We start from the raw sequence: 106,648 nt of genomic DNA on the forward strand, positions 1-106,648 counted from the left end.
ACAGAGATGGAGAAATGAATCCAATGTTGTTTTTTTCCCGATGAGAAAGCCGGCTGGGTCTCAGCCTTGTTCAAACTGGAGGCCGGGTGGTCAGCATTCCCTCGGCCACAAGTGTTTTCCATAACGAGGCAGCTATGAGCCCAAGGATCCGCAGGGACTGAAAGGCACCTGGGACGCTCATGAAAAAGACCCTCTTAGGATGGCTCAGCACATTCACCTCGCTCAACCTGACAGGCAAGAGCTGGCTCAGCCCAGAAATCACGTCCACTCTCCAGTTCACGACATGAAGGAGTTGGTTTGGGCTAAGGCTGCAATTCACACACACACACACACACACACAGATCTACTTAAAAGTTTTCAACAAGAACTTAAATTTAAGTGCTGAAGAGAAGGAGCAAGGTTGAAAGGGGTTGGATCTGAACTTTGATGTGAGCATCCCAGCTCTTTTGGACAGCAGCCATATCTTTGATCCTACACAAACTGTTAAGAACCAAGTGTCTTGAACCTTGATCGGTTGAAGTATCACAAATTTTACAGTTATTTCCAGGTTAAGTTAGCTTGCAGGTGATTAATCGTGGAATAAAATGACAAGGAGGACAGTCTTAAGAATTCCTCCAGCTAACGAAGACATTTAAATAAATTAAATGAGTCCTAGTGTGTTGAAAAACTTGAAGTTATTTCCCTGACATTCATTTGACATCTGGTAATAACCTTTAATATTTTCAAAGTATTTTCTCTTCCTTTTCAGATGTGCCAGGGAGCTTTCTGAGCCCCTGGCTGTGTTGCTCTGTGATGTCAGCCTCCTTTTTGACATGTGCAAAATCAGCTGTTATAAAACGAACACAGGGCTGGAAATCAGGTGGCTTGCACTCCACACCAACTCTGAGACTTTAGGTAAGTTACTTTACCCGTAAAATGAAAGGGTGAAAACTAGACGGGGTCTGAGACTCCTTGGAGCCCTGTAATTTTAAAATTCTTTATCACCTAGCACATCAAGCCTTGTTTCCATTGAGGATTTTAATCTTGGCTGCACTTTTTCAAGGTGGGGAGCTTTAAAAATAGATGCTTATGCCTGGGCTGCTGGCAGATCTTCTAGGTGAGTCTTGGGCGTTGTTTGAAAAGCCACTCGGGTGACTCCAATGCTCAGCCAAGATGGAGACGCACTGGTGGACCAGGTAAGAGGGGTGTCACCATGAACGGGGTGGAATCTGGGAGCCACGGTTATTGCTCAGGCATACTGGGCACCCAGCACTGGCCCTCAGAGCGGTGCGGTGGAAAGATAAGCAGAGTTCATGGTCTGAGCAGAAGTTTTGCTGCCCGCAATCTCTCCCGCCTGGCAACAGCCTCTCTCCAAGTTCTCATCATCTGGTAGGGCCCAGAGGTGGGCACCGCAGCCAGGAGAGCTCACGGGCCCGGCGCAGAGGGCTGGCTGAGAGGCGACACTTGGAGTCATTTCCGGGGATGAATATGCATGACTCGGTGAGAGGCGCTCTCTCTCTTTCCCCTTTGAGACCACTCTCGGTTCGGACCATCTAAGCCTGGCCATTATTTCCTACCATCAAGACGGAATGCCTACCTGAGAACAAGGACAAACAGAGGAAGGCCAAGTAGACACATGGAACTCCGGAAACATTGGTTGAACATCTGGAACCAGATGCACCTGGAGCCATCTCCCCATGAACTTCTCAAGGCCTCGAGGCCTTCCTTCCTGCCCTTAAGGAAGCGGAGTAAGGCTTCTGCCACCTGCGTCTGAAGGACTCCTGACAAAGGCAGCAGCCGGTCTGGAAAGATCCGTCTCATGCCCTCACTTTTTGACACACTGTCATTTTTGGAGGACAAGAGAGATCATGCTGAACAATCGAGGAGAAAGGCATCTGTGATCCTTCGTGTCTGCCACAGTCTGACCTTCTCTGCCGAGTATCTTCCCGGACCTGGGAGCTCGTCAGAAATGCAGAATCTCAGGCCCCATCCCACACCTACTGAATCCGAATTTCCATTTAAACAAAATTCCCAGGTGAGGCCCGTGCACATTAAAGCCTGAGAAACGCTGCTCTATAAAATCCATATGGCCAAATGACTTGCCCAGAGAATTATGAATATGTACAGAAAACCCTATTATTATCAATTCCAAGGGGCAAAGAACTCATCCATCTTTACGTGGGGAAAATAGCACAGGATGTCAGCCCTGAAACTGGGTCGCCTTTGTGGGGATTTGGGGATTTGAATTCTGCAAGGAGGGATCAGGGAAGGCAGACGTGGTGGAACGTACTCTGTTCCATTCTCAAATAAGTCTGTTCCGTGCACCTAGAGGTGCCTCCTGAGCAGAAGAGAGAACCACAGAGACGTCTCAAGCCCCCAGGGCAGAGGACCATTTAGCTGAGCCCCCGGCACACAGGTGGCCAGCCCCATCCAGAGCACCACTGTTTTGACGGTCCTCCCCCTGAATGGCCATCCAGAGCCCACAGAAAACACAGCCACTTACCGGCCACTGCAGGAGCAGGGGGAGTTGGGGTCATGGCTTAGACCAAGAAAGCGCTGCACCCCAAGTATGCGAGAAGACAGGCCTTTTTGTCTGGATGCAAGTTCACAAATAGTCCTAGTACAAGGTGCCACACCGGCAGATGGGCTCTGGCCACACAGAGTGGGGAAGGGAGAGGCTGGCCCAGGAGGGATGGCCGTGTAGAGCAGATGTGCCCTAGGATGTGCCCAGGAGGGAGGCACCAGCAAGGCAGCTCGGAAAGGGGAGGCTGGGAAGCCCAGGTGTGGAGAGTCGAGTGTCCTGGAGCTGAGGAGGTCCTGTCCAGCCAGACCACAGGCCTGGCAGCCACGTCAGCGTCAGGGGAGCCGGGAGGCAATGAGGACACAGCCACACAGACTCAACTCTGGAAGATCAAGCTGGAAAGGCAGGGCCAGGGTCATCAGATCTAGGAAAGGGGCCTGTGTGGGGTGGGACGGAGGGCATGGGGGGATTCCAATGAGACCTGGTGGGGCAGGAGGGCAGGTGTCCTGGCACAGAGAGCTAAGCATGTGTCAGCCACATGCTTCTGGCCCAGGAAAGTGAACCCCGGAGATCATGTTATTCCTGCAGTAAAAGACCGTGCAAGGTCCAGCTCCAGAGGCCGCCGGTACACTGCCCACCACACCTCTCTGCACTCTGCACCCGCAGCGGTCTCTGAACAAGCACTGTGGGCCGGGAGGACCATGCCATCAGGATATTTTCACATGGGGTGGGGATGGGAAGTGGGAACAGGTCTCATGTCCACAGTCAGGGAGCCATAGGAGACCCCTACTCATCCCAGAGCAAGCAAGAGTGTCCCGGAGCCACAGATTAAAAGCAGCTGCCACAGCCACTCCCTGTGCCCAGCCTATAACCCTCAAACACACATGCACAGCAGACACACACACTCACACAGATGCATGCCCAGCACACATGCACACATAAGCATGTATACACATGTGTGCACACAGAGAGACATACATACACACATGCACACACATAGAGACACACACGTGCACACAGAGACACACATACACACGTGCACACAGAGACACATAGACACACATACACGTGTGCACACAGAGACACATATACACACGTGTGCACAGACACACAGTGACATGCATACACACACGTGCACAGATACACAGATACACAGACACATACACACGTGTGTGCACACAGACACAGAGACACATACACACATGTACACACACATACACACACATATACACGTGTGTGCACACAGACACGGAGACACACACACACATATGTGCACACACAGAGAGACACACATACACACATGTGCTCAGAGACACACATACACATGTGTGCACACAGAGACACATACACATGTGTGTGCACCGAGACATATGCATGTACACACATATATGCATACACACATGCATCACACAGAGACACATGCACACAACTGTGCACATGCATCCGTGCACTCTGCATGTCATGATGGCTGCTCCTAGCACTGGCTCTTCCTAGAACCTAATTTGAGGGCATCTGACATGAAGATCAGAGAAGCAGAATCTCAGGTGATGATCCAAAGTAAGCCCGGGACAAGGTGAGCAGTGTCAGTGGGTGACAGGTGTAGGGAGGACCGGGGAATAGCGTGAGTCCCCAGGACCGCACCTTTTGGTGGTTTTGTCTGAAAGCTTTAAACCACAGACCTTAGCTGTCCTGGAGCCCTGTCTGCCCGCTGCTGCCTGGAGGGAGGAAACACTGTAGCAATTTGACAGAGCAAGTCAGTGCACAAATACAGACGCTCTTCCACTTACCATGGGGCTATGTCCCAATAAACCCAATATATACTGAAAATATCATCAGTCGAAATGCACGTAACACACCTAACCTACGAAACACCGCAGCTCAGCCTCGCCTATCTTGAATGCATGCTCAGAACACTCATGCTAGTCTACAGTCAGGCAGAATGGCCTAACCCAGACCGTATTTTATGATAAAGTGATGAATGTCTCAAGTAACTTCTTGAACACCATACTGAAAGTAAAAAACAGAGGAGCTGGATGGGTGCTCCAAGTATGGCTTTCGCTGAATGAGTGCCACTTTCATGCCATCGGAAAGTCGAGAGATTGCGAGTTGGACCACGGTAAGTCAGGGACCACCTGCATTCTCTGCTGAGGACAAGGGCTGGATAGGAAACAGGCACCTCCACACCTCCAGAGAACACTTGGTTTCATGGAAGATGAACCAGCTCACAGACACCAGAGCAGATGTGCGGCTTGATGGGGACAAGCGGGCTTCACCCGCGGTTCAGTGTCAGCCTAAAGTCCAGACCAGGGTCCTCTCTGTGGCTCTCCCACCTACCAATGATGCCACACGGCTCGGCTGGCTGAACCTCTGTGTGCCTCAGTTTCCTCATCTATCAAGTGAGCATAATCACAGCTGCCTCTCCGAGTTGAGGGAAGGATGAAGTGAGCTGAGAGCAGTGGAACAGCCGGTGGTGTGGACGGCAGCAGCTGCCACTGTGCTGGGAGTATCCCTAATGGAAGGAATGGCCATGGGAGTCACAGTTCCGGGACAGCCCACGAGGAAGACCATGGCGATGGGGACCTGAGCTGGGCACTGAAGGATGGATAGGGTTGGGAGATTCCAAGCAGGGGAATTCCAGAGCCTTTCTCACCCTGCGTGGCTGTGTTGTGCAAGGGTGTGGGAGCCTGCGGAGAACCTCTGTGGGCAGGGTGGCCTCACGCATCTGGTTCCAGCTCTGACAGCTTGTGGCCTCTGACAGCCCTGGGACCTCCCCATCCCTGGGTTTCTGACATCTCTGGTATCAAAAGCCTGAACCAAATTCCCCAAGTTCTGTAAGGCCCCTTCCTATTCCAAGATGTTGTAAGATTACAGCATTTTAATTATCTCTGAGAGTGCCAGGTGAGTGATCCATGCCACAGATGCCTTAATAGGCCCTTCAGAGCCTGTCTGGGAAGAACAAAGATAATTTTAACTGATTTAATAAGGAAAGAAAAACATAACTAGCTTGAATTATTGACGCTTCCTTTCACCTTTTGCCAAGATAGACTTGAACTCGTTTGAAAGAAAAATGTTGCTGGATTGCACAAAATACATAGAACCTGCTTTCTACTTAGCAATCTCTTTATTTTATCAATTAGGAGTGGGAAATGTAGAAAAATGTGGAAATGAGGAGTCTCTGCAAGAGTCACTCGGTTCCCTTAGAGGCTGATTGATGGCAGGGACTGAGACGGAGGCGTCCGCCTGCTTGAGCAGGAGATAACTGAACATAGCCGTCATGTGTCTGTGCTGGGCCTTCAACCAAATTGGGCGACGCTGGCACGGATTTTGAATGGCACGAATCACTGCTGGCCTGTTGGTTTGCCTCTTCCACAGCCCTTCCTGCTCTGTGCTCCCAAGAACCAATGTCCCCCACCCCACAGGTGCCAGCAAGGGGTTTGGCTTTCTCCACCTGACTCTGGGCACTGGCAAGGAATCAAACAGGAGGGTCCCAAGAGTCCCACCACCCCTGTGGCCAGCACAGCGCCAGGCACAGAGTGGCTCCAGAAACACTGAAAGCCAAGAAGGAATGAGAACACAAGACGGCATCTGAACCATGAGGCATTTCTCAGGCAGCCCTTGTGCTAACTCGTCATAGAGCAATGGCAGAAATAAAATGAAGTGACTGTCCAAGTCAGCAGGAGCTTAGGCTGCCGCCCTGAGGAACTGGTAAGATTTCACTTCCTTAAGAGGAGGAAAGGGCCGGGTGCAGTGGCTCACACCTGTAATCCCAGCACTTGGGAGGCCAAGGCGGGCGGATCACAAGGTCAAGAGATCGAGACCATCCTGGCCAACACGGTGAAACCCCGTCTCTACTAAAAATGCAAAAATTAGCTGGGCGTGGTGGTGGATGCCTATAGCCCAACTACTTGGAAAACTGAGGCAGGAGAATCGCTTGAACCCAGCAGGTGGAGGTTGCACTGAGCTGAGATCGTGCCTCTGCACTGCCGCCTGGGCGACAAAGTGAGACTCCATCTCAAAAAAAAGTGAGACAGAGAGAGGAGGAAAAAGGGTGTATGTGGGGAGGAAGGGAAAGCTCCTCAGTATTCAACGCCATAAGGGCACTCTCCTCCTTGAAGAAAGGTCCAAGAAGTTCCCATTTTTAATACCAGGAATACATTGGGGTGATAGCCACACACATATAAAACAGAAATTGATGCTTGTGGAAGAAATTAGGCAAAAGCAAAGAATCAGACATAGAGAACTGGACACAACGCAACATAAAACCTGGTTCATCATCCTCTCAAGAGTCCATTAAAATTGTTTGTATTTTCCAGTGGAAAAGTAGGCCACACCTCGGTTTTGCAGACATGTAGGTTATTTAGTTGGGTTTGCTCTGGTTGGGTTTTGACTTTCCTAATTTTTTTTATATGCTTCACAATGATTTCACAGAGAGCTGGAAACCTTTGATTTTTCCAGCATTTAGCTGCTTTCATCTGGCTCATGAATGGGTGGCCAAGCCCAAGTGTCAACTTGACAGAAACAGAGTTCACAAGTCAAAGTGTTTGGACAAGAGGCCCATAAAACACAGAGTTGGGGCTTGAAAGGGATTTCCACGGAATCACAGACTTTAGAGCTGGCACTTTAGCAATTACCAAGTCCAGCTAGAGCTGGAATCCAGGTGAACCTGTTGCAACTTCTGGTGCCGCAAGGAACAGATCCCCAAGTCTAAAGCGATTTGCCATTTTGCACCATTGAAAAGTCTCTGGTCACCGCTGGCTTCTGCTAGGCTGGACTCGCTTCTCAAACTCTGATACTCAGCTCCAGAGCCTTCTGGGATGTGGCGTCTTCCTCAGGCTCCACACTGAGGCTCCTCACGGCTCTCAGCTCTCCCCAGAGAGCAGCACCACCCCCGCTTCTCGGTCCTCACTGTGCACAGAGAGAGGAAAGGGGGTCTCTCCTACAGAAGCTGAGGAGCTTTCTTCTCAGAAGGCCCCTTGCCGTAGCTCTCTCTTCCTGAGACAATCACAGTGGCCTGGGGCAGGTGAATGGAACCTCCACCATCAGGATCTGCAGTTCTCCCTTGGGGGTGGGAATGTGGTCGGTGCCCCTAGGCCTTCTCAAGGCAAAACTGGGGAGGCACTGCAGGGAAAAGAAGGCATCGATGCTGAAGAATCAACCCGCAAAGTATTCATCTGGCAGCTTCAAGGGTTTTTCTATGTATGCTTTGCATCATATTTTGAAATACTAACTTATTTTCGGTTTTTGGTTACCTCACTTTCCCTGTCTCCTCACCATTTCCCAAATCTGGGGAAGTGGAACGTTGTATTGGAGAGGTCCCCCGGCTCTGCAGTGACCGATCCACTTGGCTGCCCTGGAGCCTGGGGGAGGAGGGCAGGTAGCAAGTCCTGGTGGACCAGGAGGTCGGGTGAGTAGGGTTCTCAGCACAGGGGAAGCCCAGGGAGCCCCCAGCCCCAGCACCACCCAGGACAGCAGAGCTGCTGAGCCTGACAAGACGGAACAACCACCTGCACCCTGGCGTCCTCACCCCACACCCACGCCTCTTGATTCCATCTAAGACTTTGGTGCCAGTAAGGCCAGAGTTAAATTCTCTGCCAGCCCAGAGCCTCTAAAAGCAGCATGGTGAAAAGCGTGCCATCCTGTGTGTGGACTCTGCTCCTGGCTCTGATGCCTACAAGCTGGGTGACCCTGTCCCACTCACTTCAGCATGCATGCCTCAGTTTCCCCACCTGTAAGATGGTGGTAGCATTAGTCTCCTCTTTATCTGTGATGCCTTAGCCTGGCAGGAAGTGAGCTCTAAGGAAGTGTTGGCTTTTATGGGGACTTCAATCCAAAATCAAGGTGAGCCATAGGCAGTAACGCTCTGCCACGTTTCCTGTAAAGTCAGGTTGGTAGACTGAGCCCCGCGCACCCCCACTGTACCAAGTGATCTGGCGACCCTAAGGCCCTCAGACTCGGGAAGCCATTGGTAAGTCATGTTTGCAGCACACTATGGAAGGGATGTCCATTTGCCCAACTTTAAGGGATGTCTTCTGTGTAAGTAATTAGAGACACCCGCAAGTGGAGATGCCTGACTTAATTAATATTTTCTTATAACTGACAAGCAAGTCTTCATGCAGGAGGAAAAGAATAATCTTGACGTCAGAGACTGGGCTGGTGTGGTGAATGCATGCTGGTTACCCTGACTCTTAATTAAGGAAGGTTTTACTATAGCGGTGGGGCAAGCACCACTGTAGATTTATTTAAAGTAAAACTTTGACATGCAGAAAGAACTGAAGAGGTCTTGCCGTGCGTTCCCACAAAGCTAAAGGGGCCAGTGTGGCATTCCCACAGGAGAAGGGGATATTCAGAGACCAGACTGCGAGCAGCATGGACATTAGAATCGACATCTCAGGTGTTTCCAGAAAACAGCAGCTTTTAGAGGAACTAGAAACTGCTGCCGCTGAGAGTCACCACCTACCCTTAGCCAGCACGTGGGAATCCTTGCTTTTGGTCTTAGGGCAAACTTCTCTCTCTGTTATGTCCAGGATGTGATGACCAATGGCTGTGTCAGGAAAGGAGAAGCAGAAAGCAGGAAGCCCTGTCCTGCCTGGCTCCACACAGGTAACTGCAGCTGCGGGGCAGCTCCAAAGCTGCCTCTGGCCATCCCTGTGGCCCAAGCAGACCACTCACTGGGGAAGCAGCAGCAATGTCTGAAGGAGGCGTGGGTGCAAAGGGTGTCTCTGGCTCTGTGAAGTGAGGGTAGGAGGGAAGGGGGCCTGGGGCATGACCTGGATGCTGTGACCTTTGGGCTGCTGAAAGAAGGTTGAGCGCATGGACTTCTAGGCTGGGAAGAGGGGGGCCCACCAATCCTGGAGGCAGGAGCTGGGGCATGGCTACCACAACTGGCCAGAAAGGCCACATTGACACAGGTGGGGACGGGCCCTCATCTCTGCCACAGGTCACCATCCTAGAGTTATTTCCCATAAGTCGACGTAGAGACGGCGTTTCCAATGGTGCCCTTTACCCAACACTCCAGCTCAAGGGAACATTTTTACTGTATAATGTGTTAAGAGCCAGATTTTAAGTAAATTTCTTTCATCTTTCCTAAGTTGGGTACTCACATTAGCCTAGCAAATATGTAACTGGGAAACACGCAGCGTGTGTTAAAACACACACCGCTCAAACTTCATCATGCAAATGTAGATACTGAATACTCAAAATCAAAAAAACCTTATATCGTCAGACATTAAACTTGTTTTGGATAAAAATCAGGGCATTGATAAATAAATAATTCCAAGACTTTCTTCATCTTAAATAAAAAATATTTAGAAAATAATCTCTGCTGGCCGGGCGCGGTGGCTCAAGCCTGTAATCCCAGCACTTTGGGAGGCCGAGACGGGCGGATCACGAGGTCAGGAGATCGAGACCATCCTGGCGAACACGGTGAAACCCCGTCTCTACTAAAAAATACAAAAAACTAGCCGGGCGAGGTGGCGGGCGCCTGTAGTCCCAGCTACTTGGGAGGCTGAGGCAGGAGAATGGCGTAAACCCAGGAGGCGGGGCTTGCAGTGAGCTGAGATCCGGCCACTGCACTCCAGCCTGGGCGGCAGAGCGAGACTCCGTCTCAAAAAAAAAAAAAAAGAAAGAAAGAAAATAATCTCTGCTATTTCCTCTGAACTGAAGGATTAAGAAGAGAAAAGAAAAAAAATAGACCATGAATTGGAGTAATCCAGAAGGAAGCCTTGAAGATAGAATAACTTAAGCCACATCTCCAAAACTGAGCTAGGTAGGGAACAACAGAACATCAGGATTTGTTCTTAAAAGTAAGAGAACGTGGGCCGGGCATGGTGGCTCACACCTGTAATCCCAGCACTTCAGGAGGCTGAGGCGGGCAGATTACAAGGTCAGGAGTTTGAGACCAGCCTGGCTAACATGGTGAAACCCCGTTTATACTAAAAATACAAAACTTAGCTGGGCATGGTGGCGCGCATCTGTAGTCCCAGCAACTCGGGAGGCTGAGGCAGGAGAATCGCTTCAACCCAGGAGGCGGAGGTTGCAGTGAGCCGAGATCGCACCATTGCACTCCAGCCTGGGTGACAGAGGGAGACTCCGTCTCAGGAAAAAAAAAAAAAAAGTAAGAGAACGTAATTTATGTCTACTACCAAAAATACTGCTGTGTGAGTTGGAGATGGTGCTCTAGGGGTCTTGGTCACAGAACTTGCAAGAAAGGATTTTTTTTCCTTTTCTTCCTTTGAAACAGTGAAGGTAAACAACCCATTGCCTTCCCACCAGCATGTTCACAAAAGGTGTTGAATAGATGGATCAGTGGGTGGATGGATGGGTAGAAGGATGAATGGGTGGACGGACGGACGGACGGATGGATGGATGGATGGATGGATGGATGAAAACACACCATCTATGCAGGAAGCTCAGCTCCAAATCCCGATGAGCTGTCTAATTATTCAGACATGTGTTAAGGATAGTTCATCTTTAACTATCTTTAAATATCAGTGTTCATAAACATTTTCTGAACAAATGACAAGTGACAGCCTTCGCTGTTAGTGGGGAGTGTTTGTCCAAGTCTTATGACTGTATCAAGCTGTAAGAACTCATTTTACAGCCCTCAGCACATGTGCACACAAGTGTTCTATCAACTCCTATCCCTACTCCATGAGTGTCTATCCCTATCCATGATGTCTACACTTGTCCATAAATGTCTACCCCTATCCATGCCTGTCCACCCCATCCATAAGTGTCCACCCATATCTATGAGTGTCCACCCCATCCATGAGTGTCTGCCCCATCCATGATCTTTACCCCTACCCATGAGTGTCCACCCCATCCATCAGTGTCCACGCCATCCATGATGTCTACACCTGTCCATAAATGTCTACCCCTATCCACAGGTGTCCACCCCATCCATAAGTGTCCACCCTATCCATGAGTGTCCACCCCATCCATGATGTCTACCCCATCCATGATGTCTATCCCATCCATGATGTCTACCCCATCCATGAGTGTCCACCCCATCCATGATGTCTACCCCATCCATGATGTCTACCTCTATCCATGAATGTCCACCTCATCCATGAGTGTCCACCCCATCCACGATGTCTACTCCATCCATGATGTCTATCCCATCCATGATGTCTACCCCATCCATGCGTGTCCACCCCATCCATAAGTGTCCACCCATATCCATGAGTGTCCACCCCATCCACGAGTGTCCGCCCCATCCATGATCTTTACCCCTACCCATGAGTGTCCACCCCATCCATCAGTGTCCACCCTATCCATTATGTCTACCCCGTCCATAAATGTCTACCCCTATCCACGGGTGTCCACCCCATCCATAAGTGTCCACCCTATCCATGAGTGTCCACCCCATCCATGATGTCTATCCCATCCATGATGTTTACCCCATCCATGATGTCTATCCCATCCATGATGTCTACCCCATCCATGAGTGTCCACCCCATCCATGATGTCTACCCCATCCATGATGTCTACCTCTATCCATGAATGTCCACCTCATCCATGAGTGTCCACCCCATCCACGATGTCTACTCCATCCATGATGTCTATCCCATCCATGATGTCTACCCCATCCATGCGTGTCCACCCCATCCATAAGTGTCCACCCATATCCATGAGTGTCCACCCCATCCACGAGTGTCCGCCCCATCCATGATCTTTACCCCTACCCATGAGTGTCCACCCCATCCATCAGTGTCCACCCTATCCATTATGTCTACCCCGTCCATAAATGTCTACCCCTATCCACGGGTGTCCACCCCATCCATAAGTGTCCACCCTATCCATGAGTGTCCACCCCATCCATGATGTCTATCCCATCCATGATGTTTACCCCATCCATGATGTCTATCCCATCCATGATGTCTACCCCATCCATGAGTGTCCACCCCATCTATGATGTCTACCCTTATCCATGAGTGTCCACCCCATCCGTGATGTCTACCCCATCCATGATGTGTACCCCATCCATAAGTGTCCACCCCTATGCACGATTTCTACCTTATCCATGAGTGTCCACTTATATCCATGAGTGTCCACCCCATCTGTGAGTGTCTACCCCATCTGTGAGTGTCTACTTCTATCCGTGAGGGTCCACTCCTATCCGTGAGTGTCCACTCCTATTCACTAATGTCCACCCAATCCATAAGTATCCACCCCATCCATGAGTGCCCACCCCTTCCATGATGTCTACCCCATCCATGAGTGTCCACCCCATCAGTGAGTGTCCACCCCATCCGTGAGTGTCTACCCCATCCGTGAGTGTCTACCCCATCTGTGAGTATGCACCCCATCTGTGTCTACTTCTATCCGTGATGGTCCACTCCTATCTGTGAGTGTCCACTCCTATTCATGAATGTCCACCCCATTAATGAGTGTCCACCCCTATCCACAAGTATTTACCCCTATCCATGAGATGTCTTCTGGTATTTTCTATTTTATATTATTCTATTTCATTTTTCATGTAAGTGCTGGTCAAGACCTAATAAACTGATTTAAAAACCCACCAATGGTTTGCAACCCACAGTTTTAAAAGCAGTGCTGTAGAGGACACAAAAGGAAGATGCTGGATCTCTTTGTGTCAGAGGGAGGCCAGTAAGATGCCCACTAGTGAATGGGTCCAAGCCTGTGTGCTCATCACAGATCTCCCCACCGATGTGAGAAATAGTTCTGACACCAAGAGAAGAGAAAAGGATGAGCAGAAAGGTGGGTCTCAAGGTTGGATAGCCACGTGGCTGATGTCTGGATGTGGGCTCTGTGAGAATGGGGCGGAGGCTCAGCCTCCCTGCCTGCCCCAGGCAACCTTAAGGGCAGGCATCATTCATACTTCCCAGGGAGAAAACTGAAGCTGAGATCAAGCACTTGACCTGCTGGAGACAAACACCCCCTAAATATGGTCCCCTGTCTGGCACTAGTCCTGAGTAGTGCTCTGACCCAGGACAGGGAGATGGGCTGGGCAGCTTTACCAGGCAGGTAACAGTGTGACCAAGGTGGTACACTGGTCTTGTGAGGCTGGAGGGGGCAGTGGGACGTCCAGTTTGGCCAGGGTCCTTCTATTCAGTGCCTGCCTCACCAGAGGTGTTCGACAAATCCCCGTGGATGGACAGGTGGGTGGACGGGTGGGTGGATGGATGAGTAGGTAGGTGGATGGGTTGATGGAGGGATAGATGGGCAGATGGAGGGATGGAGGGATGGATGGGGAGACAAAAAGGTGGATGGAGTAATATATGGGTAGATGGAGGCATAGATGGGTGGATGGATGGGTGGATGAAGGGGTGGATGGAGAGATGAATGGATAGATGGAGGAATGGATAGGTGGATGAGGGATAGATGGGTAAATGGATGGGTGGATGGAGGGATAGATGGGTGGATGGTTGGGTGGATGGAAGGATGGATGTGTGAATGGAGGGATAGATGGGTGGAAGAATGATGGGATAGAGGGATGGAGGGATGGATGGGTGGGTGGGTAGATGGATGGATGGATGGATGGATGCAGGGATAGATGTGTGGTGGATGAGTGGGTGGAATGATAGGTGGATGAGTGAATGGATGGGTGGGCAGAGGTTCTCCAGGGCTTGGTGAGAAGTGAGGACACAGTCCTCGGTGGGCCCCTTGCTTCAGGACTTGGGGAAGGCATTAGGAGCCCTCTCCTCCCCAGCCCCTTTCTCCACCCCCTACCAGCCTGCATCCCCACTGTCCCAAGTGGCTGCATCTTTCTCTCTGCAGCCTTTGAAGCTGAGGTAGGGAGCCCTGCAGGCCTGGTGGGGCTCCCACTTCAAAGAGCCTGGCATGCTGGGATTTCCCATCCATGTGAGCCCAGAGGCACTGGAGTGCTGATGGGGAAACTCCAGACCAGGATGGGGGCAGCAGCCCTGAAAAGAGGGGGTTCCCAGGCAACACAGGGCTCCCTGGATTGCCATGGGTCCCCTCAAAGGTGAGAGATTTTCCTGGGGGTTCAGGGGCAGAGTGGCCCCAAAAAGACTCCCAAAGAGATGTAATCCTAGGGAAGGGGTGAAAGGACTTGGTGAGACCCTCTCCTTCCTTGCTTGCTTTATTCATTCACTCACTCATTCATTCATTCATCTATCCGTTCATACATTCAGACCTTTCCCAAGGCCTCTACCCTGGTCTCTGGACCTCTCTAGCTCTCAGCCTCAAGGACATTGGGCAAATGCCATAGTACCTCCTGAACATCCTCGGTAAGTTGGGTTTCTGTGTTTGTTTCTCAAGGACTGACACCGTGCCAGGTGTGGGCTGTGGTGCAATTCCTTGTCCAGTATCACTTGGGCCCATGGTTCTCGGTTACGTGCTAGGGCGCCCTCCAACGTGACCCCTGCAAACCTTCAGAAGCCAGGGGCCTGCGGCTGTCACACACGAGGTGTTCATCCACCTGCTCTCCCGTGTGATGCTGCAGAGAGTCCCCTCTCCCTCTCCAGTGGCATTTGGGGAGCCCAGGTTCACGGCAGACAGGTTTGACGGTGAGCCCTGGGTGGGTGAGGGGAGGGCTCCAGGGAGCACCCGTGCAGATCTTGTCAGCAGCACAATTCTGACGCCAAGCAGAGTGAAGGATGTTGTTGCCTTTAAGGAGTTTTTTCCTCCCCTCTGCAAGCCGTGGATTCGGCATGGGGCCAGGCTGGCGGCACTGGAGTTGGAGGCTTGGTTTCTCACCCTGGCTTTCTCCCATCCTCCGGTGGGATTCAGGCACTGCTTTTCCCTGAGCCACTTTCTTTTGTCGCACCTCACAGGCTGCTTCCAGGTACCCCCTCCACACTCCCACTGTCTGTTGGGGAGAGGGGCCTCCAGTCCCCTCAGTGCCCCTGCCTGAGTCAGTTCACGCTGTGTCCAGGCCATGTGATTTCTTTTTCTTATTAAAACAAAATTTTGGAGGCTCCTGTTCAAAGCACTTTCTCTACAACGCAACGTTCTCTTCTTCGACAGGTGAAGGAGCTGGAAATGCCTCTGCCTCTGTGGGAGGCACAGCTGGCACACACTTTTTTATGGAAAGGGGGGTGCCAAGTGGCCTTCAGCCAGGCCTGGCCTGCAAGTATGGAAGGGTGTAAAGGGAAGGGTGTGAGGGATCGGTCATCAGGAGAACCCCGGGGAGAAACCCGTTGTTTATTTATTTATTTATTTATTTATTTATTTATTTATTTTTGAGACAGAGTTCTGCTGTTGTTGCCTAGGCTGGAGTGCAATGGCATGATCTCAGCTCACTGCAACCTCTGCCTCCCAGGTTCAAGCGATTCTCCTGCCTCAGCCTCCCAAGTAGTTGGGATTACAGGCGTGCACCACCATGCCCAATAATTTTATATTTTCAGTAGAAAATATCACCATGTTGGTCAGGCTGGTCTCGAACTCCTGACCTCAAGTGCTCCACCAGCCTTGGCCTCCCAAAGTGCTGGGATTACAGGCGTGAGCCTCCATGCCCGGCCAAGAAACCCATTTTAAATGCATATCAAGGGAGGAGGAGACAGAGGGAAACAGGAACGTCTGGAGGTGAAAGACCCAAAACTGAGTGGGGTATTCGGCTGCCCAGTTCCAGGTCTACACGACAGCAGCCTCCTGCTGAATGCTCCCTCACCCACTGCAGTCTCTCAACCCCTCTGCACCCCATAGGACTTAGTATCTGAAGTCCCAATCATAGCAAAAAGCCTGCAGGGGCATCCTGGGCCCATCAGCCCCTAGAACATTTTGTGAGGCAGACCCCAAGCGCACACTGTCGCTTGACGGCTATAGCTACAAGCCCGGTGCTCTCATCCCTGTTTTACTGACAAGGAGACTGAGGCCAGCCAGAGAGCAGCAGAACTGGGAGCCCCACTCAGCCTCGCCCCTGAGCCAGCACACCGACAGGGTGTCCTCACCCACACCAAGGACGGAGAATGGGGTGCCCCGAAAAACCAAGGGGACTCAGCCCCAGCCACTGTGGAGCCAGCTTGTAGGAAATGTTCACTATTTTTGTACATTTTGCCCTAAATGTTTGAGTATGTCAGAAGAGTTAAGTGATTGTAATTTCCTGATACAATGAAATGTTATGTAGCCACAGGGAGCTATGTGCACTTAACAAGTTGGCAGAGAATTTTTTTTTTTTTTTTTTTTTTTTTTGAGACAGAGTCTCGCTCTGTTGCCAGGCTGGAGTGCAGTGGTGTGATCTCGGCTCACAGCAACCTCCGCCTCCCAGGTTCAAGTGATTCTCCTCCCTCAACCTCTCGAGTAGCTGGGATTACAGGCATGCGCCACCATGCCCAGCTAATTTTTTTGTATTTTTAGTAGAGACGGGGTTTCACCATGTTGACCAAGCTGGTCTTGAACTCCTGACCTTGTGATCCACCCGCCTTGGCCTCCCAAAGTGCTGGGATTATAGGCGTGAGCCACTGCACCCAGGGAGAGAATTTTTAAAATATAAAATCCCAGTGTTGGGAAGGAGAGGAGAAACAAGGACCCCCAGAAAGTGCAACCGGAAGTATAAATTGTTATACAATGAACATGTGTTGCTTTAAAATCAGGAAGCAATTATTTCTTTTTTGTATGTGGTGGAACATGCAGTACGTAACATCAAACTGACCGTGTCCTCCGTTTTTGAATGTCCATCACAGTGGCACTAAGTACATCACACTGTCGTGCTGTCCTCACCACTATCCCTCTCCAGAAATTTTCTGTCACCCCAAAATGAAACTCTGCACCCACTAAGTGAGAACTCCCCTTTCCCCTCCTGCCATCCCTGGTACCTACCATTCTTCCACCTGTCTCTCTGCATTTGACTACTCTAGGGGCCTCTTACACATGAACTCCCACAGCATTTGCCCTTTGTGACTGGTTTATTGCATTTAGAGTAATGTCCTCAAGGTTCATCCATGTTGTAGCCTGGGTCATAATCCTCTTCCTTTTTAAGGGTGAATAATATTCTGTGTGTGTGTGTGTGTGTGTGTGTGTGTGTGTCCACTCCTCAATGGGTGGACACATAGATTGTTTCCGCTTTTGGCTATTGTGAACAATGCTGCTATGCACACGGGTGTGTTAGAGACCCTGCTTTCACTTCTTCTGGGTTTATATCCCCAACTGGAGTTACTGTATCAGATGGTGATTCTGTGTTTACTGTTTGAGGAACCGCCATACTGTTTCCCACTGAGCTGTATCCTTTTATATCCTCACCAGCAATGCATGAAGTTTCCAGTCTCTCCTCAAACCTTATCAACACTTGTTATTCTCCGGTGTTTCGATCACAGCCGTCTTCATAGATGTGAGTGGCAGCCCACTGTGGTTTTGAGTTGCGTTTCTCCAATGACTGGTGATATTGACATCTTGAGTTTATTGGCCATTTATATTTTTTGTTGGTGTTGAGAAATGCCTATTCAAGCTCTTTGTCCATTTTTAATCCAGTTCTTTGTTTGTTTTTGTTGCTGTTGTTGAGTCCCAGAGTTCTTTATATATCTTGGATATTTGCCCCTCATCAGATATATATTTGCAAATACTTTCTGCCATCCTGTGGGTTCAAACTTATCTATTTTTTCTTGTGTTGCCTGCATTTTTGGTGTGATATCCAAGAAATTATTGCCAAGCCCAGTGTCATAAAGCTTTTTCCCTGTTTTCCTGTAACAGTTTTATACTTTCAGCTCTTACGTTTCAGTCTTCACTCCACAAGAGTTTTCTTGTTAAACCCCCTTCCTTCATTTCTGTCTGTACTTGGCTTTTCTCTGTCACCAATACTTAGAAGAATGAGTGGGCTAACTCCCCAGTATCTCTGAGCTTCCAAATGAAGAAGCAAGGTGTGGCTGCATTTGGTCTTGCCAGAGCTATGGACCATCAGACACAGCTGGGGTCCTGTCCCTCTGCCCTCACCCACAGCCCCAGGGCCACATGCTGTCTCCACGCCTGGGAGTCCACCCACATTTCCCAACAGCTGGACAGGGTCCTATTTTCTGCCTCCTCCGCCCCACACTTCAGCCTTGGTGCTTCTCCTCAGAGGTCAGTTCTAGGCATTTCACACTGAAGAGGGAGTAAAACAATGCTGGTCAGAAAGGCAAATTCTTCCTAACTCTTCACTTCTGGTTAACATGATAACACAGAGCCCATCAGAAGCCTGGTGACCTGGAGCGCTAATGGACGTGAGTGTGGGCAGTGTGGCAGGCAAGGAGGGGGTGTCCTTGAGGACAGAGCAGCCCAGGTGCAGGCAGAGGAGAGAAGCAAGAAGAACTTGAGCACGAAGGCTCTCGCTGGGTGCCTGGCAGAGGGCACTGGACATGTTGGTGGCCACCCAAAGCCACACGCCTCCCACTGGACCTGTAGCTGCAGAAGTGGCTGCTACCCCGGGTTTTCCGGACTCCCCGCCCTGTGGGGCGTGTGCCAGCAGCTGTGACACGGTTTGGATCTATGTGCCCGCCCCAATCTCATGTGGAGTTGTGACCCCAGTGTTGGAGGCGGGGCCTGGTGGGAGTGACTGGATCCCAGGTCGGTTTCTCTAGAGTGGTTTAGTGCCATCCCTTGGGTGCTGATCTCCCAGCCGTGAGTGAGCTCTCCTGAGATCTGGCTGTTTAAAGTGTATGGCACCTCCCGTGTCTCTCCTGCTCCTGCTCCTGCCATGTAAGGCGCCTGCTCCCACTTTGCCTTCTGCCAAGATCAGAAGTTCCTTGAGGCCTCTCCAGAGGCAGAAGCCATGTTGCTTCCTTTACAGCCTGGGGACCGTGTGCCAATCAAACTTCTTTTCCTTATAAGTTACCCAATCTGAGGTATTTATTTATGGCCATGCTAGAAGGGACTAACAAAGGGAATGAGCACAGTGGTGTGCAGTGCTCCCAGCTGCATGGCTCAGAAGGGGCTGTCCCCTGCTCTACACCACCATACAGCCATAGGAAGGAAGGGGATGGGATCTCTGAATGCCACAGGCGGCTCAGCTTCCCACTGCAGGGACACCTGCATCGTGCACTGACACAAGCGATAGGTAAGTTCCCATGGTGTCAAGCCACTGGGATTTGGAGGTTTGTGTTCTTTCCAACAGCTGCTAGCATTATTCTAATCCATAGCACAGGCCAGCAGTCGCCATGGTGCTGGTCAGCAGATTGTCTGCAAGGGCTGGGGAGACAGACTCCTCCTCTAAACTCCAATCATGAAGACTTCAACTTTCAGGCATCACCATGAACACAAAAGCAAAATGACACATCCAACCTCAGCTGGCTGGAAAGATGGCTGAAACTAATAACTAGTGAAATGTATTAGGCTGGAAATGAGAGTGAGGAGAAATAAATCAGGCGCTAATTACAGGCTGTTCTAGGGAGTGGAGGAGCAGAGGTTTCCTGGGCAGCAGAGCCCTGCCCGGCCAGGCACCTTTGCATGGACTCTTCAATCATACCTCCGGGTCTCACAGTGCTATTATCTTAATTATGGACCGAGGACTTGGAGTTTCCTTGAAATATAAATGAGCGTGTCCCATCTAATTATTAAATGCAAGAATAGTTCAACCATTTTCTCAAAACTGTTAATACTCAGAGGAAGAAAGTGCTGCCATTTCTTATTAATTCTGACTTCATTGCTTAAATTGAAGCCAAGTACCTGGGCAAGGAGAGAGGGTTGTTAATTCCAAATTGTCTTTGAAAGTCACCGAGACCACTTCCAAACGTCCCAGATAGAGGCTGAACGAGAATAAAATGACCCTGACTTTCAAATGTAGACTTTTATATTTAATTATCAATCCTATTGATATGAATAATAAAGAATATGAAGAATAACAGACAGCATTTGTTAAGTATTTACTATGTGGAAAGCTCCATGCCAAGGGTCTTACACCTATTATTTAATCCTCAGCAACACCAAAAGATGGATTTTATCATCTGCATTTTGTGCATGAAAAACCTGAGACCCAGAGGGGTTGAAGACCTTGTTCAAATTGCACAGCAGAAGCAAGATTTACACAGAAGTCTGTCTGATTCCAACGTCTATGTTGTCAGCCCAGACCCCCGGATATCCTTAACACTTGTGGTTCTATGGCCCACAAATAGCTCTTCCTTGAAACGCAGAGAAATGCTGCATTGAACATAATCTAAGCAGGACTCTTTCTGCAAGATTTTTCAGAGCTTTACCATGCAAATATGCATTGTGAGTCTGTGAACAGGGCTGTGCTGCCTGTCACAGATGCACTGGACTAGAAACCTGCAGTGTGTTTTTTTTTCTTTCTTTTTTTGAGACAGAGTCTTACTCTGTGGCCAGGCTGGAGTGCAGTGGCATGATCTCGGCTCACTACAACCTCCGTGCCACCACATTCAGCAAATTTTTTTTTTTTTTGTATTTTTAGTAGAGACGGTATTTCACCATGTTGGCCAGGATGGTCTCGAACTCCTGACCTCATGATCCGCCTGCCTTGGCCTGCCAAAGTGCTGGGATTACAGGCATGAACCAGCGTGCCTGGCCTAAACCTACAGCGTTTTCATTGCACAGTCTGCATGCTGCCCACCACCAAGGATGCAGGGGAGCGCAGGGTAGGAGAGGGCATGCAGTCTTCACAGGGACCTGCCTGCCGTGGTTCTTGGAACCCCAAAACTCAGGAGAAGCCAGAGCGCAGTATGTGTCCCTCTGGCTGGACCCGACTTGGCACCTCTTGGCTGAGTTCCCTGCCCAGGGAGTGGGATAGGGGTGCCGATTCTGAGCCTCCATGCTGCCTCTCACAAGGGATGTGACCCAAGCATTAATGAGCCCTCTTTACCCCGGCTTCTGCGTATGTAAAACATGAGTGATGCCCTGGGTCGCATGCAGGTGGGTGTAAGGATGGATGGAGTTGATCGATGCCGGCGCCTGGGTCACCCCTCCTGCCATTCCGGGATCTACCATGACTCTCGGGGCACCTGTTTCTGCTGCCCCCACTTTCCTGTGGGACACCTTCCTTGTGTGTTTATTTCCTCCACTTTCAGCCCAGAGACACGGACTTTGGCAGTGCCTTGAGCCAGGGAGCAGGAGGCTGGGTTCCAATTGCTGCTGGACACCTGATGGCCTTGTGACTGCAACAAGACCTTCTGAGTGCCCCTCATAGGACCCCCAAAGTGCAGGAGGTGAGAGCCCACGCTGTCCGATGTTCCCTGGCCACCGGCATTCTATTTCCTGAGAAGGGTTTTGAGGCTCTTCGAAGCCGACTTCCGTAATGAGAAGAACTGGAGGCGTCGCATGGCTGAGGCCCTCATCCATACACACAAGTGATCTGCCTCAACAGCAAGAGCACGGCTGCCCTCAGGATGCACACGGGCCCCGGCGGGTGTGAAGTTCGCTGCTTCATAGCCACCCAGACCCCCTCCCTCCTCCTTACTGGGGACCTCCTCTGGCTGGAGCAGTCGTTTGAGAAGGCAAGTTCCTGTCTGTGGCTGGGAAGTTTGGAATGTGACTCATCTTCACTCACTTCCAGGTGGGTTGAATGAAGGGCTGAGAAACACTGGAGTTCACAGGACAAAATCTCACTCTGGGTAACGGGTGCAGCGGTCGTTACTTGCCCTCGATGTTTACCTGCAGCAAGCAGGTTTCACTCAAGGATCTGGGCTCTCTGAATGATCTGATAAACCGACTCTAGAATTGTGGTAGGGACAGTGCCAAACATCAGGGTGTAAATCATGAGTTCAATGTCGTTCCTACAGGTTAGGTTGTTTTAACTGTTTCCACACTCCCACCTTCCAGCAGAAAAGTAAAAACATCCACATGTCTGCAATTCACAGAAAGAAGGCTTTGGGCAAAATGTCATTGTTCAGCTAATACCTACAGAACCCCGTCTGTGTAAAGCCCTTGGATAAGGCTTTCCCTGGGGAGATTAATTCTGCTCAAATAATTACAGTGAAACCTGTGGCCATCCCTGAGGCCACCTGACACCTCCGCCTCTGCTTGTGCCCTCCTTGTGTTCAAAGTTCCCAACGTATGAGCCAAGAAGAGGCCACACCTGCCTCTCAGACTGTCTTAGGAATCCTCCTCTGGCTCATCCTACCCAGCGCTCATTGTCCTCAGGCAAAAAGCGCAATAAAGGCCAAGCGCTCACTGTCCTCAGGCAAAAAGCGCAATAAAGGCCAAGCGCGGTGGTTCACGCCTGTAATCGCAGCACTTGGGGAGGCCGAAGCAGGTGGATCTCAAGGTCAGGAGATCAAGACCATCCTGGCCAACATGGTGAAACCCCGTCTCTATTAAAAATACAAAAAATTAGCTGGACGTGGTGGCGGGTACCTGTAATCCCAGCTACTCAGGAAACTGAGACAGGGGACTCGCTTGAACCCAGGAGTCAGAGGTAGCAGTGAGCCGAGATCGTGCCACAGCACTCCAGCCTGGGGACAGACCAAGAATCTATCAGAAAAAAAAAAAAAAAAATAGGCACAATAAAAACGTGCCTTCACTGGGCTGAGTTTTAGAAGGTAAAGAACGTCCCGTCCAGAAGTGATGCTACAAACTAGTGACTACCCAAAATCTGGCCGGTCCCAAGGCTCCCCTGCCCTGGCCCCTGCCTTCCCTGGTCCCAGCACTGCTGAGACCCTCAGTCTGCAGACACCTATCAGTGCCTATTACCCCAGGTCAAGTCCCTGTGAGCTCAAGAAGCGGCTGGTTATTTCAGCCAATGATCCAGTGGGAAAAAATGAAAAAATATATACATATAAATATGAAAACACCTCTACCGAATCCGTCTTTAGGCGATGACTTTGATTTTTGAAAATGCAAATGCCTTGCATTGTGAAAGTTCGTCTTTCCTCCTAAAGGAAAGCAGCCTGGTGGATCCGGCTTGGTCTCCGCAGGAGCTGGGTCCGCACCCTGCCTGTGCGCCTGGAGCCGGGCGCGTGCTCAGTTGCCCTGAGCCCGCTGTTTCCCCAGCTTCCCCCGTGGGCTTGTCCAGATTCTCACCAGGAGCAAGCAGCCCTGTCCCCGGGTTCCTTCCCCCAGGCTTATGTGGAAAGCGGATGCCCGGAGGAGTCAGTGGAGGACGCAGCGACGTTGAGACCCACCAGACGGACCTCCTGCAGGAGGAGCATGCCCTGTGTCTGGGGGAGCCAGGGGCTGCCGTGGCCGGGGTTCCTGTCTGGAGGCGACAACGCGACGGGGAGAAGAGACAGGGAGGCCGACCCTGAGCCGTGCCTCCTGAGGAGCGCTCCTGCTCGCTGTGCTGAGAAAATCTTTGAGGCCTAACTTCCTACCCCGGCGAGGTGGAGGGATCCCATCGCGAGGCACACCGCTGAAGCCAGGCCACAGATAATTGCACCTGAAAGATGTGCGGGGCTTCGACTCCCGGCATCAATGTTCCATTTGGCCGCCTGGGCGCATCCATTATTCATGGTAATGACAACCATAACTTCGACGGAGCTTTTCATCTTCAAACCACTTTACAAATACGGTCTGTTTAATTCGAACTGCAGCTTCCCTCTCTCTGTCCGTGCAAGCGCATGCGTCCCGGCGCCAGGAGCACAGGCAGGGTGCAGACCCAGCTCCTGCGGAGACCGAGCCGGATCCACCAGGCTGCTTTCCTTTAGGAGCAAAGAGGAAACTTTCACAATGCAAAGCATTTGTATATTCAAAATTCAAAGTCATCGCCTAAAGATGGATTCAGGAGAAGTGTTTTCTGGTATTTTTTTTTTCTCATTTTTTCCCAGCAAGGAGCATGGTTTATTTATGTATTTAAAAAGAAAAATCCACAGTTTCCAAAACAACAACATCACCATTGTGAAAAGTACCTGCTGAACATGGAAACTATGTACATGACCCTGCATTGAAAAATGCATCTTTTTAAAGCAGCATCCTATCTGGGAATCCATTTAATTCACCTTGCTCATTCCAGTCCCACTACCCTGCCTTGACTAAACAGGTCTGTGAACAGTCATGCCCACCCATGGACTTCCGTTCTGCCAAATCCCGGAGACAGTGGGTGCTGGGTCAGCCCCTGGGTGCTGGGGAGAATGAGCGCCTCAGGAAGGTGCTGGGCTGGGGAGGGCGGGGAGCAGGTGGTGCCAGGCGAGAGTGAGGGAGGGCAGCGGGGAGAAGGGACGGATGGAGGGTCCCTTTGCCTCCCAGGAAGGGAGGAGCTGGGCTGGGCTGGGCTGGGGGCGCCACCCCTCCTTCCCTGCACCCATCCAGGGATCCGGAGTCTGCTCAGCCCAGCATCTCACGCCGCCCACACCGTGCAGAGCGCAGGGCAGCTGCAGATGCCTTCCGCAGAGCGCCTGGCTTCCTGTACTTAGCGTGAGGAATGTTCTTTTTGGTGATAGCATCTCGACATAAGGTGTTTTTGGAAAACGACAACACACTCGTTTCCCTTTCATTAGGTCTCAGTCAGGATAGCCCAGGGACTTCATGCACACGGCGGGGGACCTTGGATCATCCGCTGTAGGATCCATACCGGTGAGCACCCCAAGAAGTCAGCGTGCCGCCTGAGGCGAGGCTCCCTAGGGACGCCCCCAGGCACCGCCAGGTACCACCCCCACCCGGTGATTGGACGGCAGGGGCTCTGTCGGCTGTCACTCAGCCAGGTCCTAGGGAGCCCCGATGCTCAGGCTCCAGGTATGGCGGCTGCCCTGGGCCCTCTGCTATCACTCTGGTTACCTCTCACCCGCTGCGACATTAATCCTTACCCCGCAAGAAAGAGAAACGCTTCCCCAAAATAAAACAGTTCCCCTCAGATTCAGGTGGTCATCACCAAACTGCCGGTGCCCTCTGCCCCCGAGGCCCAGGACACCCGGCTGCAGGCCACCCCCTCACCCCGCCCCAGTCTGGTCTGGTACAGGTGTGTCCCCAGGCCAGTGACCTCTTACCTGCCCAGCCCACATCAGTGGCCTGGCCTTGCTTCTTCCTGCTTCTTTCCATGTTCCTGGACCAAAGCACTGAGGACTGGTCTAGATGTGGGCTCTACTCCCAGAGGAGGTGGGGCAGCCTTGGGGAGGTACCCACTTCCCAGGGCCTGGGCATGTCTCTTTGGGAGGAAAAGAGTAGCAGGCAGCACCTCTGATCACTCTGTCCCCACTGCTATGTGGTCCTACCCCTAACACAAGCTGATCCCTGGGTGTGAACACCCGGACCCTCTGCCCCACAGGTGCACAAGGTCCAGGTGTGCACAAGGCTGGGCTCCTGTTGGGGGTCCAGGGAGGGTCCCTCCTCCTCTCCCAGCACTGGTGTTGCCGGTGGCCTCGGCACCTGGACTGGTAGGTGCCTCCCTCCAGCTTCCACCTCCACCCTCCATGACCTTATCTCTGTGTCCCCACCGTCTCCCCCTGTGCACGCTTGTCTCCAAGGGAGTCCTTTCTTATGAGGGTGGTCAGCATGTTAGATTAGGGCTCATCTTACTGCATTAAGATGTCACCCTAATGACACCTGTCACGACCTTATTTCCAAATAAGGTCACATTCACAGATACAGGGACACAGTAAACCCACAACAGGCATGGAACAGAGCTCCAATCTCTGCAAAGCAACAGAGCCTGGGGCCCCAGCACCAAGGGCAGAGGCAGAAAACCCAGCCAGGGGGCAGCCTCTGGGGACATGATGAGAGTTCAGTCCTCGGGGAACAAGCCAGGCATTGGGGCTGGGGGAAAGGCAGGCTGCGGAGGACCAGACAGGCACAGAAGCCCGCCCAGCACCTGGGCCAGCGGCGAGGCTGGCCGGCTGTGCAGGAAGCTAAACACTCCAGCTGCTTCCATCTCTCTGCCCAGGCTGGAAGGAAAGGCCAAGGCCCGGAGGAATCTGCCTGTGGGGCTAGCTGGGGTCTGCTGGAGAGAGCTGGGAGATGAAGGCTGCCAGGCTGCTACATAAAGGCTGGCCCTCAGCATTCACAGCCATCTCATGTACAGCAAGAACAAAAGCAACTCCCCTCTTAAGGAAAGGTAGACTCTGCCCCATGTGATGTCCAACTGTCCCATCGTTAGAAAAAGCAAGCTGTAATGAGAGTCAAGAAGGCAGGTGCTCACGGAGGCTGCACCTGCAGTTCTTAAACCCATATGGAATAGAGGAGGGGGAAAGTAAGTACCCATCATTTAAAGGGCTTGCTTTTGAGACTAAGAGTATTTTCCCCTACATTTCTCTTCTCTTCCAAGTGGATATTGATGAATATTGTTTTATGGTAAAACATGTTTTATTTCATTTTACTTTATTTTGCATTTTTTTCAGGTTCTCATTGTAGCCCAGGCTGGGGTGCAGGGGCATGATGTAAGTTCACTGCAGCCTTGACCTCCTGGGCTCAAGCAATCCTCTCACCTCAGCCTCTCAAGTAACTGGGATTATGAGAATGTACCAGCATGGATGGTTAATTTTTTATTTTTTTTGTAGAGAAGGGGTTTTGCTATGTTGGCCAGGCTGGTCTTGAACTCCTGAGCTCAAGCAATCTGCCCGCCTCAACCTCCCAAAGTGCTAGGATTACAGGCATGAGCCACCACAACTGGCCAACATGCTTTGTTTTAAAATCCACTAAATGAAATAATTAGAGAATAAACATTCCACTTCAAATAAGCAGAAACTCCTTTTGTTATGCTCTATTTGTTACAAATCTCTCTAAAATGGTGCCTGCATTTTCCTGCAGAAGGAACCTGAAGGCGTCCATGGTGGATGTGCCCCTCGCTGGGGTGAGTCCTGCTAATGCTGACCCTCAGTTACTGCTGGGCAGCACTATACCTAGGCCGCGGCAGAGGACGAGACTGGCTTGAGGGGCTCTGACCAAAGGGAACCCACTGGGAAGTGTTAAAATATGACATTTCTGAAGGGCTCCCTTGATGTTCTCTTAAAACAGGGCTATGAAGAAAACAATGACTGATTGTCCCAAGGGGTTTATTTATCTGAGTCAAAACTGTGCTTCCTCTGCCCCAGGAAGAGCCTGGCTGGAGGAGGAGGCCCTGGCCTCACTCCCTTCTTGTCACTGGGATGGGCAAACATGGGGCAAAGAAGCTTCATTTTCCTAGTGTTTAAACTCTACCACTACCCACGTATTGTTCATTTATGGCCATGAATCCTAGACTTAAGAAACTATTTAATTTGATCATGAATTTCTTCCAAGAAATGGCACCTTCCCACAGACAAATGTGTATCTCTGCCAATGGAGGGGCAGGGTGGTGTTTGCGGGGGAGGTGGGCTCCTTCTTGCAGAAATGCCTCGCCCCACTCCTTCTGCCAAATGTTTCCCAGGTATTCCTCTCTAAGGGTGTAAATGGAAGACATTTCTTGCTTTTTAAAGCCTGTACTATATTCATTGCTCAAACATTATAGGGAAAATCCATTTTCTTATAAAGCTAAGGCAAATTCTTAGAGTCAGATCTGCTTAACAGAAAATTAAGATGTTCCCTGTGTTACAAGTGAGGAAAATCAAACTTGGAGAAGTGAAAGGAAGTGTCTAGGTTACACTGAGTTGCAAACCCTCATGTAAAACAAATTCTCTGTGGTGCCCATCGGAAGTTAAGGATCATTATTTCACTGGGCAAGGAGATGACAGTGGTGATGACGACAGTCAGAACTGAGTCTTTGTACATAAGGCTGAGAGGAGTTTGTTCAAATGAAAAATGAACTGATTTATTTAAAAGCAATTTAATTGCCAACTGAAAAATTTAGTTTTCTCTCAGGAGGCACACTGGGGGTTGGGTAGGGTGACTGAGAAGTTAAAGCCTGGATGAATCTGCTTTTACTCCTGGATATAAAATGAGTCACTCCTTTGATTTAATAAGGGAGTGGGGATTTTATAGGTAATGTGTACACAGAAGACAGCCCGAGTGAAGAATGTCATTTCCATTTTGGCAAGGAGAAAAAGACAGAGAACAAGGAGAAGAGGGAATTTAGAATGTGACAGTGGTTGGATGAAAGTCCTATGTTTAATTTCTGCAACTTAAAATGTTATTTACTTATGGTTTTATCTAGATAGCAGATTTATGGATTTTTTTTCTATCTACTTTTCTAATAATGAGCATGTATTAAGTGTATAATTTTTTAAATTAACCTTTAAAATATGCCATTTATTCAGTTAATAACATTGGAACTTGGAAGAGAAAATGTTCTCAGTAAATTAAACCATAAAATCTACAGATGAATCAAGATAGATATATGTAAGTTTCCCTAAAGAGACAGAAGGTGTCCTGTGGCTAGCAAGATCGGTGTGTGATGCAGGCGGGTGTACCGTGGAGGCACACATCAGTGTGTGATGCAGGCGAGTGCACCGTGGAGGCACGCATCAGTGTGTGATGCAGGGTGGTGTACTAGAGAGGCACACATCAGTGTGTGATGCAGGCGGGTGCACCGTGGAGGCACACATTAGTGTGTGATGTAGGGTGGTGTACTATAGAGGTATACATCAGTGTGTGATGCTGGTGGGTGCACCGTGGAGGCACACATCAGTGTGTGATGCTGGCCAGTGCATTGTGCAGGCATGCATCAGTGTGTAATGCAGCTGACTGCAACCTCTGCCTCCTGGGCTTAAGTGATCTTGTGCCTCAGCCTCCCGAGTAGCTGGGACTACAGGCGCAAGCCAGCATGCCCGGCTAATTTTTTATATTTTTGGTAGGAATGGAATTTCACTATGTTGGCCAGGCTGGTCTCAAACTCCTGGCCTCAGGTGTTCTTCCCACCTCAGCCTCCCAAAGTGTTAGGATTACCAGTGTGAGCCACTGCACCCAGCTGTACTATTTATATCTAAGTAGTTTTGCCTACTTCAAAGTCATGTTCTCGCCTGCGTTTTTTTTGTTTGTTTTTTTGTTTTTTCCTATAAGCTTAATATGGTTTGACCGTGTGTTCCCACCCAAATCTCATGTTGAATTGTAATCCCCAGTGTTGGGGGAGGGAACTAGTCGGAGGTGATTGGATCATGGGGGTGGATTTCCCCTTTCTGGTCTCATGATTGTGAGTGAGTTCTCCCAAGATCTGGTTGTTTGAAAGCGTGTAGCACTTCCCCTTTTGCTCTCTCTCTCCTGCTGACCATGAGAAGATGGGCTTGCTTCCCCTTCACCCTTTGCCATGATTGTAAGTTTCCTGAGGCCTCTGTACAGCCTGCAGAACTGTGAGTCAATTAAACCTCTTTCTTCATAAATTACCTGGTCTCTGGTAGTTCTTTATAGCCGGGTGAGAATGGACTAATACAAAGCTTGATGGCTTTACTTCTACTTGTAGATCCTTGCTCCATCTAGAATTACTTTTGGGTGTAGTGTAAGGTAAGAGTAGAGGTTTTTTTGTTGTTGTCATTTTCATATGGTTGTCCAGTTGCTCCCATACCATTTATTGAAAAGACCATCTTTTCTCATTTATTGTTTTGGCACCTTTGCCAAAAATCAGTTGATTATATATGTGTGGGTCTGCTTTGTGCCTCGATTCTGTCCTATTGGCCTATATATCTACTGTACACTAATCCCACACTGTTTTTATGACTTCAGTTTTATATTGTCTCAAAATCTGGTAATGTGAGTTTTTCAATTATTTTCGTGTTTTGCAAAATTGCTTTAACTATTTTAAGTCCTTTGCCTCTCCATGTAAATTGCGGAATTTGGAAACTTCTGCCAAAAAATAAGCATGGCTGAGTTTTCATTGAGATCTCACTGAATGTAAGATCAGTTTAGGAGGACTAGACCTCTTCATTATGTCAAGTCTTCAAGTCTGTGAATATAACTAATCTTTTAACCACTATTGGTTATGTTTAATTACTTTTAGCAATATTATATACTTTTGTATACAAATCTTGCAGGTATTTTGTTAAATTTATCCCTAAACACCTCACATTTTTTATTGTATTAGAAATTATGTTCTTAATTCAATTTCCCATTATCCATTGTGTATGTATCGTAATAGAAAGGGTTTTTGTATCTCAGCTGGTGTCCTGTGGCTTTGGTACACTCACCTATTGGTTTTTTGTAGGTTACAAGTATTTTCTATGTATACTAACCTGTCTTCTAGGAATAGAGGCAGATTTTCATCTTCCTTCCCAATCTGTGCTTTGCATTTCTTTTTCTTGTCTTATTACACTGGTTGTGAATTCTAGTACAACATTAAGGGGGAAATAGAATTGACAGCCTTACCTTAGAGAAAATAAATTCAGTTTTTCACCATTAATTACGTTATCTGTAGATTCTCCATAGATTCTCTTTATCAGATTAAGGAAGTGCTCTTAGATTTCTAGTTTTGCTGAAAGTTTTTATCAAGAATGGGCCTTGAAGTTTTTCACATTTTTTTCTGCATCTATTAAGATAATTACATGATCTCCTTTTGATTTCGATAACACAAGAGTTACATTTATTGGTTTTCACATATTAAACCAACATTGCATTCTTGGTATAAAGCCTGTAGAGTCATGTTTATTTTCCTTTTTATATTGCTGGTATCGTTTGCTCGTGTTTTGCTAAGGGATTTTGTTTCTACATTCATGAGAAATATTAGCCTTCAGATTTCTTTCTTGGTAATGCCTTTGCCTGTTCTTTTGGGGAAGGGGGGTTCTAATCAGTGTAATGTTGATCTCATAAAATAAGCTGGGGAGTGTGCCTTCTACCTCTGTTTTTAAAATAGTTTGTGCAAGGTTAGTATTCTTTATCTCTCAAGTGTTTGCTGTTGGGGCCTCATTCCTGCTTTTCAATAAAGACCTGAGAAAGTGAGGGAGTCATCCATGCTGTTGTTGGAGGAAGAGTGCTCCAGGCAGAGAAGGCAGTCAGTGTGGGAGCCCTGGGGAAGAGAGCTCCTGACATGTTCCAGGGAAGACAAGGGGCTCAGTGTGGCTGGAATAGAGAGGATGAGAGGGTGAATGTTGAGGGACAGGGAAAGAGATATTGCAGGGAGGGAAACCCTGGAGGGCCTTGTAGATCCTATTAGGGACTTGGGCTTTTGTTATGAGTGGGGTGGGAAGCCTTTGGAGGGTGGGAGGCATGATGTGACTTTGCGGATGATCCCTGTGCTGGTGACAGACTTCCAGAGGGCACAAAGCAGCAGGGAGCCCCGATGGGAGCTGCCCTCTGAATGTGGGTGAGAGACCCCGGGATCTGATCAGGCCAGTGGCAGTGGGAGGGGAGCGGATATTGAATGTGGCTCCATCGTCAAGGCAGATACAGCAAGATTTGCTGACAGACCAGATGTGGAGTGTAAGAGAAAAGGGAGAATCAAGGAATAGACCATGGCTTCAGCTTGGAACCCTGGAGTTTTCACCGGCAGAGACAGGGAAGACTGGAAGGAGCTCAGGTTTTGATTCGTTGGGTTTGAGGTGCCGGAATTCTCGGTGCAAAATCAGGAAGTGTGTGTGGTGGGAGCTGAGGGGTCTGGGCTGACAATGCGCCTCAGATGTGAGTCCAGGTGACTCAAAAGAGAGAAGGTGACCATGGCCAAGGCTGTGTGGAGGACAGGGCCGTGGCGGCGGGACTGAAGTGACGGCGAGGACTCAGCTAAACTGGAGGGACGGTGTTGACCATGGCTATGAGACCAATAACCACACTGTGGGGTATGTCCTCCCGAGGACAGGTCAGCCTTGTTTCTGCCCGTTGAGTGTCCGTGGGCCCAATGTTATGAAATCTTGTTCTCTCATCTTATCCAGAGGGAGCTGTGATGGTTAAATTTTGTGTCCCCTTTGCTGGCTGAGGGGTTCCCAGACACTGATTTAAACATTATTTCTGGGCGTGTTTCCAGCTGAGATTGGCGACTGAATCAGTGGACTCAGGAAAGCAGGTGGCCCTTCTTCATGTGGGTGAGCTTCATGCAGCCCCTCGAGGTTCGGTGCAAAATAGAACAAAATGGAGAATTAACCTCTCAGTGTGGCTGCGCGAGCTGGGACACCAACCTTCTCCCCTACTTGGGCTGAGACTGAGACCATCAGCTCTCCCAGTTCAAGGGCCTTCAGACTTGGACTGAACCACACCGCCAGGCTTCCTGAGTCTCCAGTGGGCAGAAGGCAGACTCCGTAACCGCATGAGCCAATCCCTCAGAATGAATCTCTTTATACAGGCATCCTATTGGTTCTGTCTCCCTGGGCTAATGCAGAGGTCTCATGCAAAGGTGGCAGAGTTTTCAGATGTGGCATGCCAGAGAGCAGGTCAGAAGATGAAAGAGCCCTGGCCGAGTGGAAGCTGGAAGGCTGGGAGAATTGCCGTCTACCCAGCTGGGGAGTCTCTGTGTTTTCATCATGTTGAATCGTGACTATTTCTAGGTAGGCTCTCTGAGGGCTGAATCCAGGAGTCATTAGATTGCCCCTAGGCAAATGTCTGCCTTTTACAGAAGAGCACGCAGAGCTCAGGACAAGAGCAGCTGGTCCAGCCACACTGCGTGCACAGGGACAGGCCTGTCTGTACCTGTGCTCACCGGGGCCCCTTCCAGAGGTCTCTGCAGCAGAAAACGTGTGCTCCCCGTACCGGCGCCCAGCGTCCCACCGGACCAGCACTGATCCCCATGGGAACTGGAGAGGAATTGTGCTGAATGAGGATATTTAAAGTGAATTGTGTGTGGACTCCCTACGCTCCCTGACTCCTTGTTTATTTCCACCTTTTCTGGCGGATGCTGGTAATAAAATTTCAGGAAAATCTTTAAACATGACGTGAGCCAAAGGTACAGGGATCTCGGTTCAGGAGCTCAGTGCCCAAGAAGCGTACAAGAAGCACGTTTTATTGGTTTTTTACAATGCCACATAGCTTTGATTTCAAGCTCCCCTTCTCCCAGGGCAGATGAAACTCTGCTTCCAATCATGAAGATCCCCTCCCTTACCCCCTGGCATATTGACGAGATTCGAGGGCAGGTCTCTGGGTCCTCAGAATCATCTCTCCATGCAGCATCTGCTGCAACATCCGTCTCTCATCCGACCTTGGCTCTGAGTCTGTGAAGGTCACTGCTAAATTGTCGATGACATCTCTGTCATTTCCAGCCCCTCGTGGCCACCAGGGACTCTCACTGGCCCTAGGTTCTCAGCAGCCTGGACTGGCATGTCTTTGCTAGCGTCCTGCCACCCACCCACCCAACCCCTGCCCTGGAATTCTATCCAGGAAAGGGACCCAGGACAGGGAGGCAGAGGGGCTGGTTCCTTCCTCTGGAGCCACAAGACACCAGCCCCTCCCTGTGTCCTCTTCCCTCCCTCAGCTCAAGAAAATGCTGAGGCAGAAAATGCCAAAAACCCTGAGGCAGAAAATGCCAAACAACCTGATGGGGCTTGAGCCAACAGCGAGAAGACAGACAGCAGTGCAGAGCAAGGGCGCAGTGCAGCATGCCACACCAGCTGAGAAAGACAGACAGACAGCAGCACAGAGCAAACACTCAGTTTGTGCCATACCAGCCAAGACAGACAGACAGACAGACAGTAGCACAGGGCAGGAGCTCAGTGTGTGCCACAGCAGCGAGACAGACAGACAGGAGCACAGAGCAGGAGCTCAGCGCATGACACACCAGCCGAGAGAGACGGACAGACAGCAGCACAGAGCCAGAACTCAGAGCGTGTCACACCAGCCAAGAAAGACACGTAGAGACCTAGCAGGCTGATCTCGGACTGTGAAAACCTCAGAAAGGACTTTGGGGACCACCTAACCACGGCCAGCAGAGCAGCGCCAGAAGCGCCCGCACCCCCTCCTGCAGCCTGGCAGACACTGCTAAGATATCACTGAGTTCTTTCCCATGGGGCTTGAACCTGGCCTCAGATGCCTTCTCAGTTGTCCTCTGCGTGGCATAGTCATCCCTGCCAACTAGTCCCCGAGACGGAAGGACTGGCTGCCCCTGAGCTGGCCCCACCAGGCTACACAGTGGCTGGCCCCAAGGGGCAGGTCTGTGGGTCTCTGCCCTACTCTTCTCACCAACACTGGGGGCTGTCCTCCGTCCCACGTGGGCAGAGGCCAAGAGCAGAGGAAGCTAGTGAGGAGGCGATGCAAGTAGGTCCTGGAAGAACTCCCCAGAGCTCCCATGGCAAAAGACATCAGGTCTGTGTCCAGTGGAAGAGCCACTGCAATGGCCCATCCAGACATGCCTTTGCCTGGTCCATGAGTCCCAGAGCTACACTGACCCACGGCAGGCCAGGAAAGCCCGAGAGCATCACGAGGGTCTGAGTGGCTCCTCTTGCTCTGAGACCACCTCCCTCCCACACCCCGACACACCCCACACATCCCTCCATACTGGCCCATCCAGGGCTTGTGCCCTGGTGACTGCAGGAACCCTGTGTGGCCAGCTCCTCTGCTGCCCCAGTCATGGGGTCTGGCCCCTGCCCCTTACCTCCACAAGCAGGAAGCGGCTGAGACTCCATCAGGCACTGGCCGTTAGCATCCCGTGGCAGGCATCTTCGACTGCAGATATGCACACATATACAGAGATGCCATATATACACACAAAATACGGCAGGCTGTCCGTTCCGGCAGAAACCCACACATATATAAATGGACATACACACACATTTGCGCGCACACCAACCCCATAGGGTGTCTTTGTCTAAAGTGTTAAGCATTCAGCACTACAAAAGGATATTGGCCATTTTCCTGAGGCCTCCACGCCCGTGACACATGGCCTCTACCACTGAGGGACAGAGAGGCATTTAGCAGGAACACACAAGCCTGTGTATTTGTGCAGGGTAAGACCACGGAGCCTGTGTATTTGTGCAGGGAAAGACCACGGAGCCTGTGTATTTGTGCAGGGAAAGACCACGGACACAGACTCGTCCACAGCGAGGATTTCTTTCTGACATAGAAAGGAAACAAGAATCTTAGACTCCACATTTTCACACTCACATGATTTGAGGAGGAAAAAGTATTCCCCAGGGATTGCAAATTCAGAAAACCACTTCCTCAAGGGAAAGTGAATAATGACTTTGATAGAAGGTGGACATCAATTTTAATTAGTTGGTTATTTGATCTCGTGTCGTCAGTGATAAAGGATCTCAAAGGGGAATTAACTGTGCTTAAGTCTGAGACTGCTTTAGAACCAAAACACTCTGAAAGGTAAGATTCCACCCAATTAACATAAAACTTTCAGCCAATTAAATATGCAATAAAATAAATGCCACGATGAAGTGCAGCCAATCAAGCTGAAAGCCACAGTATGAAGTGACGTAAGGAACTAGTAAGCTACAGGCGGCCTGTCCGCCCACTTGTAGAACATCATTGAGGGGAAAACCAATTTCTCCCAAAATCAACTCAGACAGGGGCATGATGCTCCCTGCAAGGTGGGGAGGAGAAAGTTTTCGAGAAGCAGGTGGCCATGTGGGCACTTCTAGTCATCCTGCTCGCCACTCAGTGTCATATATCCCCAGTTATCAATAAACAAATATGTACATGTTTGGTGAATTTGCGAGTTCATTAGTCAGTTATTACCAGGACGCAGGATCGCCTAGTTTCTCATTTTGGTTTGGCTGGTTATTCTCTGTGCTAAAAGTTATTCAAATATCTCACATGTGCCTGTAATTTACTACTGGAAATAAATGATCGAAATGTATGGATCGCTGAGGGGTTCCTTTTCCTTCTCCGAGAACATCCACCACACCACAGCTCCCTGTTCAAAAGATGAATGTGTCATTCAGAAAATCCCTCCATCCAGCAGGCGGGCGGGCTTTAAGTTAAGCACCGTTTTAAAGAAGAATGTAAAGCAGACTGTCAATTCCTAAGTAATGAAAGCAATTGGCAAATTTTAGTTCACAAATTACACCCTAATTGTCACTATCAGTGAAGAGCTTGTTAATGTGCTCTTTATCCTTTGAAGAATGTAAGGGGAAGAGAAGACTTGGCAAAAAGTAGAAAATCAAACAAGGAGGTCCAAATATTTTACATTCCCCAGTGTTACTATCTCCTGAACAGACAAAGCCCTGCAAATTGTTTCTGAACAATCGTGGAAAAGCACGGCTACAAGCAAGGACTCTAAAATGCTAACCACGCTGCCGTCACCAAACGGGAAACACATTTCTGCCACTTAGGTAAAATGTAAGGTCTTCACTAAAAATCCAGAAAGACCCTGTTATACATATTTAAGAGAAAAGAAAATACTGAGATTTATTTTTAAGTATTAGCTATCATGATTTTGACCTAATTATTTCAGTTTTCAGTGTGTCTGCATCATCCAGTGAGGCTGATAAAACACACTGCCTCTTACAGAAGGTCGGAAGCAGGCGCAGCAGCAGGCACACGGTTGATGCTTCCTAAGTCCAGCCTGTCTCTGCTGCTTCTCACTGAGGTCTGCTTTCTAATTCTCAGCTGAGTGTGCAACCCCTGGCTCCTGTGTGTTACACGGAATACCAGCCACAGGTCAGCCAGGGCCCCTCGGACAAGAGAAACCTCTTCACTCGGCCTCTATGAACAGAACCTCAGTGGCACACCACATGCCTGAGGAGACAACCTGCTGTGTGCCCTGGGGCACCAGAAGGCGACCAGGAGGGGGAAAACATGTGTTAAATGCTGTGCTCCAGGTGGCATGCTAGGGAATTCCCAGACACTATCTGTGAGAAACACATCATCTATCCAATGCCGTAAAAGATAAAGTGGAAATTTTAAGAACATTTAGACAGCTGGGAAGTGCTGGAGCCAGGATTAGAACCCACGATTGTACATCAGACTCCCACGTGTATCTCACTCCCTGGGCCCTTGTGCTGTGTCACAGTCCGTTCAGAAGCCAGCGGAAACGCTAACTGCAGCCCCGGTCAGCATCCTGCACCGGGATGGTGCCTGAGCAGGCGAGGCCGATTCCAGTTTGATATATATGTTTAAATTACATGTATGTTTGTTTATCTACATACTAGACTGTACCATTCTATCCTGTTCCGCTCTGTGTGCCTATCAGAGGTACACAGCACTAGCCCAATTCCCACCCTCTGTACTTCTCTAGGAACTGTGCCCCTGACTGACAGAAGGATGAACATTTGGCCCATTACCAATAAATGACCTACGTTTTCTCCTTGAGAATATCAAAGGACTAACAAGCTGGCATACAGAGCTGACAGAAAGATCTGCTTCCAGAAGTTTTCTTTCATGAAGGTGGACTTGCAATGGGATGTTGGACAAATCCCATCACTTCTCTGGAATCCAGTTCTCCCATCTGAAAAGTAGGAGCCGGGGCTCGAAAACCTCTCTGATCTTCTCCAAGTTTGAGAAGATATGATTCAAGGCCAAGCATTTTAATGGACTCAGTCGAAATATCCATTGATTCAAACCAAGCATTGGCAAACTCTAAAGCTGCCAGATCAAATAAAAGACATCCAGGGCAAGTGTGCCCAGTACCAAGCTTGGGGCACTCTAACAACGTACTCTCTGTTTATCTGAAATTCAGACTCGACCGGGAGCAACCTGACCTGGGCCAAATCCAGCTGGCAACCTGGTTTTTGTTTTGTTTTGTTTTTGAGATGGAGTCTTGCTCTGTCACCCAGGCTGGAGTGCAATGGTGTGATCTCGGCTCCCTGCAAGCTCCGTCTTCTGGTTGCAAGCGATTCTCCTGCCTCAGCCTCCTGAGTAGCTGGGATTACAGGCGCCCACCACCACGCCCAGGTAATTTTTGTATTTTTAGTAGAGATGGGGTTTCACCATGTTGGCCAGGCTGGTCTCTAACTCCTGACCTCGTGATCCACCCACTTGCCTCAGCCTCCCAAAGTGCTGGGATCACAGGCATGAGCCTCTTCGCCCAGGCTTCTGTCTTTGTAAATAAAGTTTTATTGGCAAACAGCCACACACATTTATTTACACATCATGTGTGGCCGCTTTCCCACTACAACAGCGGGGTTGAGGAACACAGACTGTCTGGCCCACAGAGCTTTAAATATTTACTATCTGGCCCTTCACACACACACCCACACCCACCCAGACACACACCCACACCCACCCACCCACCCCCCTGCCCACACACATACACAATGCGTTTTCTCATCCCTGGTTTAGGTGATGCATGTCACGCACAGGACTTGTCCAAACCCTGACTTGGTAGTCGGTAACACACAACTTGACTTGGTGGCAGGTTCCCTGTGGAACTTACTGATTAATATGTGTTTGCCTTCCCCACCACACGTAGGGGAGAAACTCCTTGACGTTGCTACCTAATGCAATATCAGCAGTCCTCAAAGTCTCTGACACTGCATATACAATAGACATTCAATATCCACTTGTGGATTTATTCATTGATAAGCACAGTTCCAGAGGCCTGGGATGTGCCTGAGAGTTGATGACTAGATGCTGCACAAGGGCCCCTGTGCTGGATCTTCAGTCACCACAGGAAGCATAAAAGATGACCAGCCAGGGAACGTGCTTTCATCCCCATTTCACCCCATCTCGAAGGAAGCTAAGATGGTGCCCTGTCGATCAGGAATACAGGGCAGGACACCGCATTCAAGACAATTTTCTTTCTTGTTAACAGAGTAAAATCCTCAGGGAAGATTTAGCACATCAGTTCCCAGCAAGCACTGTCCGATTGGCAACTTTGTTCAATTAAGCAAATATTTTTCATAGGCAAAAGCTAAAGCTTTTAATTTCCCAGACACAATGGAAATATAGGCTGGATTTCTTGAGGTCTAATGCCGAAGACAACATCTTAAGCCTGGAATCACATGAACTACTCTGTCCTGCCTTAAATCCCCTATTGAAATTTTTCCCAAGGGCTTTGAAAGGGGCCGCTTACTCATCTTGCAAAGAAACCCCGAAGATAGGCCTTATTCCTCCATTTCAAAGGAAGAATAGGAAGCTTTTTAAATCTCACAAAGGAGGCAAGAAGCAGCAATCTCCCCAGCTGACAAGGGCGGGCAGCTGGGGTGTGAGGAAAGAATTTGAGAAGACCCTTAAAAGGGTCTTGAGAAGACCCTTAAAAAGGGGGTGGGTGGAGACCAGGGAAGCTGCCGGCAGCCCCTGGCCAGACCAACATGGCAGCCTCCGGTGCTTCTGCAGGGCTCAAACATCTGAGCAAGCAGAGAGCGGCTTGTGGATGAGCACCAACCGCTTTCCAAAGGCTAGCACTTGTCTGACCGCTTCAAAAGCAGAATTTTGAATCCTTCTAGAAGTTCCCAGTCAAGATACGTCTAACAGCAGAGCCCTGGGCTCAGCCCAGAATACCACAGTTTTGCTCATTTTTTGCTGCCTGCACCCAAGCCCCTTGGGCACCTTCATTCCATTATCTTCCAGAATGGGGCCAGACAAGGTGTGGAATTCACACAGGGTTTTGAAAAGTCAAGGGTGCTCCAGGCGTATTTATTTTCTCCCCCAACCCCCCCCTTTCTTCTCCCTTTTGCAGTCCTGCCGTATTCCTGTTTCAGTGGCACTGCAGTTGAAGGAAACCCAGAGCTACAAAGTCATCCTCACACAGAGAATCATGAGCAATCAATCCTCTTCACAACTGCTTCGCGGCTTTACGGAAGAACAATCGACTCTTGTAATACTTTCAAAGCAACATTACTTTTCCTGCACTTTTCAAGAAAAAGACTGTTGTAGAGACGAATGTGCCTCCTATGACTTGGCTATTTCACACTCAGGTGAGGAGGTTTACTTGACCAACAGTGGCTTAAGCAGGAACTTTAAGCTAACGTGTTATATTTATTTTCTGAGAGTGGCCCACCAAACACACCATGAGGGCTCTGTTCTTTGTTCAGCATATGACCCAAGGCCTTTTGATGGCTCCAACAGGATACCTTGCATTCTTGTTATTTCCTGTTTTCTAAATAGAGTGGCAAAAAAATTGGAATGGGATTCAGAAAACCTGGGTTCAGGCCTTAGGTCTCCACCGTACAGCTCTTCGGCTTTGGGCATTCCACCTTCCTCCGGACCACCATATGCTTGTCTTGAACCACATCTAGGATGGGAGGTCTGAGGGACGAGGGCCATGGCTGATGAGGGAGGCTTCCCACAGTGGTGCTGTGCAGATCCCTGTCTGCGAAGTTCTCACGTATGCACCATGCAGACATGGCGTTCTGTGAGTCCACAGCCAAGACGACAGAGTGGAAGCTTCCCCTACCTATCCTCCCTCCAAAAAGCATCTGTTACCGGGGCCAGTGCTCCCCACCCGCACTGTGTGGACGCGGATCCTGTTGACATGCATGGTCTGATTCAGCAGGGCTGAAGTGGGACCTGAGATGCTGCACTTCTAGGAAGCTCCCAGGCGAGGCCGACGCTGCCAGTCCGTGGGCCGCACTTTGAGTAGTGAGGACTGAAGCCATGGAACAGTCAAGACTGCACTGCTGCAAGGGAACTTGGTCGTAGTCACTCGGGACAGATGGTCACCTTCCATATTTCCTGAGGCAGCTTGCTCCAATGGACAGGACATGAGGCCTGATCTCCACCAGCCATCCCTCAGAAGGGGGCCTTCCACTGTCATGGAATAGCAGGAAGAGAGGGGTGAACCTGCTGTTTTCACAATGGCCAAAGTCCCATGCCGTGCTCAGGGATGGAAGGTAACCTCGGGCAGCATCCAGGGTCCAGCTTACATCACCTGCAGGGCATATTTAGTGACCATGAGGTCGGAGGATGGGCTACACCAGCTTCACAGGCCTCAAAGCAAAGTTCAAGGAGTGAGTTTCACCGCAGTTCTCCATGTGGCCCCAGGTTCTCATCTCCTTGGGGCACCTTGAGCCCAAGGTGGGAAAACCCTGGGACTGGACTTGGGTGTTCCCGCCAGAGAACCCCTGCCCTGCCAGAGGCACTGGGAAATGAACCATGGTAATTTCATTATAAGGGTTTTATCCTGTGATTCAATTACATATTCCAAAAGATTTGCTATTTGTGAGATAAGAAATTCTATTTACCTTCTTATCTCCACCTCTCATTCCTGACAAAATACTGTGGGCTTTGGATTATCTTCAAGTCCTCTAGCAGGTGGCTGACTTGGGACTTGAATTTAAGTACTTCAGTCTAAGCCTTACTCTTTTCCTTTCTTTCCCTCCTTTGTTAGGCTACATACTATGTTATGTGATGAAAATCCCTTAGGGAATGAACGTACTTGGCGCATTACTGCAAAACTAGGAGTGGCCAACAAAGCCGAGTACATTCGCCTTCAGGGCAAAGAACCAGTCTCATCAGTGTATGCAGGTTGTGCCTGAGCGAGCAAAAACAATAATTCACAGGCACTGAAGCTGCCCCGGGGAAGGAGGGCGGCCGGGCAGGACATGTGGCAGCCGGGTGTTTGGCTGGTCGTGAAGGGTATGGCCGAGTTCAGGTAACGGGAGAAGCTGAGCCTGCCTGGACAGGATGAATCACTTTTCTCACAGCTTCCCATAGTTATCCAAGAACTCGCTCTGTACCTAGCACTAGGCAGGCCACATATTTTAATCTTAATTTTTATTTTAAGTTCTGGGGTACATGTGCAGGATGCACAAGTTTGTTACATAGGGAAACATGTACCATAGTGGCCTGCTGCACCTATCAACCTACCACTTAGGTTTTATTTATTTTTATTATTTATTTAATGTATTTATTGAGATGGAGTCTCACTCTGTCACCCAGGCTGGAGGGCAATGGCGCAGTCTCGGCTCACTGCAACCTCTGCCTCCAGGGTTCAGGCGATTCTCCCGCTTCAGTCTTCTGAGTAGCTGGGATTACAGACGTCCACCACCACGCTTGGCTAATTTTTTGTATTTTTAGTAGAGATGGCGTTTCACCATGTTGGTCAGGCTGGTCTCAAACTCCTGACCTCAGGTGATCCACCCGCCTCAGCCTCCCAAAGTGCTGGGATTACAGGTGAGAGCCACTGCGCCTGGCCACTTGGGTTTGTTAGAAGGTCCTGAGTGATCATGTATTCCAGGACTGTCCAGAAGTCATTGAAATAAATCCCCTATGTCTAAGGTTGTCAGATAAAACACAGGATGCCCAATTAAATCCAAATTTTAGATCAAGAAGACATACGTTTTTAGTATTTCCCAAATATTGCATGGAGAATACTTATTCAAAAAAGTATTCATTGTTCATCTGAAATTCAAATTTAACTTGGCATGCTGTATTTTTATTTTCTAAGTCTGGCCACCTTCCCCACATCCTGTGAAACTTGTTTGCGTTCAGTCTCACCCCCAGACCTGCCCCTCCCGGTTGAGGGGGTTTGGGAGGCTCTAAACCATGCCGACTTCCCCCAACAGAGAACATTAGAAAGTCAAGAAGGTTTGATTCAGAACTTCTGTTTAGCATTTATACATATGTCTCTGTTTGGAAGTACTAAGAAAAACTTAAAGTGTAAGTATCTTTATTTAAATTGCTCACTTCTTAGACATGGAGTAAAAGCAATTACCTAAAAGTGGAAACAAAATGATTTCTTGGAAATAGAAAATACTATTCATGTTACAGACAAGGAAGTGTGTGTGAATGATGAATCACGCCCTTGCCATCAGCCATCGTGGTCTATGTCCCCCTCTTGAGAAAGGGCCTCCCCGAGTCAGCCCCACAGCCCCAGCCCTGGCATCACCACACGCCTGCCCCCCACCCCTGCTCCAAGCATGTCAATCATTCTTGACTATGGGGGTTCTTCTCCATTTTCATCTCCCAGGTTCCCCTCCCTCCTCAGTGCTGAGCCAGGCTCTCAGCTTTGCTTGAAGCCCCATCAGCCCACCCTGAGTTCTCCCTACAGACCCCACCCATCTCCTATCATCTTTCTTTAATCCATCCTTCTGCCATCAGCAAGGGACCTTTCCAAGATCCAGACCCAGTTAAAGGCTGCAGCCCACCATTCCTCACCTCTCCTGCTGCCCTCGTGTGCTTCTCGGCTCTGCCATGAGGCATCCTTGAAGTGCCATAAGCAGTCACCTTCCTACGTGCCTCTATGCCTGTTATCCAGACAACCCCCCAGCAGAAGCAAGCTTCCCTTTCAGCTCTGCCCAAATAACCACATCAGTGCCTCAAGGTCCGAGTGAGCCCTGGGTCCCTCAGTGGGGTCTGCGCCAGGTCCTTGTGCACACCCCAGCCACAGCCCCAACGCACTGGTGTCAGGCAGCACTGGCTCATCTCTCTTTCTCCTAAGCAAACAGCTCCTTGAGGACAGGATCATGACATATATACATTTATGCTCCCACTACAGAAACTTAGTACTTAACATATAGCAGAGGCTCAGTAAGTAAATACATGGAGGAAGGTAGCCTGCCTCCAAGGTGGCCCCAGGATTTAAGCAGTGCGTAACCCTCTCCCACTTTGAATTAGGACTGGGCCCATGTGACTGGTAGAATGTCACACAGTGAGACTTCCAAAGCTGGGCCATAGAAGACTTGAAACTTCTGCCCAGATCTTGTGGGTGGCTTGCTCTGGAGGGAGCAGCCACCATGCCAGGAGGATGCTCAAGCAGCCCCGAGGAGAAGGCCATGCAGAGAGGACTGAAGCAGTCAGTGACAACTTGCCAGCCACAGGTTGTGCCCCTTTGGAAATGGATCCTCCAGCCCCTATTGGGCCTTCAGATGATGCAGCCTCAGCTGATTTCTGACTGGAACTATATGAAAGGCTTCACATGAGAATGGCCCAGTCAGGTCCTTCTCAAATGCCTGACCCACAGAGACACTGTGAGATGAAAGGTGATGATGGCTGTTGTAAGCCATTAAATTTTGTGATTATTTATTACACAGCATTAGGTAACAAAAATGGACACACACACACTCACACTCATGCTCACACAAACACATATTGGTGTAAGATAATTATACTCATTTTTATAATGTACCCCAAATCATTCCTTCCTTCATTTACTTAAACATCGTTTTTTGAACACTGACCAAGACCTGGTTCCAAATGGCTTATCTATTTCTGAAACACAGAGCATCCATGTGGATGGGCGAATTTCTGTGTCTGTTTTTTTAAAATGTCACCTCCGGGGTATTACTTGGGTCTATTCTACCAAACAGGCAGGAATATAGGCTTCAGATACAACCTTTCGAAGGCGAAACAAAACGTCTTTTTATCTTTCTGGTGGGCTTCTGCACACAAGCACATCGAGTTCCTCAGAGAGGGGGTCATGCCCCTGCCTTCGGTATAGATGGTTTTTGAGGGGTCTGGCTCCATCTGACTCGTCGGGGAAACGCACATGCCATTTGGCTGAACATAATTTCATGAGCACCTCCTGTGGCCAGTGGCCAGCCCAGGGAGCTCAGAGCAAGAAGAGGACCCTGACCCACCAGGGCCTTGACTTCCCTTGGGAAATGAGGCATGAACTCCAGAACAACACATGACCAAGACAAAATGCGAAGTACAGAAAAGGCAGGACTGAGAGGTGGCCTTGGTGTCTCATTTCTTCAGATGACAAGAGGCAGAAATGAGCAACCAGTGCTGGCAAAGCTGGTCCTACCCTCCAGGGAGAGGGGCTGGCTGCCCTCAGGCTACGGGGCCCTTCGGGACTGCTCTGCTTGCCCCAAAATATCTCCCAGGGAACACGGCTGAAAATCATCCACTGGTCCTCGATGACACACGCAGTCCTGGGAAAGTGCCAGGCGGGGTCAGGAGCTGGGAATTCTACCGTAAGTTTTGCTGCCGGCATGAAGCCAAGTTGCACCCCGGGATGTACTGAGACTCCACAAGATAAAAGACGTGACACATTTTAGAAAGTTAGTGAGGATCACAGATCAAATGAGCACCAGGTCCAGAACTCCTCCACGGCTCTTCCCACCTTCAATTCCTGGGAGCACATGCAGCTAAGCGATGTCCCCACCATTCAGCGTGGGATTCTCTGTCCTGGCATTTCCAAGGCCTGCACCGCCGTGACCCCCTTCTGGAGCAAGCGAGCCTGGTGGCAGCACAGAGATGCAGTGTCACTGAGGTCTCCACCCTTAGAAGCTGAGCGGAGGCTCATGCCTGGCACCAGCCATCACCCTCTCCAGGCCCCTCTTGGAGGAGTGGCATGTCCTCAACTTCTGTCCCTCTCCTCCGGCTCAACCAAAATGTCTCCCAGCCAACTGACATGCGGAAAGGATCTAATCAATTCATGACAGGACGTATGTGACAAAAGATAACTTAATAACTTCTGTTTGCTAAGGATAATTTAATAGGGACTAATCCCTTCATCGACAGAAGGGCAAGAGCAGGAGGGGCCGTCCCAGGCCTTTGGCAGGCAACTGCAGAAGCTGTTTGGAAGAGAGGGCCTCTCTGCACACCTCACAGTCCTGATGGCGCGTCTCCCACCTGGTTCTGCGCGTCCTGCCCGTGAGACTCCTCTGCAGCTGCCGGTGCTGGGGGAACACCACACTCCTGCATTGTGCTCCATCTTACTCTGATGTCTAGGCCAATGGCAGCAGTGGCTCCAGCCCAGACAACACCCACATTACAGACATTGCTTGTGGATCTAAGATACAGCAGCAAAGCATTTGAATTGCTTCAGAGGACAGGAGCACGGGCCTTGAGATACAACCTTCTGAGGGCGGAGCCAAAACGCTTTCTCATCTTTCTTGTCAGTTTCTGCATTTTGCATACAAGGACATTAGGGTCCTCAGAGAGGGAATCTTTTCCCTACCTTTGGAAAAGAGCAAAAACCCAGGCTTTCATCTCATAACCCTCAATCTAGCCAACTAAATCCCCAATTAGCAATTCAAAAAGATTAATTTGCACTCCTCTCTGCTCTTGAGTACAGCTCCAGATAGTGCTGGTGGGGTTTTGAGCATCTTATTTTTGTCACCAATTAAAGGGAACTAGCTGGATTTCCACAGAAGAGGCTAATATTTTAGAGGTTTTTGCCCCCCACTCCCCCCAGATATAGTTATGCCTTGCACATTCAAACACAGGGCATCCAAGCCAGAAGATCCTTGGAGACGGCCCGATGAGTCCAAACCTCCCACTCTCCAGATGAGACCACTGAGGCCAGAGGGGCTCTCTGGGGACCCCAACTGCCCCTTTTCCCTGGGTTGATGTGATAGTTCTGTGGCAGTTGCAGATTTCACTGACAGAAGATGAGATTATGGGAGTTTCCATTCACTTTCTAAAAGAATTTCAAGGTCATTATATTTTTAAATAAAGCTTTTATTTGTGGATCGTCTTATATTTACTGAAAAAGTTGCAAAGATAGTACAGAGAGATCCCGTATCCTCCCCATCCAGCATCCCCAAGTCTTACCCATGATATGTGCTTCAAAACAAACATTAACATGGTCTAGATTTCCATGAAGCGTCTCTAGGAACAGCCCCCGATTCCATGCATTTTCCCACTGACGTCCTCTTTCGGTTTCAGGATCCCACAGGCCATTATATTTTAGCATTCTAAAATCTATAAAGAGACCAAAGACTTTCCCTGCCCAAACCTGCATCACACCCTCACCTTATTCGTGTAGGCGGCTGGTGACTAAGTCGCTGGTTCATTCGTTAGAATCCAAGACACACTTATCCATCACAGTGATCATGCCTTTAAAAAAAAACTGTTCTAACTGTACTCCTGCCTGGAACTAAAAGATGATGTGTTTGACTTCAATAGATCCTGCTTGTCGCATCATGGACAATAGTCAATACTTTTGTATTTGGACACTGGGAGTCAAGGCAGAAGATCTAACAGAAGATATGAAATAATTATAACACATTAATTACAACAGCACCATGAACAGAGTGCTGAGCTTTCTCTGTTCTCTCTGGCTGCAGCCAGGAAAGGACTCAGAGCAAGCAGAACTGTTGGTGTGAGGATGTGGCCACGCTGGCCTCATGCAGTCCTTCCTGCATTCATTAGATGAGCAATGCAGAATGCAGAATCTATACTGATGTGAAGTTCAAGACAAAATAAAAAAAGATACATTTGTAAATTCAAATCTAATTCTTCGTTCACTTTACCAAACCCAAGACAGAAAGCCTGTTTTGTGCACAAAGAATTCATCTTAGCAATAACAAGCTATGTGAACAACAACAACGAAAATTCTTTCTGGCAGCATTGGTAGAAAAAAATTAATAAAGTATAGAATCTTGGTAATCGTCAAGACCCTCTCCCAGTCCCACCAGAGAGAAACCACTCACTCTGCCCCAGGGCAGTGTCCAGCCTCAACAGGAGACAAAGAGCTAGAGGAGGGAGGGTGGAAGGGAGGGTGAAGACGGCCTCACCCGGGGTGTGTGTCCAGCCTCAACAGGAGACAAAGAGCTAGAGAAGGGAGGGTGGAAGGGAGGGTGAAGACGGCCTCACCCGGGGTGTGTTTCCAGGCTCAACAGGAGACAAAGAGCTAGAGGAGGGAGGGTGGAAGGGAGGGTGAAGACGGCCTCACCCGGGGTGTGTTGGCCCAGATGAGAGGGACACTCATGTGGTAGGCAGCATGAAGTGGGGGGTGCTGTTCAGGCTGCTGGGGGGCTCCGTCTCAGGTGAGGCCACGCACCCAGGCACAGTGGCTGTGGCTTCAAATGGGAAGATGTTACGTCCCTACACAGGGCTGCCTCCTGAAACACCAGCTCGGCCCCCTGTTAGGGACACAGCACGCAGAGGGGCAGGCAGCCAAAGTGGAGTCGCCTCCGTGTTCCCCGCCAAGGCTGCAGAGGACCAAGCTGTGCTAGCGTAAAGCCATTCACTCAAATGTCCAGCCCGGATGGATTTAGAATCACAACGCTTACATCCGAAAGGACCTGAAAGACCCCCCAGTCCAGCCCCTCAGCTGGGACCTCATCCCAATTAGATTAGCAGTGACCTCCACATGAAATGCTCAGCTCCGAGGTCTCCCTTGGCACCTTCTCATTCTGATCAGTTACGTTTTCCTCCTCGGTAGTAGAAGGAGAGAATCTATTCAAGACAATCTATCAAATCTCAGTAAGAAGAGTGAGAGTTTGTGGTTCCTGAACTATGACCCGTTCCCCATTGCCTCCATTTATGCCTGATATAAGCCCTGTGTCTGGTGTGTGCAGCCAAGAATATAGGGCTCCCTCTTCCTTCAGCAGCCAGACTAGGTCTGTGGTTTTTCCCTGGGAGGCGCAGGCCACCAGCACCTCAACGCTGAGTTGCAGAAGTTTTACTGCACTCAGGAGCAGCTGAAAGATCTGGGGCTCCCTCCTCGACCCAGGCCCCATTCACAGGATGGAAATGCTAGCTCAGGTGCAGCACACCAGCAACACTGGGCTGTCACCCAGCACACTCAGGGCAGAGGTCCCATGTCAGAAGAGGCGAATTAAGAAGACCGGAGGCCAACACCGCCACCCAATGCCCTACTTGTAAAACAGGGGTGCTACTCAAGAGAAACAGGCTGCTCTTCCCCCCAGCTCCAGAGAGAGGATGCCGAGGTCTTACCCAGGAGATTGAGATAGGCTTTCAGAACAGAGAGCTCTGTAGCTTTTCTCAAGGGAACTGACTTTCTTTGAAACATAGTGTGAGGAAGTTCAAGCCTAAGGGTGCTGTCAAAAACAGTGGATATTTTGGTATTAAGAAATCAAGAGGCCGGTAGCTCCATGAGTATAAGCTAAACTATAGACCAGCTAGCGGTTTATCAAATAGAACCAGGGAAAAACAGTTAAGAAGCCATTCTGAGACTGGAACAAGACTCAAAGACCGGCCCCAAAGAACCAGCCCTGCAAAGGAGCATAAATGAAATGGAAACTGACTGTGGAGAAACTCATGCCCGGGGCACTGTCAGAAACAATAGAGCAATAAGCCAGCAGTAGTGGTAGCTAGCAGCTGAGTGTGATACTGACAGAGGAAGACACCTTAAAGAGATAAGGGAAAAAGAGACAGTCAAGGAGAGCCCTACGAAAACCCCTGACAGCCCAAGGTGGCTGTGCACATGCCCAAGGTGGCGACACCAGAGGCTTCACACTGTGAAGGTAACAGCCTTGACTGAAAGGGTCCAGCTAGATGACTAAACAAACACAAGCAAACTACAAGCCCTGAGAAGGGAGAAATCAGACTCCAGATTTGCTGCAATCTATTCTCTAAAGTGTCCAGTTTTCCACACAAAAAATTATAAGACATGTAAAGAAATAGGAAACTGTGACCCATATACAGAAAAAAAAATCAGACAACAGAAATCATTCTTGAAAAGACTCATATGTCTGACTTAACAAAGACTTCAAAGCAGCTACTCTAAATATGTTCAGAGAACTAAATGAAACCATGCTTAGAGAAGGAAAGGAAGGTATTATAACCAGGTCTCATCAAATGAAGAAGATCAATAAAGAAATGGATATTATATAAAAAAAGAATCAAATAAAAATGCTGGACTTGACAAGTGCAATTGACAAGATAAAAAAATCAATGGAGGCATTCAATAGTTGATTTTAGTTGGCAGGAGGATCAGAACACTTGGAGACAGATTGATGCAGATTATTTAGTCTAAATAAAAATGAAGAAAGGGAATGAACGTTGTAGCCTCAGAGAAATATGGGACACAAAAAGTCCACCAACATATGCAAACTAAGAACACCAGGAAGAGAGGAGTAGGAGAAAGGAGTAGAAAAATGTTTGGAGAAATAATGACTAAAAACTTTCCAAATTTGGTGAAATATATTAATCTACATAGCTAAGAAATGCAGCCATCTTTAAGCGGGATACATGTGAAGAGATCAGACACATCATAGTAAAAACGCTGAAAGACAAAGAGAAAATATTGAAATTCATGAGAGAAAAATGATTCATCACATGAAAGGGAACTCCAAGAAAGTAACAGATAATTTATCATGAGACATAATGGAGGCCAGAAGGCAGTAGACAACATATTCAAAGAGTTGAAAAGAAAAAAAAAAATCCACTATCAGTTGAGAATTTTATATCTAGCAAAACTATCTTTGACAAATGGCGGTGAGATAGACATTTCTGGATAAATAAAACCTGAAGGATTTGTTGCTAGAACACCCACCTTACAAGAAATCCTGAAGAAACTCCTCAAACTAAAAAATAAGTGACACTAGGTCGTAATTCAAATTCACCAAAAAAAAAAAAAAAAAAAAGCACTGGTAGAAGTAACAATGTAAGTAACTGTAAAGGACAGTACAATTACATATTTCTTCTTCTTTCATCTCCTAACTAATTTTAAAAGCAATTGTATAAAACAATATGTAGATTATTCTATCGTTGGGCCTATAATATATAGCTATGTAACCTATTTGGCAATAGTAGTATAAAGGAGGTAGGTAATGATAAACAGTATTAGAATAAGCAAATAACAGTGATAAACAGTATTAGAATAAGCAAATAACAGCAGATGGTAACTTGAATCCATCTAGTAGATAAATTATTATAACATAATACTTAAATTATTATATTATTAATTATAATTTATTATAGCTATTATATTTGAACAAGAAGTGGTGTATAACAACACTAATATAACAAACAAAAATATGCATGCTTACTCTCCCTTCTTTTTGCTTCTTTAAAAGACGTTCAATTAAAGTTATGCATGCATAATGACATTTTGGTCAATAACAGGTCACGTATATGTCGGTGATCCCATAACTTTATAATGGAACTAAAAAATTTCTATTGCCTAGTGACATCATAGCTGTTGTGATGTCACAGTGCAATGCATCACTCACATGCTTATGGCCATGCTGATGTAAACAAACCTACTGTACTGACAGTCATATAAAAGTATAGAACATACAGTTATATACAGTGCAGAATATTTAATGATAATAAACAGCTATGTTACTAACTTATATATTTATCATGCCGTACTTTCATTGTTACTTTAGAACATACTCCTTCTGCTTACAAAAAAGGTAAACTGTAAAACAGCCTCAGGTAGGTCCTTCAGGAGGTCTTCCAGAAGAAAGCATGGTCCTCACAGGAGCTGGCAGCTCCATGCATGTGATTACCCAGAAGATCTTCTGGTGGGACAAGATGGGAAGGTGGGAGGCAGTGATACTGAGTGTCCTGGCCCTGTGTAGGTCGAGGCTGATGTGAATGTTTGTGTCTTTGTTTTTAACAAAAAATGTTTTAAGTTTTAAAAACTTTTTAATGATAAAAGCTTATAGAATAAGGATATAAAGAAAATATTTTTGTTCAGCGGCATAATTTGTGTTTTAAGCTAAGAGTTATTACAAAGGAGGTGAAAATGTTTCTTGTTTATCAAGTAAAAATGTTACGGTAGGCTAAGGTTAATTTATTACGAAAGAAGGAAATTTTAAAAATAATTTAGCATAGCCTAAGTGTCTTGAGTTCATAAAGTGTAAAGTGGTGCACAGTAATGTCCCAGGACTTCATGTTCACTCACCAGTCACTCACTGATGCACACAGAGCAACTTCCAGTCTGGCAAGCTCTGTTTCTGCTAAGTGTTCCATACAAGTGCACCATTTTTCATCTTTAATACCATATTTTTACTGTACCTTTCCTATATTTAGATATGTTCAGATACACACATACTCACCATTGAGTTACAATTGCCTGCAATGTTCAATACAGTAACTTGCTGCACAGGTTTGTATCCTGGGAGCAAAAGGCCATGCCATGTAGCCTAGGTGTGTGGTAGGCTAGACCATCGCAGTTTGTATAAGTACATGCCATGATGTTCACACAACCAAATTGTCCAGTGACACATTACTCAGAATATATCCCCATCATTAGGTGATGCCTGACTGTAGGTAGAATAATTATAACAATGCATTAGTGTATTTGTGACATCTATACATGTGATCTGTGTAATATGTGTACTAATAGCACAAAAAGGGGAGGCGGGATAGAACTAATATCTCAATATTATACTGAATTGTTAGAAACCTGAAGTAGATTCTAAGGTAAGATGTAAGTTGTACGTCCTAGGACAATTACTAAGAAAACCAATTTTTTAAATGCAGGGTGAAAAAGTCATTACAAAATTAAAATATTGTAGAATATATTCACTTAGTGCAGTGGAAATCTATGGAGGAGAAACAGAAGAACAAACCAGTACACCAGACACAGAGGAAACTAAAAACAAAATGACAGGGCTGGGTGCAGTGGCTCACGCCTGTAATCCCAGTACTTTGGGAGACCGAGGCGGGCGGATCACCTGACATCAGGAGTTTGAGACCAGCCTGACCAAAATGGAGAAACCCCGTCTCTACTAAAAAATAAATAAATAAATAAAATAAAATAAAATACCCGGGCATGGTGGTGCATGCTTGTATCTCCCAGCCACTCGGGAGGCCGAGGCAGGAGAATCACTTGAACCCGGGAGGTGGAGGTTGCAGTGAGCCAAGATCGTGCCACTGCACTCCAGCCCAGGCAATAAGAGCAAAACTCCATCCCAAAAAAAATGAAACAAACAAAACTAAATGATAGACATAAATCAAACTGTATTAATATGGACACTAAACGTGAATGGATTAACAATCCAATCAAAAGATAGAGATTGTCAAAATGGATTTGTTTTAAGTAAGATCTGTCTATAAGAGATGCATATTTGATTCAAAGATACAAATAGGCTGAAAGTCAAAGGAAGGGGAAAAGTAGGCCATGCAAATAGTACCCATAAAAGACCTGGAGTGGCTTTACTATAACATCAGAACAGATAGACTTTAAAACAGGAAAAAATGCTGCCAGACCTAAAGAGGGGCACTTTCTAATGATGAAAGGGTGGCTCCATCAGTAATACAGAATGGCTATCAACTTGTATGCACTATCAATGGAGCCCAGAGAAACACAAAGTCAAAACTGACAGAATTCAAGCTAGAAATGGACAATTCAGCAACCATAGTTGGAGACTTTATTACTCTACCTTCAATAATGGATGCAACTGGTCAGACCAACAGGCAAATGGAAGACTTTAATAACACTGTAAACCAACTAGACCTAACAGGCATCTATAGAACCCTCCACTCAGTGACACCAGAATGCACATTATTTTTAAGCATATATGGCCTATTCTTCAAGATCGACAATCCGTGAAGGCCATAGAAAAACCCAACCAGTGTTAAAGATGTATATTATGCAAAGTAAGTTCTCCAACACAGACAGAATGAAATCAGAAATGAATAACAGAAATAAATGTAAATTTTAACATATGTGGAAATTAAACAGCATAGTCCTAAATAATAAATGTGTAAATAAAGACATCCCAAGGAAAATTAGAAACTACTTCAAGAGAAATGCAAGTAAAAAAACACAACATACCATAATGTATGTGATGCAGCTAAAGCAGCACTTGTAGGGTCATTTGTAGCTATAACAATCCACAGGAAAAAAGAAGAGAGATCTCACATTGATATTCTAACTTTCCACCTTAAAACACTAGGAGAGCAAACTAAAACTAAAGCAAGCAGGAAAAACAGTAAGGATTAGATAAGAAATAAATTAAATAGAAAATAGAAAAAAATAAGGCAACCAAAAGTTCTTTGGAAAAAGAAATCGACACACTGTCCATATTACTAAAATCAGGAATGAACATGTAACATCACTACCAACTTTACAGAAATAAAAAGTATTATTAAGAGAGTACTGGGAAGAACTATATGGCAGGAAATAAGACAATTCAGGTGAAATGGACAAATGCCTAGAAAGGCACAAACTACCAAAACTGCCTCAAGAAGAAATAGAAAATCTGGATAAACCTGTAATGAGTAACAGAATGAATTAATAATTTTTTTAACTCCAGCAAAGAAAATCCCAGTCCCAGATGTTTTTACTGGTTTCATTGAGTTCTACAAAATATTTCTGAAAGAATTAATAATGATTATTCATCACCTATTTTTAAAATATTATTTCAAAACTTAATCCTAAAACTTACCCTCTGAGGCCAGTATCACCCGGATTTCAAAGCCAGAAAAACAAATCACAAGGTAAGTACAGACCAATGTCTCTTATGAATATAAATGCAAAAATCTGCAACAAAATACTAGCAGAGAGAATTCAGCAACATATAAAAATGGTTATACTCCATGACCAAGTGGGACTTACCCCAGAAATTCAAAGTTGACCCAACATGTGAAAGCCAATCAATGCTATACAACATATTAGTAAGAAAAATAATAACATGAACTTATCACTAGATATAGAGGACATACATGATGAAATCTGACATGCTTTCAGGATAAATGGTCAACGAACTAGGGATAAAAGGGAAATTCCTCAACCCAACAAAGAGCATCTATGAAACACCCACCCCTAACATCATACTTAATGGTGATGGACTGAATGCTTTTTCTAAAATCAGAAACAAGACAAAGACATCCATTCTCACCACTTCTATTCAACATTGTACTGGAGGCTCCGGCCAGGGCAACTAGGCAAGAAAAAGAAATAAAAGGCATCCAGATTTGAAAACAAGTAAAACTATTTCTTTTCACAGATGACATAATAATCTTGTATGTAGAAAATCCTAATGAATCCACTCAAAAAGTATTCAAGCTGATAAACAAGTTCAGTAAAGTTGCAAGATACAAAATTAATATACAAAAAGCCATTGTATTTCTATAAGCTAGCAAAGAACATCTGAAAATGGAATTAAGAAAGCAAATGCATTTACAATAGTGTGAAAAAGAAGAAAATACTTAGGAACAAGCTCAACAAAGGAATTAGAAAACTTGTACCTTGAAAACCACAAAACATTGTTGAAAGAAATTAAAGAAGATACAATAAATGGCAAGTCATCTCATGTCCATGGGTTGAAAAGCTTAGTGTTGTTAAATGCAACACTCCCCAAGTTAACCTATAGATTCAGCACAATTTCTATAAATATTGCAGCTGCCTTTTTTGCATAAATTGACAAGCTGATTCTAAAATTCATATGGAAATGCAAGTGCCCATAATAGTGTAATCAATCTTGAAAAAAAAGTTGGAGAACTCACACTTCCTGTCTTAAAATTTCCCACAAAGCTACAGTAATCAAGAGAGTGTGGTGCTGGTATAAGGACAGATGTATAGGTAGTCGAGATTGAGTTGAGAGTTTAGAAATAAACCCTCACATTCTATAGTTAACTGATTTCCAACAAGGGTCCCAAGAAAATTCAATGGGGAGAAAATAGTCTTTTTAACCAATGGTACTGAGACAATTGGATATCCATGTGCAAAAGAATGAAATTGGACTTCTACCTCACACCATACACAAAAATTAACTCAGAGTGGATTATAGACATAAGTGTAAAAGCTAAAACTATAAAACTCTTAGAAGAAAACATAGGAGCAAATTCTTATAACCTTACACTAGGCAATGTTTTCTTAGCTATGACACCAAAAACAAAAGTGACAACAACTATTAGATAGTTGGGACTTCATCAAAATTTTCAACTTTTGTGTTTCAAAGAGCACAATCAAGAAGATGAAAAAGACAATCCACAGAATGGGAAGAAATATTTGCAAATCATGTATCTGGTAAGGAACTGGCATACAGGATAGATGCCATACCGGATGTATATGGCATACGGGATATGGCATATAGGATACATATACAGGAAAGACTCTCACAATGACATGATAAAAAAGACAATCCAATTTAAAAACGAGTGAAGAACCTGAATAGACAATTCTCCAAAGAAGATACATGAATTGCCAAAAAGCACATGCAAAGATGTCCCACCTCCCTGGCCATTAGAGAAACGCAAGCCTAAGCTGCAATGAGGGCCCACTTCAAACCCATCAAGTTGGCTATAATCCAAAAGGCCAACTATCAGACGTGTCAGCAGAGATGTGTAGATGTGTAGAAAGTACAATGGCTGAAAGTGAGATTAGTACTGAACCCTATATAGACTATGCTTTTTTGATGTGATGGCCAAAATGGCTACAATGTAGCTAATGGGGAGGTGGCAGATCCGGTGCAGATCTGCTGGACAAAGCAATGATGCAGGCTGGGTGTGGTGGCTCATGCCTGGAATCCCAGCACTTTGGGAGGCCAAGGAGGGTGGATCACCTGAGGTCAGGAGTTCGAGACCAGACTGACCAACATAGTGAAACCCTGTCTCTACTAAAAATACAAAAAATTAGCCAGGTGTGGTGGCAGGTGCCTGTAATCCCAGCCACTCGGGAGGCTGAGGCAGGAGAATCACTTGAACCCAGGAGGCAGAAGTTGCTTGCAGTAAGCCGAGATTGTGCCATTGCACTCCAGCCTGGGCAGCAAGAGCAAAATTCCGTCTCAAAAAAAAAAAAAAAAAAAGATGATGTATATCCCAGGCAGGATAGGGCAGGATGGCACAAGATTTAATCACATGACTCAGAATGGCAGACAACTTAGAACTTATTGTTCTCTTCTGGAATTTTCCATTTAATATTTTTGGACCAGGGTTGACTATAAGTAACTGAAACCATGGAAAGCAAAACTGCAGGCAAGGGGGGACCACTGTGTTCCCAATAGCTATAGAGAGAAAAATCCAAAATCTATCAACCAATAAATAAGTAAAATGTGGTATATCCATACAATGTAATATTATTCATTAATAAACAGCAATGAACAACAATATGAATGAGCCTTGAAAACATTATGCTAAGTGAAAGAAAAGACTACATATTGTAAGATTCTATTTATATTTTTAAAAACTACCAAACAGGGAACATCATAAAGACAGAAAATCTCTAGGTGGTTGTCTATGGCTGGCTAGGTTGGAAGGAACGGAAAGGACTGGGAGGAGGTCTGGAGCTTCTTTGGGATTGATGCTCTGAAGTTGGCTCTGCTGACAGCCAGGCAAGTCTGTGAGTAGAATACACTAAAAACCATTTGACTGTGCAATTTAGATTTGTGAATTGCATTAAATGTGAGTAATATCCTCATAAAGCTGCATGGGAAAAAAATGTGACATACGAACACATATGTGAGAATCCAGACATCCTGTCTGAAGCCAGACATGAAAGACATTTGTAAAAATATAAATCAATGCCACAATCCTATTTGTATAAAAATATTGTATGTCATGGGTTTATTATTGTTATTTTTATATGAATTAATACATGTCATAAATTTTTCAGTTTTAATTCTCAATACAATAAACTCGGTGATTTTTAAGAATGTGACAGAGTCAGTGGATGCCACTGTCTGAGCTGGCACACGAGACGGGGCCCATGTCTTCTGCCCTGCAAGTGGGTGCTGGTGAGTTAGCAGTGCACCTCTGCCCTGTGCAACCTCACTGTTCCACTAGACTTTCTTGGACCAGATGCTGCCACCAGAGCTGAACCCATGCCCTTTCCAGCCATGCGAGGCCAAGCCTGCGCCCAGGCAGCACCAACTCCTCACATGCCTGCTGGGCCGGCTGGAGAAGCACTGTGGGCTCCTGGACCTAGAGCCTTCCTGCTCCATCCCTCGGCTACCTCAGTTGTAAAACAGAGCCGATGGTGGATGGCACGTGCTTCCCAGAGTCTGTGTGCAGACCTAATGGGGTCCTCGGGGACAGCGTGGAGAACACGTGTTCATCCCCAAGTGACACGTGACTTCCCCATCATCATGACATCGCTATCAACATGTGACACCCCTGTCATCCTGCTCCGGGCTCATCCCCAAGCTGGCCCAGCTCTGCACTCCTCGTTCACACCATGAGTGGAGGGGTTCTCTCTAGAAACTCAGAGTGCGAGGTGATGCGTAGTCAGAGCAGACTCTCCTTTAGGAGTGAGGAAGAAATCCTCATCCTACTCAGACACGCTCCAGTGGGGACCTTGCCGGGACGTGTGCCAAGCGACAGGAGCCCCAAGGAGGTCTCTGAATACTCCAAGCTGTGCTGCAAAGTCGGGTGCACAGGACACCGTCCAGGCGGTCACCAAGGGATTCACCTAAGTGCTTCCCAGCCGGCCTTGCTGTGCAACCCCTTCCTCCCTGGGAGGCGTGACACCAGGATATCAATGGCAAAGTCAGTGGTGAAGTCAGTGGTGATTGTGGCCCCACGCTTGGCCCCGCAGCAGCCCTTACCTCTATGCAGCTAAAAATAAGTTCCATGCTCATTTCCAAAACAGGAACAGCTATGAAAATGGACAGCAGCCAGGTGAGGTGAGTGGATGGGAGTGGGGGTGTCTAGAGAGGCCCATTCTGCCCCGACACTGTGCAACGTGGGGTGAGCTGTGTACCCTCAGCCTCTCCATCTGCAAAGCGAAGGGGCTGCAGGGAAGGACCACTTGGGTCCCTCTGTGTCAGACGAGGGGCAGCCTCTGTTTAAAGCATGAGAGGAGCCCTGTCATGGTCTCCCTAACCGACCGTTGATAAAGAGAAATGATCAGGTCCGGGGGCCATTAGGCAGCGTCCGGGCCCCTGCTGCGAGCACAGGGCTGGAGCGTGCATTCAAAAAGCCCATTTTCCATCCCAGCACTTCTGTCTGTTTGAATTACAGGACTCAGCTGTACCCTCCTGCCGGCCGCCGCCTCCCCTCAGCCCACCCTTCGGCCCTGCTTTTGGAGCGGGGGATCTGTGCTGGAGACAGACTCAACCTGCTTCCTTTTCACCTTCTCCTTATGCACTGAAAACTGGCTGCTGTTGCATTTTGCCAAAATTGCTGTTAAAAGACCCTAAGATTGAAAGTGTGAGTGGGCAGCCTAAAGACACCCTGACTCCCTCCAGCACCCTAGCAAATTCACCCACTGGACCAACAGGAACCATTTGTCTGATTGACATTTTTGTTTTAGGGATCTTGTTAAATTCGCGCTGCAAGACCAGACTGGCCTCAAGGCAGTAACTGCCTGAGCCTCAGACCGTGATTAGAAACACTGCTCAGTCCTCAGTGCTCCAGGTCTCTGCAAAGTGGTCCTGGGATGCGTCTCCAGACTCCTCCCAGCCTCCCTTCCCAGGGAGCAGTGCCGGGAGAGAACAAGAGCACGCAGCCGGGAGCCAGCTCTGCAGAGCTGCTGCATCCTGGTTACCTCAGGAACCACTGCCCACCTAAGGCACCCTCCTCACAGCCCCGCATCCGAGGCACTTCTCAGCTCAGAGTCACTGCTCAACCTGCCCCTTCCTTCTAGCGGCTTCTCCAAGCAGCCCCCTTCCCTCCCCATGTGAAGGGTCAAGCGGGAAAGAGAGCGGAAGTCTGGGAAGGATTCTGCTTGTCAATCATGCCCCCTGGTTTGGTACATGTGCCCTAAGCGCTTGGCACTGGGTGTGTTTCTTATAAATCTAGATGATACATTTGGGTTTGAATGAACCATAAAATGCCCCAATCTTGGCAGGGAGGCATCTTTGCTTTAGGAAGAAAAAGGAAATAATCCAGCTTATGAAGGTAAAGTTGAGCGGGTGGTGCTTTTTAATAAGGACACCCATAAAATGAGTAAGAACACGTTTTATAGGTGCTGGAATCTTTAGCAGGAGGTCACCTGGGAGGCTGCAGAGGGGAGGGAGAGCTGACCTGTACAGGGGGCATCCAGTGAGCAGGAAATGCCCCAGCACCGACGGGAAGGAGGGCCACCTTCCTTACACAGGGCGGCGCTGGAGACGTCCCAGGTGACAGTGACGATGACGGGGTAGCTACCACTTCCTGAAGTACTGCCGCATGCCAGGCGCTGAACTGTGGCTCGCCCACGTGCTCTCATTTAACCTAAGCCAGCAGCCTGTGTCACCACTGCCCCGTTTCACCGACGAGGAAACCAAGGCCAAGTGCAGTCCATTCAGGCAGCCAAGATTACACAAGCAGGAAGTAGCCAGGCTGAGCCTCGAACCCAGGTCTGCTGGATTCCAAAGGTCATGACCTTCACCGCCGGGCTTGGCTGGTTCAGCACGTCATGACGTCATCATGACATCAATTATACCTTATTTATGAATTCATTTAGTTTTTAGTTTTAATGTTCCTTGAAAACATGTGCATGTGGTTCACATAGAAACCTCCGTGGCAATGTTCCTAAGCTCCAGGGTGGATTTGTGTCATGTCAACCCCTACCCTAACACCAGCCCTGCCATCAGCAGGACAAGGCCAGAGGGCCACGAGGGAAGGCAGCTCTGACTCCCACCTACTTCCCTCTGGGCCTGGAATGAAGCCCTGGCCTCTGCACAGTCACCATGGCCCTTTTGTGCCATTGCTCTGATCTTCAGAGCCGCTCTCTGCACCCAGCACGCCGGCAGAAGCGTCAGGTTCCAACACGATCCTACTTCCTTGTTTGACTTCCAGCCCGGGGCTGCTGTGGCCCGCTCCCACCGGAGCCTCATCGTGACCTTGCAGTGATTTCGTAAGTTTTAATGAGTAAATTCCAAATTAGCCCCACGCACGCATAGGACACCCGGCCACACACCCTTGGAAACACCGTGACTTGGGTGGGTGTGGGTTTGCTCCATCTGAGAGGAGACCCAGGTAGGCCCAAGAGATGTGGCGGTGCCCTGGGATGGCCAGGACGAGGAGCTGTCCCACGCAATGCAGGCCGTGTTGCTGAGCGGCAAACGCCAGGATACCAGGGGAGAGCAGCGCTTGGCAAAACGCGTGGCATAACTTGGGCAAGACAACATTGCAATGAATGACTGTGTGGAAGAAAAGACAGCACCCTTAACCCCATCATCACAGAGTTAACTGGGAGGTTTGGAAAGTACCTTTAGGAGCCACTCAGCCGAGCTGTCCCTGGTCTGCAATCCTCAGAGAGGAAATGAGGGGCTGCGGCTGCAAACACGCTGATGAACGAGGGGAGAGGTGAGGACGCCACTGCGGGACGCGACACCCAGGCCTGGGAAACACCCGTGCCATTGGATTCCCTGGGAAGCCAGAGGGTGACAGCTTGTCTCCAGCTGAACAAAGAGAAAAACAGACAAAGATCAAGGAAGAGGAGGGGGCTCCCATACAGGGGCTGGGAGGCCACCCTACTGCCTCCCCACCCTACCGATGAAACTGAGACCCACAAAGGGGAAAGGGCTGGCCCAAGTCCCCAGCCACAGCCTGCCGAGTTGGGGCAAGCAGGACACTGTACTTGAAACCCTCTGCAGCCACCCTGTCACAGATGACACGTCTGATCCCTTCACATGTGAAACTCGGCCAGGTTTTTCCTCCACAATTCATCCTCACAGAGAGATTCTTTCCCAGCGCCGTGAGAGACGGTGAGGACCCCAAGGATAAATGAGCACATCCCAGAATGCCCGGCGTGCAGGGGACCTGGGAACATCAGGTGAGGGCTGTGCCCAGGGAGGGGGCTCTGCCCTGGGACTGCCACCCTCCAGGACTTTGCCATCAGCTGCATCTTGTCACACAAAGGTGTTCACTTTCCCGTGTGCCAGCACATGTAAAAGGCTTGGCAGCACTGCCCTAAAGGATGTCCTCACATCTGGCAGTCCTGACTCCTCCTGTGCGAGGATTCCTCCTGAAGGGCAGAGATCCTCACCAGCTCCTGACGTAGCCTTCGGGGGCTCTGAGGCTTTCCCAAAGAGCTTGGTCTTGTTGCTGTTCGGTCTCAGCCACTCAGCATCACGTCTGTGAGTGATGATGTGCCAGGCACAGGCTCAGCCCTGGTGGGACAAGAGAAGAGGAGGCGAGAGGTGATGGCTCTACAACATGGTCCCTACCCTCCATCCCCTGAAAGAGAAGAGGAACCGGAGCCTGGGCTGCTGCAATGAGCCCAGCCGGTCAGTGAGTGCCTGGGGAAAGACAGCAGAGGCAGCGCCCTGCAGTGGCCGGGGCACGGCAAGCAGCCAAGGCAGGGCAGTTCGATTTTTGAAGCCAACCAGATAGAAAGAAGGAAGGAAGGGTGTGGTGTCACGGTTCGCTCTCAGCTTAATGCGTTCAGCTTGGCCGATGACAGTGACCCAAACCGAGAGGGAGTCTCTAGGAGGCTGTGGGGATGGAGGAGGCTGAGCCTCGCTCTCGGTTGATGTCCAGACCCACGCAGGACATCCAGGCATGGGAGGGTCTGGTGATGTTTGTGCATAGGGCCTGGCGCCCAGGAGAGAGGCCAGCCAAGCCTGTGGAGTTGGCAGTTACAGACAGAGGGGCGTAGAGTTGTGGCTGGGAGCCCACTTACTGAGGGCAAGTTGGGGTGAGCAGTGAGGCGACCCAGGAACCCTGACGCCTACTGAGGAGGAGGCAAGAAGAGACAAGACGTCGAAGCTCACATGGGGTGTTGATGCCACAACGCAGGCCAGGCCAGCAAACTCCAGGCCTCAAGGGCCTGAGAACAGCTCAGCTTTGAGAAGCCCTGCACTGTGAATGGGAAGCTGGCGGGCAGCTCCACACCAATGCAATTCAGGAGCAGAAACAGTGCAGACACTGCAGGGCCACTCGCGTGCGCTTGTTGACAATGTGGGTGATTTAGAATGTGCTGGTTTTAGCCTATTCTTCTTAGGTTGATGGAAAAACAGTTGCCAAAGGCCTCACAGATGGCAGCTGACTGCAGGCCCCAGCCCAGGCAGCCTCACCTGTTGGCCGAGAGCCCTTCCCACCTGTGCATGTGTGACTCCCCACAAGGTGAAGGAGGAACAGAAGCAGGCTCTGTCCTCTCACCTGTCCCTCTCATTCTTCCCATGAGAAATTCCCGAGGAACCCAAGCCCCACTGAGAATGGCCAAAGAGAGGAAGGACAAAGTCTCATGCAATCCATTTTTCAACACTACCCACCATGCCCAGGGCTCGGTGTCCAGGGGTCCTGGATGCTCCTTCACTGGACTGTGGCCCCCAGGGTTCCAGGGCCCCAGCACCAATGTGGCCTCTATCCACCCACAGCTGGAACCATCCAGTGTCCTCCTCCCTCCAGTTCCGGGGCAGGCCACAGCCACTCTCCCTTCCCAGGGTCTTGGATAACGCTGCCACCCTGGCGTCCAGGGTGTGGGATCACCCTGGGTCCTCCTGGTCTCGAGTGGGCTCTGCACAGAGGCCAGAACACATTCTCCCCAGACCTGTGTTTCAAGAGGTTGCTCAGCCCCAGGCAGCACAGCTGGGCTCAGGATCCTATAGCTGACCTGGGGCCCCGCTTTGAGGGAGCAGCGGGCAGCCTGGTACACACCACATCAAGTCAGCCAAGGCCCGGCCTTCTTCTCACTAGCCGAGGCTGGAGCAACATAGGGCAGCCAGCCCCCACCCTGCCCTGGGAACCCACAAAGACCCAGGGACCCACAAAGGCTTGTGGATGGCGCTGGACCAGGGTCCTCTCCTCCTTCCTGCAGGGACACAAAAGTAGGGGGGAGGTGGCAGGAAGGAGGCTGAAAGGTTAGGCACACCCCAAGAAAGCTAGCGCACCCCAGGGCAACATGGGAAAGGCAGACAGACAGACCTGAGCCTGGTGAACCTGTCCGGGCCTCCCACTCAGCCTGGCAAAGGTGCTCCTGGGTCCACTATAGGCCAGACCAAGAAACCCAGCAGCTGCAGATGTTCACACAGCCCGACTCAAAATGGGCCAAATCCCGCCTGCACCGGGGACACAGTCCCGCCCTGCAGCCTCCAAGGAGGGACGGCCTGTCCAGCTGAGGGCTGGGACCTGTGACCTGGCGCTGCCTGGCAGGCTCCCAGGTGGGCCTCTGTCTCCTACACCTTGACCACGTGTGCGCACCTCGTCGGGGGCTGCACCTTAATTAAATGTGGGCTTTCCCCAAGCTTGTTGTCCTCGTCCCCTTTTTTAAAGAACATTGAGTGGTAAAATTCAGGCGACAGGCAGAGCAGTCCCAGTGCCAAGACGGAGGGATGCGCGCCTCCAGACCTCAGCCAGAGCCGTTCTCGCAGCTGCCCTCTGAGGCCCCACAGATCCGACCGTCTGTGCCAATGGAGAAGATGGTTTTCCAATCCTCCACACAGCATGTGGCCAGGTGGGGGCGCGGGGGCTTCCAGGCATCTCCCCAGGGCAGGGCTGCCTCCTGGGAGCCCCCCACCCCCGCGGTTCCACGCGCCTGGGCCCCTCCTGGACGACCGGGGATCCGGCCCCGCCCACTGCCTAGTCAAGTCCAAACCTCGCTCCTCTTCCGAAGCGTCTTTCATGTGGTTTCCGTCTAATCTGAAAACACCTCCCTTCCCCATTGTCTTTGTATTTGTGAGCTGTTTCTTAAGTCACCTTTTGAAAAATCTAGTGCCGAGGAACACAGGTATTTCACGTGTGCACACTGCCCGTGTCTACAAAGAATTTGGATTTCACCCCACGAGAGAAGGGAGCGGCGAGCTGCGTGTGTGCAGAGCTGGACTCTGCTAAGAGGCAGGGCAAGGTTGGGGAGCGGTCTCTCTCTGGGCCTCAGTTATCCAAGCTGGGGGAGAAGGGCACACGTCCGTCCACGGGGCTCCTGCACAGCGGGCCCTGCGCCCAGCACCCCATGGCTGGGAGTCCTTGCGTGCTGTTCATTAGGGCTCCATTACCCTGCAGGAGGGATCTGCTCGCCCTGGCATTAAGAAGAGGAACCGGGCTCAGGGAAGCTTGGGGACTCCTGGGTGGCAGAATCAGTGCTGGCCCCAGGCCTGGCTGACTGCCACATGCCATCTGGGCCCTTCCAGCACCCCCAGAACAGGGGCCGCCTGTCTGAACATCCCTGTTTCTCAGAGCCAAGAGCCAGTGGGCTTCAGCGGCTCAAAGCTCTTTGCTCACTCACATTTCAGTGGCCTCAGAGCCCAAGGACAGCTCTGGGTGCTGCTGCAGGGAGCAGGGCAGTGCGGACGTGAAGTGCCACAAACTCCTCCTGAGCACAGAGGAGGCCGCCTGCCTCCCGTGTCCCCCCGTGTGCGGAGGACAGCGTGGAGGGACGGCTATGCACGCTGCACACGCGTCCCTCAAATCTGCTTTCTTGTTCCTGCCAGGAGCCGCAGAGCCTGCCTTAGAACATCCCCCGCGATGGATCGAAATGATATTTAAGGTTTGACAAGTTACACTTGTGGTTTTCAAAAGAAATCATTTTTTTGTGAAGAATTACCTTTCTTGGCATAAAATAATTGGAAAGTACCCGGATATCTCAATAAAACACATCAAAAGTAACTTTCTCCAGCTTGTTTTGACACGTCCACTTGTGGTTTCTGTCAACTTTAGCTAAACATCAGGTTTTCTCAGACAGAACAAACCATTAAAATATTCAACAGAAAAAGCAAATAGATGTAATTCCTTTCTGTTTGCCTCTTTTCAAATAAAAGGCAATATTGAAAGGAGAGGCCAGCCTAATTCAAAGCACATTTTTCTGATTCACACACTTGCCATAATTATTTGCATAGGATGTAAATGTGTAAACCCTGGACCCTGTCATTTTTTTTAAATGCTGCATATTGTAAAGCTGAAGCACACGAAGCCAGTTTGGTATTTATGGAGGTCTGTCCAGTTCTGTGGAGTATGATAAACGTTAGAGGAAACGTGTATGAGTTTGAGATTAGAATGTTAGAGTGAGGGCCTAAAGCAAACACCTTCCCGTGAGAGATGAAGGGAGTCTGTTGTGTCGCCCCCAGACCCTCTGCTCCTCATGCCTCACGAGAGGACAACAGACACAAGAGCCTCCAGAAAGCGGACCCTGGCCCGACTCGGACTGGCTTTGCAGCTGGACATGGGGTTTCCTGACAGCTGAAGCAAAACAGGAAACTTGTCCAGGAGCATAATTTTCATTTTCTAACAGAAAGAAAACTTCTAAATTTGTCCAAAGAACAAAAAAGCGAAAAGCAAAACCAGCTTTTTCCCAGAGCTAAATTGGAGCGGGAATCTGTGTGAGGCCACCCTGGCGGTGCTCTAAAGGAGCCCACCTGCAGCTGGGGAATTTATAAAGACAAGAGGCTTGATTGGCTTGAGGTTCTGCAGGCTGCAAGCATGGCGCCAGCATCTGCTTCTGGCGAGGCCTCAGGAAGTTTCCAATCATGGTGGAGGGTGAAGGGGTAGCAGGTGCATCTCATGGTGAGAGAGGCAGCGAGTCAGGGGGTGCCATGCACTTTTAAACGACCAGCACTCATATGAACTCAGAGCGGGAACCCACTCATCACCAAGGAGATGGCACTAAACTATTCATGAGGGATCCACCCCCAGGACCCAGACACCTCCCACCAGGCTCTGTCTCCACCAGTGGGAATCACATTTCAACATGACACCTGGAGGGGCAAACATCCAAGCCATATCTAAATCTGTTCTTATGCCAAGGCTGCCTGGTGATACCCAACAGTGCCCTCAAGAAGGGTTCCGAAACAAAAAGACACAGAACCTCTGTCCAACCAGGCGTGGTGGCTCACACCTGTAATCCCAGCACTTTGAGAGGCCGAGGCGGGCAGATCACTTAAGGTCAGGAGTTCGAGACCAGCCTGGCCAACATGGTGAAACCCTGTGTCTACCAAAAATATAAAAATTAGCTGGGTGTGGTGGCGCACACCTGTAATCCCAGCTACTCAGGAGGCTGAGGCAGGAGAATTGCTTGAACCTGGGAGGAGAAGGTTGCAGTCAGCCAAAATTGTGCCACTGCACTCCAGCCTGGGTGATAAGGGGAGACTCCATCTCAAAAAAAAAAAAAAAAAAAAGACACAAAGTTTCTGGCCAAAGAGCCCTTTTTTTCCTGAGTACCTCCCAGGAAGCTGAGTGGCTATGATGGGACAGTCAGCCAATGTGAGTGAGAGGGGAAAGTTGGGAAACTCTAAGCCCCCTGCCCCTGCCCCCACCCCCACCCTCACCCTCTCTCGCAGTCTGAGGAGGGGTCTTTGCTGTTCATGTACTTACCAATATTTTGTGGGAAAATGGGGTAATGCGAAGAGGAGAAAGATGGAAGCCGAGAGGAGACAGAAGTGCTCGGAGTGGGCACACGGAAGATGGGAGCCGTGTCAAGGACACCAGGAAAGCACTGTGGGGCATGGCCTCAGGGAGATGATGGTGAAGGTCCCGTGCAGCCACTCTGTGTCAGAGCCCCCACGTCCCAGCACTGGTCTGTGAGCCTGGAGCGCTCTCACATCAGTCCTTGTCACAGCACAGTGAGGCAGCTTCTTGCATTTTGCCCATTTTCCACATATGTGGAAACTGAGGCAGAGGCCCAACACTCCCAAAGGCCAGACAGAAAGTACCGGAGCCTGGATCCATGCCCAGGGAGCCTGTCCCCCTCCCTATGAGCTCAGGCTTCCCGCCAGGGCTCCAGTGTTACAAGATAGCATTCTGCCTGCACCACATCCTCTTCCAGAACTTTGAGATAGCAAAAATAGATCAAAACTACTCTTTTCTGATGTCTGGAGCTGCATGTGAGCTTCTCTGGATGCAATTTTGTGCTGAGTTTGTATTATGTAAGAAGCGAATGGCTGGGCACGGTGGCTAATGCCTGTCATCCCAGCACTTTGGGAGGCCAAGGTGAGCGAATCACCTGAGGTCAGGAGCTTGAGACCAGCCTGGTCAACAGGGAGAAAGCCTGTCTCTACTAAAAATACAAAAATTAGCCGGGCATGATGGCGTATGCCTGTAATCCCAGCTACTCAGGAGGCTGAGGCAGGAGAACAGCTTGAACCCAGGAGGCAGAGATTGCAGTGAGCTGAGATCATGCCATTGCCCTCCAGTCTGAGCAACAGAAGCGAGAAACTCCATAAGAGGAAGAGAAGGAGGAGGAGGAGGAGGAGGAGGAGGAGGAGGAGGAGGCAGAGGAGGAAAAAGAAGAAGAAGGAGAAGGAGAATGAAGGCATCTACGGGGAAAATGAGGATTATTTTAGACAAACACTTGGTTCAAGGAGCTACCAGGCCCCCAGGAACCTTCATCAGCAATGCCAGGAGAGAGGGCCAAGGCTGGGATCTGAGGAGGGAGTGCAGCTCAGGCCAAAGGCAGGGGAGAAAACGCAGGCACTGGAGAGCTCAGGTACACAGGGATTCCAAGGGGGTCAGGCCCGGGGTGGCAGGATGCCAGGTCTGTGAGGACAGAAGGACCCCAAAGGCAGATGGAGGTTCAGGAGGGAGCTGAGCAGGAAAGATCAATGGGACACATGCATCTTAGCAGGCTCAGCCTGGTCAGAGTGGGCAGCAGATCAGAAGGGCAGGACCAGAGATGGGGACGTTGACAGCCTCAGTGAAGGCCTGAGATAGCAGCAGAGGACAGAGAGGAAGGAAGGGGGACAGGACCAATTCTAACAAGGAAGACTCCGTAGGATTTGGGATTGGCTGGATATGAGGGGAGAGAGGGACAGAGGGAGGGAGACAGAGGGAAGTCCAGGGCAAGGCTCAGGTTTCTGGTTTGGGAGCAAGGCCATGAATGTGCCCAGCAAAGGAGGAGGGGCCGTTTGCTGAGGGAGAGCCCGGGGCCAGGGAAGGATGAGGTGGGGCAGGGGCAGAAAGAGGGGGCTGGAATCAGGTCAGTCGAAGGTGCCCCACAGCCACCAGGCGAGATGCAGGCCAGCCACCATGTGCAGACCTGGAGCTCAGCAGAGACGCGGTTGGGAACCGAAGGGCAGCATGGCGCATCATGTCACGGGCGCTGCGCTCAGCTGGGGCCTGCTCTGGTCTGAGTTGCATCTCCAAGTTCCTGCTGAAGTCCTGATCCCAGGACCTCAGAATGTGGCTATATCCGGAGACAAGATCTAAAAAGAAGTAACTAGGTAAGAAGGAGGTCTTTAGGGCAAGCCCTAAACCAATCTGACTGTCCTTACGGCAAGAGGAGTGTGGACACAGACAGGCACAGACAGGCAGCCTCGTGAAGACACAAGGAGAGGGCAGCTGTCTGCCAAAGGCCAGCCTCAGGAGAAGCCAGCCCTGCCCACACCTGATATCAGACTCCTGGCCTCCATGGTTGGGAGAAGATGAATTTCTGGCTTAGTGCCTTGTTACAGCCTCAGGGGACCCTCACAAGGCGCAGCACCAAGGGCCCTCACTACGCTGTGTCACCAACCAGGGGAAGAGGCGTACATCAACGGGCAGCACCTTAGACTACAGCAGGGGCTGATGGAGGCAGGAATGAGGAATGCAGAGGACCCAGTGGCAGCCACGGCCACCATGGACATGGGCCTTAAGGGGCGAGCCTGGGGCTCAAGGCCAGAGGTCATATGGGCTTCCAGGCAGAGACCCTGTGTCTGACACCGGGCAGGACTTTAATTCAAAACCTTTCCACACATTCCCTGTCCTCAGGAAAGGCCAAAGCTGAGGCGATGAAAACACAGTCACCCAGCTGAGCTGGTTGCAAAATGGGCCCCCTATAGCTGAGTGACAGCATTTATGCAAAGCCCATTTAAGAACAGCCATTTAAGTGGTGGCAAATGCTTGTCAGCTACAAGCATCCTTTCTGAGATGTAATTGAAACTGCTCCTCCAGCCCAAGTGAGCCGGTGGGTCCCACTCCCTGTGAAGAGACTCGTAACGAAGGGGAAAAGGCTCCTTATCCACTGTGAGCCACGGGCATCACAGGAAACCCTATCTCCCCAGCTACCTCTCCAGGGTCAGCTCCTCCCCAGCTACTTCTCCAGGGTCAGCTCCTCCCCAGCTACTTCTCCCGGGTCAGCTCCTCCCCAGCTACTTCTCCAGGGTCAGCTCCTCCCCAGCTACTTCTCCAGGGTCAGCTCCTCCCCAGCTACTTCTCCAGGGTCAGGTCCTCCCCAGCTGCTTCTCCAGGGTCAGGTCCTCCCCAGCTACTTCTCCAGGGTCAGGTCCTCCCCAGCTACTTCTCCAGGGTCAGCTCCTCCCCAGCCTAGCCATGTTCTGAAACTCACCTCTGAGGACACTCCAGATCAAAGGATGCGTAGGGTTGTTAGGTTGGGCTCAAACGTTCTGCAGAGTGAACCAAATGGTGATAGAGCCACAAGTCCTGCAAACAGCCTTAAATTGCTCTCAGTGGTTTTCAGGACACGGTGGAGCCAGGGCAGGTGCCCTCCCCATTGCAAAGACCCCACCCAGAAGTCTCACCCCCAGATTGCTCAGAATGCCCCTTCTTCTCCCCCACCCTTGCCCCACACCCCCACAGCCTCAGACCTCAGTTTCCTTTCTGATTCCTATCATACCGCCAGTCCGCACTACTCAACACCCCTCTGTGTGCTTACACTGACCTGGGAGAGACATTAGAGGCAAGAGGCCATGTTCCTCCCTCCTTCTCCCACAATCCTGGAAACAGAGCCCAGCACATGTCAGGAACCTGGTACCTGTCGAATGAGCAAATGAATGGACAGATTCCAGTTTCTCAAACATGCCAGTTACTAGGGCCAGCAATGAGCAGAAAGAGAAATGCAACTGAGCTTGGGGCTTCGCGTGACTCCAGCGGGAGTCAGACAGGAAGAGCTCTGTACTCCGTGGCGGAATCCCTTATCTTGGTTCCTGTGTGTTTAGAGTGTTCTGAGTCAACTTCTCTGTAAATATGTTCTTTTAGTTCGGGCCTTTCCATGTGGGTTGTGTGTGGAATAGATGTGTTAGCTTAGTTTGTCACCATAACATAAAAAGTGCTAGAAAACAGATGAAGGCTAGCTAAATGAAGGCTAAGAATAGAATCTCATTTATGCGAGTTGATTATACTTGTAGCAAGAGTGATAATTAGAGATACTTTGAAAAAAAAAAAAAAGAACCTGAAGGTGGAGATAATTGGAAGATTTCTTTCTTCGAGGCTACTAGATAGGAAAGAATGAGATCTTTAATTACATTAATAAGAAAATAATTATTGATAGTCACAAATAATGTCTCTGCTTGATTCAGGGAAGCACATGACCTTCCAGAACTATCTAATCAATGTAAAACCTAAAGAGGTTTTTTTAAAATAATGCAGGCAAACTCTAACGTGAATGAGTCAGTCATTGGAGGAGCAGGGGGCTACTGTCCTCCTGAAACCTGAAATGGTGAACATTCCAGCCTGAAGGGGAGGAAGGCCGGGAGCGGGAGTGATGGGGAGGAACACAGTGCCAGTCCTGGGTAGGCCTGGCAGCGATGCCCAGCCCACTTGCCCTCCAGCGGGGGTCCTTGGCCTTGTGGGAAAATGAATGGAACCCCACAGTGGAGCACGTGACACATAGCGGGTGCCTCCCCTGCTCTGTTCCTGTCCATGGGTCATTTTCAAATCTTCTTTCAGCTCTAAGAACATGGATGTGTAGCTATTCTCCTCACTTTGTAACTGAAAAAGTGCTTTCTTCTCAATCAACTCACTGTGAGGGGGCTTCTCAGAGAAAGGTTGTACCTAGCAGGCCTTCCAGGAGCCCACCCTCTTCCCCAGCTCCAGAACTTCCACCTGAGCTCAGGCCCAACACCACTCCCATCTCGTCTCCCTGACTCTCCTCTTCCCTTACCTCAGCCCATACCCTCCTCCAAGGTCAGCTCCTCCAGGGCCAGCTCCTTCCCCAGCTTCTCCTCCAGGGCCAGCTCCTCCCCCAGCTTCTCCTCCAGGATCAGCTGCTCCTCCAGGGCCAGCTCCTCCCCCAGCTGCTCCTCCAGGGTCAGCTCCTCCCCCAGCTGCTCCTCCAAGGCCAGCTCCTCCCCAGCTTCTCCTCCAGGGTCAGCTCCTTCCCAGCTTCTCCTCCAGGGTCAGCTCCTCCCCCTGCTACTCCTCCAGGGCCAGCTGCTCTCCAGTTGTTCCTCCAGGTTTGATTCCTCCCCAGCTCCATATAGCTCCTCCCTTCTGAAAGAATTGATTAGCGCCTGCTTCCCTGTGACTGGAGGTTCAGAGCTGATGGAAGCACAAAAGTCTCTTTCTGGGTAAAGTCTTCCAAAAAGTCATTTTCTAAGTAAATCACTCTCCTGGGCAGATGTTCTCAGTAAGCACCAGACAAGGCTCTGGCTCTCAATGAGCAATGGACAAGGGCCAAACTCCCCAGCACAAAAGGCAGAGCCCCTCACTACCTGGACCAGTCCACCTGGCCATTCCTCACCCTCACCCCCTCCCTCACACCCCCTCCCTTGAAGCAGGACCTGCCATCATCCCTTCATTCCTAGAAGACTTGTCCTCATCCTTCGAGACCCTGCAGATGTCACCACATTGGGACACCTCCCACAGTCACATGTGTCTACACAGGACACAGGAACCCAGAACACAGGACAGTGCAGAGGCAGCACCCGTGTACTCATCTGTCTTCCACCAGACTCTGGGCTACTTGAGGGCTGGGGCCTTAACTGATGTCTACAGCCTTCCCAGGGAAGGGCAAAGGCCCAGGACTCTGTAAATGCTTGGAATGGCTAAATGTGCGTTGCCACAAAACAAAATTTAAGGAACCTTAAAGAGACAAACCATGGAAACCATTGTCAAGCAGTTGACAGGTCATAGGGTGAAAAATTGTAAAACAGAGTTGGCAGAGAGTGTGGGATTTGTAATAAACATTTGCTTTGCACCTTCTTATCTGCCAGACACTGGACAAAGTGCTATCCAAGCCTCGGCCAGGGTGGGTGGTTGGGGGGCATTCATAGATTCTTGCTCTCTGGTCTTGTTTCCGCAGACACATAGGCCACATCTCTTGAGAATCCAGAAGCTTTGCAGAAGTCTGAGATCTTCATCCATGGACGCCTCCTGCTGGGCCTTCACAGGCTGCACTGGCCAATCTCCATTTTCCAGAACACACAAAGCAAACAACAGAAACTCCTGCAGCTAAGACTCATGTCCCAGACTTCCTAATGCTTCTCCTCCAACTTGCTGTTCTTGCCCACCCCAGCTGTTCTGAAGTTCACATCCACAGCTCAGAAGTGCTCACCAACAGGCTGCAGACAGCCAGAAATGACAAAGGAAGAGTGTGTCCTCCATCTGGGTACTTGGGATTTGAAGACTTAAAAGCATTTACAGTGACCAGGATTGACATTTCAAACCCAGATCTAGACGGAGAAGGTGACTCTCCCCCAGCAGGGCCTGAGGTTGCCGCCCCATCAGTCAGTCTTTCTGCAAACAGCCACAAAACGTCAGGCAGAATTCAACAGGAAACACGGATCCAGTGCGTGAGTCTGTGGGCTGAGCTGAGCTCTTGCCAGGGCTCTGGTGCATCTGCCAAAGGTTGCTTAGGGGACTGTCGACTGGGCTGGACCAGCTTGCAAGTCTAGTGGCCAGCTGATGGCTATGATGGTGCCTCCAGCTAGGACCAACTAGAGACCCAGCATGGCCCCAGCTGCCTCCCTGGAGCAAACCAGCCCCAGCACTTCCCCAGGCCATGGTCGAGGGGCCAAGGAGAGCTCAGTGGTGGACAAGGCAAGTCACCTGGCCAAGTCCAGGGCAGGGAAAGGGCAGGCCAAGGACAGGCCAAGGACACCCCAAAGCATGTGACCAGGGAGGGACAAAGCACTGGGACCACTGGATTGGCTTTATCATCCTGACAGCCTTACACACTTGAAGCTCCTCTCTCCACAACCATCCTTCTGCTAAGTGTGGCCAAACTTTTTTTCTCTTTTGAGTTCCACCTGCCCCAGAAAGGTTGCACACAGACTGTGGGAGAATGACCTCCTGAGCTGCTTCCTTGCAACCCTCTGCTCTGTGGGGCCATCACACTAGGCCCAGCAGCTCTGCCTCCCACACACCCTCCTCAGATCCACCCAGCCCACCCAGACAAAGTACTGCCCCAAGGAGGACACTTTGCTTCGTGTCTGCTTCACACCTCTGCCTTTTGGAAGGAATCATCTTACACGCTGTGTGATCCCCACAGATCTGACAGTGATGGTGTCTGGGGAACCCCCTCATCCCAGGAGGTGTGGGTCAGGCTGGTGGGTCAGAGCAGCTGCCCTCACAGCCACGGTGATTGGTCTGGGACAGGGGTCTGGTGTGTGCTTCCAGGGAGGGCCAGTCACAGCCCTGCTCCAGGATTGATGTGCATCCCTGGGGGCATGGGGCTTCCTTGTTCTCAGCTTGCTGGTTATGAATCTTAAAGACTGGAGCTGCCAGCTTTTGCCCCCAAGAAAAATTCCCCAGAGAAAGCAGGCAGGACAGAGGAAAGCAAAGGCCAGTGTTCGGGGAAGGCGCTTCTAGCTGAAGCTGTACCTTCCAGGCTCTTCCAGCACAGGAACCTTTGAATTGTTTTGCCTTGGGTGGGTTTCTGTCACTTGCAACCTAAGCAGTCTTGGTTAATATGCATGCCCTGAATACTTTTGGAGCAGGACTCTCCTACTGTATTAGTCTGTTCTCATGCTGCTAATCAAGACATACCTGAGACTGGGTAATGTATAAAAAGCGGTTTAATGGACTTACAGTTCCACGTGGCTGGGAAGGCCTAACAATCAGGGTGGAAGGTCAAAGAGGAGCAAAGGCACATCATACATGGTGGCAGGCAAGAGAGCGTGTGCAGGGGATCTGCCCTTTATAAAACCATCAGATCTCCTGAGACTTATTCTCTGTCATGAGAACAGCATGGGAAAGACCCTCCCCCATGATTCAGTTACCTCCCACCACGTCTCTCCCAGGACACATGGGGATTATGGGAGCTACAATTCAAAATAAGATTTGGGTGGGGACACAGCCAAACCGTATCTCCTGCCCTCCCTGTTTGTTGCTGCCTCTGTAGTTGTTACTGCTGTTTTCATGTTCTCTTCCCTAACTCCTTCTTCCAAATTCAGCCCATCTTTCCAAGCATGGCCCAGGTCCCATCCCCCTGCCTCAGGCAGTCAGATCTTATCACCCCCCAACCCTCACTCCTAGGACACAGGTGGGCTCTGTTGTCCTCTGACCAAATCGCCCCTCCCCAGGGAGGCAGACAGTGTGAGGCCTCTTGCTGTGAACCTCAGTGCTTTCAACACAGAGCATAGTCTGTGAGCAACAGATATAAACTTGTGATGAGGCATAAATACCATTTTCCATCCTTTTAGAGATGATCAACTAAGACCACATCTTCCTGCAGGGTGGGAGCCACCGTCCCATCCCATCCAGAACCTTCATGAACACGAGGGCTGTGGTCAGATTGAGTGAGGACTTCCCTTGTGTCCCAAGTCCCCTCCCCCTTCATAAAGAGCCGGCCATGTCACACCTCCCTCATCTCATGGTTCTCAAGCCTCTTCCACTGCACTGTGGCCACAGTGTGTGCTGCACACAGTATTGGACTCTGAACGAGCTCTTTTCAGTCTTTAATATACAGCTCTATCTTTGAAGCCATGTAGGTGAATAATTAAATTTCTGTGCTTTGTGACCCAATTCATTGGAGTGGAGAATAGGTTTATCTCTATCACACTCAAAATTTTCAGGCCTTTCCACTCAAAGAATGACATCCTTCAAGAATGTCCTGGGTCCTGGCTCCCACGGTGCTCCTCCCTGTCCTCTTTCAGAGCATCGCGTGGAGTTAAGGGACTTAGCATGCTATTGTGTAGGTGTTGTTCACCTTCTGCAACCCCGGATGAAAGTTATGCTCACAAAGGTCTTGTTTTGTGTGAATAAAACATGTCAGAAGCCACTCAAGGGTTAGTCGCTTGAAGGAAACTCCAACCTGGAATTGTGTGGGCTGGGAATCTGACCTGGCCTGGCTGGGCAGCTGGACTCCTCTCAGAGGCTGGATGGTCTGGAATGGTTCCTGTCACAGGTCTGGTGTTGAGCATGTGGAGGGCCAGCTGTGTATTAGCCAGAATGCCCCAACTGTCTTCCATGTGCCTCTCAGGTTCCCGCAGGCCAGCTCAGGTTGGCTGTCATGGTCTAGGGCTTCCAACAGTGGCAAGAGAGCCCAGCTGCAATGTCCAGCACTCTCCAGGTATACACCACCACTGCCCCATGGCTGAGCGAGTCATGAGGCAGAGCCCAGCCTCACTGTGTGAGGACACTGCTTTGGATGTCTGCAAGAAAAGAGGGTGCTTACAGGCATTTTCACAAATAATCAACCACAGAACCTGTTTGCTAGGGCTGTCGTGAGGACTGGATAAGAGCTCTGAATGCATGCACATGCACACACACATGCATAGGCTCACACATGTGTGTACACAAGCACACACATGCACGTGCACACATATGCACAGGCACACACGTGTGTACACACGTGCACACACATGCACATATGCACAGACACACATGCACAGACACACACGTGCACACACATGCACACACGCACAGGCACACACATGTAACACACATACACACGCACACACATAGACATGCACACACACATGCACAGGTACACGTATGTGTGTACACACATGCATGCACACACACAGAGGTAAACCAGAACTCCAATGCCCAATAGTACGGTACTACCGTTATTTTTTTCGTACTCATCTTGTGGATTCCTCGAATCTGCCACGATACCTGCATGTAGAAATTGTTCACTGTGTGTTTAATTAATGAATCTCTTTGGCTTCACCTGGGCTTCTTGACCATCCAGGCCACCCAGGATCTTCCAGGGGAGCTGCTTGGATGACTTGATTCCAAAGAGCTTCTTGTCCATTGTTCACTGCTTGGCGTTGTGTTTTGCAGTTTAGCAAAATGTTTGATATTTGTAAGACAATGCCCTGGAATGTGGAAATGGCTTCATGTCCCAGCACTCCTGGGACCAGAATTCTCATGTGCTCTTCTCCTCCCGCACCTGACGGTCCACCTGTGCAGGAGATTCAGGCCAGCTCTGAACCCCCATTGAGAGAACACCATGAGGGCCTTGCTAACTCTCAGGTGGGGGCCAACTGCTGAGATGCATTGGCACAGAACAGAGCCATGCAGCGCTTAAGTCCTTTGGTAAAGCAATGCTCCTGAAAGTCGGTTCAGGTTCCTTTTCACCTGGGAGAAAATTGAGACTCAGAGACATCGAGGGATGTCTAATAATTGCAGAGCAACTGAGAGGCAAACGCAGACCCTGGGACTCCCGGGCGAACCTAGGCTCTTTTCCCTACTCACCATCCACCTCCAACTAGCAGTGAGAAAAGGGCTGCATGCTTGGGGCCCTTTGGGGAAAGGCAGGGCTGTGTTGCATGAGCAAGCCACATACCAGGAGCTGTCTGAAAGAGTCCACCCAGGGACAGAAGCCCGTGAGAGCCTGCTGGGCCACCAGGTACATGCTGGTGATGACACCTACCCAAGCCCCGTGCCTCTTTCCTTAGCATCCACCTTGCTTCATGGATGAGCAAGGGTGTCCTACTCTCAGCAAGCCACACTCTACAGGAGAACAGTCAGCACCCCCAAGAGGTAGGGGAGCTGCAGAGAAAATAAAGCCCAGAAGGGGACAGGAAGAACAAGTCAGGGCACAAGGTAGGGTGGCCAGGAAGCCCTTAAGACTGGAAGAAGGCCGAGGAAGAGCTACCCAGGCCCAGGTATCTCCGCAGAGGCACAGAGGATTGGAGGCAGGCACCTCCAGGGAGGGTCCACTTGTCTTTGCCATGGCAGCTGGAGTGGGAGAGCCAGGGCGGGAGGGCAGGAAGGTGTGGCCAGAGAGCAGCGTCCCGGAGGCCACCGTGGGGTTGGGAATCTGCAGGGTGAGCTCAGTCACACTGTTCGGCTGCTGCTTTGGAAAAACCTCCAGAAGCAAAATTCAAAGCTGTGGTTATGGTGAAGAGGCTCCTGCAAGGACCAGATGGGAAATGATGGAAGCCACGGGGTAGAGGTAGAGGCTGGATCCCGACAGAGTGCACCGGGTTCAGAGCTCTCAGGTCTGCCAGCACACGGCGCCCTCCATCATAGGAGAGGCTGATTCTCTCCTATGGGAGGTGAGTCCCTCCTTGGGAACTGACTGTCTCCTCTGGGGCTTGGGATCCTTGGGATCCCCAGAGTGCTGGCTTCGTCATGCTAATGTTGACCAACAGCTTCAGGATGGAGCTGTTCACCTGAAAGATGGGCATGACCAGTTGCTTGGACTGGTTTTTTGCTACTTAATTCCAATTCTTAGAACACAGCTCCTAGAACCCAAGCACAAGCCTCTCCCCTGTTTGGCATTCCCTGAGAGGGAGTGACATAACATGAATTCCTTCAGAGCCAACTTTATGGCCCAGCGTGAGTCTGGCATCCCAATGTACAGGGTCACACACTTGTCTTCTGAATGTTGTGACCACCATCCTCTGCCCGGCCCAATTCAACCTCCCACCCTGCCCTATCCTGAAATCTGCACCTACCCTATCCTGAAATCTGTTTTCAATCCAGGGGCTAGGCAGCTGTCCCCCTACTTGTCACCCACCACAGACCGAGCCCTGGCAGTGGGGACAGTGCTACTGGGATCTTCCTGAGTATCACCAGGAATCTGACGGAGTGACACCCCCATGCACTGGGTGGGCAGCACCCCAGCTCCATGGGGACTTCTTAGGTAACATTACGTAGCCGACCTCTTAGCCAGCATGGGCAAAAGTAGCCATGGAAACGAGATACAGGTCTTTCGGGAATCCTTTTGGAGGCTCTGCCCATACCCGGCATTTCCCCTCTAGGCCTCGCCTATGCCGCAGCCTTGCAGGGAGCGAGGAGCCTGGAGCTGCACCACCCCCCCCCCCCCCGCCAGCTCTGCCCACCCTGGGCAGAGTTAGGCCACGATTCTCAGCTGCTTGACTCCTGGGTTGCCTTTGTGTGAAAGGTAATACAACCACACAACCTCCAGGACTGACCCCAGGGAGCCCTCCGCACATGCCAGCCCCTGTTCTTTCAGGGGGATCTGCAAGCTTGGAGCAAATCGGGCTGCATACGCTGTCAGGAAGGATCCAAGTGGTTGCTAAATAAGGGCTGAGCTGGAGCAGATTATTAAGCAGCAAGACAGATTCTCCTATGTATCTGGCTCTGGTTTTTATTTTTAGCACAAAACACACACACACATACACACACATGTGTTTGGGGGGAAGGGCTCCGTTTCTCCAAAGCCACCCTTAGGATGGCGTGTGTTCATGTCTCCACCTGAGCCTGGCATAACAGTCTGGGTCTGCGGGTACAAGTGCATGTCAGTCACCTGTGAGCTCACAAACCCCAGGGCTGCTCCGGCTTCATTCACACCAGACATCCCAAGGCCAGGGCTCTGGGAGCAGGACGTGAGCATCCAGCCACATAGGTCTCTGCAGAGGGTCCTCATGCTTTGCCAGGGACCCATCTTGTGCTAAAGCAAAGATTCCACATGCCTCCTGGATTGCACAGTGCCAAGCCCCAGGCCTCTTTTCTTCTTCAAGGAAATCACTGTAAAAGCATTGTGCAGTGTAGATATTCAGGAGTCAATGAGACTTTGAAAAGATGTTAGGGCCAAGAGGTGGAAAGAGGGACAAATTAGAGAGTGACTTTAGAGTCCCAGCGATGACCCTACCTGCCCTTCTCCCTGGAGGAGTGGCATGTGAGCAGCCTGCACTCAGCTGAAGCTCAGCTGTGAGACCCAAGCCCTGGGGGCCAGTGTGGGTACAGACACCCAGAAGACGCCAGCACCTCTCAGGTACACCATGCACTGCAACACCTAGCCTAGGGTAAAGTCAGCATCTTGGCTTTTTAGCTAGGTAAACTGGCATAAAATCAGCAAACTTCTCCAAGAAGCTTTCAGGAAATACGAAAACATTCACCTTCTGAAACTTGGATTGCAGTAAGAACTAGGTTCCTTCAAATAAATATAAATATTCTTTGGAGGGGCAAGGAGAGAGATGTAAGACCTGGGGATAAGTGGAGATAGATAGATAGATAGATAGATACATACATACATACATACATATATACATACATAGACAGATAGATAAAGATTAGATAGATAATACATACATAAGTAGATGATATATGATAGGTAATAGAGATATATAATAGATAATAGATATAAAAATAGATGATAGGTAGCTACATAGATTGTACATAGACAGATGATAGGAGATAGATATAGATAGATGATAGATAGGATGGGTGGATGTATGGATGGGTAAATGGGTAGGTGGATAAGTGGGTGGATAGGTAGATGGATGGGTAGGTGGACGAGTGGGTGGGTGGGTGGATAGATGGATGGATGGATGGGTAGATGGATGAATGGATGGGTAAGTAGATGGATGGGTGCATGGATGAGTGGCTGGCTGGCTGGATGAATGGATGGATAGGTAGATGGATGGTGGATGGGTAGATGGGTGAGTGGATGAGTGTGTGGGTAGGTAGATGGATGGTGGGTGGGTGGGTGAGTGGGTGTATGAGTGTTTGGGTAGATGGATGGACAGATGGGTAAATGGTTGAATGGGTAGATGGGTGGGTGGGTGGGTGGGTGGATGGATGGATGGATAGATGGAAGGGTGGATGGATAGATGAATGGGTGAATGGGTAGATGGATGGGTGGATGAGTGGATGGTTGGATGGATGGATAGATGGATGGATGGATGGATGAATAGATGGGTGAATGGGTAGATGAGTGGGTGGGTGGGTGGATGGATGGATGGATGGATGGATGGATGGATGAATAAATGGGTGAATGGGTAGATGAGTGGGTGGGTGGATGGATGGATGGATGGATGGATGGATGGATAGATGGATGGGTGGATGGATAGATAAATGGGTGGATGGGTAGATGGATGAGTGGATGGATGGATGGATGGATGGATGAATGGATGGATGGATGGATGGATGGATGGATGGATGGATAGATAAATGGGTGAATGGGTAGATGGGTGGATGAATGGATAGGTAGATGGATGGGTGCATGGGTAGATGGATGGGTGGATGAGTGGATGGGTAGGTATATGGATGGGTGAATGGGTGGGTGGATGGGAGGGTGGGTGGGTAGGTGGATAGGTGGACGACTGGATGGGTGGGTGGATGAGTGGGTGGGTGGATGGATGGATAGATGGATGGATGGGCGAGTGGATGATGGAGATAAAAGAGGAGACTTGCACAGGTCACTGGTGTCACTGTGCTCTGAATTGAAGCTTACAACTAATTCAAGCTTTATACCTGCATTCCAAAATCAACAATATCAAAATTATGAATTCCTGCCAGAAATGAGAATCTTGCTATAATGTGGGTTTCCACAAAGCTGCCTAAGCAGAAAGTTGGGGAAGAGCCGGGGAGTCTGAAGCGCTGGAATCCTGATCTGGCTTTGCCTTCACGAACTGTGTGCCCCCATCACTGTACCCAGCCATAGGAACCTGGCTCTCCTACCTGTAGAGCAGCATCACTAGCCCTACTAGCAGCCAACGTAACTCTCCCCTCACTGCAAGAGGGGTCACAAGCACCGGCAGGCCATAGGAATTCCAGCCTAACGCCTGAGTTCCCTTCAAGTGCCTTGGAGTTCCTCCATCTCGGGGTCGCCTGTGTCTCGGAGCTCCTCCATCTCAGGGGTTCCTCGTCTGACTCAGGGTCACAGTGCCCCCACTGCAGGCCTCCCCACTCTCCACTCTCGGGGGCCACAGTGCCCGTGCTGTGGGGGATGATTCTTCTCGGGGGTTCCTCTGTCTCAGGGGCTTCTCATCAGTCTCAGGGCTGCAGTGCCCACACTGCAGCCTCCCCACTCTCCACTCTCACTGCCCTTCAGCAGCAGGTCTTCCCCTTGTGGCCCACCAGGTGGTTTCTATCCTTTGAGAATTTGGTGTCCTGTCCAAGGGGGACAGTTCAGACCCTGGTGTCAGAAAAGAACGCCTGGCTAACCGGTAGGCGATTTTGTCTCAGAAATATAGCTGTCATTTTTGTCAGAAACACAGGGAGTGTCTGAAAATTCTAATCTGATTTGGCTCTGATGGGAAAGAGAAACTAGGAGAGGATTCTCCTCACTTGGGTTCCGGAGAGGGGCCAGGATGGACTTGCGGGAGCAGGGACCCTGCTGGAGAACTGGAGAGACCCGGAGGGCTAACCCCACAGAACAGGTGATTGAGAGAGAAGTCCTAGCTGGAACCTCTCCGTGGGGTCCTGGAGGACCACCTCAACTGCTTTGTGTTTCAAACAAGCTCCTCTGTTTCACAACTCCAAGAGGCAGCGCCACAAACCTGGGTCTGCTCTAGGGTGTAGTTCCCTGACGAGCTTAGTGGTGTTGATATTCTGCATAGGGTGTAGTTCCCTGACGAGCTTAGTAGTGTTGATATTCCGCAGTATCTCTCACCCCTGTCTGGTAATGACGAGTGGGCCCCGAAGGCCATTCAGAGGCATCCCAGCTTCCACAGCAAGGCATTGCGGGGTCTCCCTTCTGACTTCCTAACCCAGTGGAGAGGGGTGAGGGGCTCCACACTCATTCTCCCCTCTCCTTACTGAGCGACACCAGCACTTTGCAGGCAGCTGTGTGCACGGATGCTTTTAACCCGAGTCTCCCGCTTCCCCTGCAGCTGGTGTGGCCTCTTTGATGCAGCTATATCCAGGGGTGGAAGGGAGGGGTAACAGGGACTTCTGGAAACTTCTGACTTTCCCAATTTGGATGCCGTATTTCTTTTTTTCTCTTTCTCCTCCTCTTCTTTCTTTTCTTTCCTTTTCCTACTTCTCATTCTTCTTCTTCTTCCTCTTCTGGAGAAAGTGGACATGAGGCAAGAGGTGCAGCAACCATTTTGTGGCTGTGAGGCATTTGCGAGGATGAGAGGAATAGAAAAATAGGAACAGAAAGGGAACTGTTTCCATCCTGGCAGAACAAACCCCCATGTGAAAATAACTTGGCCCCCGGTTTCAGAAAACTCAGTAAGCATTGTACTTAGTACTTGCACTGCTCAGAACAGAACGACTTTTGAGAAGTGCTTCCACTTTGCTGGGAGATGAATCTCACTCGAGATCTTTAGGGGCAAGGCACCAGCAGCACGGGCACCGGCACAAAGATGACTGAGGGGCTAAGGGATGAGGTGTTGGGAGAAAGCCACTGGGAATTATCCAGAAAGCCTCCTTGGAGAAGGTACGATCTGTGATGAAACTTATTTTAACTGGAAAAGGCCAGCAAAATTAGGATGTGACAAGTCCTATTAAGAGAGGGCACGCCTGTTTGCTTACTCTGTGGGTGCAGCCAACTCAATTTATCCAAAATTCCAGCAAACAGAAAGAACTCATAAAGATTATTTTCATCTACAGCTGTAGACCTATGCAATGCTAATTGATGTTTATTAAGACATCTTTGGGGAAACAGAAAAACCCCCAAAGGACCTTATTATCCAAAGAGTCAATTACTTCCAAATTGTTTGGATGTTAAGAGTAAGTTAGTACATTGTCAATTCACATTCAGGCTGGTGTTTGTAGAATAAATGAAGATGCTGCATCTTTTCCTCAGTCTGTTAATTATGTTCCCCACAAACTTATCCCTACAGAGAATCTGTGACTAGATAGTAATTTGCTTAGATTCAGTCTGCATATTAAATGATCATCTGCTTTTCCCCCCTTTGTTTTTGCTTTATTTCTCTTTTGTTTTCCTTATTTATATTCAGTTACTTCTGTCCACATCCTAAAAAGCAAACGGCTACTGTAATTAATTTCTAATAGATCATATGGATGCAGATGTCATGTAGGAAATCAATGTTTTTAGCCCAGTTGTGCAGAATGTCCTCACAAGCTCAACTCCGTCGTCATTCAGCAGGCATTCATGTCAAAGGCAAATTCATTTCTGGCAAAATGGGAAAAAGATTATTTTAGATTCATGACAAATAAAAGGATTTTGCTCAAAATTGGTAATCTATCAAAGATCTGTTACTGTGAGTTTTTCAAAAACAAGGTATAACCTAAGTCTTATGGGCATTTGATTAGCATGACCCAAGTCAGCCTTCCTTTCTCCCAAACTCCCAGTGCACAGGGGCTTGGGGTGTCAGAGAATCACAGCATCTTAGTGCACTGGACTAAGAACAGGTATGAGCCACTGCTACTGTCATCCTGAAGCCCAAAAGGATAATGAATATTTCAACAAATGACCAAAATCTGAACACCAACTTTGACAAAAGGCAAATGATTTATTTACACAAATGGGAAGCTGAAACTGGCTAGAGGTATTTTCCGATACCAAACACATGGAGGAAAATGATCCTTGGACACCAATTTGCCTGAGAACAACACAATTCCACAGAACGCCACAAGAGATCCTTCGGTGACCACCCCCACTCTCTCGCAGGTGGCCTCTTCCAGGGGATTCTGACTTCCTACCATGTCGAGATTTTCTTCTTCCATGGCCCAAGTCGCGTTAGAGCCCGTGGCGAAGGCAATGCCCACTCTGACACAGCAGCAGCAGCCTGATGTGGGACTTGTGTGCTTTTTATTCCACTCTTGCCTCTTCCTCACCTTCACAGTCTTTGACTCCAACTCCATCCAGGTTCTTCAGTAGTTCTGCATCTCTTGCGATAATTAAATAAAGTTCAATATTTTTATGCACTTGTTTCAGTTGAAAGCTATTCTTGTAATATGCTTAGAGCTGAATGGTGGCTTAGATATCACTCATTTCAAACTCTTCTTCCTTTACACAGATGAGAAAGCTGGGACCTAAAGAGGAGCAATGACTTATTCAAAGCCATGCAACTAGAAGGTGTGAAGCCCAAGACTAGAATCCACATCTCCTATAGCCCATATTAGTATTTTTTCCTTTTTTTTTTTTTTTTTGAGACGGAGTCTCACTCTGTTCACCAGGCTGGAGTGCAGTGGCGCAATCTCGGCTCACTGCAAGCTCCACCTCCTGGGTTCACGCCATTCTCCTGCCTCGGCCTCCCTAGTAGCTGGGACTACAGGCGCCTGCCGCGGCGCCCGGCTAATTTTTTGTATTTTTAGTAGAGACGGGGTTTCACCATGGTCTCGATCTCCTGACCTTGTGATCCGCCCGCCTCGGCCTCCCAAAGTGCTGGGATTACAGGCGTGAGCCACCGCGCCTGGCTGTATTTTTTCTTTATACCACTTTATCTCAATTGTACTTTAGGATGCAAGGGAGGTACGATTTGGATCACTGTTTCAGTGACTTTAAAGAAACTTCTGAACCAAAGGTTAATATCAACAGGACTCTGTTACAACACACGTTTTTAAATCTACTATATTTTTAAATCTGCATGATTTAAAATTCACCATACAAGAAATAATGTTCCACTCCTCAAAACAATTAAAAGTAGAGGCCGGGTGCGGTGGCTCATGCCTGTAATCCCAACACTTTGGGAGACCGAGGTGGGTGGATCACCTGAGGTCAGGAGTTCGAGACCAGCCTGGCCAACATGGTGAAACCCCGTTTCTACTACAAATACAAAAATTAGCCAGGCGTGGTGGCGCATGCCTGTAATCCCAGCTACTCGGGAGGCTGAGGCAGGAGAATTGCTTAAACCAAGGAGATGGAGGTTGCAGTGAGCCGAGATCTCGCCATTGCACTCCAGCCTGGGTGACAGAATGAGACCGTCTCAAAAAAAAAAAAAAAAGTACAAGTACCGTATAATCCAGCAATCACACTTCTGAGTGTACATACAAAAGAATTAAAAGTGGGATGCCAAAGAGATATTTGCACGTCTGTGTTCATGGTGGCACTAGTCACAACAGCCAAGGGTTGAAGCCACCCAAGTGTCCATCATCGGATGGATAGATAAGAAGACTTGGTCTGTATACACCACGCGATATTATTCAGTCTTAAAAAGGAAGGAAATCCCCCGGCACCTGCTACAACACAGATGAACCTGGAGGACATTACGCTGAGTGAAGTGGGCCAGACACAGAAGGACAAATACTGAATGAGGTCCCCAGAACAGTCAAATTCATAGAGACAGAAAGTAGAACGGTAAGTGCCAATGGCCGGGGAGTGAGAATCGGAACGTGTTTAATGGGTGCAGAGTTCTAGTTCTGCAAGATGAAAAAATTCAAGCAATCCATTGCACAGCAGTGTGAATATAATTTACATACTGAACTGTACACATGGTAAATTTTTATGTGTTTTCTTCACAACTGAATTTTAAAGATTTTTAATAAATAATGTTTCTTACATATAACCCTCAGATATAATCCAAGCTCAAGATAATACGACTGCTGATGGGGACGGGCCTGCTCAGGTAAGCATTACAATGTGAGACTCAATTTTTCATCGAGTCAGCTGTAGAGACATCCAACAAGAAAATACGAGGAATGTCTCTTTTTCTTTTCAAATATCACCCAAAGAAGTATTTTCGTTTCACTTTCCCAGGTTCCAAATCTACTAAGAAGAAAGCAACTCTAAGACCTTTCTCTCTGCTACATAATATAACTGAGACAACTAATTAAAAGTTTCACTGAGAAGGCTTTTGGACAGATGGTTTCACTATTTTAATTAAGTATATATATTAGGCTGTTGGAATTAATATATTTGACACGACAGATGTTTTCTGTGCTCATTTAGAATTTTTAGTCATTTACTATCTATGTGGTGTCAGAATTAGGGCCCCTTGTGAATTTTATTCTGTTCAGTTTTGCAGTTTATTCATATTTTGTCATGTTACAGTTATTACTGAGTAATCTCAAGCATCATACGTACAAAGGAAATTTTAAAGAAATAGAAAGTGCTTTTCTGTGGGCATGAGAACTGATTTTAGTTAGAATGAGCCATTTAGTGACCACAGATTCACCTGTGGCATCTCGTGACTCCAGCCACATTCCAGGAGGGGTTTCTCGGTGCGTTCTTATTGTGCGTCCATCTGCACTGCCCTTTCCAGCCTCAATGCCACTGCCAGATTTAAAAGCCTACTGTGCTCACACCATCCTGAACCTCTGCCAGTCCCTGCTTCTTATTGCCCCGTTCCCTCCACCATCCTGCTACCAAACCTGTCTTCCTAAAATCCTGCTCTCTGCATGGCACCCTTATTTAGGAGCCTGGGAAGTCTCCACATCCCCTGACTACAAGCCTGAGCTCCTCCTTGTGGTTCCCAAGAGCATGGGTGTTCAGCCCTCCCCAAGCTGCTCAGCCTCTCCCACCATGAGTGTCCTGGCCGCCATCTCATCACGCTCCTCATTTCCATGCAGGAGGGGCTCAGCCCCAGTCGCGGCTTGCACCCGCTGTTGGATCCTCTCCCACCTCTTCACCCCTCCTCACGCTTCCTGAGCAACAACACTCAGGGGGCACTCCTGAGCACCCACCCAAGAAAAGGAGCTGCGCATGTCCACACAAAGACTCCTAACAAGGGTCTATGCCATCAATATTCATACCAGAAACAATTCACACATATTCAAACTGAAACAATATTCAAACTGGAAACAATTCAAGCATCCGGCTGATGAATGGATATGTAAAATGTGGTTCCTCCATACAGTGGGTTATTCTTCAGCAATAAAGAAGAATAAACTGCTGATGCTTGCTAGGACATGGAAGAGCCTCAAACATGATGCTGAGTGAAGAAGCCAGTCTCAAAACATCCCGGACTGCCTGATTCCATCTACATGAATGTCCAGGAAAGGCAAACGTGTAGGAATGGAAAACCAGTTTGTGGTTGCCTGGGCTGAGGCAAGAATGGAGATTGAGTACAGACAGGCACTAGGGCCTTTCCAAGTGATGGAAATGTTGGAAACTGAACTGTAGTAGCAGCAGTTGCATAATTATGTTTTTTTTTTTTTTTACAAACCATTGACTTATACACTTAAAATAGGTGAACCTAACAGCATGTAAACTTTTATCACTGTTATTAGGGCAAACAAAATTTAAACTTTAAAATACGTTTTAAAACCTAGTAACATCCTTCCCCTCTCTACCACATCCCTTCTGTGAACTTCAGAAACACTTAGGGATCGTGCCACATGGTGGTGGGCCGTGGAGTCCTTCCTAGTTTCTGCTGGTCTTGTGGTTTAGGGATTTTTTTTCTTACCTGTGAGAACTTTGAGTCGTTAACTTCCCTTTACTTTCTTCCCAGTGTGGACCCTGGCCGGGGGCTCCAAGCCATCCAGAGTCTGGCCCCACCCTTCCTTCTCCAAGGTCAACAGGAGCTCAGCTGTGGTCAGGTGAGACCCCCAGCCACCACCCCGGCTGTCTCCCCTGTTTCTTTTGTTCTTCCCTGCCTGGGAGCAGGTATCCCACCTTCCTGTCTTCCTGTAAGAAACCAAGCCATTCCCCAGCCCATATGAAATCCCACATGCTCCCTTTTTTGACGCCACCCAGCACCCACCTTCCCCTGACTTCTAGGAGCACTCACCCCACCCGGGGAGCAGGTCCCCACAACCCAAGCGTGAGGAGCCCTGGACCCAGTTACGTCTGCATTTCTTGATGCTCCTGGGGCACCTGGGAGGAGCCTGGAGGAGAATCTCTGTAAATAAAGTCGAGGGCTCATGATCATCAACAGCCTGCAGACCCAGCCCCGGGGCGGCCACACGCTTAGGCTCAGGCTGTAGTCTACCCCATCCTCACCTCCTGTCTGAATTCCCCTGGATCGTGCCCTCCAGGTGGGATCCCGTGTTCTGCTCTTGACACCCCCACAGGCATGGAAATTCTACTTTTTGGAGCAGTCCATTCCAATTTCTGAAAGCTCTCGCTGATGGAAACTTCTTCCCTGTCTGTAGCCCCCCGTGACTGCCCCTCCCCTCCCCCCACCGACCTGTCCCCTCCACCTGTTGTCACAGGGAAGCCCTTAAGGCCACACAAAATGACTGCAGTCCTTCTTCCCACTGACAGTCCTTCCTGCCTCCTCAGTTTTCAATCCTTCCATGCAAAATTCTAGAACTCCTCAGCACCGGGCCACTCTCCACTGGGCAAGCACCACCATCTCCATCTGTCTCACTGGGATGCAAACAGCGAGCTCAGTGACCCACCGCGGCCTAGCCAGCCTGAGTAAGCAGCACCACTGCGGCCGTGCAGGTGCCCATGCTGTCCTCACTGCAGCCGTGCGGGTGCCTGTGCTGTCCTGCGGGTGCCCGTGCTGTCCCCACTGCGGCTGAGTGAAGAGTGAAGGGGCGCCACACTGAGCCGTCGGCCTGCACCCCTGAAGACACTCACGTCTTTTTCACCCTGGCTGCTTAGCTATACTCTCCTGCCTTGTGCTAGCAGACTTGGAATTTGCGGAACTAAATTCAGAATGGTCCGTGCATCCCTCTCCGGCACTGGCAGGACCACTGTGGCAGGCAGATCTCGAGTTGTCACCTTTTCCCTGGGGAGTGGCATCCTGCCCCTGTCTGCAGCAGGCCCAGGCATCCTCCCAGCTCTACCTTCCACAGCGTTTAGATGTGCACTTTCCATGATTTATCCAAGTCATGGCTGTCATCAGTTATAAGTCAGTTTAGGAACAAATAGCAGAAACTTGGTCTGACTTGACTTAAACAAATGGGTTTTTATTTGTCTCATAAAAACAAGCCTGGAGACAGGTGAGGCCTGCCAACGAGGTGACCAGGGCCCTGCCCTCCCCATGCTCCACAGTCCCATCCTCAGCACGGCTGCCTCTGGGCACAGACCGCTGTGGGCACGTCCCTCTGCCAAGGACAGACAAGATGCTCAGGATCAGGGAAGGGCTTTCCCAGGAGCCTCTGCCTTCCCACTAGAGGAGGGGGCACCTGCGCACGTCGTTCCGCCTGAGTTCCACCGCCTGGAGCTGAAAAGAAGCTTAGAAAATTGAGTGTTTGGTAGGGCACGTTGTTCCCTGAGAAAAATCAGAATTCTACACTTAAGGAAGAGTGTGGCAAGGACATCGTGTGCTCTGCCAGTAGCCTCAGTCACAAGAAAAACTGTGAGAGAGAGGAGAGCCCTGGGGCTCCCGGCGGGTGCTTGCTCCAGACCTGTGTGGGAGTCAGCTTGGCTGTCTGAACAAAATCCCATGATGTGGCAATGGATGGGGGGCTTACACACAGAAGTTTATTTCTCACAGCTCTGGAGGCTGGAAGACCAACAGCAAGGTGTGGGCAGGGGTGGCTCCCTCCAATGCCTCCTTCCCTTTCTATTCCCTGGGTCCTGGCACAGTCGGCCCTCTGGGTGTGTCTGTGTCCTCATCTCCTCTTCTTATAAGGACACCGGTCAGGTGGGATCAGGGCCCATCCTAATACTCCATTTTACTTTAATTAACTCTTGAAATGCCCTATCTCCAAATACAGTTACATTCTGAGGTCCTAGGGGTCAGGACTTCAACATGTGAATTGGGGGGTGAACTTAATTCAGCTGCAGCAACTGACAATGACCTATCGCCCCTCCATGAGGCCACCAGCCTTACCCAGATGCATCCACACCGGCATTCTTGCCCAGACGACTCCACACGGGCATTCTGCAGACTGCCTTTATATACTCCCCCATAAATATACGTATTGGTCTGAACTCGTTTTTTAAAAGAACTTAGGAAAATCCAGACACAGTATGTCCACAACCTTACCTGATCCAATAATTCTAAATAATCCTTTCCAGAATCATACAATACATGGAGCCGTTAATTAGATGGTTACTTTTATACTTGTTATCCCAATCTGTCATAACTAAAACCAAGTTTAACCTACACACCGTGAAGTGGAAAACTATTAAGTACCCAGAAAACTGGCTTAATTATCTACTAAGTATAGGTACAGAGGTTCCTATGGCTACACCCTTCTCGGGTACAAATGGCCCCAGCTTTTGAGATAAAAAGCGTTCCTGTAAATCATGTAAGACAGGGCTGCGAGCCTGCCCTCCTGAATTCAGGTTCCAGAGAATGATGGGCATCATTAGTGGGCAAAAATTGAAGGAATTTTTTTAATAGCTGCCAAAGGCTGAGAAGAAGCCGGGGCTGGAGGTTTCAGTGGGAAAGGTTCTCCCTCTCTGCCCGCGTTTACCACAGAGCGCTTCTCCGGTTTACTGCTTCGGGCTCTCCAGGTCTTCCTGGATTCCTGGTGGGCATAGAAGGCTTTGAGAGCTGGACCAAGCCTCTCTCCTTCCACTTAGAATGGGGGCTGAGACGTCCATCCTCACCGGGGTCTGGCCCTCAGAGAGATGCCACTCTAAACTTACTGGAGGGAACGTGCTGAACACCCAGGCCTGGACAACCCAGGAGAAGGAAGAGGAAGAACAGGTAAAACCTTCCCTGTGTCAGGCTGAGAAAAGAAAAGAAAAAGAAAAAAAAAAAAAAAAGAGGTGAAGCCTCAGCTCAACCAGCTTGCATACCTGAATAACATGCAGAAATGGAAATCTTGAATTTCGGGTAAAGCTCATGTCTGTGCCGCTGGCCCGGGTGCCCTACAGACCCCATTCCTGGACCGCACACTTCGTTTACCTGGGACTAAGCAAAACCCAGGGGAGGACCCAGGTGTCAAGGCTGCAGCTGCTCTGTACAGGAGACCTGCATCCTACCCAGCACTGAACACACAGATCCCACTCTGTCTTCAAGGAACTCGTGGCCAGGACCCGCCCCATCCTCACGGAACTCGTGACCAGGTTCCCCCCCGCCGTCTTCACAGAACTCGTGGCCAGGTCCCACTCTGTCCTCACAGAACTCGTGGTCAGGTTCCCCCCACCGTCTTCACAGAACTCGTGGCCAGGTCCCCCCCCCATCTTCATGGAACTCGTGGCCAGGTCCCACTCCATCCTCACGGAACTTGTGGTCAGGTCCCCCCTCCCCATCTTCATGGAACACGTGGCCAGGTCCCCCCACCGTCTTCAAGGAACGCGTGGCCAAGTCTCCCCACATCTTCACGGAACTCGTGACCAGGTCCCACGCCGTTATCACGGAACTCGTGGCCAGGGCAGAGGGACACGTTAAGTATGAGTGTTTGCTTTCCTTTGGGTATGACAGTTGCATACTGTTGATAAGGGATTTAGAACACAAGGGATTTGAAAGCAGAGTGAATTTCATCCAAGATCTAGCAAACAGTCGGTGATCAAAAATGTTTCTTTAAGCTCTTCCTGAATAAACTCAATATTGTGAATATCCAAAGGGCTGAGTTTTCTGAGATGAGGCTAGACAAGTCCTGTAGGAGACAGAGTGGACAAGTGTGTCATAGTCCCTCGAACCACTGTGCCCCCGGTTTCATTGAGATGAGACAAGCGTCCTACAGAATAGACCAGCACAGAGGGCCCAATACTTTCAGTGATCCCGGGTCACCCTGCAGAGGAGTGGGCTATGAGAGGAGTAACAGCATCAGCCCAGCTCTGGATGAGGTGGAGGATCTTATAAGACACACTTAGCTCACAGAACCAACCATATTCTCCCTGAAAAGGAAAATAAAAATGTAAACGGGAAGTCAGAATTTCTTCTTCAGAAGCTAGTCCCTTTAGGGAGCAGACATGGGCTAAAATAGACAAAGAAACTAAAATTAAGTCATTTAAGAATTTCATGAAAAAATAAGGTCATCATCATCAATCACAATTTTGATAAAATTTCTTAAATATCTTGTGGAAGCTCCTTCCCATGTTACAAGAGCCCTAGAGGGAAGACGGACGTGCTGATGAGGAAGCTTTGGGAATCCTGACTCTGTCAAGGCTGCCACACTCAACAGAAGCAGACTTAGAAGCTAGACCAGGTCCTGGACCCAAAGGTCTTTCTGGAAAAACTGCTAGACATGCATTAGGCAAAGAAAGTGCAAAGGGGCATATGCAGCTTCAACTGCTCTTCGAAAAGAGAGGAAGAGAAAGGATTTTCCACTGTGGAGAATATCCAATAAGACTGTGTGAAAAGAACAAAGAGAAAAGCCCTACCTGTGCTTGGTTTTTTAAGCTACCTTCCTCATTGCTTAGAAATAGGCAGACAGGTCAAACGCAGTGGCTCATGCCTATAATCCCAGCACTTTGGGAGGCCGAGACGGGCGATCATGAGGTCCAGAGATCGAGACCAACCTGGCCAACATGGTGAAACCCCATCTCTACTGAAAATACAAAAATTAGCCAGGCATGGTGGTGCATGACTGTAATCCCAGCTACTCAGGAGGCTGAGGCAGGAGAATTGCTTGAACCCCAGGAGGTGGAGGTTGCAGTGAGCCAAGATCTTGCCACTGTACTCCAGCCTAGGCAACAAGAGCAACTCCATCTAAAAAAAAAAAAAAAAAATACGCAGACAGCCCAGCCCTGTACCTGCAGAGAGGAACACATTCACCCCTCCACCACCAAGTGCTAGTGAAATGGAGAGTCCTGGGATGAATAGCCCATGACTAAAATCCCCCCTGGCGTACTGCCTTCTGGGTGCTCAGCGCTCTCCAAGCCTTATCTCCTCCAACCGTCACAGCACACTCGGAGCTGCGCCACTTTACAGATGACATCTGTGAGTTTTAGAAAAGTTAACTCACCCCTTCTCACATGGCTCTTCATCGTGGAGCCCGGCTTTGCACTGGGACAGTCCGACTGCAGAGCTGCTCCTCTAAACCCTAGAGGAGGAACGTTAAGCAGAGAGGACCTGGGGTGTATAGTCACCGTTCCAGGGGTGCAGAGAGAATGTGGAATCTCTAACCACAAGAAGCTTAACTACCAGGTGGAATGACCAGCCAGGTACGCATGAAACAGTTAAGCCATAATGTCAGGTGGCAGGTAACAAAATGTGAATGTGAATGATAAAATGGGTCCAACCAGACACCTCAAGCCCAGGATCAACTCCTGTTTTGATGTCAGTCCTCACTCAGCAAGAGCTCTGTGATGGGCCATCTTCTGGCTCCCAACTTTCCCCACCTGCACCCACGCCTTCTGCCATGGAACTTTGCATCCCTCTTTCTAAAACAGTTGAGCCAGTTTCCTTTACTCTTGGGTCTGAAATTCACTGATAGGATGTGTTTTGGATCCTACAGCAGTTCACAGAAACGCGGCCTGTGGATCCCTGAGGGTCCCCAAGCATTCTCTGGGGATCCATAATGTAAAAATTATTTTTGCAATAACACCTACATGTTATGTACCTTTTTCACTGTGTTGGTATTCTGAAATGTGTCAACATTTGGAAGATCTGCATGACTCAGTGAATTAATATGAATTCACCCAGAGAATTAATATGACCTTTATTATTTTAAGGTATGTTTCTTCTATATCCAGTTTATTAAAGGTTTTATACCATAAAGGTATGCTGAATTATATCGAATGCTTTTTCAGCAGCTGCTGAAATTATTTTGTCAAATGCGTTTTCTGCAATGTGAACAGAACATTAACAGAATCAAGAACATTAATAGAACTGAGAACAAAAATCATGATCATTTCAATACTTATTGATTTGCATATGTAGAATCCTTGCACCCTGGGGTGAAACCCACTTGATCATGGTGAATGATCTTTTTGATGTGCTGTTGAATTCAGTTGGCTAGTATTTTGTTGAGGATTTGTGCATCTATGTTCATCAGTGATCATGGCCTATAGTTTTCCTTTTTGTTGTTGTATCCTTATCTGGTTTGGGTATCGTGGTAATGCTAGCCTTGTAGAATGAGTTTGAAAGATGAAAAGGTTCTGCGCAAGGCCAGGCATGGTGGCTCATGCTTATAATCCCAGAGCTTTAGGAGGCCAAGGTAGGAGAATCACTTGAGGCCATGAGTTCAAGACCAGCCAGGACAACATAGTGAAACTGTCTCTCCAAAAAAAAAAAAAAATTTCTACACAGTAAACAAAACAATCAACAAAGTGAGTATACAACCTACAGAATAGGAGAAAATATTTGCCAATTCTTTATCTGACAAGGGATTAATAAGCAAAATACATAAGGAACTCAAATAGCAAAAAAACAAATAATCTGATTTTAAAATGGCCAAAAGATCTGAACAGACATTTCTTGACAGGAGACATACACATGGTCAACAGGTATATGAAAAAAATGTTCAACATCACTAATCATCAGAGAAATTAAGTCAAAACCACAGTGAAATATCATTTCACCTCAGTCCAAATGGTTTTTCTCAAAAAGACAGGCAATAACAGATGCTGCTGAGAACGTGGAGAAAGGCAAAACCCTTGTTCACCACCGGCAGGAACGTGCATTAGCACAGCCACGGTGGAAAGCAGTATGGAGGTTCTTCAAAAAACTAAACATAGAACCACCGTATCATCCAGCAATCCCACTGTTGGGTATATATTTAAATCTGCACTCCCATGCTTATTGCAACACTATTCACAACAGTCAAAATACAGAATCCACGTAAGTGTCCATCTGTGGATGAATGGGAAAAGAAAATGAGGTATAAATACACCATGAAATATTATTCAGGAATAAAAAAGAACGAAATCCTGTCATTTGCAGAAACGTGATGTTAAGTGAAATAAGCCAAGCACAGAAAGACAAATATCACATGTTCTCATATGTGGAGGCTAAAAAAGAGAACCTCATGAAGATAGAGAGCAGATTGGTGGCTACCAGAGGCTGGGAAGGATAGTGGGATGGGTAGGGGAAAAGAAAGGCTGATTGAAGATATAAACCTACACATAGAAGAAATCAGACCTGGTGTTTGATAGATGAGTAGGGGTGATTACAGTTAACATTAATCGGTTGTTTTGAAATAGCTGGAAGAGAATAATGCAATTGTTCTTAGCATAAAGAAAAGATAAATATTTCAGGTAATGGATATCCCCATTACCCCAATTTGATTATGTGACTGCATCAAATTATCACATGTACCCTGAAAATATGTACATCTAATACGGGTCAATAAAAAGTAAATAATTTTTAAAAAAGAGAATAGATGTCTGAGTTGTTTCCACCACATGGCTATTGTATACTGTTGTTATGAATGTAGGTATAAAAATCGCTATTTGAGATCCTACTTTTATTTCCTTTGGGTATATAACCAGAAGTGGCATTGCTGGATCCTATGATAGTTCTATCTTTAATTTTTTGAGGAACAACCACACTGGTTTACATAGCGGCCACATCATTTTACATTCTCACCAACTTTACATTAAGTTTTCAATTTCTCTACACCCTTGTCGACACTTCGGGTTTTTTTAATGTAGCCATCCTAATGGATGTCAGGTGATACTTCATTGTGGTTTTGATTTTCATTTATCTAATGTTAGTAACATTGAGCACCTTTTCATATGCTCATTTGGCTATTTGTATATCCTCTTTGAAGAAATGTTTAGTCAAGGCCTTTGCCCACTTTTAAATTGAGTTACTTATTTTGTTGTTGTAGCTGAGATTTAAATGTTCTTCATGTGTTCTGGATATTAACCCCTCAACAGATATATAATTTGCAAATATCTTCTCTCATTCTGCAGGTTGCCTTTTTACTGTGTTGACTGTGTACTTTGATACACAGAAGTTTTTAAGTATGATGTAGTCCCATTTCTCTGTTTTTGCTCTTGTCACCTGTGCTTTTGGTGCCATATCCAAAAAATCATGCCAGATCAATGCATGAAGTTTTCCTCAATATTTCCTTCTAGGAATTTTATACTTTTTGGTATTATAGCTAGTTCTTTCATCCATTTTTAGTAGATTTTTGTATATAGTGTAAGGTTAGGGTCCAACTTCATTCTTTTGCATATATAGATCTAATTTTTCCAACATCATTTGTCTTTTCCCTATTGAGCGGTCTTGGCACCCTCACCAAAGATCATTTGACCATATACGTGAGGATTTATTTCCGAGATTTATATTCTATCCCGTTTTTCTATGTCTTTGTGACAATACCATGCTGTTTTAATTACTGTAGCTTTTTAATTACTCTAATTTTGAAATCAGGAAGTGTGAGACCTCCAACATTGTTCTTTTACAAGATTGTTTTGGCTTTTCAGGGTCCCTTGAGATTCCATGTGAATTTTAGAACGGATTTTCCTATGTTTGAAAAAAGTGGGGGTTTGACAGGGATTGCATAGAATCTATAGTATTTGACATCTTGACAATATTGTCTTTTGATTCATGAACATGGGATGCCTTTTCATTTAATTGTGTCTTCTTTAACTGCTTTCATCAACATTTTCTAGTCTTCAGTGCAGCTTTAACATTTTGTTTACAAGTCCTTCACCTCCTTGGTGAAGTTTATTCCCCAAAAGATTATTTTTTTTTAAAAGCTACTGCTCAAGCCTGTAATCCCAGCACTTTGGGAGGCCGAGACGGGCGGATCACGAGGTCAGGAGATCGAGACCATCCTGGCTAACACGGTGAAACCTCGTCTCTACTAAAAAATACAAAAAGCTAGCCGGGCGAGGTGGCGGGCGTCTGTAGTCCCAGCTACTCGGGAGGCTGAGGCAGGAGAATGGCGTAAACCTGGGAGGCAGAGCTTGCAGTGAGCTGAGATCTGGCCACTGCACTCCAGCCCGGGTGACAGAGCGAGACTCCGTCTCAAAAAAAAAAAAAAGCTACTGCATCTAAGCAGGAGGGAGTTCTTCTTCCATTTTCTCCTTTCCTTAGTCAATGTAAAGTCTAAATAACTGCCACATGGTATTTAATTGTTCCTTTTTAAGAAACCATACTTGCAGGTCAAAATAGCCTTAATAATTGTGTATTGTTAGCTTACTTCAAAGCGGCTCACTTAGATCCCAGCCCAAGACCAGGACCACCTGGGACCCAGAAGGCACATTCTCCAAAGACAACTTTCACTGCAAAGATTAGCTGTGTGTAACTGGCAACCGTTGGAGAACTGAAGATGAAGGACTGTATTTTTTTTTTCTTTTTTTTTTTTAGTTTTCCAGCATGGACAGTGCAGTTAGACTGAGCCCTGAGATTGCTAATTACAACAATTTCAATAAATACAAATAACTCTAACCCATCATGCCACCGGTCTTTGGAGCAAAATAGGAGCAATTATATTTCAAGCAAGTCAGTTCAAAGGCATGACTAACTCCTTACAAGGAGCCAAATTGTCCGTGGGTGTTGAGTGGCTGTGAAACATCACGTCCTTCATCTCTGCCAAGGAGCAGGTTCAGGTGTGCACAGCTAGGTTTGGCCGCCAGCCTTCCCTTGGGAGAACAAGTGCTATAGTCCCTGGTCAGACTCCAGGCTGAGCTCGGAACATCAAAGGAAGTCATTGGTGGAGAGTGACTTGTCCTGACAGCAGCAACATCATCTCGACATCCAAGTCCTGTGCATTTTGGTTGAAGCTTCTCCTCAACCCTAACGCCATCAGAGCAAGGTGTAGGCCTTGAGGAAAACCCCCCTGTCCGGCAGGCTCACTTTTCACACAGCTGCACCTCATCCCTGAACCGCACCTGCACAGCTCAGCCAGCCCACTGCCGCTGTGCTCCCAAAGGGGACAGGGACAGAACGTGACAGAGGCCACAGGGACTGAGCAGGCAAAGGAGTCCTTTACAATTTCTCTTCAGCATGAACCAAGTGACATCCTACAGTACAACAAAGATTTATCATGTGAGTAGCTCATGAGCAGACAGAGGATGCCAACTCAGGTATGTCCTTGCGTGAGCGCCGGGTGAGAGGAGAAGGCAGGTAAGGCCTCAGCCTTCTGAGCACGAGTGGCCAACCCTATCAGGCAGTTGACCCAGGCAGTGGCAGCAAGCGACAGAGTTCCCTGTCCCAACCCCTCCCCCAGGGTTGCCCCACCCTGGGAGGCCACCACTGAGGAGATGCTAGCACCCTCATATTGGTGCCCCTCCTCCCGTGGTCATGAAAAACAACAAGCGGACTCTGACCTCCTGAGGACATACTGGAGAGCAAAACAAGAGTAATCAGCGAGATGGGCCTGAGTCCAGCCCGCAACACAGGGCTTGCCAGGTGCTCCCTGCTGAGCCTGAGTCCAGCCAACAGCAGCTTGGAAATCAACTGACAAGTTGCTGATCTGAGAGTTATCCACGGTTCCAGGTAACCTGGAAACTATGTAGCTCAGACGAGGCACCTACAGACCTACATTGAGAGAAAAGGGGAGTCAGAAGGTATTTCACATGTTTTTAACAATTGTGATGTGAGCCCATCAGTGCAGGTCCCAGGAGGTAGCTGCCGGAAGAGTGGATCTGATGAGAATCCCACACCCCCTTCTGCCCACAGCCCTCCGCACCAGCCTCAGGGTCCTCTCCCCAACAAGGATCGCTCGTCCTGACCAAAGGAAAGGAGGAGATGCTGACCGCAGGGTCCCTGCTGAAACCATGTCTCTCCCGGAAAGGGAAAGGAGGGCTGCCACAACCCTGACTCCACTTACATGTGAGCAGGGACATGCCACTTCCTCAGGTTCAAATCCTAACTCAGCCACTTACTGACTGTGTTAGGGGATTAATGAGCTCATTCATATAAACCATCTACAAGAGTCTGGCAGGCACATGGCCGGCCTTAGGCCTTTGTCTGTGGTTATGACTGTTATCTTCATTAGTCATCACTTAGAGAGAGACGTGCAGAGCTCCCATGTTGGAGTGTGGAAGACAGCACAATCAGCAAGCACTGCGTTAGAATAGTCGAGGTCAGCGGCAAAGCTGGGGGTGTGCATGAAACGGGAAGAGGCCATAGCCAAGGGGGTCTCAAAAAGGAGGAAGGGCCCAGGAAAAGTCACCATCCAGCAGGGAGCCCATGGGAACCCACGGTGGAGGGCCCTGGATAGCCCAAGTGCCTGCCATGCCTCCTAGACCCCTGGACCCCTCAGTAAGCTGTGCTGCCCTGAGGGGGTGGGGCAACTCCTTGGAGCTGGGCTCCCTAGAAGGCCCAGCCATCACCCTTCCACCTAAACAGAGGCCTGCAAATCGCCAAAGCCTCCTTGGTCTCAAACGTTGGAGCCAGCAGGACATACAATCGTCTGTGAGCACGGAGCAAGACCACAGCTGGCCCGAACTGTGACCGCCTCAAAATGCGATGTGAGAGAGACTGGCAGGGTCCTCCTTCCCCAAATCGTCCATGACATCTGTAAAGACCCCACCACTACAGCTTCATCCCTGTGGATTCATTCTACCACTGTCAGGCTTCAGGGGTCCCTGCCACACGGAGGTTTATACACTGTTGCCTAAACTCTCTAAGTTCATCTGAAGCGTGCTCATCACAGCCGCTCTAAGCCCCTGCCCTCCAACCTGTGTTTTACCTGGCGGGACAGTCTACGTCTCTGCAAACCTGGACCTCAGCCTCAGTGTTCCTTCTCCTCTGCAGCACCCCATCCCCCTGGTTCTGCTGCTTCACCTTCTCCGTGTTTCTTGAACCTCCCCTTTCTCCCAGCCTACACTAGAGTCTGGACACCATTGGCCTGGTGGCCTCAGAGCCGGGTCCCCCAGCAGGCTCCGGAGGATGCCCTCTGCTCATCCACCCTCTGCAGAGACCCCCAAGCAGCCTCTCTGTGAGGACGCACCCCACAAAGCTGGCACTTGTCTTGGCCCTTAATGGCCGAATACGGTCTATTTCACATGGTTCAACCCATAAACGGTGGAGAGGACTCCAGAAGTCCTGTTTGGAATCCTCGGTAGCTCCACTTGCCAAGCTGCATAGCTACCTAACTCCAGCCTATCCTTTCACACTACCCAGCAACACCAAACACGCAGCTTCCAGAACTCTCCCTGCATTTCGCCCTGGCTGTGACTTGGCTGTGTAGCCCTTCTGCCTGGCATTATCCACATGTTCTCCTCTCCTTTCCCACTCGTCCTTAAGACCGAGACTAGCTGTCACCTCCTCCAGAAAGCCTTCCTTGACCAGCCGTCGTCCACAGTAAGTAGTGCCCGTGCTCCTAAATCTTCCCTGGGATTAACACTGCACTGACCACACTGGCTTCAGTGATCTGTTTTTCCTTCCACTTCCGGGTCTAGCGTAGAACTCACAGGGCAGGAACAAGGTTTTCATGTCCCCAGCACCGGGAACAGCAGCCCTTGGTTAACACACACTGAATGAATCACAGGAAGTGTTGGCTGAAGCTCATTCACACTAGCATGTAAATGACTAATGTACATCTTTTCCTGAAAACAACCCTTGCTGGGGGAGAGGAAGGGGAAACCCCAGAGCCCTGGGCAAGTGAAGCGGAGGAAGCAGCCCCACCTGGAGAGGGACAGGTCCAGGGATTCGGGAGGCCCAGAGTCAATCCTGGTTATGAAGATGGGCTCCGTTCTGCACGTCTCCCAAATGGCTTGGGTGGAGGGAATCGTGGTTCCTATTTGAACAAGTGAGAGGCCCTTAAGGCAGTTTCTAGATGGAGAACTTCTCAAAGGGACTGGGAAGCGTGGGCAGCTCGGGAAGTCGGAGCATCTAAGCACAGAAGCAGCTGAGCAGGTGAAATCCAACTGCCTCTGCTCGGAGCGGCTGGCTTCCCAGCAAACCGCAGTCCTGCCCCCACGCCCACGCACACTGCGGATTGGCACTTCACACAGACTAATTAACAAATAGCAGGGCGATTAAATCACGCAGCCCATGGTATTTTCCTAACTCCTGTCAGTGGCGGCAGAGCATGAAAGTGAAATCAGGAGCTCTCCCCAGAGGCCTCACTGCCGACCGCAGGCCAGTCTTCAGAAGGAGCAGCAGCCACCGAAGAGGCACAGTCCTCGTGCACTCCGGAGACCATGGACAGCTGCCTCCATGGCCATGTCCTGCCCTGTCTCTCCTCCTAGTCCTGGGCTGGGCTCTGGCCCCCCAGGAGTAGAGAGCAGGTCTCAGTCACTGGCTTTCCATGTTTTCTGTCCCTGGATCTTGCCCCTTGTGTGGAGCTGCCGGCTGCCCCCCACCAGCTCCCACCCACCTCCTCTCAGGGCACAGCTGCTCCAAAGCCACCCCTCTCCTTCCTCCCCTTGGCTCCAGGCACGGGCGCTGGGTCCCGCCTGGACACTCACGCATTTGGTTGTCTTCTCTCCTGCTGGTCAAGCACCCCTTTCTGCTGGGGTTCAACTCCTCCGGGCTCTGTCCTCCTCTCTTTACACAGCAAACCGAGGACCCAGCTGCCCCTTGTTCAAATGTCAGGAGAGGGCTCCCAGCCAGCGGTCCAGACAGAACACTCCAGATGCTCCGTGACACTCAGACAGATCCTTGCAGAAGTGAGACTTTCTAGAGCCTGGACAATTCCATAAATGGCCGTAAGGACTTTGCTGTAAGGACTTTGCTCTCGGAAACTGGGCTTTCCCTCTATGAGTTAGAATTCCATGACAACACGGTCACCAAAACACAGATGCTGTTTACCTCTGTTCATACAGCCAAGTTCATTAAAATTCATTAAAGCCACCGACTATCATTCTACTGAAAATCATTTATAACAAATCAGACTTACAACAGAGTTTGATGTTGCATAGTATTCAATTTGATCAAGTCAGTCAAGACATAGAAAGTTCCCATAAGGGGAAGAAAGAGGGTGATGTAGAAATATAAAGGGGTAAAATGACGGCACGATGGCTAGAGTGCAGAGTGTGCAGAAACCAGAATTCACCTTCCTCAAGGCTAGCTCAGGGCAGGAGTCTAACACACACACACACACGCTCAGGCATGCACGCACATGTACACACGCATGCACACGTGTGCACATGCATGTACATAAGCACACAGTGGCTTCACATTACTGCTTGATCACTCCTTTCTGACATGCAAACGCTACTTTGCACTTTTCACCCTCTCCCCAACTATGAATTCCTGCATACTTATCCCCAGAAGTTAGAATTCACGTGGCAGATAATAGAATTTCTGCCAATTAGTTCACTTATTTAATAAGGTAGGCTCTTTCTCTTCTGGAAATGGTCACCTGTAGGTTATCACAACATTTCACGTGGGCTTCCTCCAGGGAACAGGAAGGAACAAGGACAGTCAGCAACTGTCTGGAGAGCATTGCCTTGCTGGTTTAAATGCTCCAGGAAGTGTTTGCAGTGGGACCAACAGCAGGTAGAGACATGGGTGTAGTGTGCTGGGGGCAGGAGGGACTGCCTGGGAAGGTAAAAAGGAATGGGAAGAAAGAGAGGGACCATCCCAGAGAGGAGCAGTGTGATCTTGATAACTTCAATGGCTGTGAGCCAAGCATTCAGGATTTATTTCTACCCAAATTATCCTAAGAGAGGCAATGGCCTCATTCAGTGCGGTGGAGAAATGGGCTCTAGCTCCTAGATGAGAATGGCGGCTAGCCTCTGCGGATGGACAGGAGAGCTGCCAGAGAGAGCCAGGGCCATCCTGGTGGTGGTCGCAAGTCTCACCCCAACCCGCTCCAAACCCACCCCGGAGGCAGGTGCTACCAACGCCATGTAAAGCACCTGCTGAGGTCTGGGAGAGGCCACGCCCATAATCACAGCAGGGCGTTTGTTGTGCTTTTGAGAGTCAGCCCATTACTCCTGCTGAGACGCCAGCATCTATGTGTGCCAAGAATGCTGTGACTAAGGGCTATTAACTGGGTGGCCCTAGTTGGACTGGAGAAATTGCCTGACTCTCGAAAAGTTCCCCATCTTGTTCCTTTCTGAAGGGTAAGTGTAATGTAGACGTAGGTCATCATTTATATTGGAAGACACGTTGGCCGCTTCACTGAGTCAGGCTTTCACTGAAACGTAATAGCTACTCACCTCCCAAAACAGAAACTATATTGCACTACACTATTCCATATTATACTCTGTGGTGCTGTGCCATGCTATACTGTGTAATATCATACTGGACTACACTATATTATGCTATACTATACTACACTATGTTATACTATACTATACAATACTACATTATACTGTGTGTACTACACTATCCTCTGCTGCACTACACTGTGCTATACAACACCATACTATACAATGCCACACTACACTAAACTACACCACGCCATACTGTATTATACTCTACCACACTATATTATGCTACAATACACTACACTATGCTACACTATGCCATATTATACTATACCATACTATATTACACTACACTACAATATGGTTCACTATGCTATATTATACCACACTATATTATACTACACTATATTATGCTACACTATACTACAATATGCTGCACTATACTGTATCATACTATACTATCCATACTATACTATGCTATAAAACAATACACTATGCTACGCTACACTATACTATATTATACTACACTGTGCTATATTATGCTACACTATACTACCCTATATACACTGTACACTATCCTACCCTATATACACTATACCATACAGTGCTATTTTATACTGCACTATACTATATTATGCTATACTATGTTATGCTATATTATATTATATTATACTATACCACACACTATATTATGCTACACTATACTATACAATGTTATATTTTACCATACTGTACTATGTTATGCTACACTACACTATGCTATGTTATGCTATATTATACTATACCACACTATATTATATTACACTACACCACACTATGCTACACAATGCTATATCATACTCTACTGTATCATAATATATTACACTACACCACACTATGCTACCGTATGCTACATTTTACTGTACTGTAGTATATTACACTACACAACACCACAGTATGCTACCCTATGCTACATTATACTGTGCCATGCTGTATTACACTATACCCCACTATCCTACACTATGCTATATTATACTATACGAGCCTATATGCTACACAACAGTACACTATGCTACACTATACTACACTATACTTTTTATACTGTGCTATACTATGCTACACAATGCTAAACTATACTATACATGCTATCTTACACTATACTGTACTATATTATGCTATACTGTGCTACGCTATACTATATTACATTATACCACACTATATTATGCTACATGATACTACACTATGCTATGCTATACTTTACCACATTATATTATGCTACACTATACTACACTGTGCTGCACGATGCTGTATTATACTATTTTATACCATACTGTAGTATATTATTCTACACTATACTGCACTATGCTGTATTATACTATCTTATACCATACTGTAGTATTTATTCTACACTATACTGCACTATGCTGTATTATACTATCTTATACCATACTACAGTATATTATTCTACACTATACTGCACTATGCTGTGCTATACTATATTATACTGTGCCTCACTATATTACGCTGCACTATACTACACTATGCTATATTATACTATACCACACTATGTTATGCTACACTATACCATACAATGCTTATACTATACTGTACTATATTATGCTGCACTATGCTACGCTATGCTACATTATAGTATACCACAGTATATTACCTTAAACGATACTACACTATTCTACACTATACTATACAATGCTATCTTATACTATACTGTATTGTATTATGGCATACTACGCTATGCTATGCTATGCTATATTCGACTCTACCACACTATAGTATGCTTCACTGCACTACACTCTACCACACTACATGACACTACACTACACTCTACAACACTGTACTACACTGCACTGCATGACTCTATGCTGCTCTATGGTGACTGCACTACCCCACACCACACCACGCTACACTCTTCTTTCATAGCCTATCTCCAGTACAGAAGAAGGAACAAGGTCTGGAGTCAGGAATGGACATGTGCATGATTTCAGGCAGGCCTCACCTCCCTCTGTGCCTGCCTTTTATCTATCACACAGGGACTGTAACATGTCCCTGGTCTATGAGGCAGAGCTGTTATAGTGATCAGATGCAGTCTGAGAAGCCACTTTGAGACGCTGAGGCTCTGTCCGTAGAGCCCTGTGATCCTTTGAACTGTGTACGTCGGAATTCACTGAACATCATGTACCTATTGGGTGACTGAATAACTGACCCCCTCTCTCTTCCTTCCTCTTTTTTTTCAATACTGTTTGAGGAGCTCGGTAGCAGTTCCTCCACTGATAAGCACCAGCAGCAGGGCGCTGTTAAGAGGGTGATGGTCCTTCCACGCTGGCTTCAATCTGGAAAGGTTTGATCCCCATTTTTTAAAATCCCAGGTGGCCACAGCAGCTGCCCCGGCCCTGTGCCTGTCTAGACCTGTTGTGGGGTTGTCTGCACTACCCTTGCATGTTGCCGCTGATGTTTCCGTGGAGCCTCCAGCCTGCACAAGCACGTAGGGTGTGATAGCCTCCTGAGGCTGCCATCGCGAAGGACTGCAAACATGCGGCTTAAAACAACAGAAATGTCCTCCCTCACAATCCCAGTGTCCTGAGGCCTGAAATCAAGGTGTTGGCAGGGCCCTGTTCCCTTGGAGGCTGTGGATGGAATGTCCCTCACCCCTCCCAGCTTCTGTGACTGCCGTGGGTCCTGGGAGTCACCAGGCTTGCAGCTGCATAGCTCCCATCTCTGTCTATAGTGCTATGCTATACTATACTATAGCATATTGAACTACGCTATATTATGCTATGCTATATTGCACTGTGCTATACAACACTACACTGTACGATACTATGCTCTACTACACTACACCACGCCATCTTATGTTATACCCTGCTATGCTATATTATGCTACTTATGCTGCGTCATATTCTACTGTACTTGGTGTAGCACTTGAGAGAGTGCAGTGTAGTCTAACAGCATACTGTAGCATTGCCATTACGTGGCCTTCTCTCTGTGTGTCCATGTGCTTTTCTCTCCTTAGCAAACACAGCTATTGGGTTAAGGGCCCGTGAAAAGACCTCATATTAACTTGAGCATATCTGGAAAGACCCTATGCCCAAACAGTCACATTCATAGGTACTGGCATCAGGATGTCAGCATAGTTTTAGGGGGACACGATTCAACCCACAACACTGAGAAATTATCCCAGAAGCACCTCTGTCCTCCCCTGTCCCTAGAAACACTGTCACCCCGGCACAATATGTACCCCTGGGGAGGGGAAGCAGGCACCCCATGACTTTCCTCCAGGTAGGAAGGAAGCAGTGGGTGACAGTGGTGTGCCTGCTTTGGGGGAGGCCACCCATCTCAGTGGGTCTTTCTTTCCTCACCTGTACTTGTTCACCCCCAACGTGAACTAGCAGAGGTGGTTAAGAAGCAAAGGAACTAATTACAGAAAAAGGAGTCACAAGTTTCAAGACCTAGTTAACATGGGAGGAGTTGGGTGGAGGGACCGGCTTGGAGGCCATTCACCTACAAGCTCATGGAAGCTTCAGTCAGCGATGACACTGCTGACAGGGACCAGGTGGGAGATAGCCCACCGTGCAGAGCAGGGAGGGCACTGCGTCCTGCTACCACCTGCCCCACAGCATCCCAGGACTACCTCCAGGGTGGGTTTCCAGCAGGTTGGATGCCCTTGATGGAAGGACACCAGATGCTGCCATGTTGGGTTTCACTGTGCACAACAGACCCATGGACCAACTTCCTACCAGGGAAGAGCAAGGGGAGAGGGTGGGGAGTTGGGTTTCCTGCATCTGTCTGCAGTGGGGAGCACCTGCACCTTTCCTGCACGGGGTCACGTGCTGTGTTGTTGCGTTTCCAACAGGTGCAGCCAGCTGCATGAGCAAACCTTGTAGTGGACGAAGCAAAGGAAACAG

At 48.8% G+C, this 106,648-nt stretch overlaps 1 protein-coding gene and 1 long non-coding RNA gene across 3 annotated transcripts; both read right to left on the reverse strand.

Annotated features, from left to right (window-relative positions):
* Nucleotides 1–33,015: 33,015 nt before the first annotated feature.
* LOC117073024 lies at nt 33,016–67,134 on the reverse strand. Of its 2 annotated transcripts, XR_004433063.1 has the most exons (6): nt 66,620–67,134; nt 61,362–61,485; nt 60,954–61,135; nt 60,583–60,774; nt 34,617–34,687; nt 33,016–33,255 (listed from the first exon to the last, which is right to left on the reverse strand). It is a non-coding gene; the product is annotated as an uncharacterized LOC117073024 (long non-coding RNA). The 2 variants fall into 2 exon arrangements; XR_004433062.1 differs by lacking the exons at nt 33,016–33,255; nt 34,617–34,687 and adding an exon at nt 59,414–60,484 and having other exon boundaries at nt 66,620–67,127.
* Nucleotides 67,135–97,096: 29,962 nt separating this feature from the next.
* On the reverse strand, nt 97,097–99,771 carry LOC117073083 (the record flags this gene model as incomplete). The annotated part of the gene is given in 7 exon segments (XM_033193580.1): nt 97,097–97,875; nt 97,878–97,949; nt 97,952–97,996; nt 97,999–98,052; nt 98,055–98,153; nt 98,156–98,181; nt 99,338–99,771. Coding segments are annotated over 7 exon segments (882 nt in total), but the record flags the coding sequence as incomplete, so codon positions are not given.
* Between the last annotated feature and the right edge of the window lie 6,877 nt (nt 99,772–106,648).

Source organism: Trachypithecus francoisi, unplaced genomic scaffold (assembly GCF_009764315.1).
Source record: "Trachypithecus francoisi isolate TF-2019V2 unplaced genomic scaffold, Tfra_2.0 Lachesis_group4, whole genome shotgun sequence".
Classification (NCBI taxonomy): Eukaryota; Metazoa; Chordata; class Mammalia; order Primates; family Cercopithecidae; genus Trachypithecus; species Trachypithecus francoisi.